General features: G+C 42.2%; 1 protein-coding gene across 1 annotated transcript; it reads right to left on the bottom strand.

Moving 5' to 3' along the window:
* Window positions 1-31,956: 31,956 nt before the first annotated feature.
* slc2a15a (solute carrier family 2 member 15a) lies at window positions 31,957-130,802 on the bottom strand. The gene is made up of 13 exons (XM_042011127.1): window positions 130,616-130,802; window positions 120,652-120,869; window positions 114,572-114,670; window positions 104,522-104,682; window positions 97,897-98,021; window positions 97,271-97,416; window positions 77,490-77,622; window positions 76,907-77,094; window positions 73,765-73,875; window positions 69,149-69,250; window positions 68,828-68,903; window positions 35,774-35,901; window positions 31,957-32,211 (listed from the first exon to the last, which is right to left on the bottom strand). The coding sequence occupies exons 1-13, from the start codon at window positions 130,800-130,802 to the stop codon at window positions 31,957-31,959; spliced, it is 1,929 nt and encodes a 642-aa protein (XP_041867061.1).
* Between the last annotated feature and the right edge of the window lie 3,894 nt (window positions 130,803-134,696).

Genomic DNA, 134,696 nt, shown 5'->3' with positions numbered 1-134,696 from the left:
TACTGATGGTAAAAACCATCTACTCATAAATAGTAAATAAATAATTTACTATTTACTAAGGTATTTTGTGACACTCTAGCACTGCCATTTACAGAGTGAACGAAAGGTCAAAAACATCACATCACAAGGCGAAAAATTTGACAGCGAAAACAATAAATTTAATAACAACTGGACTAATAATGATGCACACAATGACGGAGAGGCTAATCGGGAAATTGGGAGGTTCAGGGGAATTCCTGGTGGGCCACATAACTTTTGGGCCGATGAGCTGGTGATGTGCAGGTCAAAAGTAAACTAGTAGTAATATTTATACCTCAACCTAAGCTTTCAGCATAGGTAGGGACTACTTCTTCTTTCACCTGGCACAGGCATATGCGAAACAAGGCTCAGCTTCCCTGTTCACTCACTGCTCTAAGTAATAAATATGGTTATGAAATAAGTAAAGGTTATAATAAATAGCTACATGCATTAAGCTTGAAGCAATATGTCCATTAGATCACCCCAATTCCACTGGCCTATATTCAGTCAGATAAGATTGCCTACAGAGCAGATCATTACTTTCTGTCCTTACTGTCATTAAACTATTCTTATTTGATTACTTGGAATAAAACAGCCATTGTGAGCCTTAAAACATATCACACACACACACACACACACACACACACACACACACACACACACACACACACACACACACACACACACACACACACACACACACACACACACATATTTAAAAGATTAGATGGAGAATAACATCAATACTGTAAGTCTTATTTGTTCTGACTGTATAATTTGTAAAATAAGGGATAAATAGATGCTGAGGTGTGAATTTGTGCATAATGCTGAGGTCAATCTTGGCATCTGCTCAATGAATAAATCATACGATAATATTGACAACAAATATCTACGAGGCTCAGACACTCGCCAGACAAAACAAAAAAATAAAATAAACTTACTTAAAACTGCTAGCAAAGATCTTTTTGCACTTAAACACAAAAATGGCTTGTATGGGTTTATGATTAGTCTTAGTCCGACAGCTCGACTCCTACAAAGAATGATAGTTATAGAGAGTTTTTAAACCATAAACTGGTCATGTTGACATTTTATTATTTGTACTAAAAGCCAGCAGGTAATGTTACTGTAATTTTGAGTAACTCTGATTTAAATAAACATGTATTGCTGCTTTGTATTAATTGTGCATCTGATATAAATGTAACAGTAGAGGGGAATGTGTGGCCCACTGGCCACAGCCTTCCATCATCTTAGTGTTAACTTCGTTAATGAAAACCGAACAAAAATATTTTCGTCAACGCACATTTCTCATCGGATGAAACTAGACTAGACGAGACTGAAAACCCCATTAAAAAACAATAACTGGGTCTCAATCAGAATGCATGTTTCTGTATAATAAAGACCAGACGAAAATGTAGTTCACTAAACAAAAACTGGGCTAAAATCTATGAACATCATCTTTGTTCACAAACAAAGACGAGACGAAAATTATATAATTATATGATATGATTTAGTAAAATCATGTCTCCTCCTCGGCCTCACACACACACTCACACACCCTTTCAAACCTGTAGCAGGCAGGTGAACAAATGCATGGGACAGGATTCAAGATGAAATGTTGCGGAATAGCCCAGATCTAGAAGAAAAGACATAGTCAAGGAAGCTGTGATCCTTAGTATTTCTGCACCAAGATGTTGCATATCTTCTATCAGTTTGTGGTGGAGAGTTCAATCTGCTTTGCAGCATCTACAGTAGAACCAGAACCAGAGACTTAAAGAGACTGGACAAGCTTATCCTGAAGTTTTGGATCTGATCTAGAGACTGATCTGAAGCTCCTGGATCTGATTGTCCAGAGCAGAATGTTGTACAAGCTGCTGAATGCGATGGACAATTTTTTACATTCTCTAAACAACACAGTGAGGAAACAACAGTGTGTTCAGACAGAGGCTTCTTCAGGTCTGCTGGAACACAGTTAGGTTCAGGAGGTCATTCCTGCAGCAGACATCATTCCTTTGGAACAAGAAAAAGAGCCACTATACCGTCATCATTTCTCTTCAGGGATTGATAAAATGTTTTACATTTAATTTTTAACAACCACAGTAAGCTACTATAAACCAATCCACAAAGTACATTGAATTTTCCCAGATGTCATTCCCATTCCAAAAATCCAGCCTTTTTTTCTCACAGAGATGAAATGAGCAGTGTGTCGCTCATTAGCATCCAGCCTCAGCTGTAGATGGATTACTCTGCTGGTCTCATCTTACAGCTGATTGATCTGTTAACAACTATTTCCCTTACAGACCTTTGATTGAGTGCTGCTTTTCTTTGCCTGAAAAGACCCATGTGTGTGTATGTGTGTGTGTGGCTGGAGGCCAGCCCACAGCAGCCGTGGTTGGGGGTCTTTCAGTTTTCCATTTAGCAGCTCTTCTTTACATATTCATTCTACTACAGTTAAACAAAGATTATGGGACCCCCCCCCCCACTCTCCATACAAACACACACATACTCTCTCTGTCTCTCTCTTTCTGGTTTATGGGCAACAGTTTTGAGCACTGTTTCAATTTGGAGTAAAAAAAATGGCAAATGGAGACAAAAAAATTTGATTTGTAGAACAACTAAGAATAAATTTAATATAGATAATTATTACAAAAGCAAATGAAGTCTCTTTTCCCAGATTTTGAGAGAAAGACTGCAGAAGATTAACATCAACACTCGGAAAAAAATGTTTCTAGACTATGGATGAGACAGAATTAACTTCAAGGAGTAAAAATGAAGACAGTAACTACGTTTACAAGGACAAATTTTTATTCTATCTGACTGAAATCAATCAGACTGGAGATTCCAGCTGACATGTTTACATGGATGATAGATAAAATGCTCAAATCAGTTGTGTGTTTACTTGATGGAAAGATTTAATCCGATCCTAACACTATAGCATGGGCCATATGTGGGTATATACCCACTGGACACCTCAGTGACTGTGTCAGCATGCAGAGCATGAGGAATAAGAAGTGATCAGTGATGAAAAGTGGTGAGTGAGATGCGACCACACCTCTATGGAGGTCAGAGGCAGACCCGGGCAGCCCAGAGACCCGGGTCCTCAGCAGCAGCCCCGGAGCACTAACCCAAGCTACTCCAGCCCCACCCGAAGGGCAGCAGAGGAGAGCCCCAGCAAGAGCCCCCCACGGTCCTGGGGCACAGGTCCCAGTGGGCCAAGATAGGTTAGGAGCCAGCCCCACCAGTGTCTGGCCACCCAGGGCAGCCCGAGCGAAGGGCCCAGGGCCCCAGGAGCCCAGAGGCGGCCCCCCCACCCCCCAAAGGCAGAAGGCCCACATAGGAGAACTAAGCTCTCCGCAGACAACCACCCGGCACAGGCCAGCACACACCCTGATGTTCCAGCTGCACACCCCGGGAACCAGGGTGCCATCGACAGAACAGATTTCTGTTTCAGGTGAATAGCACAAAATTCTGGGCCCCATGTACAAACCATGTTTGTGGGCCAGCTAGCACGTGCCCTTGTATCACATCCTCAGAACTATCATCTGGACCTGCTGATGCTGCTGTGTCTGAAACTGAAGGTCCTGTGTGTATGATGTTAAGCTTCATTAATTCTGAGATATTACAATATTTCAATTGTAATGAAATGTTCAAACTATAATATTGCTATGCAATAATCCATTCCCTAGACTACACCAAAAAACACACATATATATCATTGTGTTTTTGATATATGATTTCCTGTCTGATTGTGAACTTTTTCTAGACTCTTTAAACACACAAAGCTGGCAATAGTCTTGTTTTGGCACTGACCAGAAACTGTTGCACCGCCAACCTGTCCAACACCCCTACTGCATCTCTCAGACCACTTTCTGGTTAAATTCTCTGTGTTCCTTCCTCATGTCACTCAGGCGGCTTCAAAAATGATGTCCTACCGCAGAAACTTGAGACCCCTCAGACCTACACAGCTGCCTGATGAGGTTTACTCTACCCTCCCTTCCCACTCAGACTTCTCCTTACTGTCTGGTTTATATCCTACCTCACAGGAAGATCCTTCAAAGTATCTTGGTGAGGGGGCATGTCCAGATCACATGGGCTGACAACAGGGGTACCCCAGGGCTTGGTGCTTGGCCCTCTTCTCTTTTCACTATACGTCTCCTCACTCGGTGCAGTCATTAACTCTCATGGTTTCTCCTACCTCTGCTATGCAGATGACACTCAGCTTTTCCTTTCTTTCCCACCTGACAACACAACTGTCTCAATGTAATAATCAGCATGTTGCTGATATCTCCGCATGGATGAAGGATAGCCACCTTCAGCTAAATCTGTCCAAGACCGAGCTTATTGTCTTTCCAGACAATCCTTCCTTACCGCCACAGATAAGCCTGCAGCTTGACTCCATCACGCTTGTGTCTACGTCTTCTACCAGGAATCTTGGTGTCATTATAGACAACCAGTTGACCTTTAAGGACCATGTTGCCTCGGTTGCTCGATCTTGCCGATTTGCTCTCTACAACATCAGAAGGATCAGACCCTACCTGACTGAACACACATCTTCTGGTCCAGGCTCTGGTCATTTCACGCATTGACTACTGCAAGTCCTTACTGGCTGGCCTGCCTGCATGCTCATTCAACCTCTTAAACCCTAGGGTTTTTGGAGGTTTACGCGCAAGCATTTATACCTGACAGATAAAGTCTCGTTCAAGTGTAAGATACCATTGGAAAGCTTGTGAGATGTGGAATTTGACCAAACTTTTTTTACACTGCCAAGACCCACAACAAGACAACAAAATGGCTGTGAATGGGAGCATATCACATGTTAGCGCATGACGCAGTTTCACAATTATGGATTACTACGCTGTGAGTTTGGTCGAAGAACAGTGTGGATAGACTGAAATTGACCACAAAAATGTAAGGAAATAAAAAAATATCACTGTTTGTGAGAATAGCTTTGGGATTTGGTGCTGTATTTGGTGATAAACATGCTATCTGATAAGGCTAGCTGTGATATGCGACCGTTAACTTTGTGTTTGTTTTGAGACTGACGTGAGGTGCTTGGCGAATATCTTTTTATGCTTGGTATCATATGAAACTGCAGCTTTTCTAGTTTCTAGTTTCATTTGATACCCAATATGTTGGGGTATAGTGAACGGATCACGCGTTGTGTTGCATTTTGTTTCGGGTGTTACTGGTTATGGTGGCACTGTTGTTTGTGGCATACATATTTTAAAGTTGTTATTAAACAAATACTTTGTTGATTAAATGCACTTGGAGAGTTGATTTAGTAGCATTAGATATTCTTCTTTGAGACACATTATAGATAAAATATCTTTACATCACTAAAGTAACTTTTTTACACACATGAACTTGTGTTTACACCTGTTAAACCCACCAGTGGGTCCATCGGGCTTAAAGGGTTAAACCTCTTCAGATGATCCAGAATGCAGCAGCATGTCTGGTCTTCAACCAGCCCAAAAGAGCTCATGTCACTCCGCTGCTAATCGCTCTCCACTGGCTTCCAGTTGCAGCACATCAAATTCAAAGCTCTGCTTCTGGCTTACAAAACAATAACCCAAATGGCTCAGGTCTACCTCCACTCCTTAATCCAGAGCTATATTCCCTCTCCACAGTTAAAAGACGCCAGTGAAAGACGCCTAGTACTCCCACCACAAGATGGTGCCACATCAGTAGCTAGTGTCTTCTCCTCTGTTGTTCCCCGGAACAATCCGATCCACAGAGTCCTTATCCACTTTTAAAAGCAAGCTACAGACTCCGTTGTTTAAGAAGCATTTCCGCACTTAGCTTAACTCTTCTACTCAGAATGAGTTAGAAAGATTTGTCCAGCTCTTTGGCTCAACCAAGTACTGAATAAGTTGTGTGCACTTATGCCCAAGATGATATTGTTTGATGAAATAGTGATCTTGTATTTGTCACTACATGACAGCACCTGGTCCAACTGGACTCAGAGCAGTCTGACTACAACTTAATGATCACGTCCCATCTTGTTTGAATTTTTGCTTGTACTGTTCTTACTCTGAGATGGAACTCACTTTGGATACAAGCGTCTGCTAAATGTCTGTAGAATAGAATAGAATAGAATAGAATGGAATATTCTGTATGTCAACATGCAGGCTGGATGGCTTTCTGATTTGTGGTGTCATTAGTTTTCTAGTTGTTGTTATTACTGATTCAGTAATAATTATGAAATAGCTCTTCTCCAAGGTCAGATATTTTTTTACAAGGTATTAAATCTGACTCAGATGTACCAACAGTAGAAGTTATCCTTAAAATACTGTTTCATTCATGATTCATTATGGCCCTAAATTGGGAAAATTCTCTTCCTCTGTTTCATTTGATTCATTTAAAAATCATATCAGTTGTTATAAGCTTTACAGTTTTGGAGGTCTGGGAAATTCAGATTTTCAGATAGTGTGACGACAGAATCATCTTCACAGTCATGGCATTACAAGGAATCTATTGATACCAAATATATCATAATTGATTGTTGGGAAAGGATTAAAATATCAATACAAAATTAAACTGGTTTTGTGATTTGTTTTTTTGTACGTGCATAAATCGGTTGAACCAACCATGCATGTATGGATTAAACCATTTTACACATTTCTACAGGGGTGGTAGGGGCCTTAAAGAACATCCATAATTATTGTTAATGCAAAATTCACTCTCTCTGCCCCTTCATTCAACCAGATTGGCTTTCCTTTGCATTAGTTAACTACAAATTTAAAAATTGACTACCAAAAAACTTTTCACTCCAGGATTTTCCACCCTGCAGTGGGCCCTAGATAAACAGCACCATTTACATCCCCAGTCCAACATCACTGCATCCAGATATTCTTCATGCAGAGGTTACAGATGAAAGGGGAAGCACAACCTCACCACCTGTCAGGTCACTTCGACATCCAGTCAACCAAGAAGGACACTATCCTGCCTCTAAGGACAACATCATTCTTCATGTTGGAGAGAGCGAAGTGACAGCAGCAAGTAACAGAACTCTTTTTGCTGTTGTCAGGGCATTTGATTGACAGCAGGGGGAAGGGATGGTTGATAAGGACCCCCACCCCAGGCAGCTCCTGTCAGAGGACCAACTTGTTTCACATCCAGTGTGAAACACTGGTCCAGCCTCCAGATAACCAGTAAATATTTAATTCATCCAGCTAATAGTTTTTAAAGGATCATGTGAATAAAGCAGCCTGGGAATCAGGACTCTAAAAAAAAAAAAAACAGCCAATGTTTCTGGTAGATTCATAAAGTCACCGGCCTATCAGAATTTCCACCAGACAAAAATAATTCAGATTATCAGTTCAACTGAATCTATTTATGTTTCTTTCATTGTTTTTATTGGGTTTTTTTTTATGAAAATGCCAAACAACATTCTCTCAAAAGAAACAAACAATAAAAATAGTAATTTAGTAATCAGTTACTAAGCAGCCCATTTATTTACATCTTTCAACCACCACACCTCTAATTTTCTTCTATACATCATTTCCTATAAATTTCTGTCTTTTTCATCAGCTTGTTGATAAACAAAAGTAAATACAAAGCTGATGGAAAAATTAAATATTATGGAATAGTGCTGATGGGAAATGTGGTGATTTGATCCATTTACAGTGACAGAGGTCCAGCTCTTTTTAAAGTTTCAGCTCCCTTAGAAGAGGAATGGCTCCCATGGTGAAATTCCACACTGGTGAGAAATCACAAGAGTGTCGGAAAGCCGAGTGCAGATGGAGAAAAACAAGCCTATAGGTTCATGATGACATGTATAAATAGAAACTTCACACTGATAATTTTACAACTGAGGAATGCAAGGAAGTCCTATTTCTCTGACATTATTAAATAAACTGTCATAATGCATATTGTCTTGTTGTTTGGACATGCTGACCACACTTTTTTTTTCAAAAGGCCTCAAAGAATCTGGAGCCAGATCTGGTCCAGATTGTGAACTTGTCTTTAACTTCAGGCATCTTCTCAAAGCTTGTAAAAACAGCTGTAATCAAGCCTTTGCTAAAAAGGGACAATCTAGACACAAATGAGCAACTACAGGCCGATCTCAAATCTTCCATATCTAATTAAGATCATTGAAAAAGCTGTTTTTCATCACCTAAAGACTTTTTAACACAAAACTATGCTATGATGTCTTCCAGTCAGGTTCTAGAGCACCGAGATGCTCTGACCAAAGTCCTTAATGACATATGTTTAAATACAGACAATGGAAAAATGCCATCTTGGTCTTACTGAACCTCAGTGCTGCAGTCGACCACAATATATTACTTGAACTGGGTGGGCCTCTCTGGCAGTGCACCACATTGGTTCAAAACGTACTTAGAGAACAGGAAGTACTTGGTGTCAATAGGTAATTTTACATCTGAGCAGACAAGAATTACATGTGGAGTTCCCCAAGGTTCCATCCTGGGGCATCATCTGTTGAACATCTACATGCTCCCACTGGCACAGGTCACAAAGAAAAACAAAATTAGTTACAATAGCTGACACGCAGATATGTATTACACTGTCACCAGGAGACCGAGGCACCATACAGGCTCTTGATAAATGCATTTAGAAGATTAATTACTGAATTTATCTAAACGTTCATCAGTTTAACAAAAACAAAACTGAGGTGAAGGTCTATGGAGCCAAAGAGAAACGATTAAAAGGTAAAGACAGAGCATCAGTCTATGCACATAAAAACCGCCAACCAGGCCAGAAATCTGGGTGTAGTGATGGACTCAAACCTAAGAACAACCAATCAGCCCAGAAATCTGGGTCTAGTGATTGACTCAGACCTAAATACCACAAAGAAGGCCAGAAATCTGTGTGCAATGATGAACTCAGACCAAAAAAAACGACCAACCAGGCCAGAAATCTGGGTTTAGTGATGGACTCATACCTTAAAACCTCCATCCTGTCCAGAAATCTGTGTCTAGTGATGGACTCAGACCTAAGAACAACCAACCAGGCCAAAAATCTGGGTCTAGTGAAGGACTCAGACCTAAAAACCACCAACCAATCAAGAAATCTGTGTCTAGTGATGGACTCAGACCTAACAACAAACAACCAGGCCAGAAATCTGGGTCTAGTGATGGTCTCAGCCCTAAACACCACCAACCAGTCAAGAAATCTGTGTCTAGTGATGGACTCAGACCTAACAACAAACAACCAGGCCAGAAATCTGGGTCTAGTGATGGTCTCAGCCCTAAACACCACCAACCCCGCAAGAAATCTGGGTGTAGTGGTGGACTCAGCCTTAAAAATGACCAACCGTGCCATAAATCTAGATGTTGTGATGGACTCAGATTGAAAAACAACCAACTAGGCCAGAAATCTGGGTCTAATGATGGAAAATACCTTATAATCACCAACCAGGCAAGAATTATTGCTATAGTGAAGAACTCAGACTTAATAACCACCAACAATGCCAAAAATCTGGGTGTAGTGATGGACTCAGACCTAAAAACCACCAACCAGGCATGAAATCTGGGTGTAGTGATGGACTCAGACCTAAAATCCGCCAACCTGGCGAGAAATCGGTGTGTAGTGATGGACTCAGACCAAAAAACCACCAACCAGGCAAGAAATCTGGGTGTAGTGATGGACTCGGACCTAACAACATCCAACTAGAAGAGAAATCTGGGTGTAGTGATGGACTTAGCTCTCAAAATTACCAACCAGGCCAGAAATCTGGGTCTAGTGATTGACACAAACCTAAAAACCACCAACCAGGCCAGGAATCTGGGTGTAGTGATGGACCCAGACCTAAAATCAAGTAACCAGGCCAGAAATCTGGGTGCAGCGATGGAGTCAGACCTAACAACCACCAACGAGGCAAGAAATCTTACTGATATACAATTCTGCTGTCAAATACGTGCTCACTAGGAAATAAACTGGACTATGTCAGACTGGACATCACATCAAAGAAGGAGGTGAGAGACTGTTGCGCTTTAGTTTTCACTGAGACCTGGCTGAACGATACAGTTACGGAGGACGCTACTAGCATAGCGGGGCAAACAACACACCTGGCTGATCGGAGCAGCGCTACATAAATAACAGATGGTGCAAGGACACAAAAAAGACTTTCTCACACTGCTCACCGGACATTGAGGTTTTGGCAATCAGATGTCGCCCCTTCTATCTTCCATGGGAATTCTCCGTCATATTCATCATTGCTGTTTACATTCTCCCTGATGCAGATACAAAAGCAGCCCTGGATACCCTCTATCAATCAATCATCAACAATCTGCAAAGCACCTATTCTGAGGGAGTTTTCATTGTTGCTGGGGACTTTAACCAGGCCAACATGAGGAAGGTTCTCCCTCATTTTACCAACATGTGGACTTTGCAACTAGAGGTGACAACATACTGGATCATGCATACACAAACATCAAAGCAGTATTTAAAGCAGCCCCCCGCCCCACCTAGGCTCATCAGACCACATCTCTGTCATGTTGACACCACCATACAGACCCCTGCTCACCAGAACAAGGCCCTCCTCAAACTGGTGAGTTTATGGTCCGAGGGAGCCATGACAGCACTGCAGGGCTGCTTTGAATGTACTGACTGGTCCATGTTCAGAGAGGCTGCCACCAAAGACCAGGAGGTTGACATTGGTTTTGATTGATTGTTGATTGACTGATTCTAGAATGCGCCGCTAGGTGGCAGCAGCAATTGTAGTAGCTCTGTTTTTAACTTGTGATTTTTTGCAATACAGCCGTCTTTTTTAAGACATCAGCTGTCAATCTGTGTCTGTTCGGGTAGATTTTTTTCGCGCTGGTCAGAGGCTGTGCTATACGGGAGATTTTTCTGAATATTTTTTCTTTTTTGCAAGACTTGTTATTGTGAGTCTCCATGGCAACGAGACTTGTTTACCATCGGGATCAACTGATAAAACGCTCCAAACTCAAGATTATCAGTGAAACAACAATTCAAATCCCAACGGAGTTGAAAAGAAAGAGAAGAGGATGCAGGGCAGGAGCGAGGCAGAGAGAAAAACGGTGGCGATTCAAACCGTTTCTTCCAACGGTTGTTATGGGAAACGTGAGATCGCTAGTTAACAAAATTGATGAACTTCAGGTGCTAACCAGGTCTCTTAAAGAATACAGAGAGTGCAGTATTATGTGCTTCACCGAGACATGGCTGCATGAACACATCCCAGACTGTAATGCGTCTGTACACGGCTTCAGGACGGTCCGTGCAGACTGCAATAAACAACTCAGCGGGAAGCTGAAGGGAGGTGGAATTGCGGTGCTGGTAAACCAGCGCTGGTGTCATCCTGAACATGTCACTGTTAAAGAGAAGATCTGCAAAAGAGACATTGAACTGCTAGCTGTGAGTCTCCACCCGTATTATTTACCCAGAGAGTTCACATGCGTTATTCTGGTAGCGGTATATATATTACCTGGTACCGCTCCAGACGCAGCCTGTGATGTCATTAACTCTGTAGTGGCCAGGCTTCAAACACAACATCCAAACGCATTTGTGGCGATCTCTGGAGATTTTAACAACATCTCCCTCTCTGCAACTCTACCAACTTTCCAACAGTTTGTCAGCTGCTCCACCAGAGAAAACAAAACGTTGGACTTATTTTATGCAAATATTAAAAATGCATACAGCTCCTTTGCCCTGCCACCTTTAGGAAGATCAGACCATAACCTAGTTCTTCTCTCCTCCTCCTACAAGCCCATCGTTCAGCAACAACCAGTCATTAGAAAGGCTATTAGAACCTGGTCTAATGAAGCTGAAGATGCTCTGAGAGGATGCTTCGAGGCTACAGACTGGAACGTCCTATGTGAACCTCATGGAGATGACATCAATGCCTTGACTGAGTGTGTGACAGATTATATTAACTTCTGTGTGGACAGCACCGTTCCAACAAGAACAGTGAGGTGCTTCCCCAATAACAAACCCTGGATCACCAGTGACCTGAAAAAGCTGCTGAACATCAAAAAGAAAGCTTTTAGGGATGGAGACAGGGAGTTATTGAAGTCCACACAAAAACAACTTAAAACACAAATGAAGAAGTGCAAGGAGGACTACAGGAAGAAGTTGGAAAGTAAGCTTCAGAAAAACAATGTGAGGGATGTGTGGTCAGGAATGAAGAAGATCACTGGCTTCGGGATAAAGGAGGATCAGACTGATGGAGGTCTGGACAGAGCGAATGAACTGAACATGTTCTTCAATAGGTTTAGCTCACCTCCTGCTTCAACCCCAACTAGCCACACACCCTCCATGAGCCCACAGCATTCCTGTCACACCTCCACTCTGTCACCCTGCAGCTCAGTCAAGGACCTGGACACAACCTCATCTCCCTCCACATCAGGACTTCCTGAAACCTCCTCTGCCTCCACCTCCACTCTGTCTGTCTCCTGTAACCAAGTCATGCAACAACTGGTGAAACTGAACCAGAACAAGGCTGCAGGTCCAGATGGTGTCAGTCCCAGAGTTCTCAAGACCTGCTCAAAACAGCTATGTCCGATTCTCCAGCACCTGTTCAACACCAGCCTGAGCCAGAGAAGAATCCCGGTGCTGTGGAAAACATCCTGCCTTGTTCCAGTGCCTAAAAAACCACAACCAGCTGAACCAAAAGACTACAGACCAGTCGCCCTGACATCTCACGTCATGAAAGTCCTGGAGAGACTCTTACTGGCTCACCTCAGCAAGCAGGTGAACACCTTTCAGGACCCATTACAGTTTGCATACCGTAATGGGCTTGGGGTTGAAGATGCCATCATATACCTGCTTCAGAGAGCCCACTCTCATCTGGACCAGTCAGGCAGCACTTTGAGGGTCATGTTCTTTGATTTCTCAAGTGCTTTTAATACGATTCAGCCTGCTCTGCTGTGTGAGAAGCTGCAGAAATTCCAGGTGGATCCCTCCACAACCACCTGGATTTACGACTACCTCACAAACAGACCACAGTTTGTGAGACTGAAAGGTTGTGTGTCTGAGATGGTGGTCAGCTGCACTGGAACACCACAAGGGACTGTACTTTCACCATTTCTATTCACGCTGTACACCTCAGACTTCCAGTACAACTCTGAGTTCTGTCATCTGCAGAAATACTCTGATGACTCAGCAGTTGTTGGGTGTATCAGTGATGGACAAGAAGCAGAGTACAGAGAACTGGTCGGTCAGTTTGTGAAATGGTGCGGTGACAATCATCTCATCTTGAATACCAAGAAAACAAAGGAGATGATTGTTGACTTCAGGAGGAACAAGAACACACATAGAAGTGTTTCCATCATGGGAGAGGAGGTGGAGGTGGTGGAGGAATACAAGTACCTTGGAGTTCAGCTGGACAACAGACTTGAGTGGAAAAGCAACACTGAGTACATTTACAAGAAAGGTCAGAGCAGACTCTACTTCTTAAGGAAGCTGAGATCTTTTAACGTCTGCACCAAAATGTTGCAAATGTTCTACAGGTCTGTTGTTGAAAGTGCAATCAGCTTTGCAGCAATCTGCTGGGGCAGCGGCATCAGAACCAGAGACTTGAAAAGAATTAACAAACTGATCAAGAAAGCCGGTTCTGTGCTTGGAGTAACTCTGGAGCCGCTGGAGTTGATCATCAAAAAAAGAATTCTGTACAAGCTGACGAAGATAATGGAAGATCCTTCACACCCTCTACACAACGCCGTGACGAAACAACAGAGTGTGTTCAGTGGGAGGCTTGTTCAAGTCCGATGCAAGACAGAGAGATACAGAAGATCCTTCCTTCCAGCAGCTATCAGGTTGAAGAACAAAGCCCTTAATTAATTAATGTGATTGTTTTACTAAAAAATTACTACTACTACAATATTGAATTTCCCTTTGGGATTAATAAAGTATTTTTCATTTCATTCATTTCATTTCATTTCATTGGGGAGTACGCTGTGACTGTATTGGGCTACATTCAGAAATTTATGGAGGATGTCCGTGAAACAAAATGCATTACAGTAAGGGCAAATGAGAAACAGTGGATGAGGTGCGAGCCCTGCTGAGACAAAGAGACTCCGCTTTTAAATCTGGAGACACAGCTGCTCTCAGAATAGCAAGAGCCAGGCTGAACAAAGCAGTCAGACTTGCTAAAAGGGCCCACAGTCATAAAATCCAAGATCATTTTCAGGACCACAGGGACAGCAGGAGACTGTGGCAGGAAATCAAATCTGTTATGGACTCCCCAACCCTGTGATGAGAACATCGCCTTCCTGAATCAACTTAATAATTATTTTGGACGGTTTGAGGCACTGAATAACACACCTGCAGTGAAGGCCACTCCACATCATGAGGAACAGGTGCTGTGTCTTGATCCAGCTGAGGTCTGCCGGACTCTAAGGAGGATCAATCCAGGAAAATCTGCTGGTCCCGATCAGATGCCAGGCCATGTGCTCAAGGAGTGTGCAGAACAACTGACGGATGTCCTTACAGACATATTCACCATCTCCCTGCATCAAGCTGTTGTGCCTTCCTACTATAAAGCCTCTGCAATCATCCCGGTTCCGACAAAACCCACAGTAACACGTTTGAATGACTATCGCCCAGTAGCACTAACACCCATAATAATGAAGTGCTTCGAAAGGCTGGTCAAAGGTCACATCACCTCCATCTTACCCTCTTCACTCGACCTACTTCAATTTGCATATCGCCCAAACCTTGAAAATAAAAACACACTGGTTCGAATGCTGTTTGTGGATTTTAGCCTTTAATACCATCATCCCACAGCATCTGATCAACAAACTGGGTCCACTTGGACTGAACACTCCCCTGCAAAATTGGATACTGGACTTCTTAACAGACAGGCCTCAATTTGTACGGGGAGGGAATAATAGGTCAGACACCATCACGCTGAGCACAGGCTCTCTGCAGGGGTATGTTTTCAGCCCCTTACTGTTCACCCTGATGACCCACGATTGTTGTGCTAAGTACGACAGTAACCACATCATCAAGTATGCGGATGACACAACAGTGGTGGGTCTCATCCAGAAGAGTGAGGAGAAGCACCACAGAGAGGAGGTGAAACTTTTTGTAGACTGGTGTAGCAGTAACAACCTGCTCCTGAATGTAGAGAAAACCAAAGAACTGGTGATCGACTTCAGGAGGAAACGGCCCGTGCACACGCCTCTCTACATCAAAGACACTGCTGTGGAGATCGTCCCACACACCAAGTTCCTGGGGGTCCACGTAGCTGACAACCTCACCTGGTCGCTGCACATCTCCTCCACTGTAAAAAAGGCTCACCAACGCCAGCACTTCCTGCTGATGCTAAAGATAGCACATCTCAGCCCATCACCACCACCTTCTATAGAGGCACCATTGACAGTGTGCTAACCAGCGGCATCTCTCTGTGGCGTGAGAGCAGCAGTGCCTCAGACAGGAAGGCACTGGGGAGGGTGGTGAGGTCAGCTGAAAAAAATCATTGGGGTCACACTGCCACCCATTGGGGACCTGGCGAGGCAACGCTGCCTATCGAGGGCATTAAGAATCACCAGGGATCCCACTCACCCCTCTCATGGACTGTTCTCTCTCCTACCCTCAGGAAGAAGATACCGCAGCCTGCCATGCAGAACGGTGAGGCTCCGTGGTAGCTTCTACCCCCACTGCCAACAGACTTTTGAACTCTCTGAAAATCTATCTATCTATCTATCTATCTATCTATCTATCTATCTATCTATCTATCTATCTATCTATCTATCTATCTATCTATCTATCTATCTATCTATCTATCTATCTGTACTTTTTAATTCTAATTTGGTTTACACATTGTTTTTCTTATATTTATTTGTTTTGGCACATTTGTTCTTCTTAATTATTCTCTCTTGTTCTGTTGATTTGTATATGTTCTATCTATCTATCTATCTATCTATCTATCTATCTATCTATCTATCTATCTATCTATCTATCTATCTATCTATCTATCTATCTATCTATCTATCTATCTATCTATCTATCTATCTATCTATCTATCTATCTATCTATCTTCTCACATAACAGTGCAACTTAATTGTATTAAAAGAACTTGAGAAATCAAAGAACATTATCCTCAAAGTGCTACCCGACTGGTTCAGATAAGTGTGGGCTATCTGAAGCAGGTAGATGATGGCGTCTTAAACCCCAAGCCCACTATGATAAGCAAACTGTAATGGGTCCTTAAAAGTGCTGACTTGCTTATTGAGGTGAGCCAATAACAGTCTCTGCAGGACTTTCAGGGGAACTGGTCTGTAGTCATTTGGTTTAGATGGAATAACCAGGTATTAGGTACTGAAACAAGGCAGGATGTTTTTCAGTGCACAGGAACCCTTTTCTGTCTCAGGCTGATGTTGAAAAAGTGCTTCAGTATCCAACATAGTTGTTCTGAGGAGGTTTTCAGAGCCCAGGGACTGACACCATCTGGACCTGCAGCCTTGTTCCAGTTCCAGAGGTGTGGCAGGAAAGCTGCGGGCTGGTGGAAGGTGTGTGTCTCCATCCCTGAAGGCTTTTTATTTTTATGTTTAGCAGCTTTTTCAGGTCACTGGTGATCCAAGGCTTGTTATTGGAGAAGCATCTAATTGTTCTTGTTAGGATGATGCTGTCACACATTCAGTCAAGCATTGATGCTGTCTTGAGGGCTGGAAAGAGGATCCATAAGTACCATTACTAGACTAAGACCATAACCATAACTAGACTGAGGATACCTGCTGAGAAAGAAACACATACTAATGACAACAACTATGTCATTAGCAATTTTAATTGTGTAGTTCTTGGTACGTTTTATTTCTGTTGAATAAATTACAGTATTATTTTTCTAAACAAAGCATGACATCTTTTAGTTTCTTTGCAATAATCATATATTCAATAGTAAGAGGAGACATGACAGACCCCTGCTGGATTTTTTAAAACTAGTTTTAAAGAAAACATGAAAAATATAGGCCTTCAAAACAAGAAAAACATATCCTACAGCATATTTTTCATATTTTTCGTCTTTCCTTACATACTGTCTTTTTCTCTCCTAGCCATTCTTCCAGCTCCCAGCAGTTATTATTGTGGCCTGCTAGCCACTCCAGATACTGTCATTATCATAACTGTGGTGGCATGCTCATTATACTAGCACTATGCTGTGATTTGGACAAATTATGATGAGATGTCTTTGCTTTTCTAAGGGAATAACATTGGTTGTGACACATAGAGCTGGATCAGGGAAAAAGAACATTGTCTAGAAATGTAAGAGAAATAATCTCTTTGTCAGAGAAAGATTAAGCATGTCATCCTTTTTAAGCTTAAGTTGTAAAACTTGGACAAAACTTGATATGTTCTGTCACTTAAGTTCAGTTTTATATCAACAGTTCACATCACACATCATGATATGGTTCTTAAATTCAATTCAAACCACACAAGACAAATACATTACCAATATGCTCTTTTAAATGCATTTGTATGTACCCACAGTCTCATCATCCAGTTACTTCAAATCAGGAGCATGTTTTCAGTTATATGACATTTCGTTAAAGAGTTTACTATATACAGTAGAACAAAGGTAGTTTACATTTCTCCATCCAGCATGAGTAAAAGAAGAGCTATACAAAGTCTGCCTTATTGGGGTTGTGTATTCGATCCAATTTTCCCACGTCTGCCTGAGCGCATCCTTCTGAAGTCTCAGAGAGAGAATAATCTTTTCCATTTGATATATTTCCAGTACTGTGTTGTGCCACTCTTCTATTGCCACGCTTCTATTGCACCATGTGCACGACAACTGGTGTAACAACGGGACAATCATAGACCAACACTGTTGTCCGGACATAGAGTACATGTCTGTTAGATGTCGGCCTTTTTTTCTGCTGAGAGAGCTGACTGTTGTTATCGTCACAGCTGCGTATGTCCCACCCGACGCCAGTGTAAACACGGCGCTCTCTCTCCTGCTGAACACCATAAACGAACAACAGCGGGCTTATCCCAACGGTGTTCACATTATTGCGGGGGACTTTAATAAGGCCAACTTAAAGACTGTACTCCCTAAGTTCTACCAGCATGTTAAGTGTGCTACAAGGGGGGAGAACACCCTGGATCGTGTCTACACTAACATCAAGCATGCATAGAGGGCCGTACCCCTCCCCCACCTCGGACAGTCAGACCATCTTTCCCTCCTGCTTCCCCCAGCCTACACCCCCCTCAGATGTAGGAACAGGCCCACCACAAAAACTGTAACAACCTGGCCTGAAGATGCCCTCGCCAAACTCCAAGACTGTTTCCAACAGACAGACTGGGATGTGTTTGAACAACAGGAGCTGGAGACACTTACAGGAACGGTACTGGACTATATTCAGTTCTGCATCGGGAATGTGGCTGTGGACAAAACCATCAGGGCTTTCCCTAACCAGAAACCCTGGATGACCAGCCACTCCTCAGAGCCCGGGACGCTGCCTTCAGGTCAGGGGACAGAGCACTGCATAGTGCTGCTCGAGCTGACCTGAAAAGAGGCATAAAAAGAGCCAAGGCGGACCACAGGATGCGCATAGAGTCCCACCTGTCCAGCAACAACACTCGGGAGGTGTGGCGGGGCATACAGGACATCACCAACTTCAGAGGTTGTGATGTGTCGACAGCAGATCAGAGTGCAACACTGGCAGAGGAGCTAAACTGCTTCTTTGCCCGGTTCGAATCACAGCAGCAACCCCAACCCTAACCCTAACCTGCTCCAGCCATGCCCCAACCCACACCCCCACCCACATCCCCATCTGGCTCCCGCACCACCCCACTCACCATCCAGGAGCACGATGTCAGACGGGTGCTCCTGGCAGTGAACACCAAGAAGGCTACTGGCCCAGACGGAGTACCGGGCAAAGTGCTCAGAGCGTGCGCCCACCAGCTCGCCCCCACCTTTACCAGGATCTTCAACCTCTCCCTGGATCAGGCAGTCATCCCACACTGCCTCAAATCTTCCATAATAGTCCCGGTGCCGAAGAAGTCTCCCACCACCAGCCTGAACGATTACCGACCGGTGGCCCTCACTCCGGTAATCATGAAGTCCTTTGAGAGACTTGTTCTTCAGCACATCAAGGACCATGTCCCCCCAGACTTCGACTCCCACCAGTTTGCATACCGCGCGAACAGATCCACTGAGGACGCCATAGCTGTAGCTCTACACTCTGCGCTGAACCACCTGGAGCAGCAGCAGAGCTACGTCCGCATGCTCTTTGTGGATTACAGTTCTGCGTTCAACACAATAATCCCGGACAGATTATGCACAAAACTGGACACTGTTGGCCTCCCCCCTCTCACATGTGCCTGGATAAAGGACTTTCTAACAGACCGACCCCAGACTGTGAGACTAGGTCCCCACCTCTCCTCCACCCGCATGCTGAGCATCGGCTCCCCACAGGGCTGTGTGCTGAGCCCCCTCCTGTACTGCCTCTACACCCATGACTGCAGGCCGGCCCACAATAACAACCTCATCGTCAAGTTCGCTGACGACACTACAGTGGTCGGACTCATCTCCAGGGGCGATGAGGCTGCCTACAGGGAGGAGATCCTGAAGTTGGCTGCTTGGTGTTCTGAGAACAACCTCGCTCTCAACACCAAGAAAACCAGGGAGATTATCATCGACTTCAGGAGGTTCAGCACAGACCCAGCCCCCTTCTACATAAACGGCGAGTGTGTGGAGAGGGTCCACACCATCAGGTTTCTTGCCGTCATCATCTCGGCCGACATCTCCTGGTCAGAGAATATCACGTCAATCACTAAGAAGGCTCAGCAGCGGCTACACTTCCTGAGAGTCCTCAGGAAGCACAAACTAAACTCCAACCTGCTGCTGACCTTCTACCGCTCATCCATCGAGAGCCTGCTGACATACTGCATCACAGTATGGTACGGCAGCTGCACTGTAGCAGACAGGGAGAGGCTACAGAGAGTTGTAAAGACAGCACAGAAGATCATTGGCTGTCCTCTCCCCTCCCTGATGGACATTTACACCTCCCGCTGCCTCAGCAGAGCCAGAAACATCATAAATGACAGCTCCCACCCTGGCTCTGATCTGTTTGCCCTGCTGCCCTCTGGGAGGCGCTACAGGTGCATCAGGACTAAAACAAACAGACTCAAAAACAGTTTCTTTCCAAAAGCAATAACTGCCCTAAACTCCTGTAGGAATTCAAATCTGAAATACTCTGGACACTAACGACATGTGCAATACATTCTGTCATGTGACATATACAACATATCATGATACGTGTAACAATACTCTGAATGTGCAATATATTTTTTGATTTGAATATGTTTCATTGTAATTTATATATTTCAGCTCGAACACTATACACATGTATAGTATACAGGTATATACAATTCATACTTATTTCTGCAAATAACTCGAGTGTGCACATCTGTTTATTTCTGTAAATATTTTATACCTTAGATCTTTTATTTATTTATTTATCTTCTATACTGCTCTCTTTGCACTGACATTGGGGATGGCTTAATCTCATTGTATATTTGTATAATGACAATAAAAGGCATTCTTCTAAATGTTCTAAATGTGCTGGGCTGATTGGGTAGCGTTCTTACCTTCAGTAACTTCAGATCACTCCTCTGTGTCAAGCCCTGCATATTTCTTAGGTAGATAGAATTAAAAGTCTGGGGTATTTCAGTCTTAAATACCGTGTTTATTGTTTTATGAATATCTGTCCAGTATTGGGTAAAGTTCAGGGTAGTCCCAGAAAATATGGAAGTGGTTCTCCTCATCCATACCCAATTGTCTCCAGCAGTTCTGGGCCAAGCCCTGGCCCCCAGCTTGATGTGGGGTCCTAAAATATCTTATTACATTTTTCCAGCAGTGTTCTCTCCATTTCATGGAATTAATTAAAGACCACTGGAAACAGCAAATCCGCCCCTGCTTCCTCATAAATATCAATTCCTGACTCCCTTTCCCACTTTCTTTTAACGTGTATGGTGTTATCATTCTCGGTGAGTAAACCAACCTCGTATAATCTGATGATAGGTTTTGTGAGCGTTGATTGGTAGGCAGAGATTAGGATGTTATAAAATTCTGTTTCTACTGTTAAGTCTGTAGATCTGCAGTTCTTAATGTAATAGTGCCGTACCTGAAATTATCAATAGAAGTTATTTCTCTCTGGACCATAGTTTGACTACAAGAACTGGAAACTCTGCAATACCCCCTTGTCAGTAAAAGACAGGTAGGTGGTTAAATCCTTTGCTATCCACTTTTTAAAACTATTGTTGCTCCTGTTGGGAATAAACTCTGTCATAAGCACACCACTTGAATAATTTAAGCATCTGATTAGCTCCAGAAATTTTAACTACTTTGTGCCATGACGTGATTATATGACTTATCCAGGGATTCCTCCACTCCCTCCTTTGAGTAACCAGACCCTTATCTGCAATGGCAGTGTGGAGGGAAATGTCTGTGACTAGTCCAAAAACAAGTCCTTCCAGTGGGGCTTCTACTACTGATTGCACCAATATAGTAATTCCGTCCAAATAATTAGTTGAAAAGCCAGTGGATCCATCCCATCCAATTTTAATCTACATTAAATTTCTTGTCCTGAGCATGCACGAGGCAGCAGGCTACACTGGAGAGGACAATTAAAGATTGTGAGAACGACATCTAATGAAAAGTAAAGAGAGCAGATGGATGAGGATTTCTGTATAACTGAAAGGTCACCTGGCCCGGCGTTAAATGTAAACTTTACATAAAAAGGCTAGTTTTAATCTCCTAAAACCAAAGTGGGGAGCTAGTTTCAGAAGAAATAAATCTGAGAGTTGAAGGTTTTGCTTCCCATCCTACTTTTCCTCTAATAACCAATGTGATCTGCCAGGAAAATTGAGTAATGAGAGTACAACCACTCTAGAGGGGTCCGGGTGCATGCTTCACTGGAAGAAAACTTTGGACATTTTATATTTAGAAACATCAATCTGGTGCACTTTGAGAAAAAATAGTCAGAGTTAGAGGCCAGTATGAATGTATAATTAATAGTGCTGGGCACGTTAACGCGTTAATCGTTCGTTAACACAACACTTTATTAACTCTGTTAATTTTTTTAATCGCATGTTAAGTATTTTTTGTTTGTTTTTTTTTGGCTGCTGGCTTTGATGACAGAAACATGGCGTCCATGTCTCCCTTCCCTGCTGCAGCGGTGCATCTGATGTAATCAGGAGAGAGCGGCGTTATTAACATGAAGAGACGTTTTCTGTCTGGAACTTAAGAAAGAAGAAGAAGAACCGACGTTTCTCTTTGTCTAAACTCATGCAGATGGGAGAACATCGTGATTTTTGGATGAGAAACTGCTCCCAAAAGACAACAAGAAACTTTTTATTTATTTATTAATATTTTTAATAAATGCAGTTTTAATTTATGCAAGACAGCAAAGGTAAAACATGTTTTCTGACTTTTAAAAACGTGCAGCATAAATCGGGTCTTCTTCTGCCTCTGGTTCGGTGAATCTTGGTCATATTAAGATGAAACTTCCAGCTGTGGAATCTGTGAGATGTGAGCTTTCAGTAGAGGAGCCGTTTGTTCGTGTTCATGGGGAAACATCATCTGTGTTGATGTATTTTCAGACTTTGTGCAGCTGCTCTTTTAATTATTGTTGTCTTAACTGTGTTTGTTGGTGATAGAAATGGTTTTACTGAGCTGGTAGCTGAGATTCTGGACTTTCTGTGGATACCACACATGTTTATAGTTCCATCTACAGACCTGACGCTACACCCGGAAACCAGATGTTAACCCTTAACTCCCGGTAGTGGAGGCTGCAGGTGCAGAGGTGAAGCTAAACAGTCAAGCTAAGAATGAAAGTTTAGAGAATTTATGCAGAAATGTGGATAATGAAGCAGTGAAGGTGCATGGATGGAAGTTATTGTGCATATTGTGAATATTTCTCTCTCCTCACCATCTAGAAGCTGTGAGATTCTCATCCTGCTTTCTGTCTGTTCACCTGATGCTGATATTCATCACATATTGTTCCTTCTGTGTTTAGAAGGAAGCAGCTTCACAGCTTTAAATTCATCCTGCTGACTTTTTACCTTTTAGTTAGTAAATCCTGAACATTTCATCCTTCTTTCTCATAAATATGTGGTTTTATATATGAAGAAATATTTTAACTGTTGGTGTTTAAAGAGAAAACTGCTGCTAAACCTGTTTATGTGTTTAGTGCAGGGGTCTGCAGCCTTTCCAATCCAAAGAGACATTTTCCCCTCAGCCAGCTAAATAAAACTCCTTTAGAGACGCAGATGTTACCAGACTTTTAAAAAGGAAACTTAATATATATTTTAATGAAGAGCCACCATAGGATGTTTGTTATTTTTAATGAACCACATTTTTATTTATATTTTTAGGTCTTAAAATAAATAAAAACATAAAACCTTTATAAAAAAAGAGGATAAACAGACTTTCTTCTAAGGGATGTAGATATTTGTGGAAAATGATGTAAAAGAAAAAAAAGTCCCTGGTTTCCAACCTAATGACAAGATAGATTTAAAAAATATTTTAGCCACGTATTTAGAGACATTGTGGAAGGTCCAAAGCCGCAGGTTGGAAACCCCTGATGTTAGTAAATTTACTGTGTTTTCTTTATATAGACATAGGCCTTCAGACATTTTGCGTATAACAATGTGATTAGTTGCGATTAAAATTTTTAATCATTGCCCAGCACTAATAATTAAGTGTCTAACACATCTGACAGATGAAATGACAGCTCTTGTCCTTTCACTGTGACTTTACCTTCTAATTTGAGCGAAGACCAGTTCCAGCTACACTTGATACCTGCATCCAGGTGTTTGACCAACACAGCATCTTCTTCACCTAAGACATTCATTCTGGAAATGCAATGCAGTATTAGGGTTAACTTATAGCTTAACTGATAGAACAGTGGTTGTTCATACTTCAGATGTTATACAGATTATCTATTCACTCAAAACACATTTATGCCAGTTGTAGAAAAGGAGTGTTTCACAAGTTCAGAGGAATAAAGCACAGACCTACCCAAACCCACAGAGTAAAATTGTAAATTGTTTTACCCATAACATTAATCCTGCATATATAGTTGGATTTCAGATTGAAAGGAATTTCAATATGTAATGTATTTACAGCAACGTATTTACACTTAGAATATAGCAGGTGAATAAGTAACATAAAGAAAAGTACCATAATAGTATGAATGCCCAGCACTGACACCACTTTCCTACCTTCCACTAACTAACATTACTTATTTGATATAAATAGCATATCCTGTGACGTATGACAAGGATATTATGAAAATTCGCTTACATAACCTAATGTTAATTTGTTGACTTAGATTCTATTACGTAGCTAGCAAATGCAGTCACAAAAAGCTAATGTTAGTTTGCGTTAGTTAATGTTACCTTTAGCCTCTCAAGCCAGATCTCGCAGAGTCCAAACTGTCGTTTGCCCTCGGGTCAGCTCGCGAGCATTCTGGGCAGTAAAAACCAATCAGGTACCAGTATTCTTCCCCACATTTGGTCTAATATTTTAATGCTGTAGCACTAGTAGGGGGATGTCTTAACTGCCTTAACTCTTAACCTAACTGTTAATTTCGCCAAAAGGTGAGGGATTTTAATGTCTGCTTTAAATCCTACTCTGAATTCAACATAGAGCTAATGAGAGGAGGTTAGAAACAGAGAAATATGCTCTAATTCTTGTCAACATTTAGGACTAACTAGAGGTTTTTTTCTGCTTTCAGCTGTTATATAGGAACTGTAGGAGTCCAGAGTTTAGGTTTGTTGCCTTTTTCGGACACAGAATCTTAATTTTGAAAATATTGTGATGGTGATTTATCAGTTTAATTAATTCTGTCTCATTCATAAAATTGAATGAATGAATGAATGTTCATCAAACATGTCATATACTAAAAGGTCTCACATATACCAAACTAGCAGGCTCTTGGACATACACCAGATTAGCTCTTGTGTATTTAGCTTCTCGCTGCATCTACATCAACAGAAAGTTTGATTGCCGCTACTTAAGTCTGTGGTTGTAGCTTATCCATAATTATAGAGTGATCAGTTATTATTTGGAGGTGTTGTTTAAAGGAAAAAAATCCTTGAGGCCTAACATGAATGATTTAGATTAAGCGAATCATCTGTGAAGCAGAAACATTCTAATTTTAATTATGTCCTAGAGATGTGCCTAACATCTGTGGAAATTTCAAGAAGAATTTTGTCTTTTAGATTCTTAGAATTAATTTTTTCTTGACAGTTTTAGATGATTTTCTTGGCAATAGGCAGAAAAATCCCTGTAATTACAATACAAGATTTGCCCAACACCCCCAAAACACCTGTATATAGTCTTTCTTCAAAAGCTTGCACAATTTCTGCAGTTATTCTCGTCTTCATTCTTCTGCTTTTTTCCTCTTCCTGATTCTCTTCTTCTTCTCTAGTATGTTTCTTTCACTGGTTGCATGTCAGCTATTCTGCAATTTCCTGTGGTATTTCTTTGTTTTTTATGTCAAGTGATGGATAAATAAGCTCTGTGAAAATGGACCAAATTACGTGCTTAACCAGTACAGAAGATGGATGAAACTGTTCATTCGTCTGCATAGCCTTCTACTACGTTGAGCATAAATGGGTCTTTACAGGAGACAAGATCCTCATGCATTATCAAGAAACTCAAAAGATGCCCAACGTGTGCAACTTTCATTTCAGATAGAAACTTCAGGTATTTAACTTTGACTTAACAACCTGCCAGCAGTTTCACACTGACCTGATCAATCTAGAAGATGGGCTGACTGAAAATGCTGAAATATTTGATTCATGAATAAAACATTTACTCCCCGTCTTTGTATCTTAGAGAACTCTGCTGTTCTGTTGTCATGAACTAATTAAAGCAATTGTAGTCTAAAGATCTCTGATATAACAGCCTTCACAAACCCAGTTATTAAACTGAAAATAGTAAAACTAAGAGCCACTCAGCCAGTTGTTTGCTGTCCTTTTCTGGTACGACCCAGGAGGTGACGAAACGACAGACTACTGTGCTCAGAGTTGACCTTGGACAACCTCACGGCTTACAGTCTTATCTTCCGGGCCAGGTCCAGATTGTGGCCGCCACTAAAATCACAGGTTACAGATGGTCACTGTGTCCTGACCTCTACGTGGACCAAGCTACACCCAGCACTGTTGGAAACACCTCTGTCCACACATCCACTGACCCAGCTCACTTCTTTCCTCCTGGCTTTACCTCTGAACTGGTTACAGTTATCTAAAATATAAAATACTTCTAGAGGCTTTTGTTTCTCATGAAAACTTCTTCGGAAGCAAATTTTTTTAATGGAACAAATACACACACTATATTTTAATGGGTTTAGTGTCATATGTTGAAGTTGAAAGAAAGTTAATCCCAGAGGGAAATTTCAATGTTGTAGGAGATTTAAAATAAAAATGAAATAAACAAAAATAATAATAATTAACTAGAAGCACTTAGGTCACTGTAATATTTTCTTGCCAATGATTGTGAGAGCATTATTCTTTAGTTAGAAGCTTTAAATGAAAAATGAACCACATCTCCCCATGGGAATGAGCTCTGGTACCTTTCTATCTTACATTAGACTAGACAAAGCTTGGAGTTAATCCAGAGTTATTCCCAGCACAGAACCAGCCTTCTTGATGAGTTTGTTCAGTCTCTGAAAGTCTGTCTCTGATGATGCTGCCCCAACAGCTGCCCCAAAGCTGACTGCACTTTCCACAACAGTGACAAGTATTGTGTGCAAGTTTTTTCCCTTAAAATTGAGCATGGTTTCAGTTTAAAAGTCAGATCAGCATAACTCAGGTCCTCGTTTTAAGTCTTGATGGGGGATCCACCATTACAGGTAGTTGTGAACTGAGATGAGGGCTGACCATACAATGAATTGCTGAAGGGTACAATGACTTCAAATAAGTTTCAAGCTAAACACCCGCTGCACAAAAGAAGTGGCCTGGGCCCTCCAGAAAACACAACATGACTCTGAGGTTATGGATCTCTCCAGTTTATGCATTAGTGAAAAAAATTCTGAATGTTTTTTTCTCTTTTTTATTTCATGTCCAGCTGATGTTTTCTAGCTTTCTTTTATTCCATCTATTTATTCAGCATGGTTCATGACTGTTCATGACTGGAGTAACTGGAATACAGTCTTTGTCAATGCAGATGAAAGAAGCAGTAAATGTTCGATTTATGATTATTTGTGTCATTAAAGGTGCTGATACAGTATTGACTGAAGTTTATTAAATGGGAGAAAAGCCGTCAGATGAACTTGTTCCAGATTAACTTGTTCCAGATGAACTGGTTCAAACTGGTTTACCTCCATTAGAAAACGTAGTGTTAGCCCTAGGATCCGTGTGGAGAGACCATTCCATTTTTAATTATGACAAACACTAAATGAGCATCAAGTATTTTTTATGTGGAACGATTAGTTGTAATGTGTTTTCTTGGTTACCTGAACACCAATAACAGCCATTCAGATTCTTCTTCATCTTGAAAAACCTACAGGGCTGATTGCATCTGAACATCCTGGCCCAAGTCACAACCCAGCCAACCATGGCAGCAACTGGAGAAGCTGCTTTTGTTGTTTTTGTGAATTAGTGACCATAAAGAGTCTTCAGAAGGCCCAACAGACCCACTGTGGGACACCAAGGGCCAAACGCAGGGACCACAACTGGGAAACTGTTGTATTGTTATTCATAGATAGAGACACTCAGGTCCTCCTTTTGAGTCTTGATGGGGGATCCACCATTACAGGTAGTTGTGAACTGAGATGAGGGCTGACCATACAATGAATTGCTGAAGGGTACAATGACTTCAAATAAGTTTCAAGCTAAACACCCGCTGCACAAAAGAAGGGGCCTGGGCCCTCCAGGTCACAGACACTTAGGACCAACTTGCATATTGAACTGCGTATTGGTGATTTGTTGTTTTCTGCTTTCTGAAAGTCGTAAATAGACAGACTAAAAACACGTCTGTGTCATGTTTCCCAGTGAAAAGACAATGATAGCACAAGACAATGTGGCCCTACAGAGCAATAATTTGATCACACACAGAGAAGCAGGAATGTAGCCTGGCCCAGACAGACCCAGACCAGGCGTTTGGATGGGTTCATGATCCTAGTTAATAAATCATCAAAGATTATTGCCTGGCATGTCCTTAATTCCACCTGCTGCTTCTTATTTAGTCTGGAAGACAGCAGCTCCTCCTGGTGGACTACTACTGACCTCTGCTGGTTTTTCATATGCAATATTTTACTTCTACAGACATCTGCAGGGATGCTTTTCATAATCATATTTTATTATTTATTGATTTTACCTATTTTTATCTATTTTATCAAATGATCTATAGAATAACATGTTATCATGTTTCTATAATATAAATATTATATAAAACATAATCAGTATAAATATAGTATCATTCTCTTCCCTTCCCTTTATTACAGATGAAAACTTAATTAAAATATATCAAATTTTATAATATATGTATTTGTTCTTGATTGAGTGACAGTGTACTGGATAATTCACTAATGTCTGATGAAGTGACTAATTAACAAATATCCCATCTTCAGCAATGAGCTTTTGGATATCTGCTGTAATGACCGCAATGCATGAAATGGTTAAAACAATCAAAGTCTGTTAATGCCAGTCTTTAAGGTTTTAATCCTCCGGTTTCCATCCATTAGTGGCTATTAGCTTTAAGCTCATTGCTTCCTGTAGACGATTTCATTGTTTTAGGAACAAAGTCATGGGTAATAGTTTGTTTATTCAACCACATATCAGAGTAAATGATACCCAAACTGTGAAAAGTGGAAATATTGTTTTAGTCAAGGAATATTTTCAGAAGTGAAATAACTCATCTAGTTTGTTTGGGGTGGCAGAATCTCAGAGTTTATTATGGAGAGGGATAATCTCAGCTACTGACTTACAGATATATTACTTTCTAGAAAATGAAAATAATAATAATAATAATAATAATGAATCCAGTGCTATAAACAAACAAAGCAAATATATCAGGCAGGTATAGGCAGACTGGCTGAACAATTCTCTAGAAACAGGCTTTACCTGCTGCTTTTATCCACTTGCCATTTTATTGTACTTTTTAATTCTAATTTGGTTTACACATTGTTTTTCTTATATTTATTTGTTTTTGCACATTCGTTCTTCTTAATTATTCTCTCTTGTTCTGTTGATTTGTATATGTTGTATCTATCTATCTATCTATCTATCTATCTATCTATCTATCTATCTATCTATCTATCTATCTATCTATCTATCTATCTAATGAAAGCTGTTGGGACACGTCGAGGAATGAAAGGTTTCAATCAACGTTGCTCAGCCTTTGATGATGTGGGAGAATAAACATGTGATCAGTGGAGCAGTCAGCAGAAACCAGCTCAGCCCTGATGCTTATTGGGTGGCAGTTTTAGCATACCAGCGTTTGCAGCCATGTCTGTAGCCCAAAGAAAAGCCTCTGGTATTTAACATTTGAAAAAGGCCTGTTCAAAGAAGTCACACAGCTTTTCCCAGCCACACATATCTCCACAACATTGGGAGCACTGGGGAAAAGTCAAGCTCCACTACCTTCATATTCTTGGCTCAGGAAAAGGTGTTTGGCCAATTACAATCAGTCATGTGTTATGTGAGGGAATATGTTTTGGTGGAGCAGAAAACATTGAGGATTAACTGAGCCACTACTGAAAAAGAAAAACCTAGACATTCACTCATGAGCAGCTATAGACCGATATGAAACCTCCCCTTTTTAGTCAGATTCTAGAAAAAAGCTGTCTTCCAGCAGCTACACAACTTCCTGACACTAAATACCTGTTCTGATGTCGACCAGTCAGGTTTTCAGCCTAACCACAGCACTGAGATGCTCTAGTTCAGGTCTTTACTGACATCCGCCTGAGCACAGATAGCAGGAACATTTCAGTCCTGGTACTGCTGGATCAGTGATAACACATTTCACTAGACTGGCTGGAAAACTGGGTCAGACTTTTTGGCACTGCAATTAATTGGCTTGAGTCCTATTTAAAAGACAGGGACTACTTTGTGTCTATAGGTAACTATAAATCTGATTGAGCCAAAATAACCTCTGGAGTTCCCCAAGGCTCCATCCTGGGGCCACTGCTGTTCAACATCTACATGCTGCCACTTGCTCACATTATGGAAACAACTAAACATGTTACCACAGTTATGCTGATGACACACACATCTACATAACCATCTCACCAGGAGACTACAGTCCGATCCAGACTCTGATCACCTGCATGGATCAAATTAAAGATCAGATGGGCCAGAATTTCCTTCAGTTAAATGAAGACTAAACTGAAATAATATTTTTTGGAGCCAAAGAAGAAAGATTAAAAGTCAGTTCTCAGCTTCAAACAGCAAAGTTCAAAACTACCAACCAAGACAGAAACCTGGGAGTAGTCCTGGACTCAGACCTGGGAGTAGTCCTGGACTCAGACCTGGGAAAGTAGATCCTAGAACTCCAGTCCTCACTAAGACTAGAAAAGTAGATCCGATAACTCCAATCCTCACTAAGACCAGGGAAGTAGATCCTAAAACTCCAGTCCTCACTAAGACCAGGAAAGTAGATCCTAAAACTCCAGTCCTCACTAAGACCAAGAAAGTAGATCCTAGAACTCCAGTCCTCACTAAGACCAAGAGAGTAGATCCTAGAACTCCAGTCCTCACTAAGACCAAGAGAGTAGATTCTAGAACTCCAGTCCTCACTAAGATCAGGAAAGTAGATCCTAGAAATCCAGTCCTCAGATCTTTACACTGGCTTCCTGTCTGTCACATTTTTTGTGTCCGTGGTTTACCCTTCCTCTCCATCTCCACAGAAGAATTAGATTGAGTCTGGTGTTGCTGTACTCAGCACCTTTTGAATTTTGTCAATTTCATCTGAGTTGTCTGAGTTTCTGTGGGTCCATCTGTTGTTACATCAAATGAACATGTAGCTCTGTCACTAAGGAACTAAAACAATGATATCATCCCACTTTAATATCCAGATATTTTCTAAAAATGTATAAAGATTTGTGTAGTTCTATGTATTTAAACAAAACATGTTTGACTTTTTGTACAAAAACATTTGAACACAAATTTTCTCTGAAAGCATTTGAACAGAAGAACTTTAATAGATTATTCAAAACTTATCACAAAAGGAAAATATAATTAAAAAAGCATCAGTATTGGCATTTTACACCTTTATATATCGTTTTCTATAGAAAATAGTTAAATAATGCATGTTTAAAAGTTGAGTCCACACTGCACACAGCCAGTTTCCCCACATCTGTAAACTCTTCATTTAGTTCAGGTGATCCTGAATTCTGGACATTTCTGCATTTATTATTTATTTTTATGCTTGTAGCAGGTTGAAGTTGCTTAAAAGTACAGCTGATGTTCAGACAATGTGGATGTCACTCGGCTATGCATAATAATCTAAGAAAAGTCATTTACCATGGTAATTTACAGCATTTTACATTGAAGTGCCATAAAACCATTGACATCCCCCTAAACCAGTTATGATGACTGTGTTAGGAGAGGGAAGAAGCTAAAACTCTGAAACTGAGTCAATAGTAATATGTTGTATAGCTAATAGTTGAAAAGAAATCTAAATAATCAAACAAAACTGTCTGATTCGGCAGCTGTGTTCCTCTCAAGTCAGCTGGTTTTAATGCAGTTAGATTGCTTTGTTAAAATAGTGGTGTCCTGATTCTTCACATTTTTGTTCAGCATTATTTTAATCACATTTAAATTGTATATGGACAGACTTCTGGACTAAAAGCACTGTTAATGCTTAACAGACAAATCAGACAGAGTTTATTAAAGAAGGTTAAAATATAAAAACAGCATCTATACAGCAGTGCTTAAAACCTGAGGATTGTTGAGATGGAGAGTCCAGCTTCACCCAGCTAGAGCTAAATGAGCTTATGTGAAGTGTTCTTTCTTGTTCACGTCCAACTTTTCCACGGTTTTCTGTGTCAGCTTAAAACTGAATCTCCATTAAGGTACCGAAGATGAGCTGTCAAACTCCAGCGAAGCATTCTCCACACCACCGTAGCCATTCATTTTCTTTAGCTTGAGGTGGTCCACATGGATCAGGCCCTGGGTCTCCAGGACGGCCTCCTTCTTAGAGAACATCCGACTTATCTCCATAAAGGTTTTGTTTTTGGTTTCCGGAATCACAATGTAAACATAAACAGCCACAGACACACAAATAGTGGCAAAAACCAAATAGCAGTAGGAGCCAGCAGACATCTGGTGGTTGCAGAGGATGGGTGGAAGGACAGAGAGGACAGAAACATGAGTTTTTAAATCAGGGTTTCATGAACAGCAAATATGTTCAACAGAGTTAAAATCATCTTACATACAGACAGTAATCTCATTACAGCAGCTCTTCGTCTCTGTAAGTCTTTCTACTCTTGACTATAACATGAATGTGAACATACTACACCAGGGGTAACCAAAGTCGGTCCTTAAGGGCCGCTGTCCTGCAGGTTTTCAATGTTTCCTGTTTCAACACACCTGACTCAAATGAAATGGATCCAACAGCCTATTAGGTTTTGCACAATGACTCATTCATTTGAGTCAGGTGGTTTTGGAGCAGGGACACATCGAAAACCTGCAGGATTGTGGCGCTCGAGGAACGGAGCTGGACACCCCTGCATTACACCATCCTTGTTCCCTAAAATTCTGCTGAAGCTCATCTCAAACTGTCTTATTAAATTATTTTGATTATAATCAGATTATATTAAAAACCTTTTTGGGATCAGAAAAACAGAATTATGACACAGTGAAACAAATAGGAAATTAAATTAAATAAAAGATATATATTTTGAATCCTAAAGGAAAATTCCAGTGGTGTAGTTTTTTTTTTTTAACAAAACAACAACAACAACAACAATAATAATAATAATAGTAATAATCCATTCATTTTCTTCCGCTTATCCAGAGTCGGGTTGCGGGGGCAGCTGCCTAAGCAGGGAAACCCAGACTTCCCTCTCCCCGGCCACATTCACCAGCTCATCTGGAGGGATCCCGAAGCGTTCCCAGGCCAGCCGAGAGATGTAGTCTATCCAGCGTGTCCTAGGTCTTCCACGGGACCTCTTTCTGGTGGGACGTGCCCTGAACACCCCACCAGGGAGGCATCCAGGAGGCATCCTAACCAGATGCCCGAGCCACCTCATCTGGCCCCTCTCGATGTGGAGGAGCAGCGGCTCTACTCTGAGCCCCTCCCAGATCACCGAGCTTCTCACCCTTTTTTCTCACCCTATTTTCTGCGGAGAAAACTCATTTTGGCCGCTTGTACTCGCAATCTTGTTCTTTTGGTCACTACCCACAGCTCATGACCATAGGTGAGGGTAGGAACGTAGATCGACCGGTAAACCGAGAGCTTTCCTTTTTGTCTCAGCTCCCTCTTCACCATGACAGACCGATGCAGAGTCCGCATCACTGCAGATGCCGCACCGATCCGCCTGTCGATCTCCCTCCATCCTTCCCTCACTCGTGAACAAGACCCCGAGATACGTAAACTCCTCCACTTGGGGCAGGACCTCATTGCCGACCCAGAGAGTGCACTCCACACTTTTCCAGCTGAGGACCTTGGTCTTGGATTTGGAGGTGCTGATTGTCATCCCAGCCGCTTCACACTAGGCTGCGAATCGCTCCAATGAGAGCTGAAGATCACGGCCCGATGAAGCCAACAGAACCACATCATCTGCAAAGAGCAGAGACCCAAACCTGAGGCCACCGAACTGGATCACCTCAACACCTCGGCTGTGCCTAGAAATTCTGTCCATAAAGGTAATGAACAGAATCGGTGACAAAGGGCAGCCTTGGTGGAGTCCAACCCACACTGGAAACGATTCTAATTTACTGCCAGCAATGCGGACCAAACTCTGACACATGTAGTACAGGGACCGGACAGCTCGTACAAGCGAGTCCGGCACTCCATACTCCCAGAGTACCCCCACAGGAGTCCCCGGGGAACACGGTCGAATGCCTTCTCCAAATCCACAACACACATGTAGATTGGTTGGGCAAACTCCCATGCCCCCTCAAAGACCCCAAAGAGGGTGTAGAGCTGGTCCACTGTTCCATGACCGGGACGAAAACCACACTGCTCCTCCTCAATCCGAGGTTCGACTATCAGATGGACTCTCCTCTCAAGCACCCCTGAATAGACCTTACCGGAGCGGCTGAGGAGTGTGATCCCCCTGTAGTTGGAGCACACCCTTCGGTCCCCCTTTTGGAAGAGGGGGACCCCCACCCCAGTCTGCCAGTCCAGGGGAACTGTCCCCGATGTCCACGCAATGCTGCTGAGGCATGTCAGACAACACAACCCTACAGCATCCAGAGCCTTAAGGAACTCTGGGCGGCCCTCATCCACCCCCCGGGGCCCTGCCACTGAGGAGCTTTTTAACCACCTCAGCGACCTCAGCCCCAGAGATAGGCGAGCCAGCACCAGCTACCCCAGACTCTGCTTCCTCATCAAAAGATGTGTTGGTGGGATTGAGAAGTTCTTCAAAGTATTCCTTCCACTGCCTCACAACGTCCCGAGTTGAGGTCAGCAGCCCACCATCCCCACTGTACACAGTGTTGACGGAGCATGGCTTTCCCCTCCTGAGCCACCGGATGGTGGACCAGAATCTCCTCGAAGCTGTTCAGAAGTCATTCTCCATGACCTCTCCAAACTCCTCTCATGCCCGAGTTTTTGCCTTAGTGACTGCCGAAGCTGCGCTCCGCTTAGCTCGCCGATACCCATCAGCTGCCTCTGGAGTCCCACAGGCCAAAAAGGCCCGATAGGACTCCTTTTTCAGCTTCACGGCATCCCTTACTGCCGGTGTCCACCAACGAGTTCGGGGGTTACCGCCACGACAGGCACCGACGACCTTACGGCCACAGCTGTGGCTGGCCGCCTCGACAATAGAGGCACGGAACACAGCCCATTCGCACTCAATGTCCCCCACCTCACCCGGGACATGGTTGAAGCTCTGCTGGAGATGGGAGTTGAAACTCTTTCTGACAGGGGACTCTGCCAGACGTTCCCAGCAGACCCTCAGAACACGCTTGGGTCTACCAGGCCTCCCCCACCATCTGAGCCAACTCACCACCAGGTGGTGATCAGTTGACAGCTCCGCCTCTCGCTTCACCCGAGTGTCCAGGACATGCGGCCGCAATTCCGACAACATGACTACAAAGTCAATCATCGAACTGCGGCCTAGAGTGTCCTGGTGCCAAGTGCACATGTGGACACTCTTATGTCTGAACAAGGTGTTCATTATGGACAATCCATGACGAGCACAGAAGTCCAACAACACAGCACCACTCGGATTTAGATTGGGCGGGCGTTCCTCCCAATCACGCCCCTCCAGGTCTCGCTGTCATTGCCCACGTGAGCATTGAAGTCCCCCAGCAGAACGAGGGAGTCCCCGGAAGGAGTGCTCTCCAACACCCCCCACCCCAAGGACTCTAACAAGGGTGGGTACTCTGAGCTGCTTGCCCGCGTGAGCATTGAAGTCAGAACGAGGGAGTCCCCGGTTGATGCATAAGCACAAACAACAGTCAGAACCTGTCCCCCCACCTGAAGGCAGAGGGAGGCTACCCTGTCGTCCACCAGGGTAAACCCCAACGTACAGGCGCCAAGTTACCTAAATAATTATTGATTGTTTATATTTATTTAAATTATTCATACGGGTATTAAATGAATAATTTATGAAAATGTATATAAATGATTTATCTGAATTTTAAGGTCATGCTTTGAAATTCCATGACCTACAAACTGCTGTTTGTAGCCTGTGATGAGAGCAGAGTGACTCACTTGTAGGAAGGGGAAAACAAAGCCCACCGTGAAGTTGGACAGCCAGTTCAGAGACCCTCCGATGATATACGCAGCAGGACGATGGGACTGTTTGAACAGCTCTGCTGTAATCAAAAAGGGGACCCCCGCTGAAACAGAAAAAAAATCCCTACAAATAATCACATTTTCTTCTTTTTACAGTTGCAACAAGAAAGCACAAAAGTCATTAAGTGATGCCCTTTAGTTGTAAGTTACCGACAAACCCCAAATCAGGCAAGAAAACAAGAAACCAAGAAAGAACATCAGAAACCAGTAAAGAAGGCCAGCTGTTTGATTAATATTTTTTTCTTTTATTCAACATCAGTTTAATACTTTCATTGTGGTTGTTTTGTCTGTTTATTTTGGTGAGAAAAACCATCAGTCTTGTTAATGTCAGGTATAGAATCAGGGTAGGATGAATGGAGAGGCCCAGATAGCCATGCTAAAAGGAAAGACAGTGGGGGACAGCTAAAAGAACAAACTAAAGTGAATATGGAATGGATTCTAAAAGAAATACAGGACTTCAGACAAGAAAATAATGAGAAATTGAACATCATTAAAAAAGAACTAAACAAAACGAATCAAAGAATTGCAGAAGCGGAAGGACGCATAACTGAAACAGAATCAAAGCTGGATGAGATGAAGCAAATTATTAAAGAAATGCTAAAACTCAAGTGCAACACAAAGAAAAGTTAACTGACCAAGAAGCAAGAACACGACGTAAGAATATGAGGATATATAATGTGCCTGAGGAGGAAGAAGGCAAATTAATGATAATTTTTATGGAAAAGTTCCTGAGGGAAGTACTGGACCTTTCGGAATTCAAAGATCTACAGATCGAAAGGGCCAGATCCCCCAGCCACAGATAAACCGAAATCCATTATAGTTAAATTCATGCTACCTCATACAAAGAAAGTCATCCTGAGAAAAGCCTGGGAAAGGAGAGTGATTTACATCAAAAAACGGAGGATTTATTTTGACCATGACTACCCATCAACCATCTTAAAAAACAGTTAAGAATAAAACGAAGCAAAACGGGTGCTACGCGAAAAGAAAATACTCTTCCAAACCCCATATCCAGCGAGGCTCCGTGTTTTCTGTGAAGAAGAGACAAAGACATATCCATTTGCAAGTGAAGCAACGAGGGATATGAGGGAAAGAGGATTCGCATTGAAAATGGTTCCTCCACCGCAAGAGCTGACAGAATTACACAAGGAAGACTCATGGAATACAGGGCACCGAGTGACAGAAATGAATAAAGACGCATCCAGGCGAGAATCCATCAGATCTAAACTCCAGCCCTTCAAGCGGTAACCCATATGAAAATAATGGAACAGCATGATGAAAAATACTTTCACTTTTTGTGTTCCTCTCCTTATTTCTTCATCTCTCACAATTCACTTTTAAATTTAATGATATGAATTTTTCATTCTCTGTTCTTTCTTATTTTCTCTATTTCTCTAAGGAATTACTTCTTTATATATCTTTGGAGGACAAAGAACTATATGTTTATTGTGTACATATGTATTTTATGAACTGCCATTAAGGGCCCCGTTCTTATGTAAGCCTGAAGAGGCGTCTCCTCTGAACTTTGACCGACACCATTGTCAGTTGAAGGATTTCTTTCACCCTTCGCCTTGGAAATTTTCTCAATTTTTTATTTTATATGAATTACATTGTTACTTTTAAGTTTAAGTTTATATTAAAGAGATGTGTGGCAAAGAACCTAGTTTTACCATTTTAAGTATACCATGTAAGGGCAATTTCTTTCAATGTTAATGTCATCTTAAATCAAATATAAAGGACAAAAATATTAACAAAAAAGAAAAGAGAGAAAACATACATTGTATACTTACAATGGATTACAATGGATTACAGACTGGACTGGTCAGAGACCATCAACGCCATCCACAAGAAAGGACAGAGCCGTCTGTACTTTCTAAGGAGGCTGAGGTCCTTCAACATCTGCAAGAAACTGCTGCTGATGTTCTACCAGACTGTGGTGGCCAGTGTCCTTTTCTATGCTGTGGTGTGTTGGGGAGGCAGCATAAAGAAAAGGGATGCAGCACGGCTGGATAGAGTGATCCGAAGGGCAGGATCTGTGGTGGGCACAGAGCTGGACTCTTTGGTCTCAGTGGCAGAAAAAAGGACCTTGGACAAGATCCTGACCATCCTGGACTCCTCCTCTCACCCTCTGCATAGAACTCTGAGCAGGCAGAGGAGTGTGTTCAGCCCCAGACTACTGTCCCTGACCTGCTCCACCAACAGACTCAAAAACTCTTTCGTACCCTGGGCCATCCGGCTGTACAACATCTCGCTGAGGGTGCAGGGGTCACAACCACAACCATAGTCTGAATAGTTTTTATGGACATGTGCCTTTTTCTCATTTGGAAGCACATTTGCTCTTATCCCATTCTGTTAACACTGTCTCAGCAGTTTTTGCACATCCTGCACTTTTTCACTCATGCACCTTGTTTGGCTACCACCATCAACATATGTACATACTTGATCACCTGTACAGTATATATTTACATAGACCATGATAATGGTCTTCTTTATCTACCGTTGCCTCTATTTAATTTTAAATTAGTCTAGTTATGCTTAAGTACTAACCCCTAATGTCAAGTACTAACCTTTAATGTATGTATATGCTACTGGATGCTTGAATTTCCCTTGGGATCAATAAAGTATCTATCTATCTATCTATCTATCTATCTATCTATCTATCTATCTACAAGAAACACATTTCACCAATTTTGAGTATAAAAAATTTTATAAATTAGGATATACTAAAGTATATTATTCATCATATAAAAGAAATCACAAAAGAGAAGTGGCCATTTTCAAATCCAATAACACAAATTTAGAAGTGATCCATAAATATACTGTTAAAGAAGGAAGACACGTTTAGATACAAATTATTAACCTACTTAACGTATACGCCCCACTGCGTAATGACATATAATTTTACAACACTGTTGTAGACCTGATAGTTAACCACTCAGACAGAGTGGTGGAGACTTTAACATTCATTTGAATCCTTAAATAGATGTTTCCAGTCAATCAAAAAAGAAATTAAGCAAAAGGTACCAAATTTTGCATGCTACAAAAGAAATAGGGGTGATTGATATATGGACGGAAATACAATATGGAGATTGAACTATAGTATGCTTAATGAGCCATTCTCCCAATGACCCAATGACTCAAGCAAGAAAAAATGGAAGAAGAAATCCAAAGATATATAGACGAAAATGATAATGGGGAAGTTTCCCCAACAATCTTAGGGGATGCAGCAAAAAAGGTAATCCGGGGAAAAATCATAGCAATAGGGTCAGTTAAAAAAAGAAAAAAACAGAAACAAAAGAAATTAAAGCTGCAAGCAGCGTTGGAGGCCCTCGCACCTCTGGCGCCGCTTCGGCCTATTGCACCGCCCCTTCACCCCGCAACCTCCCTCCAGCAGCACAGCCGCTATCGCCCACAGCCATATACCCATTCTTCCAGAGTTTATCTCCAATCAAGAGGTGATTTTTCTCATGAGAGGATCAACTTGCAACTCAGCCTTTCCAGTGATGACATCTGAAGCATTCATGACCTTGTTTCTTACAAACTGTGTTGAATTCCCACAAACTGGAGCATGATTTCATCAAGAGGAAAATTCAACGTGGCCACTAGGAGATGCTAAACTTGTTTTAATGTGAGAAGAGGAAAATATTAGCTTAATTGGTCTAGAGCCACTTCCTGTATAATGGTGAATGAGTTAAACCGTCACAGGAAGCCATTTTAATCATGCTGCTGTAAGAAAGCAGTCATATTTTCAACCATGAGTTCATGAAGGATGATATTAATGAGTTAGAAATAGTTTTACAGAGGATAAAGGGTTAAAATGGTGGGACTTCCTTTTCCCAGGGGGTGGGGCTATGGTGTTGAGAACATCAGGACATGAAGAAATTTTTTTGTTTGTCCTGGTATGTTACATAAATATGACACATTTTACCATGTCGTTCAAAGCAGTGGTTGGAGCTGATAGATTAAATATTTACAGGGGGCGCTATAGAGCCATATTACCAGCATATGTGTATTTGAATCAGTTCCAGGCCTGACCACTGTCCTTCCTGCCAAGTTTGGTGGAGATCAGGAGAACATTGGGTCAGTTACAAGTACTTCCTGTTTCATGGCGGTGGACGCCATTTGCCATGTTTTGCTTGAGGAAGGAACTTGAGGTTTTTTTTCTCTAATATCATGAAAGGGTTTGACCTGATCTCAAGCACTTTTGAGTGTGTGAGGTTAATCCCTGATGAGAGGGAACCCGCTGAAGGAAAAAGGCACTTCCTGTTTCAAGTGGGCGGGGCTTAGGCCAAGACCAGAAGTAGTTACATGAATCTGTTAAGGAGCAGACTCTGATTAATCAGTGCAAGTGTGATGCCGATTGGATGAAAATTGAGGGATTTATACTCAATAATGATGTCATGGCGTCTTATCGAACCTTGTCATGGCGCCACGGTCTCGCCATGCAGCGTTGAGCAATGTCCAGATGACAACATCTGGACATGTAGATGTGGTCGGCATGGAACTGAAGTGAAACATTTGTAGTGTGGTACAAAATGAGTGTTGTATTTGAGAAATAATGGATTCCGTGCTTGATGGCGAAACATCAAAACTTGATGAGGCGCCGCCAATGAACGCCATCTCCTATTAGAAAATTTTCAATAACTTTTGACCAATCATGCCTCTGGAGTGTTCAGACTGAGTTTGAGGTAAATACAATAAAATCTGTAGGAGGAGTTCGTTCAAATGCAAGGCAAAGAAACATACAAAAATGACCCTAAAAATGACACTTTTTTCAAAATGGCCGACTTCCTGTTAAAGTTATCATATAGGTCCAAGAGACTTTTTTGTACATCCTTCCAAGTTCTATCAATATACTGGATTTCAGCCATATCGCTCAATGTAGTGGGCAGATATGATCAATTAAATATTTTTAGGGGGCGCTATAGAGCCATATTGCAATTTTTCTAGCATATGTCAATGCGGCTGTGTTCCCGACCTGACTGCGCTCCTTCCTGCCAAGGTTGGTGGAGATCAACCGTACAGTGGGTCAGTTACAAGTACTTCCTGTTTTATGGCGTCGGACCACTATTCGCCATGGTTACGTTTGGCGACGGAACTTGAGATTTTTCTTGTGGTATCATGAAAGGGTTTGACCTGTTGTGAAGCACTTTCAAGTGTGTAAGTTTCATTCCTGAGGAGATGGACCCCGGCGTCTGAAAAAAAGCACTTCCTGTTGAAAGTGGGCGGGGCTTAGGGCTAGTCTGGAATTGGTCATATGGATCTGTTCAGGGCCAGACACTGATTAATCTCAGCAAGTCTGACGGGGATTGGATCAGAATTGTGGGATTTATACTGATTTATAATGTCATGGCGTCTTATCGAAGTTCACCATGGCGCCACAGTTTCGCCCTTCAGCGTAGAGCAACAGTTTTCACTGGATATCATCACCAACTTGTTTTCTGCTGTCTGACCCAGTTTGGACATGGTTGTGTGCAAAACGTGAGATAAGTGGGTCTTCGACTAAAAACCATGACTTCCTGTCAGCAGGGGGCGTGGCCAATTCATAACCTAAAAATTGACATGTAGCTGTGTTCAGGATGGGACTGGCATCATACATGGCCATTTTGGTTCAGATACAATGTTTTATGTGGAAGTTATATCACTTTCGTTCTTCACGGCGAGACATCAAACTTTGAGGCCCCACCCCCTCCATGCCCTTTCTCCTATTAGAAAACTTTCAATAACTTTTAAAGACACATGCCTTCTGGACATCCTGAGCTATTTTGGTAGCGGTACGATGAAATCTCTAGGAGGAGATAGATTTTGAAAATGTCAGTAAAACGCCAAAATGGCGACTTTGACCCAAAATGGCCGACTTCCTGTTGGTTGTAGGCTGTTGCTCCAAGAGGATTTTTTGTTCGCCCGAAGATTTAGAATATATGTAACGATTTTCATGAAGATTGATGACGTGCAGTGGCGGGGCATATTAAATAGGTGGCGCTCTCATTCAATTTTGCCCGAACAGTCCCAAGCACCCCAAAATATCAAATTTTTCGCATTCCTTTGGGGGGGTACACAAAAATAGGCGCGTTTTCGTGCATGTTCAGGTCTCCAAAAATGCCTCCAATGTTTAAGAAGAAGAAGAAGAAGAAGAAGAAGAAGAAGAAGAAGAAGAAGAAGAAGAAGAAGAAGAAGAAGAAGAAGAAGAATAAGGAAGAAACGGAGCAATTACAACAGGCCTTCGCACCGCCTTCGGTGCTCGGGCCTAATTAAAAGACATGCAACAATAGTTGGACACACCTCAACGCATGGCGTGGGCTTTGGAACCACTGTCCTTGAGAGGGGCTGGACCCTCTTCCATTCTGGAGTGGCTCCCGGTGAGAGGCGCCGAGCAGGTGTGGGCATGCTCATTGCCCCCCGACTTGGCACCTGTACGTTGGGGTTTACCCCGGTGAACGAAAGGGTAGCCTCCCTCCACCTTTGGGTGGGGGGATGGGTCCTGACTGTTGTTTGTGCTTATGCATCAACTGGGGACTCCCTCATTCTGACTTCAATGCTCACGTGGGCAATGTCAGCGAGACCTGGAGGGCGTGATTGGGAGGACTTCTGTGCTTGTCATGGATTGTCCATAACTAACACCTTGTTAGGCCACATGTCCTGGACACTCGGGTGAAGTGAGAGGCGGAGCTGTCAACTGATCACCACCTGGTGGTGAGTTGGCTGCGGGTCTGCTGGGAACGTCTGGCAAAGTCCCCTGTCAGAAAGAGTTTCAACTCCCATCTCCAGCAGAGCTTCAACCATGTCCCAGGTGAGGCAGGGGACATTGAGTGCGAATGGGCTGTGTTCCGTGCCTCTATTGTCGAGGCGGCCTGCTGCAGCTGTGGCCATAAGGTCATCGGTGCCTGTTGTGGCGGTAACCCCCGAACTCGTTGGTGGACACCGGCAGTAAGGAATGCCGTCAATCTGAAAAAGGAGTCCTATCGGGCCTTTTTGGCCTGTGGGACTCCAGAGGCAGCTGATGGGTATCGGCTGGCTAAGCGGAGCGCGGCTTCGGCGGTCGCTAAGGCAAAAGCTCGGGCGTAAGAGGAGTTTGGAGAGGCCATGGAGAATGACTTCCGGACGGCTTCGAGGAGATTCTGGTCCACCATCCGGTGGCTCAGGAGGGGAAAGCGGTGCTCCGTCAACACTGTGTACAGTGGGGATGGGGGGCTGCTGACCTCGACTCGAGACGTTGTGAGGCAGTGGAGGGGATACTTTGAAGACCTCCTCAATCCTACCAACACGTCTTCTGATGAGGAAGCAGAGTCTGGGGTAGCTGGTGCTGGCTCGCCTATCTCTGGGGCTGAGGTCACTGAGGTAGTTAAAAAGCTCCTCAGTGACAAGGCCCCAGATGTGGATGAGGGCTCACCCTTAGAGATAGGGTGAGAAGCTCAGCGATCCGGGAGGGGCTCAGAGTAGAGCCACTGCTCCTCCACATTGAGAGGGGCCAGATGAGGTGGCTCGGGCATCTGGTTAGGATGCCTCCTGGACTTCTCCCTGGTGAGGTGTTCCGGGCACGTCCCACCAGAAGGAGGCCCCAGGGAAGACCTAGGACATGCTGGACAGACTACATCTCTCGGCTGGCCTGGGAACGCCTCGGGATCCCTCCGGATGAGCTGGTGAATGTGGCCGGGGAGAGGGGAGTCTGGGTTTCCCTGCTTAGGCAGCTGCCCCTGCGACCCAACTAAGCGGAAGAAAATGGATGGATGGATGTGGAATGGTTACACCTCGGAGTGGTATAAGGCATTTGAAAAAATACAGACACCCCTCAGTTGGAAAAAAGCCATAATAAGTCTAACACCCAAAGAAGGAAAAGATAGAATGAAATGTGGATCATACGGACCAATCCTCCTTCTAAATGTAGACTATTGAATCTACACCTCGAACCGATAGCTCAGCATATAAGTCAGGCAGATGGAATTAGTGGAGTTACAATAAAACAAATAGAATATAAAATAGCAAGTTATGCAGATGATGTACTTCTATATATAACTAAACCAGAGATATCACTAGCAGAAATTTTGACTTTTGCTTAACAATATTGAACCAATATCAGGATATAAATTAAACATAGAAGAGACTGAAATACTGTCTTTTTTTCCAGCCATCTGAAAAACTTAAAAATGCTTTCTCTTTTAAATGGAATACAGAATCAACTAAATATTTATGGGTAACATTAACAAAAGATTTAATTAAACTAATGGAAAAACAACTATATCCCCCTGAATAAAAACATTAAAAAGATCTTGAAAGATGGAACTTAATTCCCTTCCTTATTTTAAGTGCATGAATAGAAACAACTAAAATGAATGTACTACCAAGATTTTTATATTTATTTCAAACACTACCAATAAGAAGCCCAAAACAATATTTTATATAATGGGATGAAACAATATCAAGAGTTACATGGCAAGGATGAAGACCCCGTATCCTCTATAAAACTCTACAATTACAAAAAGAACGAGGAGGATTGGGAGTTTCAAACTTCAGAACCTATTTTATATAATCTCAAATAAAAATATTATTTCATTGGTGCAATCCAGTTTATGAAGCCAGATGGAAAGATACTGCAAGTTTAGAAATTAAAGATAAACATATACAAGCTATTCTGGCCGATAATAAGAGCTTACAAACAATTAATAATACAGAAAATTCATGGATAAAATCTGTACTAACAACTTGGAAGAATTTAATAACAGAACATAAAGTGGAACAAGATATTTAAATCCTAGGGTGGCGTGCACATGATTTAAGTTTTACCCCAAACAAGAAGGACTTAAGATTTAAAATGTGGATTACAAAAGGTATAACAGCTTACTTTCAGACTGTAAAGGATAATCAGATGAAAAGATTTCAAACTTTAAAAGAACATTTTAATCTGGAGAAACAGGACTTTTATAGATACTTACAACTAAGGAGTTACTATAATAGTGAAATTAAACAAACCAATAAAGATGAATAAAACTCATTAATAACATTATTTATAAAGGCATATAAATCATAACTCCCCAGGGGGTTAATATCACAATTATACAAAAGTATTTGTAACCTAAATAAATATTCAACATGTTATATCAAAGAAAAAATGGATAAGGGAAAGAGAAATAGTCATAACAGATGAAGAATGGGCACAGATTTGTATTTCACAATGAAAGAGTACGAAATCCCATATATGGAAGGAATACTGCTGGAAAAATAGAACATGTTACTTCATACCACCAACACAAAGTACACATTATACAGGGAGCACTGCCCACTGCTGGAGAAACTGTGGCTGCCAAAAGGAAGATGAAAAGAAGAAATTAAGAGTTACATGTCTATGGTCAGATTTGAAATGGTATCATTATTTTAATGAAATATATGGAATGTAAAAATGACCTACCACCATTAATAAAAGAAAATGAAAATGAAAGTCAACATCAGTTACCATGGTGATCAACAGGTTCAGAGAGAACTTTTTAACTCCTTAAATTCTGACTTTCAGCTCAATACGCCACTGATTTGGTTGATATTCCTCAGACTTTGTGGGCAAATCAGACTGAATTAATGTGAAATAATCTAAGTTCAACAGTCGAGTCAACTCATGTTAAAGAGCAGTGAGGGGCCATAAATGGAGGAAACTGTTTCTAAAGCACATTTAAAACATAGTAAGAAAATATTGAATTCTGTATGTGATATGAAGTGACCACTGTAATTACACTGTTCGATCACTGGGGGATGACAGGACTTAACCCTAACCCCCCTAGTCATGAGATTCTTCAGCAGAGACACGCAGATCTGTCAGGACAGTGCTCTGTAGTAAAGGCAGTTTCTGAGAAGATGAAGTATTGTATCTCTATCTGATTATTGATATCGCATAAACAGAAGTTGAAGCATGAGTTCATTCTGCTCCTGCTGTGTAGTGTTTAACCTTTACAGCTGTTTATGTTCTGACATAAGCATGGCCCACTGTCAATACAATGACAATACTAAATATGGAGATATTTCTTTTTATTTCAAAAAGTTAAGTTTCTGCTGACATACTTATTATGGGATGGTAAACATTATCTATAGTTACAGTATAAATCAAACTGTTAATTCCAGAGGGATATTGGGTCAAGTGGTTCACAAGCTTGTCTGTTTATTATTATTAATATTATGTCACGTCTCCACTGGTAGGGGTCAGTTTTTCCCAGCCGTTCCCGAACGCATCTCCAGTTTTCAGCATGATTAGGGCTGATGCGCTCCACCTGTCGCAAGCACTACTTATACAGGTCTGTGACATCCCTTCAGGGCCAGATCGTCTCGGTTTCACCCTGCACGTATCCAACCTCTGTTCCCTGTATCTGTATTCTCTTGCACTTCGTTAGTCTGTTAAATAAACCTCCATTACCTATCCCTGGGTTTCTGATAATTTATGAGTCCAATCTCCTGGTACGTGACTGTACGATCTGGCCAAACCATGCTCAGGGATCGGTGCGCCATAACGCCATCCGTTTCTAACTACCGATCCTCACAAGCCTCTTTGTCTAAGTCTGCCCCCAAGAAGGTCCACTCCCCCCATGCTAGTCCGTCTATTAATCCGACTCATGAGTCGGGTGAATTTTCTGCTGACCGATATTCTGGTGACCCTGGACAGTGTTGAGCCTTTTTGGCTCATTGTTTACGGGAGATTGACTGGTGCCCGTCCTTTTTCCCAACCGAAAGGGTCAAGGTGGCCTACGTCTTGTCTCGGCTTTCGGGTCGAGCACAGTCATGGGGATTTGAACTCTGGGAAAGGGGCCTGCCGGTGACCACCACTTTTCAGAGTTTTTTGAAGGAACTATACCGGACTTTTGCACCACCCAGTTTTGAACCAGAGTCTTCAGTTCCACTGCTCCCGTCTCCAGTGTCACCTTCAGCTCCCAGGCTCACATCTCCGGCGTCACCTCCAACTCCAGTGCCTCATCCTCCGGAGAATCGGCCTGCTCAGCCTGCGGAGACCCTGTCTGCTCAGCCTGCGCAGACCCTGTCCGCTCAGCCTGCGGAGATCCTGTCCGCTCAGCCTCCAGAGACCCTGCCTGTTCTGCCTCCGGAGGCCCAGCCTGCAGAGGCCCAGCCTGCAGAGGACCAGCCTCCGACGCCGGCTCTAGGTTCTGCTCCGCAGCGTCCGACGCCTGCACCCCCGTCCTGCTCCTCTCTTCTGGTCCCTGTTCCTGAGGAGGTCCCTGGTCCAGACGCTTCTCTTTCTCTTCTGGTTCCCGTTTTGGAGGAGGTCCCTGGTCAAGTCGCTCCTCTTCCTCTTCTGGTCCCTGTTCCAGAGGAGGTCCCTGGTCCAGACGCTCCTCTTCTGGTCCCCAGTCGTCCGCCAGAATTAATAGATTCTGTTTGTCTTCCAGAGCTCCAGTCTGCACTCTCAGCGCGCAGCCCTGAGCCCCAGCTCCAGTCAGCGCGCAGCCCTGAGCCCCAGCTACAGTCAGCGCGCAGCCCTGAGTCCTTGCTCCAGTCAGCGCGCAGCCCAGAGACCCTGCTCCAGTCAGCACGCCTTCCAGAGGCCCAGCTCGAGTCAGCGCACCTTCCAGAGGCCCAGCTCCTGTCAGCGTGCCTTCCAGAGACCCAGCATCTGTCAGCACGCCTTCCAGAGACCCAGTTCCAGTCAGCGCGCCTTCCAGAGACCCAGTTCTCTTCAGCAAGCCGGCCAGAGATCTTGCTCCTGTCTTCAGCGTGCCAGCCAGAGATCCTGCTCCTGCCGTCAGCGCGCCGGCCAAAGATTCAGCTCCTGCCTTCAGCATGCTGGCCAGAGATTCAGCTCCTGTCGTCAGAGCGCCTGCCAGAAATTCAGCTCCTGTCGTCAGCGCGCCGTCTAGAGATCCCGCTCCAGTCAGAGCAGTCCTCTGGCCGTCCGCCAGAGAACCTGCTCCACTCTGCGCATCCCTCCGGCCGTCCGCCTGAGCCTCAGCTCCACTCTGCGCATCCCTCAGGCCGTCCGCCTGAGCTTCAGCTCCACTCTGCGCATCCCTCAGGCCGTCTGCCTGAGCTCCAGCTCCTGCCTGTGCATCTCTCCGGCTGTCCGCCTGAGCTCCAGCTCCGGCCCGTGCAGCCTGCTCTGCCGCCGGAGACCCTGCCTGCTCAGCCACAGGAGATCCAATCTGCTCGCCTCCCAGCTCAACCTCCAAGGTTCCGCTCCAGGTCTGCCTGTCCTCCGGGTCTTCCTTCCATGACCCGGCCCAAGTCTGCTTGTCCTCCTGGTTACCCTCCAGCGGCCATATCCCGGCCCTGGTCTGCTCGCCTTCCGGGCCGTCCTCCAGAGATCCGGTCCCAGTCAGTCCGGCCTCCCAAGTCCCAGCCCTGGTCTGCTCGCCCTCCGGGTCGTCCGCCTGAAATGCTGTCCCTGACTTCTCTGGTGCGCCTTTCTGGATCCCTGCTCTCGTTTGGGTGACCGGGAGGTCAGACACCAGAGATCCGACTGGCTCGTCGGCCGGATCCCTCCTGTCTGCTGGTGCCTGCCTCCGGACCCCCTCCTCCCGCCCAGTTCGGTGTTGCTGGGGTTGTTTGTTCTGTCTGCTCTCCACTCCCTGGCTGCCTGTGCGGGCGCACCGCGTCCCCTTCTTCTCGGGTCTGCTTTGTCTGTCCTGGCTGCTGGTGCCCTCCTCCGGACCCCCGCCGCCCTCCCGGCTTGTTTTGTGTTGGCGCCTATTCTCGGGTTCAGCTCCGGTCTTCTGTTCGATCTGTTGGGTCGCCGGGAGTCGACCCTTGTGGGGGGGGGGGTTCTGTCACGTCTCCACTGGTGGGGTCAGTTTTTCCCAGCCGTTCCCGAACGCATCTCCAGTTTTCAGCATGATTAGGGCTGATGCGCTCCACCTGTCGCAAGCCCTACTTATACAGGTCTGTGACATCCCTTCAGGGCCAGATCATCTCGGTTTCACCCTGCACGTATCCAGCCTCTGTTCCCTGTCTGTTTCCCAGTATTACCTGTCTGCCTGCCTGCCCGTTGCCAATTCTGTATTCCGTCATCTGGATATTCGCCTCTGCCCGCTCCCTAAAAACTCAGCCTAGTCTGCCCACCTGCCTGTTGCCGACTCTGTATTCCGGTACCTGGACTTTCGCCTCTGCTCGTTCCCGGACTGGTAACTCTGCCTTTGTTAATATTTGGATCCCCTGTATAACTGACCCCTGGATTGCTCTCTGGAATCTGTCTTTAGATCACGGACTTGGCTTTGCTGCTCCGTCGGAAGACACGGACGCACCCGCCGCTGTGTTCCATCACCCGGACTCTCTGATCACCGTCAGTATCTGTATTCTCTTGCACTTCGTTAGTCTGTTAAATAAACCTCCATTACCTATCCCTGGGTTTCTGATAATTTATGAGTCCAATCTCCTGGTACGTGACATATTATTATTATAGACCAGTGTTGTGTTGATTCTGCTGATGTAATTAATTTTGTATCAACTTAATTTTACATATATATTTACATTCATATCTTCATCATCTAACCTTGTCTGCTGTTTAGAGGAACTATTAACCTGTAATAATGAACATCCTACAGACCAACTCTGGATTTCCTGCATTATCAGCTTGAAAATAAAAGGCAATTTGATTTTAAAATTTAATCTTTAACCAACATTACAGTATCTTCTTTACAAACACACAGTGGCTAAAATGACAGAAGTAACAACATTAAACATGATTATTTTTTATAAATAAGATTTGTTTTTTTTTTTTTTACTGGTAATACGTTAACAATAATAGTCTGAATCAATATGCTGGGTTGTTGGACAAAAAGACTCTTAATACTCCTCAGATTTTTGTGTAAAATAATTATGTACCAAAAAATATCAAACAGATAAATAAAAAAATAAATCTGTTTCCATTAGAGATGCTGTATCTGTCTGTAAATCTGTAACATTATATGATGTCAAAATGAACCAGGCCAGTTTAATCCAATAGCTAGTTTGACATTCTAGTTACAGGATTAAGTTGTATATAAGAGGGGGGCTTCACAGTGGTGTGGTGGTTAGCACCGCAGCCTCACAGCTGGGGGGAGGTTTGAATCTTGAGGGTGGTGGCCTTTCTGTGCGGAGTTTGCATGTTCTCCCTGTGTATGCGTGGGTCCTCCCACCAGCCAAATACATGTAATTACTCTAAATTCTCCCTAGGAGTGAGTGCAAGTGTGAATGGTTGTTTGTCCCCTATGTGTTGGCCCTGCGATGGACTGGTGACCTCTCCAGGGTGTACCTGCCTCTCAACCATTAAAATGCTGGGATAGGCTCCCGCTTACCCGCAACCCGTAATGGACCAAGCGGTTTAGAGAATGAATGAATGATGAATATAGAAGAGGACAGAAAGTTAAAAAAAGGGTTAAAAGAGGATTTTGGCTGCGAATGAAGCAGTTCTTGTCGCCGGACCCAATACCAGGTCCAGCAGCACAAGTTCATGTATGTAAAAAGTTACTTTAGAAATAAAATACCCCACACAATAGAAATAAAATACTAATGTGTCTCAAACAACAAACTCTAACACCACTAAGTCAACACTCCAAGTGCATTTTGTCAGCAGAGTATTTGTAATATAACAACAAAATACACATGTAACAAATAATGATGCCATAAACATGAGCAACACTCAAAACAAAAGACAACAGAACACGAGACTCGCCCCACCCGAACAAATTGGGTATCTTATGAAACTAGAATAGCTACACTTTCAGATGATACCAACCATGTTCTGATTTTGGCCGACCACCTAACATCAGTCTCAAAACAAACACAAAACCAACCGTTGCATTTCACAGCTAGTGCATCAGATTGCATATTTTTCAAACTGCAAGTTACCAAACCCCAAAACTATTCTAACCAAAAGCAATATATTTTATTTCCTTGCTGTTTCATGGTCATTATCAGTCTATCCACACTATTCTTTAACCAAAATTAACAGCGTACTTGTCCATTGTAGTGAAACTGTGTCTTTGTGTTTCATTTGGCTGAACAGAAGGCCGAGGATAAGGTTAAAAAATTTGTGTTCTGGGAAAAGACATGGTGGATTAGGATTTCCTCACTTAAGGAGTTATTACTGGGCTGCCCAGTTAAGAACTCTGGTGGCATCGATCAGAGAAGATGGTGAAACAAGTTGGGCTCATATTGGGCAGTGTTCAGTTACTGGGTCATCTCTAATGGTTGTCCCTTTTCAAAACCCAAGAGTGTGTAAAACATTAAGGATCAAAGATGAGTGGATTAATTACACACTGAAGCAGGGATCAGGAAGAAATTAGACATACCAAAAGCAATATCAGGGGAAACAAAAATTGCATCCATTCTGGATTTTTTACCAGTCAGGTTGGATAATTATAAAACCATTATGTGTGTCCAGAAAGGTCTGAATGTCATTGATCAGTTATTTGAAGGCACAGATCTCAAATCCTTCCAACATCTCCAAACTGATTTCAAGATGGGTTCGAGAGATTTATTTAGATTCCTCCAGATAAGACACTATCTGACGTCACATAAGGAGTTGAACAGCATTAAAGCATTGGCAAGTAGCCTAGAACAATTCTGGATTGACAGTTCTATAAAAGATGACTCCCCAGAAAATTGTGTCAAATATTTATAGGAGGATTAATTTCAATATAACTGATAACACACTTGATACTAAGAGTATATGGGAGTTGAAGATAAATACTATCGTGAAGGATGTAGAACGGGAAAAATCGTGGGAGTTGTAGCATAAGTGTTTAAGTAGTTGGAGGAATTAGTAATAGTTATTGGAGGGAATTTGCTTGGAAACTACTGGTGAGATTAAAAAAAAGACTCCTTTAAAAATGTCTAGATATGACCAGAATTGTAGTAAACTGTTTTGGAGGAACTGTAAGCAGATCAGTGATTTTGCACATAATTTTTGGGACTGCCCAAAATTACAATATTGTTCAAAAGTCAGCAGTGCAGCGAGAGGAGCCTGTTGCTACGGTTACTCCACTGGTTTGTTATTGCGACATGCAGTGGATGCTTGGTATTGCTCAGAATGCCCTGCATTAGTGCCATCATCCTCCTCTCCAGCACAGCTCCCACAGAGTCCACTTTCCTTCCCATCACCGAAACACACTTATTAATCAGCTTGTCCAGCCGATTGCCATCCCTTGTGGTCATACTGCTGCCCCAGCATACAATCCCAAAGAAGACAGCACTCACCACCACAGACTGATAAAAAATGTGCAACATTTCACTGCTCACGTCAAAAGCCCTGAGCCTCCTCAGGAAAAACAGTGTGCTCTGTCGGCATGTGCATGTCTCCATAGAGGGTGTGGAGGTGGAGTCGGTCAGTTCATATAAGTACCTGGGACTGCAGCTTGATGACAGACTGGACTGGTCAGAGACCATCAACGCCATCCACAAGAAAGGACAGAGCCGTCTGTACTTTCTAAGGAGGCTGAGGTCCTTCAACATCTGCAAGAAACTGCTGCTGATGTTCTACCAGACTGTGGTGGCCAGTGTCCTTTTCTATGCTGTGGTGTGTTGGGGAGGCAGCATAAAGAAAAGGGACGCAGCACGGCTGGATAGAGTGATCCGAAGGGCAGGATCTGTGGTGGGCACAGAGCTGGACTCTTTGGTCTCAGTGGCAGAAAAAAGGACCTTGGACAAGATCCTGACCATCCTGGACTCCTCCTCTCACCCTCTGCATAGAACTCTGAGCAGGCAGAGGAGTGTGTTCAGCCCCAGACTACTGTCCCTGACCTGCTCCACCAACAGACTCAAAAACTCTTTCGTACCCCGGGCCATCCGGCTGTACAACATCTCGCTGAGGGCGCAGGGGTCACAACCACAACCATAGTCTGAATAGTTTTTATGGACATGTGCCTTTTTCTCATTTGGAAGCACATTTGCTCTTATCCCATTCTGTTAACACTGTCTCAGCAGTTTTTGCACATCCTGCACTTTTTCACTCATGCACCTTGTTTGGCTACCACCGTCAACATATGTACATACTTGATCACCTGTACAGTATATATGTACATAGACCATAATAATGGTCTTCTTTATCTACCGTTGCCTCTATTTAATTTTAAATTAGTCTAGTTATGCTTAAGTACTAACCCCTAATGTCAAGTACTAACCTTTAATGTATGTATATGCTACTGGATGCTTGAATTTCCCTCGGGATCAATAAAGTATCTATCTATCTATCTATCTATCTATGTGCTGACCAGTCCAGTTTGTGATCGAGGTGTATACCCAGATACTTATAGGTGCTGACCACCTCAATGTCCTCCTCGTTAATGGTGACCGGTTGATGAGAGGGCTTCCTGGAGAAATCAATAATCATTTCCTTAGTTTTTGTTACATTAAGAATAAGACCATTGTCCCTGCTCCAGGTGGTAAATTCAGCAATGAGTTTCCTGTACTCGCCCTCGTCCCCATTCTTTACACATGCCACAACAGCGGTGTCATCAGAGTACTTCTGTACGTGGCACGCTGCTGATCTATATGTATAATCAGCAGTGTAGAGTGTGTATAAGAACGGCGAAAGAACAGTCCCCTGTGGTGCCCCGGTATTACTCTGCAAGGTTTGTGAGACAAACTTTCCCAGCCGAACGAACTGTGGCCTCTGAGTGAGATAACTATGTATCCAGGTGATAAAAAGAGGATCCACCCCCAACCTCACAAGCTTTCCCCTGAGTAGCTGGGGCTGGATGGTATCAAAGGCGCTCGTAAAGCCGAAGAACATCAGCTCACATAACCCCCTGCACCGTCCAAGAAGGAAAGAGACCGGTGGAGCATATAGAGGACTGCATCATCCACCCCCACGTTCTCCCTATAGGAAAACTGAAGAGGGTCTATTGCCCCCTCTACTTGGGGTTTAAGCCGTCGGAGTAGTAGTCTCTCCAAAGTCTTCATTATAACAGATGTGAGGGCCACTGGTCTGTAGTCCTTTGGCCCTGCCGGCCTTGCCACCTTAGGCACAGGGACAAGGCACAAGGTTTTCCACCGGGCAGGGACACATCCAGACTGAAGGCTACGGTTAAAGAGGGTCTGTAAAGGCACGGCCAACTCTGATGCACATTCCTTCAACAGCCGTGGTGATATACCATCAGGGCCAGCAGACTTCTGGCCACAAAGCTTTCTCAGTTCCATGTGCACTGGATGACGTCACACGCAGTCGCCGGGTCTGCCCGCGGTAGAATGTAAACAACAATGGCGATGACATATGAGAATTCCCGCGGCAGATGGTAAGGTCTAGGGCCGACCACTAACAGCTCCACATCATGGTGGCAGCTCTTGCTTTTTACTGTGATGTGTCCAGGATGACACCACTTGCTGTTCACCGCTCTGTCCGCCCTTACAAGAGTGTAGCCAGATATGCTAACAACTGAATCGGTGATGCTATCTGTCAACCAAGTCTCTGTTTGGAGGTACAAGCAACACTCCCGATAAGCTCTGTCCCACCTCACCAGAGCCTCCAGTTCTTCACACTTGTTAGCTAGAGAGTTGACGTTCCCCACGATTATAGATGGTACAAAAGGCTTATACCGCCACCTTCTAGACTTTAGTTTAGCTCCAGCCCGGCATCCACGGAAAGGCCTCCTGATCTGTGACGGGATTGGATGTATAATCCTGCGCGATTTGCCTTGTAAGTGAAGCAGCTCTTCCCTTGAGTATTTAAAGACGCACATCTTCAATAAAAAATGAAAAAAATGAAAAATACAAGAAACAAGACCCATACGGAGCCACACAGACTAGCAGCCACAGCAGTCGGCGCTCACTCAGAACCAGCAACCCTGAAGTGGAAAGTAAATTACTGTGAACTGGCTTAAATCAGATTCACTAACGTTGGAGCAATGGATACAAAGACTGAAGGAAATTTATTCTATGTAAAATATCACTGTGAGGTTAAAACTGTGTAATGATTCATCTAGTACATAGATCTATCGATTGATATTCCTTTGATTCTACCACATCAATCTGTGCTAGGCAAGTTGTTAATGAAAACTACATCGATTCTATTGATATTAAGAAATAATACATTGGATTGAAGCATGGTAGATTTTATTTAGATGTGATTTCTTTTAGCACTTTTAAAGATAAAGACATTAAACGTGACTCAATTCAGTCTGCATGTCATTGAAATCATAACCAAGTGCCAGCAGAGAGGACAACAAAAACATGATAGTGGATGACGAAGGAGACGTCACCTATCGAGAAATTATCAAGCCACCATTGTGGTCCAGTGCGTGGAAACATTTTGGCTTTTGCAAAGACAAAGAAGTTTTAAATAAGTTACTCGCTGTTTGCAAAATGTGTAAAGGTCAAGTAAAATCCAACGGCAACACGACTAATCTCCCCAACCACCTTCTAAGACACCATGGGATTTCTCACAATGCTGAACATCCAGGTACCTCCTACAGTAGCAGCAGCGCCATTAGAAGTATAGTTCATTTGGACTGATATGACCAAAGGAAAGGATAATGCAATGAAATAACAGGGAATTGTATGAAAGCAAAAGCTTCATGTCCAAAAGCATTTGCAATTTGATCAATGCAATAAAATATTCTACTCTGATGTACACAGATGACTAATTGTTGTGGACTTTGAACTAATAGTTATGAGAATCTTAATTCTGTTGTGAGAAATACACCAAAGTGACCGAGAGAAACTGTAATAAGAAATTAAAAACATGACTGTATTTTGAAATACATTTCTCATATTGTAGCTCCAAGCGAGTCTCCTTCTTGTAAGAATAAAGCCTTGAGAGCATTGTTTGCTGATTCTTTCACCCAAAGAGAAAGAAAATCCAGAAGCAAGACAGTCAGAACAGAGGTGATAAAGTACAGAGCAAAAGATGTGTTGCCTTTGACTGAAAATTACATGCAGTGGTGGAGATCTCAGGAGACAGAGCTACCTATATTTTCAACCCTTGCTAAAGAGTACCTGTGCATTCCTGGCACCAGGGGCCGGTTGTTCAAACGTAACCTTTTGGATTTTGGTTATTAGATTTCGGTTTATCGGATAGGATCAAATCTTGAAAATGGGTTCTTCAAAACGGAAATCCGGATTCTGAAATTGGCTTGGATCACATAATCCAGTCCTGGTTATCCAGATAAAACCCTCAGTTTGGGTTGTTCAAAACTTTGGAGTAGAATCCTGATAACTTGAATCCAAAAAAATTGGTTTATCCTAATCCCAACAGAGGGTAGGATTACAAGGTGGATTTCACGAAGAAACTGCTTTTAAACGTAACAGCTAATCAAATAATAGAACTTTTTATTCTGTGAATATGCTTATATTTGTATTTTGCACCTGACTTGTTTAACTGTTACAGGGATAAAGTGGTTAACATAGGGACAGGCTCCTATTAAGCCTTTCAGCATAGTAAAATAAAACGATAAAAAAAGCAACATTAAAAACATGACATTATCATGTCCCCACGAAATAAACCTCCAAACAAATACAATAAACACAAATAAAATATTCAATTTTCCTGTTGTTCATCACTGCATAATCAGAAAAGAACCTGTGAAAAAAAAGATCTCTAACGACTGCATGAGCCGCCACCTTATCGTGGTGGAGGAGTTTGTGTGTCCTGACGATCCTAGCAGCTATGTTGTCGGGGGCGTATGCCCCTGGTAGGGTCACCCATGGCAAACAGGTGTCTAGGGGAGGGACCAGACGAAGCGTGGCTCATGATGATGAAAAAACAAGGACCAAGGTTTCCCTTGCCCGGACGTGGGTCACCGGGGCCCCCCTCTGGAGCCAGGCCTGGAGGTGGGGCACGGAGGCAAGCACCTGGTGGCCGGGCCTTTGCCCATGGGGCCCGGTCGGGCTCAGCCCGAAAGGGAGACATGTGCCTCTCCTCCCGTGGGCTCACCACCTACGGGAGGGGCCATAGGGGTCGGGTGCATTGTGAGCTGGGCGGCTGCCAGAGGAGGGGACCCTGGCGGTCTGATCCTCTGCTGCAAAAGCTAGCTCTAGGGATGTGGAATGTCACCTCTCTGGCGGGGAAGGAGCCTGAGCTGGTGCGCGAGGTTGAGCGGTTCCGGCTAGATACAGTTGGACTTACCTCGACGCATAGCTTGGGCTCTGGAACCACTGCCCTCGAGAGGGGCTGGACCCTCTTCCATTCTGGAGTTGCTCCCGGTGAGAGGCGCCGAGCAGGTGTAGGCATGCTCATTGCCCCCCAACGTGGCGCCTGTACTTTGGGGTTTACCCCGGTGGACGAAAGGGTAGCCTCCCTCCGCCTTCGGGTGGGGGGACGGGTCCTGACTGTTGTTTGTGCCTATGCACCAAATAGCAGTTCAGAGTACCCACCCTTTTTGGAGTCCTTGCGGGGGGTGTTGGAGAGCACTCCTTCTGGGGACTCCCTCGTTCTGCTGGGGGACTTCAATGCTCACGTGGGCAATGACAGCGAGACCTGGAGGGGCGTGATTGGGAGGAACGGCCCCCCTGATCTGAATCCGAGTGGTGTTTTGTTGTTGGACTTCTGTGCTCATCATGGATTGTCCATAACGAACACCTTGTTCAGACATGAGAGTGTCCACATGTGCACTTGGCACCAGGACACTCTAGGCCGCAGTTCGACGATCGACTTTGTAGTCGTGTCGTCGGACTTGCGGCCGCATGTCCTGGACACTCGGGTGAAGAGAGGGGCGGAGCTGTCAACTGATCACCACCTGGTGGTGACTTGGCTCAGATGGTGGGGGAGGATGCCGGTCAGGCCTGGCAGGCCCAAGCGTGTTGTGAGGGTCTGCTGGGAACATCTGGCAGAGTCCCCTGTCAGAAAGAGTTTCAACTCCCATCTCCGGCAGAGCTTCAACCATGTCCCGGGTGAGGCGGGGAACATTGAGTCTGAATGGGCTGTGTTCCGTGCCTCTATTGTCAAGGTGGCCAGCCGCAGCTGTGGCCGTACGGTTGTCGGTGCCTGTCGTGGCGGTAACCCCCGAACTCGTTGGTGGACACCGGCAGTAAGGGATGCCGTGAAGCTGAAGAAGGAGTCCTATCGGGCCTTTTTGGCCTGTGGGACTCCAGAGACAGCTGATGGGTATCGGCGGGCTAAGCGGAGCGAGGCTTCGGCGGTCGCTAAGGCAAAAGCTTGGGCGTGGGAGGAGTTTGGAGAGGCCATGGAGAATGACTTCCGGACGGCTTCGAGGAGATTCTGGTCCACCATCCGGCGGCTTAGGAGGGGAAAGCAGTGCTCCGTCAACACTGTGTACAGTGCGGATGGGGGACTGCTGACCTCGACTCGAGACGTTGTGAGGCGGTGGAGGGAATACTTCGAAGACCTCCTCAATCCCACCAACACGTCTTCTGATGAGGAAGCAGAGTCTGGGGTAGCTGGTGCTGGCTCGCCTATCTCTGGGGCTGAGGTGGTTAAAAATCTCTTTGGTGGCAAGGCCCCGGGGGTGGATGAGGTCCCCCCAGAGTTCCTTAAGGCTCTGGATGCTGTAGGGCTGTCTTGGTTGACACGCCTCTGCAGCATCGCGTGGACATTGGGGACAGTCCCCCTGGACTGGCAGAATGGGGTGGTGGTCCCCCTCTTCAAAAAGGGGGACCGAAGGGTGTGCTCCAACTACAGGGGGATCACACTCCTCAGCCTCCCTGGTAAGGTCTATTCAGGGGTGCTGCAGAGGAGGGTCCGTCGGATAGTCGAACCTCGAATTGAGGAGGAACAGTGTGGTTTTCGTCCCGGTCGTGGAACAGTGGACCAGCTCTACACCCTCTTTGGGGTCTTTGAGGGGGCATGGGAGTTTGCCCAACCAATCTACATGTGTTTTGTGGATTTGGAGAAGGCATTTGACCGTGTTCCCCGGGGACTCCTGTGGGGGGTACTCAGGGAGTATGGAGTGCCGGACTCGCTTGTAAGAGCTGTCCAGTCCCTGTACGACCGGTGTCAGAGCTTGGTCCGCATTGCCGGCAGTAAATCAGAATCGTTTCCAGTGCGGGTTGGACTCCGCCAAGGCTGTCCTCTGTCACTGATTCTGTTCATAACTTTTATGGACAGAATTTCTAGGAGCAGCCAAGGTGTGGAGGAGATCCAGTTCGGTGGCCTCAGGATTGGGTCTCTGCTCTTTGCGGATGACGTGTTTCTGTTGGCTTCATCGGGACGTGATCTTCAGCTCTCACTGGAGCGATTCGCAGCCGAGTGTGAAGCGGCTGGGATGAGAATCAGCACCTCCAAATCCGAGACCATGGTCCTCAGCCGGAAAAGGGTGGAGTGCTCTCCCTGGGTCTGCGATGGGGTCCTGCCCCAAGTGGAGGAGTTTACATATCTCGGGGTCTTGTTCACGAGTGAGGGAAGGATGGAGCGGGAGATCGACAGGCGGATCAGTGCGGCGTCCGCAGTGATGCAGGCTCTGCATCGGTCTGTCGTGGTGAAGAGAGAGCTGAGCCAAAAGGCAAAGCTCTCGATTTACCGGTCGATCTACGTTCCTACTCTCACCTATGGTCATGAGCTGTGGGTAATGACCGAAAGAACGAGATCTCGAATACAAGCGGCCGAAATGAGTTTCCTCCGCAGGGTGGCCGGGCTCTCCCTTAGAGATAGGGTGAGAAGCTCGGTGATCCGGGAGGGGCTCAGAGTAGAGCCGCTGCTCCTCCACATCGAGAGGAGCCAGATGAGGTGGCTCGGGCATCTGGTTAGGATGCCTCCTGGACGCCTCCCTGGTGAGGTGTTCCGGGCACGTCCCACCGGAAGGAGGCCCCGGGGCAGACCCAGGACACGCTGGACAGACTACATCTCTCAGCTGGCCTGGGAACGCCTCGGGATCCCTTCGGATGAGCTGGTGAATGTGGCCGGGGAGAGGGAAGTCTGGGTTTCCCTGCTTAGGCAGCTGCCCCCGCGACCCGACTCCGGATAAGCGGAAGAAAATGGATGGATGGATGGACGACTGCATCCCTCATTACACATCCCATCCATTTCTCTTTCTTACAGAAAGCCGGAGGTTGGGCCGGTACCTCCTCACGGGGCTCAGGTGCGTCATTAACATGGTCACAGAGAGGGACAGTCCACCTGGTCGCAATGTTATACAAGACAATACATGCACGTATTATGTTACATGCTCCCTGTGGTTCCACTCACAAGTAGTTAAGGCATGCAAATCATCTCTTCTACCTGTTCTTCAATAGACCCACAGACCTCCAGAAATTTGGTGATCCTGAAAAACGGGATTTTGGATCAGGGTGATCCAATCCTATTTTGCTTTGAACAACTGATGTAAGTGAGCCAGATTACGTGATCTGCCATCCTGATAAATGGGATTCCCAAGTCCGGATAGCTTTTATCTAGATGAAATTTATAGCTGTAGGTGGGCCACATGAGAAAATTCAGACAAGGATCTTAAGGAGGTTGATTATCAAGAGGCATGCCGGAATGAGGGCGAAACGTCCTCATCATCATTCCAGGAGAGTCATGTTAGCTTTTGTACTAATAAACTACTTCTGACCAACAGAGTGCTGCTATTAGTATCTAATGAGCAAATCAGAACACCTTTGGACTTATCATAAATGGAGGAACGAGCCAATCAAACCAGTCTAATAGGATTCCCAGCCACTGTAATAGGTGGAAAATCCCGATCATTCAAAGCCACATGGTATAAGAAGTACAAATGGATTGAATACAGTAAAGAACAAGATGCAGTATTTTGTAAAGCTTGCAGACATTTTCTGGAGATAAACACATAAAATACTTTTATATGAGGTGGCTACAAAAACTGGAAACGTCTTGGAGTTGCCAGTGACAGAGTATTAAACCACATTCCATTGTGCTAACAAAACTGATGTCATTCAAGGGCAGCCGCAGGACAGTGTTGAACCAGCTGCAAGGTGATGCGTCAGAATTTTGTGGAGAGAAACCGGGAGTGTGTTAAGGTTGTCCTGGACATTGCTATGTTTTGAGCCAAGTTTGAAATCCTACTTAAAGGCCACAGAGAAACCGAGGACCTGCTTAACAAGGATTTTATTTAGACTTTTTTATATTTGTGTCAAAATATGCATCAGAAATTGAAAACCGACATTTAAGGTTCTTCTTATATTATTGACAATATGTAGACCAGGAATAAAGCCTGTTTGATCTGGGTGTATAAGTTTTTGTATATATCTTTGTACTCTCTTGGGTAGAATGTTGGTTAACAATTTAAATTACATAATAAACTAATTGGTCTGTATCTGTCACAATATGCTGCATCTTTCCCTTCTTTATGAATGACCGAGATTATGGCCTCAGACCATGAATCAGGCATATCACCATTTTTAAGTGTATAATTAAAAACCCTAGTCAGCAATGGTACTAAAATATCAGTAAAACATTTATAAAATTCACCAGAAAGCCCGTCGGTTCCCGGAGATTTTTAGTTTTTTAATTCCTTCTCTATTTCACTTTCCATTATGCCTGTAACCATGCCTAATGCTTCTTCCCTGGATAGTGTCGGCAGATTTAAACTGGCGTCACTCGTCTCTTTCAATTCATCATTCATTATATTTGGTTCATCATAAAGTTTCTTATAGTAGGATACAAACACATTAGCTATCTCTTTTGGTTTATATACCTTGCTTTTAAGTGTGGGGTCAACTATACTCTAAATTATTCTGTCTGCTTGTGCTAGTCGAATTTCAAAACCTTGGAGTCGACTCACTCTATTTCTCCATCTCATAACATTTTTGTTTGGTAAATCTTAGAGCCCCTTCTGCTTTATATGTAAGTATTTTATCCAGTATTTTATTTAGCCTCTTTTAGTTTTACTAATATATCATTTGCAGTGATTTCCAGTGATTTTATTTCCTTTTCAGTTATGATTTGTTTCTCCAGATTCCGTTTCTTTAATCTAGATGATATTTGAATAATTTTACCTCTCATCACTGCTTTAGCTCTGCTCCAACGAGTAGATGGATTAACCTCTCCATTATCATTTATCTCAAAATATTCCATTAGGGTTTGTTTTAACTCTTGAACTAATATTGGGATGATGAGCATGGAGACATTTAATCTCCAATATTTAAATACATTCTCCTTCCCCATATCAAGTTGCAAAATAACAGGTGCATGATCACTTAGTGTTATAGTTTCTATTCAATTACTTTATACATATATTGTTGGGAAATGCAAAAAAAAATCTATTCTTGAATAACTGTTATGAGTGTTAAAGAAGAAGGTAAAATCTTTCTGAATTGGATTATTGTATCTCCATGGATCGCCTATTCCCAGTTCATTTATGATGTTATAAAGTATTTTTGTCTTCCTATTTTGTGGACCCACATCCACCAGTTTTCTATCTAACTTTCCATCTTGCACGGCATTAAAATCTCCTCCAATTATTGTTATCCCTTTACTATTTTCTGCAATAATATTTGCAATATCTTTAAAGATGTTTTCATCATATTCATTTGGGGCATACAGGTTCATAATAGATATTACCTCCCCCTCTATTTGGCCAATTACCATTATATATCTCCCAGATTTATCTTGGATTACTTTTTCAACTGAAAAAGCCAGTGATTTTCCTATTAAGATAGCTACCCCTCTTTTCCTTCCAAATGAGGCACTATATGTTTGATTAACCTATTCTCTTCTAAGTTTTTTATGTTCTAACTTATTTAAATGAGTTTCTTGTATTAATGCAATTCAGCATTGTAATATCTTCAGGTGATTCAATTTTGGTTTTTCTTTTTATTGGAGGGTTTAAGCCATGGACATTTTATGTGACAACATTCACCTTTCTCATAGGTTTGTAGTATGTTTAAAAAAAGAATACCTCATTACTTTCTCATAAGAATTACATATATAAAATATATTCCTATTAGTAACCTGCACTTTCAGTTGCGCTTTGTTTACAACAAAAACACCAAAAATTGTGAACAACCCTACACACAGATGCCCACATTTTGAAACCACCTCAAAAGTAGTTGCCATGGAGATGGGGGGGACATCCCTCCGTATAGAACACTCCGTGTAAGAGCAACATTTTGGCAGTAAAAAGAAAGACTGCATTCATAACTGCTCTCATAAAACAAGTAATACAAGAAGAAGAAGAATCAAAAAAAGAGTTAAGTGCACTTTTCTCCCCTTTATCAGAGGAGAAACGCCCTTGACATCATGACAGAATAGATCTATGTAATTAACCTAGATATTTGAACAAGTTCTACAGTTTTACGGTCTACATATCTCTACTATTATTGTCGAACATTTATTGTTCGTCATATTGTACAAATGCTCGTAAGTCCACGGCACTCAGTGTTTTGTCTCCAATGGTATCCCTGGAGGCGGTGGCCCATGAGTTGCGCAACAGTTTATTTTGAAGGTCCTCTTGTTCATCCACCTTGATGTGTACTCCCATCTTTTTAAGGGTTGGCACTGCTTCTATCAGTGTGGGAAATATCTTTGCTCCATGGTCTAGGTGGATCTTCAGTTGAGCAGAAAATGGTGACACGGCTTTTATTTTCTTCTCCTTAAGTTGTTTAATAAATTCCCTTACTTCTTTCCGTTTCTTATGTACCTCCGCGGTATGATCCTGGTTGAAAAATATTCTCTGGCCCTTATATATGACTCCAGAGCCTTTCCATGCCATTTGAAGTTTTTTTTTCTTTCATTCTGTAGTCCAGGAATTTGACAATAATTGATCTTGACAGTGCCAGGTTTAGGTTTTGCCGCAAGAGATCGGTGCGCCCTCTGAATGCCTAATTCCATATCTACTGGAAGATTTAATCAAGTGCGAATAACTTTGATTATGAATGGAATTGTATTGTTCTTTTCTTTTATCCCGTATATGCACAGGTTGGTGCATCTTGCTCTTGATTCAAGGTCCTCACATTTAGCAGAGAGTTTAAAATCTCGCTGTAGTAAGTAGCAAATAGCTCTCTCTTGACAATGTAGATGGTCCTCATTATCACTCACTCTTTGCTTTACATTAGTCATTTCCTGCTCAAGCTTATCTGTACGATTACTCACATCTTTTAGTGTTATCTCCACTCTTGCCAGAGCAGCCTTGGTGTCTTTAGAGGCCTCTGCGTGTTCTTTTCTGAAGTTTCTTAACTCCTCAAGCACAGGTGTCATGTTGTCTTCAGGCTCACTATCATCCAAGGTCTCCTCGTCGTCGTGTCTGTTCTCTTTTTTAGCTTTCTTCTGTTTGATTTCTGTTTGTCTTCATGCTGTAGACATCTTTAGTGATGTTTCTCCCCAATTTGCGGTGTAGCGTTTGGCTAATTTTTTGGGCACTTTCTCCGGAGCTGAAGAATCCGGCTGTTCCCTCAATCATGGCCTCACCAGAAGTCTAAATGTCATAACTCAAGCCAAAAACAATAAAATAAATTCAATGTTAATTAGTTTTGATGCCAAAAAAAAGCATTCAATACGGTTAACTGGCAGTTCTTATGTCATACATAATACATATATTAATTATGGGCTTCCACCCACAGTTGTGGAATGGATAAAAATAATACATACAAATCCTAAAGCTCGAGTCAGGGTAAATGAATGTTGCTTTGGTTTCTTCCATCTAAAAAAAAGAGTACGTCAGGGCGACTGCCTTAGTCCCATACTATTTGCAATTAATATAGAGCCACTTGCAGCATCAATCAGGATGAATGAAAATATTAGAGGCATAGTAGATGATAGTATATATATATATATATATATATATATATGTCTGTGTGTGTGTGTGTGTGTGTGTGTATGTGTGCGTGTGAATGTGTATGTATGTATGTGTGTACATGCATATATGCTTATACATTTCTTTTCCTCATGGACATAAATAGTATATTCAATATACAATGTAATCTGTTACACTCGACAATTGTATGATGTCACATGCACTGGATTTTGACAAAAGTAATAAAAGAAAGTTAAAAAAAAAAAGAAATTGAAAACCGACTGAAGGAAATGCCACACTGATGAGCTGCAGCACCAATCCTACTTTGTAAGATAAAGGCTGAATTCCTTGGACAGTGTTTTGTAATACTTGCAGATGAGTATAAAGATCTGGCGAAACGAGAGTTGGTTGCTGTTTGTGTCAGATTCATTAATGGAGGAGTAATCAAAGGGGCAGTGGGCTTTGTCGAGGTTGTGGATTTGCCTGCCAAGGAACTATCACTGAAGATTCTGGAGGTCCTCCATCCACTTAAACTGGATCCTACTTTCTGTGTTGGGCTCTTTTTTGACAGAGCTTTTGGGGCACAGAGGGAGAGTTCAGGTTGTCTTGAGAGAACATTGAGAACATTGAGAATACATTGTAACGCTCATCGGCTTAACTTAGTGTTAATGCAGGGCAGCCAAAGAATCTGGGCATGTCAGCACCTTTCTTTGACGTGAATCAAATACACAGTTTTTTCACGGGGGCTCAGCAGCATGCTCGTTTTATTGAGATTCAAAAGGAAATGCACTCCGGCCGTCAGAGCCTTGAAATGGAGCAGCCTAGTGACACCAGGTGGGGCTCTAAATCTGGGTCAGTGCACAACATACTAAAGTTATTGTATGTGTTACTAGAAGCTCTAGCTGAATGTGCAGAAATGAGGGGACAAACTAAAATAGAAGCAGAACGACTTTTGCAAAAAATGCGAATGAAGTTTGTTTTCATGCTGCTCTTATTTTGGAAACTTTTTGACAACACTGATTTTGCCACAAAGGGCCTGCAGAGCTCAACACTATGTGTAGCAGAATGCATATATCTTATAGAAACACTAATAGCTACATATGCGACTTTCCAGGATGATTCAGATGGCGATTTTAAAAAAGTCCTGAGACTTTTTCCCAATATGTCTGTTGAGGACCATCATAACAATCCCTTTAACTTCCTGCAGTGTTGAGAGACTTTTCGCTGCAATAAACAGGATCCAGACGCGATTGAGATCATCCAGACTCATTTCTGGACTTCAACTTATTTGATTTGTCCAGCATTTAATTTCAATAACTGTGCTATATCAGGTTTATATGCACTTATTGTTCAAGGTGCCAAACGGGAGCAGAGCAGCTCTTTGTCGGTCACTTTACCTGTAAAGAAGTGTTCTATGTTCTATTAGCTTAGTAAACAAAGAAAAACATGCTTCCCATTGAATAGCTGCAAAACAATAAAGCATAATCAAGTAAAAAGGCAGTGCCTCTCGTTCTCTCCCTTTTTTATTCCTTTTTGATCTTAACAGTGAAATTTAACAGAGGGCCAGTTATGAAGTGTAGATCTCTATGGTACGATATCTACAGTTATAGAAATTCTTACATCATAGATTAATTTACAGCGGCCCAACAGATTTTATTATATCATAAAACTTTTACACACACACATACACACATATATATATTATATTAGCTTTAAAAGTAAATCAGGCCCATCCTGATTTTTCCAGGCTCTGCCACTGGCCAGCAGAGCTAGTTTTTAGTACTGCTGGTGGCATAGTGAACTCACAGAGAAGTGTCCTGCGGCCAGATCATGTTGACCAGCTGATAATTTTTTAAACAAAGTATGTAGTCATTGAATGGTATTTGGTTACACTTGACTTTTTCTTAAATATTAGTGCACTGCTGTTAGTTTATTCAAATGACAGTAGTAGCAGGTTCAACCACTGCTCATTCAACCTGAAGCAATGTCAGTTGCACTTTTTTTATATTAATGTTCTATTTGTAACATTATTATGTTGAAAAACAGCAGTGGAAGTTGCAGGTAAACCTACTGTTAAAATATTGTTTGTACTGGAAAAAAAAAAAAAAAAAAAAAAATATTGTTTGTACTGACTGTACTTTTATTTAAAACTGGTTAAATACTGAAAATAATACCAGAAAAGGTTAAGCCTCTATTGATTCAACCTGGAGTGCTTGTTGAACTTAATCAAAAAATGTGAATGCATTTGCCATTAGTTCTTGTTTACTTGTTTGTTTATACCCATATTTTTCTATTCTATTCTATTCTACAGTCATTTAGCAGACACTTTTATCCAAAGTGACTTATGAGAGTAAGAAGAACACAAGAATTCAAACAAGATGGGCCGTCCTAATTAAGTGATAGTCAGACTGCTTTGAGTCCAGTTGGACCAGGTGCTGTCATGTAGTGCTAGAGGCAGTGCAATTTTTTTTTTTTTTTTTTTTTAAAGATTTTTTGTACATCATTTTGTTTAAATACAAGATCACAAATTCATGAAACAATATCAACTTGGGCATAAGTGCACGCAGCTTATTCAGCCAAAGAGCTGGACAAATATTTCTAACTCATTCTGAGCAGAAGAGTTAAGCTAAGTGTGGAAATGCTCCTTAAACAACTGAGTCTTTAGCTTGCTTTTAAAAGTGGATAAGGACTCTGCGGATCGGACGGAGTTTGGTAGATCGTTCCACCACCGGGGCACAACAGAGGAGAAGAGTCTAGCTACTGATGTGGCGCCACCTTGTGGTGGGAGCACTAGGCGTCTTTCACTGGCAGAGTGTAACTGTGGAGAGGGAGTGTAGCTATGGATTAAGGAGTGGAGGTAGACTGGAGCTGTTCGGGTTATTGTTTTGTAAGCCAGAAGCAGAGCTTTGAATCTGATGCACTGCAACTGGAAGCCAGTGGAGAGCGATTAGCAGCAGAGTGACATGAGCTCTTTTGGGCTGGTTGAAGACCAGATGTGCTGCTGCGTTCTGGATCATCTGCAGAGGTTTAACTGAGCATGCAGGCAGGCCAGCCAGTAAGGAGTTGCAGTAGTCAATGCGTGAAATGACCAGAACCTGGACCAGAAGCTGGGCCGTGTGTTTAGTCAGGTAGGGTCTGATCCTTCTGATGTTGTAGAGAGCAAATCGGCAAGATCGAGCGACCGAGGCAACATGGTCCATAAAGGTCAGCTGGTTGTCTACCATGACACCAAGATTCCTGGTAGAAGACGTAGACACAAGCGTGATGGAGTCAAGCTGCACGCTTATCTGTGGTGGTAAGGAAGGATTGGCTGGAAAGACAATAAGCTCGGTCTTGGACAGATTTAGCTGAAGGCGGCGATCCTTCATCCATGCGGAGATATCAGCAACATGCTGATATTTACATTGAGACGGTTGTGTCGTCAGGTGGGAAAGAAAGGAAAAGCTGAGTGTCATCTGCATAGCAGTGGTAGGAGAAACCATGAGAGTTAATGACTGCACCGAGTGAGGAGATGTATAGTGAAAAGAGAAGAGGACCAAGCACCAAGCCCTGAGGTACCCCTGTTGTCAGCCCATGTGATCTGGACACGCCCCCTCGCCAAGATACTTTGAAGGATCTTCCTGTGAGGTAGGACATAAACCACGAGAGGACAGATCCTGAGATGCCAAGCTCTGAGAGTGTGGAGAACAGTATATGATGGTTGACTGTGTCAAAGGCAGCAGACAGGTCCAGCAGTATAAGGACTGAGGATTGACCAGCAGATCTGGCAACCGGTAGGGAATCAGTAACTGACAGGAGAGCAGTTTCAGTAGAGCGGCCTTGCCTATAGCCAGACTGATATGGATCTAACAGGTTGTTGTCTTGGAGGAACTGTGAGACCTGACTGAAGACGGCACGCTCTAGTAGTTTAGACATGAATGGAAGCAGTGAGAAAAAAAAAAAGATATCTACACCATTCACGGCCATCTTGTTGATTTCTTGCGGTTCTTGGTAGTGTAAATAAATTTTGTTGAAATTCTACATCTCGCAAGCTTTCAAACAATATCTTACAGCTGAACAAGACTTCATTCGTCAGGTATATATCTTTGAGCATAAACACGGAGAAAATGGCAGCAATTTCTTTAATTGATTTAGAGATTTAACTCACTTACAACGAAGGCTAAAAGTGATCAGCATGTCCAAGAGACCTAAAAAAAACTAAATACACCCTTTTAGTTTTATCACAACTTGCTCAGGTATATGGACAATCGCAATTTTTCTGACACTGGGATTATATTCTGTGAGGTCTTAGCTATGCATTGAGACCAGGTTTATTCACATTGACCTGTTAATTGTAGAGTTATTATTGATTTAATTTGGGTAGGTCTGTTCAGACAAACCACACGTCCAAAGATGCTAGGGTTTAACAGGGTGCAGTGAAGCCACTTGCCTGGACCGATGCAGAAGCCAGCAATGATCCCGACTACACAGCAGACACTGATGTAACGCATAAATAAAATGTGAGTCTGTGGGAAGAGAAAAAACATTTCAAGTTTAAATTGGATGGAGGGATGCACAGCTTCTCCAGACTACAACACTAAAATCCACATTGCATGAGTGTGGGAATGTGACATGTAGGGTAAAAGTGCTTTGAATGACTAGGAAAGTATTGTTTTGGTAGAGTCTATTTACCATTCTCTCTCTCTCTCTCTCTCTCTCTCTCTCTCTCTCTTTCTTTTTATCAATCTTTATATCTCTAAAACACACATACCTGTAGAATGAGGGATAATGTGATTCCAGTGCTGCATATGCCCATCACTGCAAAACCCCCAATCATGAGAGGTCTTCTTCCCAGCTTCTCTATGGTGAAACACTGCAGGAGTAAGCATAAAAAGACACACCACATGAAGAAACATGGCTCACAGTGAAGTTTAAAGAAGAACTAATCTAAACGGTGAAATATTGTGCTCATGTCTGGCATCCATCATGACGTTTCTAGACCCCCCCCTGCATAGCTGAAGTATAAACCTTTTCTACAGCTGCATCCTTTTGTTAGCTAAAGGTCCTGCCAAAAACAAGGCTTTGGGGTAAAGATGAATGAACTATGAACTGCTAGTTTCCTCCTTTCTCGGCTGAACGGTAAACATAAATTAATTATTGTGTTATTTTTGACAGACCTAATATATTGGATAGTGACCTTGATGCTCACTAGTCCTTGGCCTCCTTCTTTGCACTTAGTGTATAGCCTCTGGACACTGAATTTGTTGTAGTGGTGAACAGCTTCTGTGTTTTAACATCTGTGGTCTGAACTTCCTCCTTTGTTCAGCTTATTATCCCAGATGGGTAACTGATCACTGGCAAAGCATAGCATTCCTGAGTTGGTAGCCATAGCCAGCCTTGTTAATTAATTGGCTGACGGGGTTCAGGGCTATGCCAAACAGTTGGGACAGAGCCTCCTTGGGATATACTATTGATACTATTTTATATAGTATTTCATGGAGACTTGTGCAATTGGCTCAAAGTTGACCTAAAGGGTGATCTGCCACAACCTCAATGAGTTTGCAATGAAGGTTCTTAGAGTGTTGTTGGTCTTGCACATATTGTGCATGGTGTGAATCATGTCTGGGCCATGTGCTGACCAGTTCTTCATTCCTGATATTTTTTTCTGGGTCTCTGCCACTGTGATGGTAATTGGGCCTTGTTCAGGGAGGGTGCTGTGGTCCACTCTTAGTTCTTTTAACCACTGTTATGTCATGACTCCTTCTCCAATATGTATTTCCAGTATTGTTCAGTCTCCAGCCTTGGTGGGTTGACGTCTGATATTATCTTGCCACTGGGCTGGGTTAGCGGAGAGCTGCCGTGTTATTTGTATTGTGTATCTCCACAGTTGCACAGCCAGTGCTTGGAGTCTTTTTTTGGCAGTTTCCAGAGCCTCACCTATGGAGATCTGGCTGTACCCATTTGTGGTTGTACCCTTCTGGAGTCCTGACAGTTGACTAACTTCCCTCCGAGTTGCCTTGATTTTGGCTTCCAGCCTCCTCCTCCATGGTGCCTCCTTCTTGCCCTTCAGTTGATGTTATGTTGGCGAGCATCTCCAGGATCACTGTTTCTGTGCAACAATATATCAATAATATCAACTCTTTTATTTCAATGATGGTCTAAGTAGGGAATGTTGTTGGTGTTGCATTCACATCAGCTAGAAGACTTTCTGGTGGTATTTCACTCATTCTTGCTAGTCGGTGTTGGGGTTGACAGGCTCTCATCTTAGCCGTGATCTTATTTCTCAGGTCAGTTGTTCTCTCATTAATCATCATTGCGGCTTGGTACCCAATCTCTTAAATTGATTACATTCACTTCAAAAACGGAAGAGCTGTCTAAAGACTGTATGGACTTTGTATATAAAAAAGAGATGTATACATATTCTAACTCTGCTCCGGAGAACTCCCTGATTCAGCTCCATGTACACCTCTGTCAAAGAAAGGGAAAATGGAGCCAACACTCTGAACTACAAGATAATATTGTGCGACTGGTAGCGGAAAAAAATAAAAGAAACCTAGCTGAACACTTAGCTGCAATGATTAAAAGAAAAATTGACACAACTGAGAGTCTCAAGGAGTCTTCAGAAATCCTACTCAAGGAAGTCCAAGATATCAAAAAGGAGTTAAAGATTCCAGTGATGATCAACAAAACGTCATAATGACCTTAGAAGACAAGGTGAATGAGATGGAGCATTATAACAGAAGATGGAACCTTTGTCTATACGGCCTGCCTGAACAAGAAGGAGAGGAGGTTATAGAACGAGTGATAGAAATCTTCAAGCGATGTTCCAGATGCTGGACAAAATCCAAGTTTCTGCATTCATGTGGGCTACAGAATTGGGCGCAAAGAAAGCAACAAGAATCGGACAGCGATAAGATTCTTCTCAAGATCAACAAAAGATCAAGTTCGGAAATACGCAAAGAACTCTGAGTTCCTTAAAACAAGAAAGTTCCAAAATGGTAAGAATCTAACCTTTAAAGACAAAAAGCTATGCAACAAAATATGGCCGTATATCGACAAGGTATGAAAAAAGGGAAGAAAGATGTTTTCGTTGGAGCCAGTGCATTCATTGACAGGAAGGAAATCAGAGCAGATTGAAAAACTCCTTGCTCCTTTTGCCATCTAGTTTTAATTTGATTTATGCAAAGTCTTCCGCTGATGACGTCATTTTGCTCTAGCAAACGTGAATGGAGACAGTTCTCGACACATCAGCCATGCAGAACTATCATCTCGTGGGTCTTATAGCCTGGATTGATCTGTCAGCGATTGATCCCCAGAACTGTGTGTTGGGTTATGTTTCCCACCAGGCCTTGTTTTTGGTGCTACTTGGGTTTTCGGTGAGATTTGTGTTCAGCTTGCATTAAATGTGTTGTGTTCTCCAGACCTCCGTCTCCGTGTCTAAATCGTACTGAAGATGAAAAGCGTGCAATTTTAATGAACAGCTGAATGAGGTGGGATTAAAATACATGGACTCCGCCACGTGCAAAGCCCCGCCCCACCACGGATGAAGTTTCTTGTTAAATATTAATTAACCTGGTCAGCTGTTCATTGCACATAAAACACAGACATACCCTCTGCAGCAATCCCCGCCCCATTGCGGATGGGAGCTTCTCGTGGAGTACATAACAAGCTTTATTCTAAACATAAAAATGTGCCATGTTCCTCAGGGTTGTGTCCATAAAGAAATTAAATGTCTCCCTGTCAGAGTTAAGCCAACTTATTTAAATTAAAAATCGATTTGATCTATGGCTCATGAGAGATCTATCACTGGACGGTGAAAAATTAGAATCTGCACTTTATAACTTTGGAAAAATAAAGCTCATTATCTAAATAGATCCTTGCGAAATAACCCTTTTAATAAAGGTTGTTAAATATGTTAGATTTTAATACATCAAATGTGATATTAAAGCTGAAATGGAACAAACATTTTATCAGAGACAAACATAAATTATGGTATTTGATACCAAACCTTGTCTTAATTAGATTGGAGAGAGAGAATTCCTTTTCAAATGGGATTGTGAGGTCAACAAAATTCCTATTCAGTAATCCAATTTTCACAGACAGGCTTCTTTCTACAAACATAATTTACTCACATAAATATTAGATTTGGAATAACAAATAAATGAAATACAAAAATATATCTATATTTTCTATCACATGGGTCCAAACTAAGTTTTTGGGGACTTTTGTTATTCCAGCATCTGTGAGAGACTACAGTCTTTGAGGCAATTCCAATCGGTTCAGTTAGAATGCTACAAGGCAGAAATGGACTGACATTCTCATAAATGCCATTGGATAAAAAAGCTAATAACAAATTTGTTAGGCATATGATTCATTCATTGTCAGTTTTACTTGAACAATATTTTTTAAAAAATGAATTTGTCATTGATATGGAATTAAATGACGATGCCACCCCTGGCATCATTGGTGTACGAATGTATGAATATACATATATATATTTTCCCCTTGCCCTCCGTGGGCAGTCTCTTATCCATCCAAGCTTGGTTCCTCTACCAGAGGTCTGGGAGCTTGAGGGTTCTGTGCAGTATCTTGGCTGTTCCTAGGACTGCACTCTTCTGGACCGATATTTCTGAGGTTTGTCCTGGGATCTGCTGTAGCCACTCTTCCAGTTTGGGGGTTGCTGCCCCCAGTGCTCCGATGACCACGTGCACCACTCCATGAACCCTCCATGCATGGTCAGGAGCTTTCGTGTTTTCACATCTGTGGTCTGAATCTCTTCCTTTGGCCAGCTTATTATTCCCGCAGGGTATCTGATGACCGGCAGGGCATAGCTGTTAATTGCCCGGACCTTGTTTTTGCCATTGAGCTGACTCCTTAGGACTTGCCTTACTCGTTGGAGGTATTTGGCTGTGGCTGCTTTTCTTGTGGCCTGTTCGAGGTCACCATTTGCTTGTGGGATTCCAAGGTACTTGTAAATAGTAAATGGCTCATTTTCATTTATACTGTACATGGAATGATAACCAATCGCTTTACATCATATGTCACATTCACCCATTAACACACGCATTCACGCACTGATGGCAGAAGCTGCCATGCAAGGCGCTAACCATGACCCATCAAGAGTAATTAGGGGTTCGGTGTCTTGCCCAAGGACACCCCGATACTGGCAACAATCGAACTGGCAACCCTCGGGTTACAAGACGACTGCTCTACCTTGCTGATAAAAAAGAGAGAAAGGGCATTTCTTTTATTTTTACGTGTTTAATAACAATGTGTTCAGTGTTGGACCAGGTTTAGCAGCACTTTCTGGCGTAAGTTATCACCATAAATAATCTAGAAACACCCAGTGTAAACAACTTCACTGCTCATCTGTTATTGAATGTTTACCCCAACGAGTCCAGCGATGATCTCGATGATTCCTGTTCCTGCGGTGGTGTACTCGATCTCTATGGCCGGGATACCTGCGTTCTCAAAGATGTCATTTGTATAAAACCAGATCTGCAGCGAAAAGTAAGAACTTAAAGATCAGTAATAAATCTAAAATAATTCACATCAGTTATACTTTTGTTTGACAGTGAAAACTTTGCTATGTCAAGATGTCGTCAAATCCAGAAAATGGTTCTAGTTTATCTACTTTTTTGTACTTTAAAGACGAGATGAAATATTATATAAGAACATCAGCATCAGGTGTGTGTGTGTGTGTGTGTGTGTGTGTGTGTGGAGGGGGGGGGGGGGGGGGGGGGGGGGGGGGGGCAGAGCATCCTTCTTCATAACATTTCAGGAAAACTTGATAACCAGCCATACAAGGCCAGTACAGGGAGCCAGATTAAGATAACAGCATTTTTTGGTTCAGGCTAGAGCCTTGAGTCTCTCAGTGGTTTCATGGCGACTTCTAATCATCCGAATCTGGGTCAGTTTCCACCCAGCCAAGCCGACAACTTTTCCAAGTTGGTGTCCACCCCACGTATGAGCTCCAGAAAACAGAAAACAAGCAGCCAGCTTGCCAGAAAACGTAGGAAGGAGGAAAAAATGAGCCCAAAGTAGAGAAATGTCTGCGTTACTTAACACAAGGGCTGCGTGTGTTAACTTTCATTTTTACATCAACAGTGAGCTAATGCTAGCTAGCATAGATGCTATTTTACCGTAACAACAATATCTGAACAACACAATAATTAAGGTACTGCCAATATTATGCAATAAAAAGCATGCATGTCATAATGTCAAAATGACAAAGTAAAGGTTTAATGTGGTGTAATAATGTTCTAATTGTATTTGCAATGCAGTATTTATACAACTGTTTATTGCAAGGATACAGCTATTTAATCCATCCATTTTCTGCTGCTTATCCAGAGTCGGGTCATGGGGGTAGCTGCCCATGCAGGGAAACCCAGACTTCCCTCTCCCTGGCCACATTCACCAGCTCATCCAGAGGAATTCCGAGGCGTTCCCAGGCCAGCCGAGAGATGTAGTCCGTCCAGCGTGTCTGGGTCTGCCCCGGGGCCTCTTTTCAATGGGATGTACCCGGAACATCTCACCAGGGAGGCGTCCAGGAGGCATCTTAACCAGATGCCCGAGCCAGCTCATCTGGCTCCTCTCGATATGGAGGAGCAGCGGCTCTACTCTGAGCCCCTCCTGGATCACCGAGCTTCTCACCCTATCTCTAAGGGAGAGCCCGGCCACCCTGCGGAGAAAACTTATTTTGGCCGCTTGTGTTCACAATCTTCTTCTTTCGGTCACTACCCACAGCTCATGACCATAGGTGAGGGTGGGTCGACCAGTAATAAATATATATATATATATGTACTGTATATATATATATATATACATATATATATATATATATATGGCTCCAGCTTACCCGCAACCCATAATGGACTAAGAGGTTCAGAGAATGAATGAATATATGTATATATATATATAAACCATATCTTTAACTATAGACATGTTTGGTATCCACAGAAAGTCCAGAATCTCAGCTAACAGCTCAGTAAAAACATTTCTATGACCACCAAACACAATTGAGACAACAAACAAGTAAAAGACCAGGTACACAATATCCTAAAACATATCTTAAAAAATTATGTCTCCCCGTGTCCTGTCATGCTCCGTGGTACAGAGCCCGGTTTTCCCAGCTACCCTGAAGGCATCCTCCCCGCTCTCTGGCTTGATTGCTGATGCGCTCCACCTGCGCTGAGCGCTTTATATACCTGCCAGTTTCATCTCTTAGTCGCCAGATTGTCTTGGTTTTTCCCTGTACGTTTCCAGCCCTGATTTCTCTGCCTGTCTGCCTGTCCGTTGTTGACCCGGTCACCTGGATTTGGATTCTGCCTCTGCCTGCCCCCTGTCTGGTACTCTGCTTGTCTTTGTTTGGATCTCCTGGCTCTCAGACCTCTGGAATTGATTATTGGACTTAGATAACGGATCACGGACTACTTCCCTCACCCCCACAAGGATTCTCTGACCCACGCTGTCATCCTGGTCGGCAGTCCGACCTGTGGGTTATTATCCAGCTTCTAACCTCTCTTCTGCTCAGCAGCTTCTCCCACATCACACAGCAGATTCCCCCCTGGATTCCCTCAGCTCAGATCCTGAGATAATCTTCCCTCGCCCGCTGGATCTCACGCTGCTGGTAGGTCAGCCACACTATTGCGCACTGTCACCTGCCGCTCCCTGCCTTCTAACACCTGTCTCCTATATCCACAGAACCCAGACCTTAGAAGACCAGGATTGCACATTCTATCCATTGTACACCAATAAATGTTTGTAACCCATCCCTGGGATTCTGAGTCTTCTTCTGAGTCCAAACCTGTCAGCCCCATGACAGAGTCCACCCGACAGCATGAACATGGACAAACTCCTCTACTGACAGCTCACATCTCACAGAGGAGGAACTCTAAGTTTAATCCTGCTATGATCAAAATGTACTGAACCAGAGGCAAAAGAAGGCCAAATTTATGCGTCTCGTTTGTAAAACAGTCAAAAAATGTCTCACTTTTGCTGCATTTAGTTGGTTTAAAAAAAAAAAAAAAAAAAAAAAAAAAAAAAAAAAAACTTTACATATCTTTTGGGTGCAGTTTCCCGTCCAAAAATCACAATTTTTTGCTCATTTCTCTGGGTTTTGACAGAAAAAGAAAAATGTTTTTAAGTGTCAGACAGAAATCGTATCATTTTAATAAAGCCGCTCTCTCCTGATTACATTAGATGCACCGCTGCAGCAGGACCAGACATGGATGAAGAGGCCTGGACTGCAGCCTCTGCATGAGGCTTCTCTGCATTCAGAGCCAGTAGCAAGAAGTTTGGAAAAAAGAAAAAAAAAAAATTTAAATGCGCCATAAAAACAACAACAAAAAAAATGAACACCTTTAATTAATTAATGCATTAACGTACTAATAATGCATTAATGTGCCCAGCCCTAATATATATATTTACACCTACAGACATATATGGAAGCTCCTCTGTAATGAAAATGTGAAAACTCCACTGACAGACTATTCTTTTGTATAATCTTAACTCTTTTTACTGTACTTACAGCATCAATACCAGACAGCTGCATGCCAATATTGATGACAACCACACTGAGCACCTGCCAGCGGACTGTGTCATCCAGCAGTAGTTTCCATACTGACAGAGTTTCTACCGATGACAGAGAGCGCTGCTCCTCCTGCATCTCTTCAATCTCAGCCTGGATATTACACTTGGCTCTGTACCATTTCAGAGCTGGAAGAAAAGAGACAGACGTGACATAATAATAAGTTGGCACAGGTTTCTAGAGACTGATCAAATAAAAGTCAGAAAACCGATGACACTGCCCCAGCAGAAAATAAATCTGAGAGTCATGTTTAGTGTGATCAGACTTAGGAGATTTGATTACAACATGCATTACCCTGAAGTTTCAGGTAACTTCTGCTATTCCACAATGATTTGAACTCAGAGTTTAATAAAATCTTCAACAATATCTTTTCAGCTGATGGTCAGGAGAGTCAGGTAAGCAGTTTTCCATAGAACATGCCAAAGATCCACAGTGGGGTTAAAGTCTGGATTCTTTGGTGGACAATCCATGTTTGAATGAAAATGCTCTGTTAAAATTTGTGCTATTTTGTAATTTAACAGACCTGTGATTGTGGCATGGACGTTGTGTTTTTCAATCAGCAGGTATCTAGGGCTCTCTGGAAACCAAGGCAACAACATCAGCTGGATGAACGTAGGTACCACCACCACAGACAGAAAGAGGGGCCAGTGCTCCTCCTGAAACAGTCGCAACATATTCTTTTTACACTTAGAGAATGAACGAGGAGGAGTGGTAATGGTTCCTGCATGAAGGAGCTGGAAGTCAAGAGTTAAGTTGCTGGGAGAAAATCTACATAATGAAGTCATGTTAATTACTGCTCAACATTCATGATTTTTTTATACAAACAAATTTTTTCCCAGCTGAGAGCATGTTACACCAGCATTTTACATAGTAATGTATCCAGCTATACATAATTAGATCATTTCTTTGGAGGGCCAAAGCCATACAGATAAAGAAAAAAAAAACACACACACAAATACTTCTGAATACATTTTCACGTAACTTTGAATGTCAACTAGGGCTTAAGAACAGTTTTAATAAATAGAAGAATTTTTAAGACCATATTTCTAAACAAAACTCATGAAGACTTCAGTATCACAATGTGCTAGCAACAGGTAATATTACAACATACTCAGTAATAAACTAAGACACAAATGAGCTGGAGCTCGAATTAGGACACAAAAAATTTACATTTTAGACATTAACATATGATCCATAAGATGGTTTTTATTTGTTTAAAGACAAAATATACAAAATATACTTCTGGTGCCATGTGAGTGGCAGCCTGTAACAGTAGCTCCTGCTCACCACTAAGCTTTTCATTACTTTTTGCTATTTTTATTCTTCCTACTTTTTGTGTTTTGCGTGTTTTAAATTTTCTCTTCATCATACTAGTGGAGTTTGCACTGGCGGTTCTACTTGTTTTCTCACTTTTTGTTACCGCGTTACCTCACACAGCTCCATTGTTCACAGCTGCTACCTGAGGAGTGACCGGATATTCCCTTCCCGATAGGAGACAGGGATGCTGTACTGGCGTCAAGCGCTGCACCAGGAGGAGAAGTTACTGGCCCATCCTCCCCTCCATCATCATGGGAAATTTAAGTTATCTTCCCAATAAGATGGATGAGTTAGCAGTGCTGATCCAGCATCAGCAGGAGGATGGGGAATGCAGACTCCTGCTGTTCATAGAAACATGGCTAATTGTGCTAACTCCGGACATGGCTGCCAAACTGAATGGTTTCACACTCCTACAGGCGCACAGAAGCAAGAAAAGCAGTGAGAGTAAAGGAGGGCTGGCAGTATTTGTGAATGCACTGCTGCGAGGACATTGAACTGTTGGCCGTCAGTATGAGGCCTTCCTACCTGCCAAGAGAGTTCACTCATGCTGTCGGGCTAGTAGTCAAGGCTCTCCTGAAGAAGAAGAAGAGAGCTTGTCAGTCTGAAAATAAAGAGGAGCTGAAGTCTGTGCAAAGGGAACTAAGGAGGATAATCAAGAAGGGAAGAACAGCTACAGGGGGGACATCTGTGGTGTCTGGAGAGGCCTTCATACCATTTGGGACTTCAAGGAGCCAAAGTCCCAGCCTGTGGGAGACCAGAGGTGGACAAATGACCTGAACTTACTTTTCAACAGATTTGATCAGGCGTCCACCCCTCCCTCAGCCAAGTCTCTGCTGCCACTGCATCACAGTCTGTGCCCCTCCCCCCATCAACATCTCACTACTATGGGTCACAACACACCAGGTGAGAAATGCCAAGAAGAAGAACAGGGCCAGGAAAGCAGGGTCGGCATCAGCTCCAGGCTCCTGAAGTCCTGTGTAGACCAGTTATGTGGGGTTATTGGGTACACATTAAACCTGAGCTTGAAGCTGGGGAGAGTGCCACAACTCTGGCAAACCTCTTGCATCGTCCCAGTGCCAAAGTCACCACACCCCAAGGAGCTCAACAGCCAGTAGCTCTGTTGTCTCATCTGATGAAAATGCAGGAGAGATTGGTCCTCATCCATCTGTGCCTGCTGGTAAGTCCCTTTATGGACCCACTGCAATTCGCCTACCTGCCTGACATTGGGGTGGATGATGCTGTCATCTACCTCATTCACACGTCCCTCAGTCATCTGGAGAAAGCTAGAAGCACTTTGAGGTTCATGTTCTTTGATTTCTCCAATGCATTCAACACCATCCAGCCCAGGATGCTGGGAGACAAGCTGCAGCTAGCTGGGGCGGACCATAACCTCACTACATGAATTTTGGACTACCTCACTAACAGACCACGGGGCTCTGAGTTGGATCAGCTTCTTTGCATGAAATAAACCATCATTTCATCTCCAGAAGTTCTCTGATGACTCTGCTGTTTTTGGTTTTATCACAGATGGGGACAACAGAGAGTACAGAGGACTTATTCAAGACTTTGTAGACTGGTGCCTGCCAAACAATGTCCAGAACAACACAAGTAAGACTAAGGAGCTGGTGGTGGATTTTTGCAGAAGTAGCCACTCTTCATCTGCACTGGTGAGCATCCAGGAAACTGACATTGACACTGTGAGGTCCTACAAGTACCTGGGTGTTCACCTATATAACATTCTGGACTAATCGGACAACAACAAGGCCCTGGTCAAGAAGGGCAACAGCAGACTGTTCCTCTTCAGGAGGCTGAGGTCTTTTGGAGTGCAGGGACCACTCCTCAGGACCTTTTATAACTCTGTGGTGGCATCAGCCATCTTTTATAGAATAGTCTGCTGGGCCAGCAGGATCATGGACAGGAACAGGAGGAGAATGGACAGTCTGGTGAGGAGGGCCAGCTCTGTCCTGGGATGCCCCTTGAACTCAGTGGAGATGGTGGGAAATGAGAGGATGATGGCTAAGCTCTCATCCCTGTTAAACAACATGCCCCACCCTCTACGGGACACTTTGGCAGCACTGGGCAGCTCCTTCAGTTACCAGCTGCTCCATCCACGGTGGGTGAAGGAGAGGTACTGCAGTTTCTTCCTGCCTCCTGCCGTCAGACTCTACAATAAAAGAAAATGTGCGCTTATCTGCAGACAAATAAAAAAATAACTAACAACGGGACTTTTGCACAACACTCCACCTCACCTCACGATTCACTTCATTGTTTTGCTGCTTTCACTTTTTTTCTACCTGGGATATTATATATTCTTATATGAATTCTCAGGGCCATCCTCTCTCTGTAGTGTGTACAGGTATAATCATAATTAAAGTCATAATTATTTTATCTTATTAGATTTTTATGCTAAATATCCTACTTTCTTTTTTTAAAAAATCTTATTCTATGTCTTGCTACTTTCCTACTATTTATTTTCCATTGTGTGTCTTGCTGCTGTTATACTATATACTACGGGACTAATGAAGGAATCTGAATCTAAATCTGAATAAGAAAAAATCTTCCATTACCACTATTGCTGTGGATTTCTGCTTTATATGCAAAGCACCCACTTCAATTCAATAACTAGAAGGTTGGTGGTTCGAAGGAGATGTGGAGAGGAAAACCTCACTTTAAACAGGAAGGAAAAATTCCATCAGAACCAGGAAGGATGGCCATCTGCATAAAGATCTTAGTGTTCCAGATTTTACCAACAGGACACTTTACTCTAAGACTGCAGGTTTACTGGTGGTTCTTAGAGGTTCTAAAAGTAAAAATTGGAAGGCAGAACCTTCAGTTATCAGACCCCTGTCAGTGGAACCAGCTTCCAGTTTGGCTTCAGGAAGCAGACTCCCTCTCTACCTTCCGAAATAATAAATCTTTTAGTAGGTCTGGCTTGATGACCCTTATCCATACCTTCAGGCCTGCTACTACAGGTTGAAGCTGCTGGAGGACATCCCATGATGCACTGGGCTCGTCTCTCTTTACATGTAAAATATCTGACATTGTTGTCATTCATTTATGTTATGTGTTCTGCTGCTTGTTATCTCCTCTTTCCTGTTATCTCCACCCCAACCAGTCCAGGAAGATGGCCGTCTTTCCTGGTTTTGATGAAGGTTTATCTTGATGGAGGTTTCTTCCCATTTTCTTTTCCACTATGGTCCACTGTCTCATGCATGACCATTACAAGGGAATTGTATTAGTGATAAAGTGATAAAGTGATGATGCAACATTTTGTTTTAAACAGTGAAAGTCCACAGATAGTTTCCCTCATTGTTCAATAAACCTGCAGGCTGCTTTCACTGCGATGTCCCGTCAGAGAAGTGATCTGTCGTGTCTCCAACGGCAACTCTTAATCGGCTCTAAAACAGAACCTGCAGCTCGGTCGGTCAGCTGTTGTATTAGATAGTGGAGAGAAGGGGGATGATTGCTTAACATTATGTTACGTGACACAAAAGAATCATTTCAGAGCTCTTACAGCTTGTGTGTATCCAGAGGATGATGCCACATTTTTTTTTCAAAGTCCACAGATAGTTTCCTAAATCATTTTTATTGCAAGAAATATTATCCACAATTCACTCTGATCATTAAATGTGTATCATGCAAGTAAGTCTATCCTAAATAGTTTTTGCAATGTCATTCACCATTCACTCTGTATCAGGTATGTAAGTAAGTAAGGTAATCAAGACAGAAAGACAGGTGACAACCTACTTAATATTAAATGCAACAGTATTTGCGGGACGACAAAATGTTCTTCTCTCGTGGACTGACGGAGCCCAATAAGCCTGCACCTGCTTTCACAGCAATGCACTGTCACAGGCATGATCTGGCATGTCTGCAACCTGGCATCTGAGTTTCTGTTGTCACGGTTACCAACTATCGTTTAGTCAGCGCCATAATTTACAACAATAAGCCTATTTGACCGGAACTTCTTTCATAGGTGTCCATTATCACTTTTTAACGGACACCCTCCAGCCAATCAGAATTGAGTATTCACCCAGACCATGGTGTAACAGTAGTTAGTAGTTACTAATTGGGATAATATGAATACACTTATAAAGATTCAGACTAATGTGAATCATGATTACTTTGATTAATTGGATCATTACTGGATTACGGTGAGTTGTACTGAAATAGATTCCATCTTTAAAAGTACTTTGAGGTTATCAAAGTACTCTCAAAGTACTTTTGTCGTGATTTGGTTTTGTATAAATAAAGCTGAACTGAATTTAGTTGAATTAATCTTAATGCAGGCTGTAGGGTGTTGGGGGGTTAGCACTGTTGCCTCACAAGAAAGTTTCAGACTTTTTATGGATATGTTCTCAACGTGAATGAGTTCTTTATGGGTACTCCAGTTTCCTCCCACAGTCCAAAAACAGGTATGTTAGGTTGACTGTTGATTGTACATTGACCCCATTATGTTTGAGTGTAAGCTCAAGTTTATTTATAAAGCAAATTTAAAAAACAACTGCTTGCCAAAGTGCTGTACAACAATAGTAGTCACGTGAAAAGAATTAAACTAATTTTAACCAATAATCTAAAACCAATAAAAACAGACATTTTTAAAAAGCAAAAGAACTGAAAGCCAATAAATAAAAATGTGTTTTAAGTAGGGCTGTCAAGCGATTCAATTTTTTTAATCAAATTAATCAAAGCTTACAAATTAATTATGATTAATCACCATTCATGGCTATGTATGAAATATGCCCGTTTTTACTGTACTGTATCAACAGAAAGATCAAACCAATGCTTAGGTTTTTGTCCACTTTTTTAATTTACATTAGATGATCACTTTAGTTGTAAAAATCAGTTCAATATTACTTAAAATCAAGACCTTAAAAAGTTTATCTCATTTGTGCCAACCTTTTCCTGGTCAGTGCTCCTGCCTGGCCTCCACCTAAACTTTCTTAGACCCGCTCCTGCATATCTAAAGTATAAATCCTGTCTACCACCTGTCGGCTACTTTATTAGAGAGCTTCCCTGATTTGTATCTCAAATCAAAATCAAACCAAATTTATAGACGCTTTTCATGCACAAAGCAACACAAAGTGCTTTATATGGGGGTATAAATCAAAAAAGTTTGCTATGAGAGCAAGAGTTTTGGTTTTCACACTCAAATATCATGCTCTCTCTCTCAAAACTCTGATCTCACACTCAGAAAGTCCCCACATGCTTTCAAATATATTGTTCTTCCTTTCAAAACTGGTCTCTTTCCCTCACACTCAGACACTTTCTCTGCTCTCAAAACTTCAGCTCCTGGATATTTTTTCCTGTCTCTTGGGTTGCTGAAAGAGCTGTCTAACATCCTCCAGCCAATAGAAAACAAGATAAATGATGCCCGAGCAAATCGTCAAAGCCTTCTTCAGTGTGCACTTGTTTTACTTCACACAATACTTCACACAGTGGCTTGTTAAGATCATTTTATGCTTTCCCATTTTACTTTTAAAGTAGATACTTATTTGTCAATAATATTATAACTCACTGGGCCTCTGGTAGATCTAAGATGACTTCATGAAAGCACATAAAACAGTGGTTGGCAACTGGCGGTCTGCAGGCTGCCAATAATATCTGGCCCACCAGATTACATTGATAAAAAAAAGAAAAAAACAAGTTAACTTACCTGCACTCTAATCCCGGATTAGATTTACACGATAGACCGATACAGAGTCTGCATTACTGCAGACACCACATCGATCTGCCTGTTGATATCCCGCTCCATCCTTCCCTCACTCGTGAACACAACCCCGAGATAAGTGAACTCCTCCACTTGGGACAGGACCTTATTACTGACCCGGAGAAGGCACTCCACTCTTTTCTGGGCGACGACCATGGTCTCGGATTTGGAGGTGCTGATTCTCATCCCAGCCACTTCACACTCGGCTGCGAATCACTCCAGTGAGAGCTGAAGATCACAGCCCAATGAAGTCAACAGAACCACATCATCCGTAAAGAGCAGAGACCCAGTCCTGAGGCCACCAAACCAGATCCCCTCAACACCTCAGCTGTGCCTACAAATTCTGTCCATAAAAGTTATGAACAGAATCTGTGACAAAGGGCAGCCTTGGCAGAGTCCAACCCGCACTGGAAATTAATCTGATTTACTGCCGGCAATGCAGACCAAGGTCTGACACCGGTCGTACAAGAACCGGAGAACTCATACAAAGGGGTCGGGCACTCCATACTCCCTGAGTATCCCCCACAGTAGTCCCTGGAGGACACGGTTGAATACCTTCTCCAATTCTACAAAGCACATGTACACTGGTTCAGCAAACTCCCATGCCCCCCCCCCCCCAAGACCTTGAAGAGAACACCCAACCCATCCAACACCCCCTCCAAGCACTCCAAAAAAGGTGGGTACTTTGAACTGCTGTTTGGGGCATAAGCACAAACAACAGTCAGTGGAGGGAGGCTACCCCTTCGTCCACTGCAGTAAACCCCAATGCACAGGCGCCAAGTTAGGGGGCAATGAGCATGCCCACACTTGCTTGGGAGCAACTCCAGAATGAAAGAGGGTCCAGCCCTTCTCAAGGACAGTGGTTCCAGAGCGTTGAGGTGAGTCCAACTATATTTAGCCAGAATGGCTCAACCTCATGCACTAGCTCAGGCTCCATACCCGCCAGAGAGGTGACATTTCACATCCCTAGAGCTAGCTTCTGCAGCCGAGGATCAGGCCACCAGGGTCCCTGCCTCTGACAGCCACCCAGCTCACACTGCACCCAACCACTATGGCCCCTTCTGCAGGTGGTGAGCCCACGGGAGGGAGGGCCCATGTCACCCTTTTGGGCTGAGCCCAACCGAGCCCCATGGGCAAAGGCCCAGCCACTAAGTGCTCGCCTCCCTGCCCCACCTCCAGTTCTGGCTCCAGAGGGGGGCCCAGGTGACCCACGTCTGGGCAAGGGAAACCTGGGTCCATGATTTGTTGTCATCATGGGGTTCTTTTGAGCCGCGCTTCGTCTGGTCCCTCCCCTAGACACCTGTTTGCCATGGGTGACCCTACCAGGGGCATAAAGCCCCCGACAACATAGGCATTGGCGATAATTTGTAGATTCATACTCACATCAATCCATAACCGCACTCAGCAGTACTGAGAAGCTATCAATGGGTTGTGTTAGTAACTATCACTTTTTACATATACAAATACAGTCGCTAATGGTGACTTTCTTTTCCTGTACTGTCCTTTTCATTCATGGTGCCAATATTAAAATTCAAAGCGGTTAAATCCATCTGAAGATGCTTCTAGTAACCCCACAAGTAACAGTGTAAGGTTTTACTCCCTCAAAGTTGCAGAATGCCGACATCCACCGAGGTATAGCATAAGAAAAAGGGGAAAAAAACACATCCAACTCCAATCTTGACTGAGCTCAGGTTTTTTACTCACATCACATACATCCAGCATCCCCTTCTCTCTTTTCTTTTTAAGTCTATAAAGGCTAAGGCCTAAACCATTCAGTTACAAACAGGAGTGTATTCACAATTGTGACCCATAAAAACATCAACTACAAACTAACTTACACCACCTCCCCACAAAATACACAATTACAGCCCTCTTAAACCATTTACTTAAATCTTCTCCAATATCCCCCCTCTTCTCCAGCCACTTGGTTGCCATACAAGCTAATTAAGCACACCAGGTCCTGGTTAACAACACTCATGGGTGCGCCTTCATGATAGTGCTGATCTTCAAAATCACCTCAGAGAGAGAGAATAGAGACAAACCAACACATATACTGAAAATAAACCAAGTTAATGTATTAACCAACCAAATAGGATCCATCTTTAGTGGATCAATACATGAACAAAAACAAAAAAAAAAACACAAATAAATGGCATCAAGGTGCATGTAGTGTATGTGTGTGTGTAACCACATACTGAGCATCTGTTTAGTAAAGGGGTGTCTGCAGCTCCCCCGCAAATAGTAATATAAGTAAGAAGATTAAAGAAATGCTGTGGGAGATGGGGATAAGTGATCTATAGTGAGAGTTAAACCCCCACCAAAGGAACTATCCATTTTACTCAGCAGCCCATCGTTCTTATTAAAGAATTGACTACTTCTTTATGTACAATAAAGACATAGGACAAGTTAAAAAAAATCTCATATTGGAGTGTTGGATCTCTCAGACCACTGTCCACACTACATAGAGATAGATGCCAACTAAATGAAAACACCACTCCTCTGTAGTCTCAACTCAAGTTTACTAAAGAGGAAAATCAAAGAAGAGTTAAAACAGGATATTCAAACATATATGTAGGATAATTACAATGATGAAGTCTCTCCTGTAATATTATGGGATGCCTGTAAGGCGGTACTAAGGGGCAAAATAACTGCAAAATCATCCCTTCTAAAAAAGAATCCAGACAAAGAAAAATTCTCCTGCTGAGCTGAGAGCTTATTCTGAATCCAACCAAAATCTCTGGAATCCTGTTTTAATTCCTTCATTCGTGTGGCTGATGTGGTTTTGGATAATATACGGATCTATTTAGTAGCCTTCTGGCAATATATTTTATGTGGGACTTTGTTTTTCTGTGTCCAACTGAGATTTGGGCCCTGTAGGCCTGTAGGCCTTGAAGACCACAGTCATGCCACCTAAAGCTTCAAACTACACCACTGAGGATTATGTCACCATGGCTCAGGTGCGTGAAATGCTGGACCAACAACAAGACTTTTATAAAACTTTACTTGAACAACAAGAAAGAAGCTTTAAAATGTGTGTCCAGGTGATTGTGGACTCTTCAAATAAAAGAATTGATGATCTGACAAAGCAGATTCATGACTTTAAAGTGAGTCTGGAATTGACCCAGAAAGAAGTTGATGACAACAAAGCATCAACTTCAACTCAGACTAAAAATTGCAATGAAATTCGATCAGATCTGGACACAAAATGCAAAAGTCTTCTTGCATACTCTGACAAAACAGAATATCTGGATGGCCAATCAAAACGCAACAACATTATTATTGATGGCATCAAGGAGTCTGGAAATGAAAATATGATGGAAAGTGAAGGAAAAGTAAGACAGCTATTAAGTGAGAAACTTCAACTGGATCACCTAAAAATTGAGTTGGACATGGTACATAGAGCGGGGAAGTCAGTGCCTGGAAAACCAGAGAAACCTCGTCCCATACTGGTGAGATTCCTGCGCTTTAAGGATAAGCTTGCTGTCCTGGATAGAGCCAAGAAGCTGAAAGGATCAGGAATCTACAGTAATGAAGATTTTCCTGAAGCGGTCCGACAGAAAAGGAGAGAGCTCCTTCCAGCCCTGAAAGCTGCTCGTCAGAGAGGTGATACAGCAAACTTAAAGTATGACAAACTCACCGTTCATCCACCTCGAATCTCACCTCAACTGGAAACATCAGATCCCTAATGTCAATGTTGGATAATTAGACTGTGAGTAAGACCGTTGAGGTTTCATTACACAACTAATATTACAGATTCAACAATGTCGACCAGTAGCTCTCTTTTTGAGAATGAGACCTACAGGCCTTTTGATTCTCATACAGACTCTTATAGTATAGACATTGACCCAGATGTTCACTTTTATTCTGTATTTAATGATTTTAACTTTTGTGAATATTATAGTGTAGAAAGGTTTAATGATTTATCAGGGACTATACCTTCCAATGCATTTTCGAGTTTTCATCTCAACATTATTAGCTTATGGAAGAATTATGATGAATTTGTACATTTATTATATTCACTCAAACATGATTTTACTGTAGTAGCCTTGTCAGAAATGTGGCTCTCAGAAGATACTAAAGATATTTTTAAATTGTCAAATTACCAGTCCTGCCATTGTGTAAGAGAGGCTAGACCAGGAGGTGGCGTGTCTCTTTTCATTCATAATGATTTTGAATTTCAGCTAAGAAATGATTTAATCCTAAATTCTGACAATAGGGATATAGAATCATTATTTGTTGAGCTTGCTGGGGCCTCTGGTGGCAAAAATGTGATTATTGGTGTCATTTATCGTCCACCTGTTTCATGTATCAGACATTTTATTGAAAGTTTATCTGCAACCCTTGACTTAATAAATTCTGAAAATAAATTATGTTATCTTTTAGGTGATTTTAATATAAATATACTAAAAAGCAAAAGTAATGTACAGACTAATGAATTCACTAATATTTTGTTTTCCAATTACTTTTTCATTAATTGATAATATTTTTACAAACAATCTTAATAGTGAAACTAAATCAGGGGTTATATATTCAGATTTGTCTGATCACTATCCTATTTTCCAGCATTGCTCACTTAAAGTAAAGAATCTGGAACCCAACAAGAAGATAATGATAAAGAGGAACATGAGTAAACAAAATATGGAAAGATTTAGGCTTAAAATTAGTCATACTGCTTGGGATGAGTTATATTCAATAACCAATGCTAATGATGCATATAAATGTTTCATGCAGCAAATTGAAATGCATTTTAATAAATGTTTTCCAGTTTGTAAAACTATTAAAAAAACAAGTCAAAGATCTAAAAAGTTTACATCTGATTTGTTAAAAATAAAAAGATAAAAAGAATAAATTGTATAAGAAATATATACTGAATCCTACACCTCTTACCCACAGCAGTTACAAAGAACACAGAAATAACTATATTCATTCTCTTAGATCAGCAAAAAGAAAGTATTTCTTTGACAAATTTAAAAAGTGTTCCAGTGATATAAAAACTACATGGACAGTAATCAACGAGTTGCTGCAAAGAAATACTTTACCTACAGAACTACCTCAGGGATTTGTTGATGGTCAAACAATGTTAGAAAATCCATTTGATATAGCTCAGAAATTTAATCAATATTTAGTAAATTCTAGTTTAGAACTGGTAAAAAATATGTCAGCTTCTACTGAAGATCCATTACAATACATCAAATCATGTTGTCCTCCAATTTTATTCTTTCAGTCACCAAGTACAAATGAAATAAGTGAAATAATTGATGAATTAAAGCCATCTTCAGCTGGGCACGATAACATTTCTGTAATTCTAATGAAAATAATTAAACAGTCTATACTGAAACCATTAGCTTACATTTATTCCTTATCTTTAAACACAGGTGTAGTACCAGACGACCTAAAGATAGCCAAGGTCATTCCTTTGTTTAAAGCAGATGACCGACAGTATTTTAATAACTATAGACCCATATCAATCCTGCCATGCTTTTCAAAAGTATTAGAAAAAATTGTCTATAAAAGAATTTTTTGTCATTTAAACACACATTCCCTTTTTTATAGACATCAATATGGCTTCCGAAAAATCATAGCACCTATATGGCTTTAATTCATTTATTAGATAATATTACCTCTGCATTAGACAATAATAAATTCATTTGTAGTATCTTTCTTGATTTATCAAAGGCATTTGATTCTGTTTCACATGACATTTTACTTGCAAAATTACATAAATATGGTTTTCATAAAACTGCATTTAAATGGTTACAAAGTTATATTTGCAGCAGATCTCAGTTTGTTTGTTTCAATGGTTGCAATTCTGACAGGGCAGATATTCAATGTGGAGTTCCACAGGGATCCACATTAGGTCCGTTATTATTTTTAATTTATATAAACGATTTATCTAATGTTTCTAATGAACTTACTCCAATAATGTTTGCTGACGATACAACCTTACTTATATCTAATTCAAATTGTAATTTACTTATGAACCAAGCAAATGCCGGATTGTCTGCTTATGACAAATGGTTTAAACTGAACAAATTATGTCTGAATTTAAAAAAATCTAATTATATTATTTTTAGTGGTAAAAAAAAATATATTTTAACAAATAAACTTAAAATTGCTTCTGCTGAGCTAACTCAGGTCTCTGCCACAAGATTCTTAGGCATAACTGTTGATGAGAACCTGAGTTGGAGGGAACATATTGATTGGGTTACTAGTAAACTCAATAAATCATTAGGAATCATAAGGAAAATTGTTGTTTGGTTGATACAAAATGCTTACTAACTCTATATTACAGTTTGATTTATCCTTATTTATCATATTGCAGTATTGTTTGGGCGAGCACCGATCCATCTGCTTTGAATAAAATCTTGATCCTTCAAAAGCGTTTTGTCAGAATTGCAACTCATTCTAAGGTTTTGACTCCGTCCCATGGTTTATTTTACAAACTTAATATTGTTAATATTTATGATCTCAATATTATGCAAATTTGTATCTTCATGTATAAATTGCAATTCCATCCAAGTACTATCTCCGAACATTTTATATTTTATTTCAAAACTAATGCAGAGGTTCACAGGTACAACACTCGTCAATCACAACAGTTTCATGTACCTAAATATGTCACATCCAGAGCTCAGTTTTCTTTAAGCTACAGAGGCTGCATATTATGGAAACAATTTTCACATCTGGCGGAAAGTAATAGATTATTAAAATCTTATAAGAAATGTTTGAAAAAGGTTCTAATTAAATCTCATTGAATTGTGGAAATGTAATTTATATTGTATAAATTGTAAATTAACAAAAATGTAATTCTTCTGTAAAGTAACTTTGAGGTGGAGGCTTCAATATAAGCCCGTATGGGTTTTCTGCCTCTCCCTGCACTTGTACTGCTTTTATATAAATACTTTTTGTATTATGTCTTTTAACATGTGCCAAATAAATAAATAAATAAAAAAAATAAATAATAATAATTTAGAACAAAGAAAAACAAACAAAAAAATAAATAAAGCAGACCCAGAAACACAAGAGAAAATAAAACAAACTAGAAATGAAATAGATCAAGAATTACAAATTCTATAGAGAAAAATTATTCTTATTATTCTTGACGCAGAGCTATTATGAAACAGGACCAAAGTCAACAAAACTTTTTTGAAAAACTACAGGTGGAAAGCAATATATATACAAAATTAGAGACCCAACAAATAAAAAAGTAACTTATAAAACTAAAGAAATGCAAGAATGTTTCAATAACTACTACCAAAAGTTATATGCTTCGAAAGAACAAGAACAAGCCAATGCATTATTAAACAAATTATTGTTACCAATGATATCGAATGAGAAAAATGAAACATTAACTAGAAACGCATCTGCCCAGGAACTGGAAAAAAACAGTAAAAAGACTAAAATTCAACAAATCGCCAGGAGAGGATGGATTTAGTGCTGAATGGTATAAAACTTACTTAGAAGAACTTTCACCTATACTTTTAGGAACATTCAACAGGGTACTGAAAAGGGGACAGATCCCACACTCCTGGAGAGAAACAATAAATACAGAAATCCCAAAACAGGGAAAAGACAGACTTGATTGTTCCAACTATTGTCCAATTAGTCCACAAAATTTCCCTGAGGATTCTCCAATGGGATTAATAAAGTATTTTCTAAATCAAGACTATAAGATTTTTACCTCTATATTAGCCAGAAGATTAGAACATATTCTCCCAGACAATAAATTTAGACCAAATGGGATTCATAAAAGAAAGATGGACCAGAGACAATAATAGACAGACTTTAAACCTGATAGATCACATTACAAGGAATGACAGAGAAGCAATTATTTTAGGTTTAAATGTGCAAAAAAGCTTTGATACTGTGGACAGATCCTTTTTATACAAAGTCCTATCTCGATTTAATTTTTTAGATACATTTTTGAAGATAATCCAAGGACTATACAGTAAACCCACTGGTACAATTAGGATTAATGGGGGACTGTCAGGAGTTATAAAAATTGAACAAGCATGTAAGCAGGGATGCTCTATGTCACCAGTACTAGTCGCCATATTAATTAAATTTGATTGTATACTTGGGAATGAATATACCAGAAGACATAAAGAATATTGTGACTGTTAATTATGATCCTTTACTGGCCAAAATAAAAACAGATATAGCCAGATGGAACCTGGTAACCTAATTGGGACTTATGCAAAGAGTTGAAGTTATAAAAATTATGCTGCTGCCAAAATCCCTATATTTATTTCAAACAATACCTGCAGAACCCACTAATAGTATGTTTGAAGACATTGATAAATTAATATCTAGATTCATTTGGCAAGGCAAGCGGCCTAGGATTTAAAACTTTACAATTGGCTAAAAATAAAGGAGGCCTCTTGCTCCCTAACTTGAGAAACTACTAATGAGTAGCACAAATAAACCCACTGGTGGAATTATGCAATCCATCTTACACAGCAAAATCGAAAAAGAAGGAGAAGGATGGGATGGGAGAAGGATGGCAACTTTATTACCGACATTGATGGCAGGCCTAAAATTCAAATCAACTATTGGAAACGCACATTTTCATTGACATGGAGGGAATTTGCATGGAAGACAGTAACACGCTTTTTTCAAAACACCCCCAGGGGGGCTCAAATGTAGATAAATCATGCTGGAGGTCAAGTGGGGAGAACATCCAGACTGTGTAAAAAGATATTGTAAAATATACATGTTTAATATTCTGTCCAATGCCAGTAAAAACAATAACTTGGAAATGGAAGACTGATAAAGTACCTACAATAGAAGATTGGATAAATGTGATTCAAGAAAATTTTCAGACGGAGAAACTTACATTTTCATTGAGATGGGAACAGGACAGATTTGAAGAATGTTGGAAACCATGGTTGAAGTTTATGGACTTGAGATCAAAATACTCATAGATATAAATGAAGTGACACCCACTGTTACTTGGCTACTCTGTATTGTCGAAACATTTTGTATTTTATTTTTATTCTTATGTGTATGTATGTATATGTATGTATGTATGCATGTGTATGCATATATATATATATATATATATATATATTCTTTTCTCTTTCTTTTCTTCTATTTAAAAGGGGGTGAAAAGAAAAACAAAAGAGAATACAAGGTATGAGATGTTGGTTGGGAAGATGAAGATGCATTAATTTTGATTATTTTTGCCAAAATGAAGGAATAAGTGGAATTGTCTTATACATTGTGACTGAAATTTATGTTTTCTTCATGTTGTTTCCAACTGGGAAAAACTGAAAAAAAAAAATCAAAGCAGGCAGAACTTTATAACATTGTCTAATTGTTAACATAACACATGAATTAAAGCACATAACTCAAATTTATAGCACAGCATTCAACAAAAGGTTCAATTTCAGCTGAATCTGCATCTCACATGAGCCTTTGCAATCCAGAGTTTTGAAAATGGCCCCGCCCCCTCTGACAGAGACAAAACATGTTGAGTTTTCTTGGCTAATCATTATTATTACACTGCATAATGTAGAAAACTATTAGAAACAACTTATTTGTTTTATTAATAAGACACTGTTTATACAAAACATTAAATGATAATTAGTCACTATTAAAAATTTTATGTTCAAACAAAATCTGGGCTAAGAGGGTGGAGTCACTGTGTCAAGTAAAACAAGCACACCCTGTAGAAGGTGAGGACTGTTTGCTAGAATTATCTCGTATTTTATTGGCTGGAGGAGGTTTGACAGACAGCTCTTTCAGCAACCCAAGAGAGAGCTTTATGAGTGTGAGATCAGTTTTGAGAGAGCAAAATGATATTTGAGCATGAAAACCAGAAACCTTGCTCTTAAAGCAAACAATTACGCTCTTGATTAAAGATAGGAAAATAACCCATAGTTTACATATTAAAAACAACATTTAAAAGCTTATACACACCAAAGTATATGACAAAAAATCACACTCCCCCCACCAGCCCATACCCCATTTCTGCACAAACATGAACTCCATCTCTATTTACTGTCTCTGAACTGAATGTAAGTATAAAAATAAAAATAAAATGTAAACATCTGGCTTGACGATTCTATGAGGAAATGAAATATTGGGGATCCAGTCACACCCAAAACCAGCCCAGATATGAGCATAGAGCACGCCACCACAGGAACCACCTAGATCAGGGTCAGAGGTTCCACACCACAGCCACAGGGCTGCAGTGCAGGGCCCCCAGCCACCTAGACAAGGGCAGTCACCATGGCAACAACCAGAGCAGATAGAGCAGATAGAGCAGGCAGAGCTACCGGTGTGGAGGATCCCCAGGAGGAAAACACTGGAGTAAAAAAGTAAAAACAATAATAAATAAACTATAGGAACTGATAAGAGCGACAAGAACAAAAATACAGATAAAGTATTTCAGAAAAAATATATATAAAATAAAATAAAATAAAATTTGTGTACTTGAGTAAAACAAAACAATAAAATGGAGAGCCACATAAATAGGTGGTATTTAAAATAATAGAAAATTATGATTAAATAAGTGAAAATCTAAACAAAATCAAATAAAATTCAGCTATAAGCGAAGCTTAAAAAGAAAGGTCTTGAGCCTGTTTTTAAAAACACAAACAGTCTCTGGCAGGCTGGTCCACAGTCCAGGCCCATAGTGGTGGAATGAGGCCTCACCAGAACTCTTGGTTCTGACTTTGGGAACAACTAAGAGGCCAGTACCAGAGGACCTTAGGACCTGCGAGGATTCATAATCTAAAAGTGTGTCTGATAAACAAGAAGGCCCAAGTAAAAGAACCTTTAAATCAATCCTGAAACACACAGGGAGCCAATGCAGCCATTTTTAAACTTGTGTGATGTGTTCTCATCCTCTGGTCCTCATCAGATCTCTGCTGCTGAGTTCTTGAGTAATTGTAGGTTAGAAATAGACATTTTGGGAAGACCAGAGAGCAGGGCATTACAATAGTCTATTCTAGTAGAAATAAAAGCATCAGCACCTCAGTGCTGGCAAGAGAGAAAAAAGGGCAGACTCTGGCAATGTGTTTAAAATGGTAAAATCTCAGAACCTGTTTATAATTTCACTCACTACATTGACAACCCCTAAATAATCACACCAACACCTGCACAGCACCAGTGATTCAGAAAAGACATCTGCTTGTTTCTGTGACAGTGACATGAATCTGATTGTCATGAAACTGATAAATGTACTTTAACTAGTGCGTCCCAGTACAATACTTTGGGTAAATATATGTCAGTGTTAACTATGAACTGCTAGTTTCCTCTTGCATATTTTGAGCTGTAAACGATACAGTATTACTTAGTTGTGATGAAAACCACCTGTAATATTAGTAAAATTAGTAAATAAGTGGATAAGGATGGAAATGAGATAAAATTTGTCATTTTTTTCATTTCATTTCATTAGAATTTTGTGGGTAAAAATTTACTCATAACATCCCCTACAGGGTAAAACAAGGTTTTGTTTTCGTGATGTAGACATAGACTGTATATAAACAATGGACGAAGCCTCTGTGACATCAACCATAGGTTTCTGAAGAGCAACAATAAAGCTCGTTGGGTGTTCCAACCATTGCCATCTTGGCAGCGTCACACTAGTTAGTTTCGGAAAGTCCAAAAATGGGCAAAGAGGTGGCGCTGAGAGGGGAACTGTAAAAGTGGGGGTAGATGATTGACACCCATCAAACTCCGAGCTGCCTATAGGTAAGAGCTAATCAAGCTAACCCCGAGCAATGGTAGCTACCCAGCTAACAGAGGTAGGCAGGCTAAAGCTAAGGCGTGCTGTTAGCTGGCTAAAAAACATGGTTGTGCGGCACTCTCCCTTTTTTATTGGATACCTGTCAATCAAAGGGACATGCCCCTAATTATGCTGAATTTCAACATTAATTTAAGCTGCAAGCAGCGATGAAGGCCCTCGCACCTGTGGCGCCTCTCCAGCCTATTGCACTGCCCCATCAGCTGGCAACCTCCCTCTCCCAGCATGCTCGCGCTCGCTCGCAGCCTTATGCTCACTCATCCTCAGGTTTTCTGCCTTGGGTGGTCATTGTCTCCCTCTGAGGATCCCCTGGTACATCAATGGGCCCAATAATGACATCAGAAGTGTTCATAACCATGTTCTGACCAATTGTGTGAAATAAATCCAAACAAAAGCATGGTTTTAAGATCTGCAGATATCAACATGGCCAGTAGGTGGCGCTATAGTGTTTTTTCATGTAACATGTTCAGGTTGGGACTTTAATGACAACTGCCAAATATCACATCGTTTGGTCAACCAAGTCCAGAGTTATAACATTAATATATACTTCCCAAGCTCTTGTTTGTTGTTACATGTATATTGTGTTTTTAAGTAGGAGTGTGTTTTAGTTTAGATATAATTCATTCAGTGCCCTCAGTGGATCAACAAACAACTGATCTGAAAGTTAAAACCTTTCAAACTTGGGGTGGGGAGGTTCTTCTGGATGGCTCACCAAGCCGAATGCAAAGTGTGTAAATTCTTCATGTCAGTAACTTTACATAAGAACAGGCAGACGATGAGGTGTTAATAGCCCCCTGAGACAACACCCCTACGAAACTTTTTGTAGCCTGGAAGTTCTAGTGTTGAGTTCCCACATTATTTTTCCTTAACTGAGATAAAATTCTAAGTTTCTATTTGCTTTTAACTTACTTTTTAAATTACTGTAAATCTGCTACTATCTCGGTTATTTTTTGTAGAAGGAACTAGTAACTATAACTCATTACTGGGGGCTGCATCGTTCAGTGGGTAGAGTGATCGCTCTGTAGCCCAAGGGTTGCTGGTTCGATCCCAGTACATGTACAAGCCATTTACTTTTTGAAAGTAGCATGCCCAACACTGAAAATAAGCTGCACAGAAAGCACCTGAAAAGGTTTAGAATTAATGAAAATTTTTTAAAACTAAATTTTTTCTAAATAAAAAAAATATTAATATTAAAAACAGCAACATTTATAGACTGAATAACGAAAAATAAAAAATCTGTTGAATTGGTTAAGCATAAAAATAGTTTAGATTCCACTAGAGAGGTGATGCAGTTCCCTTAGTACCCCTACCTACAGCAATTCCAGATAAAAAATATTGATGTTGAGAATGTTTAAGAATCACACTTATAGCCCCTCAAAATGACTCTTCATTCACACTGTGGCTAAATAATTTTGCTTTTATCAATACCAGAATATTGCTGCAAAGATGATATTTTAAGGCTTGTGTGTATTCGCTGCAGTCAGGGTACACATACAGCTGTTGTCAGAAAGCAGTGTCTTAATACCTTTCCTAGAAGTTCATGGAGGCCAAGAACTTGAGCAGCAAAGACTCCAGTGCCAATGAAGATGCTTGGAACAAGACCCAAGAACCCTCTCAAGTTTTTTGGTGCTATCTCACCCAGGTACATTGGTACAACACTTAAAGATATACCTGCAGGAACAAAAAACAGAGAAGAAAAGTTTTCTGAAACCCCTCCCTAATTTACCCCAATTGCACCATAGAAACATTGTAATTTATCAATAAAATAGTTTACATTTCAGGTAAACAGAACTAGTATGTAGAGTGGCAAGTAGCCCTGCAAAGTGACATTGGATAAGAAAAGGGTAACATGTCTAAAATTCAGCCAACAAAATGGGACCTGGGGAAATAACATTTATTACTTTTAAACATACATGAATATGAAATAAGAATATAATATTTAATTCTGAAGTTTTACTTCTCAGGATATAGTACAGAAACATCTGGTCTAAGTGTAACCCAGTTTTCATATTAACAACATATCAACAAAATCATAACAACTTACTATAAAATCAGAAAGAAATCTTTCCTTAACTGGACCAGGGGTAGTGTGTACTTGCATTTGGATAAGCAGTGTAAATACTGCATTTAAGCAAAATTGGATGTGCATACCTGAGTGAATTCCAGTGATGAAGCGCCCAAGGATGACCATCTCAGGGGAGCCACAAATTCTACTGAAGCCCATTAGTGAGCCAGCAATAAAGACTAGCACCGTTGTGTTTATGACTGTGCCTTTCCTGAAAATGCAGACATTAACACAAATAGTATGAAGTCTCTCTGATGTGCAAAAATAAAAAACAAAAACAAAACAAAACAAACAAACAAAAAAAAACCTGACATCAAATCAAATTTTATTTATAAAGCTCTATTCATGCCAAAAAGCAAGACAGTGCTTTACATAAAATATGCATAAAAAAACTTTACAAGTTACAAGTCAAAATGTTAAACAAAAACAAAAATCAAATAGGTCTAAAAAATATAAATAAATAATTCACAGACAAAAACAGAAGTTTAAAAACTACATAAAAATTAATAAACTACAACATGAGAAAATAAAAAGAGACTGAAACACAAATAAATTGATAAAAAAATACTTAAATGAAAAATAAAAGATTAAAGCACAAATAAATAACCACAAAAAAGATTAACTTAAAAGCTAAGCTAAAAAGGTATGTCTTTAGTCTCTTTTTAAAAACGTCAGTCTCTTCAGAGCTGAGGTTCTCTTGCAGGGCATTCCACAGACAAGGGCTGTGGTGGCGGAATGAGGCCTCACTGTAAGTTTTCATCCTGACTTTAGGAACAATAAAAGACCGGTAACAGAGGATCTCAGGGTTCGTGGGGACTCATAATTTGAAAAAAGATCAGAAAAAAAGAAGACCCAATACTATATTTATAATCTACTAAAAGGACCCTAAAATCAGTCCTGAAACCCACAGGGAACCAATGCAGCGATTTCAAAACTGGTATAACATGTTCCCGCCCTCTGGTCTTCATCAGAGCTTGTGCCGCTGAGTTCTAATGCAATTATAGGTTATAAATGCTCATTTTAGGAAGACCAGAGAGCCGAGCATTACAGTAATCTAATCTACTAGAAATGCAGGCATTAGTGCCTCAGTGCTGGCAAGAGAGAGAAATGTGCAAATTCTGGCAATGTTTTTAAGATGATAAAATCTTGTTTCTGTTACATTTCTGATGTGTGGAATAAAATCCAGCTCAAAGTAAAAAAGAACACCCAGGTTTCTCACATACTGAGAAGGTTTAAATTTAAATAATTTAGGTAAAATAATCTCTCTCTTGTCAGGGCAGATGATTAAAACTTCAGTTTTGTCCTGGTTAAGCTGTAGGAAATTCTTTGCCATCCATGTCTTAATATCTAAAACACAGTTTTAAAGCACATCAACTGGATCCAGGTCATCAGGAGACATGACAATGTAAAGCTGTGTATCATCAGCATAGCTGTGAAATTAAATGCTGTGTCTACTGATTACACCCCTCAGAGTCATCATGTACAGATTAAAAAGATTTGGGCCTAAACTGATCCTTGGGGAACCCCACATTGGGTTTTATGGGTCCTTGAAAAGCAAGTATCCATACTTATGAAAAATAGTCAATCCACAAGATATGAATAAAACCAGTTAAAAACAGTACCTGAGAGGTCCGCCAGACATCTCTTTCTGTCTAATAAAATCTGGTGATCTACTGTATTAAAGCCGGAACTAATGTCTAGTAGAACCAGGACTGAAAGTTTCTGTGAATCGAAGTTAAATCTATGGTCATTAACAACCTTTAAAAGGGCCATCTCTTTATTGTGGTCTGTCCTAAAACCAGATTCATATTTTTCTAAAATATTGTGTTTATTCAAAAACTTGTGTAATTGAATAAAAACAACTTTTTCTATTATTTTACTTAAAAACAATAAGTTGGATACAGATCTAAATTATACCTCTTCAAAAGGGGCCTCACCACTGCTGTTTTAAAGGCAGATGGAAAGACACCCGTCTGAAGGGAGAAATTTACCATGTCTAAAATCTCTCACTCAAAGAAATCATAATATGTTTTCAAAATTGATGTGGGAGTGGGATCTTAAGGGCAGGTTGTTGGGTTTACTTGGGAGAAAACGTGACCAAGCATCTTTGCATCAAGTAGGACAAAACTCTCCAGTGTTTCCTCGGGTAAAAACTTCAGATTTTGTAAAACTAACATTCCATTAAGATAAAAGATTCGACATAATGGCATTGTTTTTACCTCTGAAGTGGTCTGCAAAGTCCTCACATGCATCTTTTGATGGTAGCATGGAGGACTTGTTAAAATCCATGTTTATTAAAAGATCTATTGTTTAAAAAAAGAATGTGGGTTGTTTTTATTGTCTGTAAAAAGATTAGAAAAGTGGAGGGCTCTGGTCCGTTTAACTTTTTTACTGTAGAGTTTTTCTCTGAGCAGGAGTTTGACTTAAAATGTCAATAAAATTTTCAGCCACTTCAGAAGTTATATATTCCTTCCTCACATTTCTCACCGAGGCCTCCTGTTGGATAAAACTGGTGGTGTATAAAAACACACAGTAGTGGTCTGACACAGCCAGGTCAACAACAGGGTTCATAAGGTTAATGATGAGCTATGACATGACTGCATCATTCGCCACTGGTATTATAGATCAGCACAGCAGACATGGAACACTATATCTTCCACCATGCTACTACGTTCTGTCTCAGAAGCCTCTTTGCAAAGCCTGCACCTGGGGTCTTTTCTGATGTTGAACGTTCTGTGGTCAGTTCCTGTTCCTGTGCAGCCATGATCAGTGCCTACATAAATATTGGATATGCTATCTAGGGGGACATTTAGCTTCTATTATGTTTGTTATGACCAAACCTTGAGCTGTACTTCTCCAGAACTTTATCCAGGACCAGATCAGACTACTCAGTGCTCTACACTGTGTAGTGTTGCATATTCTTGGGTCTTCTGAAACAGGTGTACTATACTTATATCATGGAACACTAAGACTGCATATAGGCGGACTCATTGCCATCATCAGATTTTAGTTACTGGCTTTAAATCAAAAGGATTCTATATACATATTATCATATTCAGGGTCAGAGTGGGGCTGGAGTCTGTCCCAACCATCACCAGGCAAGACATGAGGTACAACACAGGTTTCCAGTCCATCAGAGAGAGAATGAAACACACTACAGTTAATAAGGATTCAGCAACTAACCTAACATGGATGTTTGTAGACTGTGACAGAAAGCCAGAGATTCATATAAACCCACCAGGGAGCACACATAAACACAAAGAGACCATGGGTGATATTTTAGCTGTGAACCATCCATCCATTATCTGCTGCTAACCTGGAGTTGGGTAGTGGGGGCAGCTGCCTAAGCAGGTAAACCCAGACTTCCCTCTTCCTGGCCACAAGTAGGCATCCAGGAGGCATCCTGACCAGATGCCCGAGCCACCTCATCTGGCTCTTATCGATGCGGAGAAGCAGCATCTCTACTCTGAGCCCCTCATGGTTCCCCAAGCTTCTCACCCTATCTCTAAGGCTTGTATTTGCGATCTTATTCTTTCAGTCACTACCCACAGCTCGTGACAAGGGGTTAGGGTAGAAATGTAGATTGACCGGTAAATCGAGAGCTTTGCCTTTTGGATCAGTGCCCTCTTCACCATGACAGACCAATTCAAGTCCGCATCACTGCAGACGCCGCACCGATCTGCCTGTCGATCTGCCTGCTCCATTCTTCCCTCACTCGTGAACAAGACCCCGAGATACCTCATTGCCGACCTGGAGAAAGCACTCCACCCTTTTCTGGCTGAGGACCATGGTCTCGAATTTGGAGGTGCTGATTGTCACCCCAGTCGCTTCACACTCGGCTGTAAATCACGGCCCAATGAAGCCAACAGAACCACGTCATCCACAAAGAGCAGCGACCCAATCCTGAGGCCACCAAACTGGATCCCCTCAACACCTCGGCTGCACCTAGAAATTCTGTCCATAAAAGTTATGAGCAGAATCTGTGACAAAGGGCAGCCTTGGCTCACTGGAAATTAATCTGATTTACTGCTGGCAATGCGGACGAAGCTCTGACACTGGTTGTACAGAGACTGGACAGCTTGTACAAGTAGGTCCGGCACTCCATGCTCCTGGAGTACCCCCCCACAGGAGTCCCCGTGGGACACGGTCGAATGCCTTCTCCAATTCCACAAAGCACATGTAGACTGGTTCAGCAAACTTCCATGCCCCCTCCAAAATCCTGAAGAGAGTGTAGAGCTGGTCCACTGTTCCATGACTGGGACAAAAACCACACTGCTCCTCCTCAATCTGAGGTTTGACTATCCAATGGACCCTCCTCTTCAGCACCCCTGAATAGACCTTTCCAGGGAGGCTGAGGAGTGAATAGAAATATAATAGAATAGAAATACTTTATTAATCCCTTTGGGGAGTCCTCAGGGAAATTTGGGTACCAGCAGCAATACAACACCAACAGTAAAGCAGGACAAGCAATAGACACAATACATACAGGTACAAAGCAAAACAGAGGCAACAAGGTGCAAGTGTGATCCCCCTGTAGTTGGAGCACATCCTCCAGTCCCCCTTTTTGAAGAGGGGGACCACCGCCCAGCCTGCCAGTCCAGGGGAACTGTTCCCAATGTCCACGTGATGCTGCAGAGGCATGTCAGACAAGACAGCCCTACAGCATCCAGAGCCTTAAGGAACTCTGGGCGGCCCTCATCCACCCCCCAGGGTCCTGCCACTGAGAAGCTTCTTAACCACCTCAGCGACCTCAACCCTAGAAATGGGAGAGCCAACACCAGGGTCCCCAGACACTGCTTCCTCATTGGAAGACATATTGGTGGGATTGAGAAGGTCTTTGAAGTATTCCCTCCACCCCTCACAACGTCCCTACTTCAGGTCAGCAGCCCCCCATCCCCACTGTACACACTGGTGATGGAGCACTGCTTTCCCCTCCTGAGCCGCTGGATGGTGGACCAGAATCTTGTCGAAGCCGTTCGGTCATTCTCCATGGCCTCCCCAAACTCCTCCCATGCCCAAGTTGTTGCCTTAGCAACCACTGAAGCTGTGTTCTGCTTAGCCTGCCGATACCCATCAGCTGCTTCTGGAGTCCCACATACCAAAAAGGCCTGATAAGACTCCTTCTTCAGCTTGATGTCATCCCTTACTGCCGGTGTCCACCAACGAGTTCAGGGGATACCGCCACAACAGGCACCAACGACCTTGTGGCCAAAGCTGCGGCTGGTTGCCTCAACAATAGAGGGACAGAACACAGCCCACTTGGACTCAATGTCCCATGCCTTACCCAGGACATAGTTGAAGCTCTGCCGGAGATGGGAGTTGAAAAACTTTCTGACAGGGAACTCCGCCAGATGTTCCCAGCAGACCCTCACAACACACTTGGGTCTGCCAGGCCTGACCGGCATCCTCCACCACCATCTGAGCCAACTCACCACCAGGTGGTGATCAGTTGACAGCTCCGCCCCTCTCTTCACCCGATCAACGAACTGCGGCCTAGAGTTTCCTGGTGCCAAGTGCACATGTGCACACTCTTATGCCTGAACACAGTGTTAGTTATGGGCAATCCCTGATGAGCACAGAACAGGTCGGGGGGGGGGGGCGTTCCTACCAGTCACGCCCCTCCAGGTCTCGCTGTCATTGCCCATGTGGGCATTGAAGTACCCCAGCGGAACAAGGGGGTCCTCGGAATGAGTGCTCTTCAACACCCCCTCCAAGGACTCCAAAAATGGTGGGTACTCTGAACTACTGTTTGGTGCACAAGCACAAACAACAGTTAGGACCCATCCCCCCACCTGAGGGCGGAGGGAGGCTACACTTTCGTCCACTGGGGTAAACCCCAATGTACAGGCACCAAGTCAGGGGCCAATGAGAGTGCCCACACCTGCTCAGCTCCTCTCACTGGGAGCAACTCCAGAATTGAAGAGGGTCCAGCCCCTCTCAAGAAGAGTGGTTCCAGAGCCCAGGCCATGTGTTTAGGTGAGTCTAACTATATCTAGCTGGAACCACTCACCCTCTGGCACCAGCTCAAGCTCCATCCCCACCAGAGAGGTCACATTCCATGTGACATTCTGAATATCTTTCCTAGAAGTTCATGGAGGCCAAGAACTTGAGCATCGAAGACTCCAGTGCCAATGAAGATGCTTGGAACAAGACCTAAGAACACTCTCAGGTTCTTTGGTTAATTTTTTTAACTTATTTTTTTAAAGAAATATTCATTTTTGTTTTTCATTTTCTTTATTTACTTTCACTGTATCAATTTTGACATTTCCAAACATTTCCATTGAAATTACAAGCTGTGACGCATAGGAAAATAATACAAAAATGTGCATATTTTACAAGTTACCAAACACAGTGGGAGCATCCTTTGGTAAAACAGAACCAATTCTTGGTCTTCCTCACAGGTAAGTTATTTTGACTATCTTGGAAACACTTCTGTGATTTAGATAATTTCAATGTCCCATTTCTTCTCATATTCAAAACAAAATATAAAAGCTAAGAAATGGTTATGTGACTGTCTTTGTGCATGTTATGTACATCTGTCAACAGGTTTACACATGACTTTAAACCATGATTATAACTTACAGATTTGAATACACTAAATATTCTGATTTTCAGTAACAAAAACATATTACTGGACACACTGTACATACTTAACCTGATCACTTGAAAAAAAAATTTACAAGTACAGCCTTTAAAAAATACATTCCTTACCTGCCAAAGCGAGAGACCAGAATCCCCACTATGAGTGAACCCAGCAGACCTCCAATAGCAAAGACAGACACCGTCAGAGAGTACATAAGAGTCAAGGTCTCCCCACTGAGTCCTGTTCCATTGCGACTCAACACAGTCTTGTTGTAGAAGTCCTTTATGTACTGATTGAAAAACAGATATCAGAAATAAGAGTTTCAATTAATTTTTCTTGATTAGGGATACTTTGAGATTTTGTAGATTTATTTTAAATGGCTAAAACCTTTTTTCCATTAAAACTGATGGGTGATCTCAAGAAATTTTAACTACTCTTGTCTTTTTAAACCTATTTCTAAATGTCTAAGAGTCTGTGAACTTCTCCATCATAAAAAAAAATATGTTAGATATGGTAAGCTTATATAGCGATATGTTCAACTCAACTGCAAGGTCTAACACTTGGACAAGCAATTGTAATCAGTTGTTTCTCACACACCAGGGCTGGACTGGGACGCATAGTCAGGCCGAGAGTCATTCACTCACTCAGGCCAACCAAACTCATATGCATATGCTCACACGTGTGGTCCACACTCATGGACTAACTAATTACCTAAGCACATTATTCCAGACCAACATTCACACAAAACTACAAACCCCTAGTCCAGTGTTTTTTCTCTTCTTTACCTTCATCACAAGTTTCAATACAAGACTGCCATATTAAAGAGAAGGGATGCATCTAAAAGTTGCAGGATAGTAAATCTCAAGGACCAGACTGAATATAATACACCAATACCAATATTTACTACAAAAGTAAAAAGAAGAAGTTGTCAACAGTACTTCAACCAATGTGATTTATGTAACATTAGAAAACGATGAAAACATCCAATTTTAGGAGGGGTTCCCAAACCTTTCCATTCAGCAACCCACATGTAGAGGTATGTTTGGTACAGCAGGCCTCACCAAAAATTTCATGCAGTAAAATAAGCCACTTTGTTACCATGGAAACAGAAAAACAAACACACACTCCACGTGAAGTTGTTAACTTAAACCTCAGGCATCAACATTTAATCAAAAAGCATAAAAAAGCTGCGATCGCATCATTTACAACCAGATAAACACACTGACACACTAATTAAGTTAAAAGTTCCCTGGGTCAATAAAATGTTTCTCACTGGCACATTTTTGCAGCTGTTTCTATGTTGGACATGTGATCAAATACAAATCTGCAGCTCGTCACCAGCTGTCTCACCTGCATTAAGCATTTATTAACCAGTCTGTTGCTGCTACCAGTGGGGACTGGAAAATATCAGAATATTCCCTGATCCTAAAGTGTTATTTTATTTTTTTTTTTTTAATAAGGCCCCTGTCAGCTCCCCCTTTGCTCTTTTATCCAGCCCATTTGCACCACCATGTTTCTGCTATGACACACCTGATTCAAATCCATGGCTCATTAGCAGACTTATACAGTGTCAGAGATCCATTTAATGTGAATCAGGTGTGTTGCAGCAGGGTGACATCTAAGACCTGCAGGATATTTTGCCTTGAGGACCAGGGTTGTGAATCACTGCCCTAGAGGTCTTATTTACCACCGTAGCCCAGCACAAAACGGGCCTGAAGATGGTGAACGCCACTCCCCATAATAGTTGTGATCTTTAAAAACCAACGTGACAGGAAAATGTGCGCACCTGTAGGTAAACTCTGACCCGTGCGTTCGGACTTTCTGGAGACGATGCAGGCGGTGAACCCCAGCCAGACTGCATCCTGCTCCTCACTTCACACCAAACATCAGTCACTGATCCACGTCATCATTTCCAACCAGCCATGTTATCTGTACTGCAGCTTGTAGGGAGCCACAACCGTTCCAGAAACATCTTTCAATATGAAAATATACAAACAAGTCAGGTCCCTGGCCTCCCCCCGCCCAGCATGAGGACCATGCCCCACTGCACCCTCCCCGACAGGAAGGCTTTACCCGGGAGGAGGATCTGTGAAGATGCAGCGTTTGAGATGAGAGCAATGCAAAGGTTCATTTTTAAAGATCTTTTAATGTATGAGACACAGTATCACAGCTCTGATTTCTTTCAGCTGTGACATTAATGGCACTGATGACGTCTCTTTGTGTTTGGAGTAAAGCTTCGATCAGAACCCAGATACTAGTGGATCTGTAGTCTCTGCCAGGTCAGGGTCTCCCTCCCTCATGTTCTGGTCCAGTGTGTGAGCTCGGGTTGGATCTTCCTCCTCTGGTTGCAGACACACTCAGACGGTGGGAGGATGCTCTTTTTTTCCCTCCACCTTGAGGTCTGACCACGTCTTTTTTATTAGCTCTGCCCACGCAGAGGTCATGTAGGTGTTCAGTCTGTCCGTCTCTCAGCAACATAACTCAGAAAGCTTTGGACGGATTTTACTTTAATTTTCAGAAACTGTCCGAAATGGAAAACGGGACAAGTGATTATATTTTGGGTGTGATTCGGATCACCGTCTGGATCCAGGAATGTTTTAAAGGATTCTTTACTACGGGGAGACAGGGATCCTTTTGCCTTTACAGCTTCTAACTGAAAAACCATTAATCAAAGGAAGGAAAGACAATGTCTCAGAGGTGTGTGCTCTCTGAGTTTATTTCTGTCTGCACCACATCAATACGGGTCTCTGCTGCTGTGGCCACCTAAACTAAATTTCTTTACTCATCTCCACTGACAAGAACTTCAGTTTCTGTGTTGGAAAAGTTTCTTTTCTTCTCTTTGTTGCCTTGGTTTCCTCTTTGATCAGCAGCTTCTTCATATGCAACACTATTCATGTCCTGGTTCATGTCCCATTGACCATATTTAGCTGGATTTGGGTGTGTTCAGGGTGGGATATAAGGCCGGTTTTGGTGCACACATTTCCAAGTAGTCTGTGTTTTATAAAGTGGAAATTGCTTGGAGGTGTGCGTACACATGATTTTATAATTCTGGATTTTTTTCTTCTTCTTCTTTTTGGTGTACATCACTTTTGGCTGTTGGACATACATACAGTTTTAGTATAGATCCCACTTAATGTTTTTTTTTTTTTTTTTTTTTTTTCAACTTGTCCTGTCCAGCATCACAGCAAGCAAAATGATAATCTGGTTGCTGTATCGTGCTGAACAAATGGCGGGCCTAAGTGGCCCCGCCCGCCATGGCCCCCAGGTGTTGTTTGTGTGTTGTGTTTCTTGTGTTTTGGTGTCTCGGTGCAATTAAAACTGAGAGGCGAGCAGCCACGGGGTGCATCCAAGGAGACCACTGAATGGTCTCCTCCGTTCCACCCCGCATGGGTCCATGCCTCCCAACTCCCTACGTGTGTGTGTGTGAGACAGAGAGAGCGGGAAGTAAGAGGGGTCCGGGGATGTACGTCCAGAGGGAAGCAAACTTCCCTCTGGATGATGAGCCTTTAGTGGCATTAGGCACCCCTGCTCCCCAGGAGGCCCCCCAGGACAAGACAGGCCAGGAAAGGCCGCCCCCCACGACCGGGCCATTCAGGGACTGCAGCCAGTGAGCCGCCACCCACCCCAGAAAGTTCCCACCCTCCCACACCCCTAACGGGGAATGAGAGGATGGGGACAGCGGCAGACCCACACCCCCCCCCCCCCCCCCCCCCACCCCCCCCACAGAAACACATGCACACACCTATTTCCGTGCACACTCCCACTCATCCTAACTCACATATGCCCTCTCAGCCCCACCCAAAACATATAAACACTCGCACAGCATCCGACCCTCCCACTCTCACTCCCCAGACACACCCCCACTCATCCTAACACATGCATACGCACACACACAAACATACCCCCCCATTCACACAAACATCCAAAGTATAGACACACACACACAACATACAAGCATCCCTGTCTCACACCCCAGCACCTCCCCCTATAATCCCCCGAATCCCACTCAACCCTCCTTCAAACCCCTACACCCCCCCTGCCCCCGGGCCATACCCTGGGTCCCAGGGTGTCAACCAGACACCAGGGCATGCACCAACCCACACCACGGCAGCACATTCGGGCAGGCCCAGACCCCAGGCACATACTGAGCCCACCACCCCGGAGGGAGGAGGACCACCCCCGGGCACCAGAGCCCAGAACCCCCGCCCAGCCCGCCCCGGAAAAGAACCCGCAACCACCAGTCACTCCGGGCCATTTCTCAAACCCCCATAGCAACGAGGTCACAGTCCTCCACCTACACTAAGTGATGGACCTAAGCACAGGGGACCAGAAGGAATGAGATTCAGCCGAATAGTTCTTTGAGGAGGCAGACATTGTCTCACTACTGATGTGGTCAACTAAGAGATTCCTAAACTGCTGAATACACAGATTATTTTTGTTTTTCCAGTTCACAAGGATAGTTTTCTTTGCGATGCATAATGCTGTGCGTATCATGTGTGCAGAGTTAATTGCCATATTAATGTCACCCAAGTCACCTAGTAGACATAGTGCAGGGATTGTAGGAATATTACATTTAAACCATGTTGACATGTCCACACATACCTGAAGCCAGAACCTGCGGACAGGTGTGCAGGACCACAAGGCATGGAGGTAGTTGTCTGGTGTGTTTTCATTGCAGTGTGTGCAGATGTTTGATTGTGACAGACCCATCCTGAACATCCTTTGTCCTGTATAATGAGTTCTATGCAGAATTTTGAACTGTATTAGTTGCATATTTGAATTTTTAGTCATTTTAAAGGTGTTTAAACATATTTGTGACCATTTATCTTTATTAAAGTTACTGGATAAGTCACCCTCCCATTTCGAAGTTGGAAGACAGATTGAGTCTTCTAGTTTAGATAATAGTCTATATGTTTTTGATAATAGCTTTGGGGCATCCCACTTAATGTTTTATAAATAAGACCCCTGGATTGAGAAACACTGTTTTAGATAATATTCGGTTTTCTCTGAAGAGAACCATCCCCACTTTCCCTGTAATTAGCCCTCTAATAAGTCCTGGATAACCAGTATCTTGAAGGGGCTGTTTCGGGTAGCAGAAAGTCCTTCACGTGTTTGCAGAGAAGGTTTAAAAGTAAGAGAGAAGATGGAGAATGAAACTATGTTTAAATTCCATCCTTATGTCCATCCATTTGCTCTTTTCTATTAACATGTATATAACACGTGACTTTAAAAATGGGATTATGTTAGCAGAAGTTTCCTTCACTAATAAATGTTAACGTGACCTCAGTCTGAACCAGCAGCGAGCCAATCACAGAGCATTCCTCTCTTATTAGAAAGGAAACGTTGTCTGTGCATCATGTGGTTGAAATAGTGTCGTTTCGTGAGACCAACAAAGTTTTTTTTTTTTTTTTTCACTGTAACTTTTTCAGCTCTCTATTTAATCAAATCTGTTGGTCTTTTTTATTTTACCTCAAAGACTTCATTATTGAACCATGAGATGCTGGATTAGTTCTACTACTGTACGAGGAAATCAAATCTAGCTAATAAAACAACAAATAATATTCTGATTAAAAGTGTAGCACTATAAAAAGCATTTCTCAAATGTTCTAATACAGTAAGTTTAAAAATTGGGAAGAACAAAAAAAATCCATTCAGCTGCACCACTGAAGCAGGGGTCATTCACAGAAAATAAAATCATTGTCCTGTTGCTGACATATATATGTATGTATGTAGTATATATTCATATTTTTATCATCCATTTAGCATGTAGCATAACCTTTAATTATAACTTTCACTGAGTGGTTTAGGGACAAGTCAGAGAAAATATATTTAACTGTATTTAAAGGCAGGTGAGGTTTTTGCAACCTGAATCAGTTGTTCCTTAAATCCACAAGAACAAAACAATCTAACTGATCATGGATTGATGGTGGATGGTTGTTTTTGGCAGGGCTGGACTGAAAGCCATTTTCAGCCCAGGAGTTTTATATTTAAACCAGCCCACCTCTTTCTGATGTGAAGTAAACTGGATAATTGAAACATCTGTTCACTACATACAGTCCTAAAGATTTTATTGTGAAAATAAAGACTTTAAAAGCCTAATTTCCTGTATTAGTGCACCAGATTACAAAACCATTGACTAAAGAAATGAGTTTCCATGCTTTCATACCTCCCTTTATGAAAGGACCGTGTCCTGCAGCAGGTTCAGAAGCTAAACACGCAGAGCAACAGCGAGGCTGTCATCACCCACACACCAAAAATTAATCTTACCATAAAAGCAACTTATGTTTCACACAAACCCCTCCCTCTCTCTCGTGTCCTCTTGTCCTTTATCTACTCCTCTTCTCTTTGTTCTCTTTTTCTTCCTGCCTCCTCACCTGTCTCTCCATCCACCGGGCATCAGAGATATTTATAGTTAAGTTTTCTACGCCTTCTTTAGTCTCTTTTTGTGTCCAAGTTCACTTTAGATTTGACCCACTGAATTTTTTTTCATCAAGTTCACAAATAAAAGAAAATGTGATTTATTCAGTAATACACACATCTACTGTAGTGAGACTGTAATTCTGCTGTTTTCTGTGATGTTAAATGGGCCTCTAGAATAACTAAACATCTCTCTGTGGTCAGTAGCTACACTGGGAGAACTGGGACCAGTCAGTTTAGGTTGTTTTAAGCAACATCTCAGCATCTATTTATCCCAACATTTACAATTCTTCAGTTTAACCATCAGTCTAATAAATTTGACTGAATGATGTTATTCTCCATCATATCTATTAAATATTTTTCAGTGATTTTTGTTTTATTTAAAGGCTTACAGTTTTATTAATAGTACTAAGTAGTTCAATGACACCTGGTCTATGATCTACTCTGCAGGTAATCTGTTGGACTGATTTGATCTCAGGGACATATTACCCCAAGTTGAAAGCATGCAGTTAGTCATTGTAGTGTTTACTGCTTATTTAATTACTTATTTCATAACCATATTTATTATTGTACAAAAACATAACAGGGAGCCTTAGTTTTAAGATTGCAGGTAACTTATGTTGTTTACACATCAGCACAAAACCTTAAACCAGCAGTAGACAGAGTAAATCACTTCCCTAGAAACCAGTGACTGTGCTCCACATTTTCTCCAGTACTTGATGGTACCCGTTTGTCTCCTCCTAGCAGCTCCTCCTCCTCTCCTCTTGAGTTCACTTCATCACAATCTCATCACTTCTGATTCTGCTTTAAGACTGATCCTCAGACGTTTAAGGATGTTTGCGGTCTTCACACACATCAACCTGTGCATCATTGCTGTTTGTATGGGGAGCCATTTAGATATAACATATAACATTTAGATTTAGATTTAAACATTTAGATTTAGATTTAACATTTAGATATAACATATAACATTTAGATTTAGATTTAAACATTTAGATTTAGATTTAACATTTAGATATAACATATAACATTTAGATTTAGATTTAAACATTTAGATTTAACATATAGCATTTAGATTTAGATTTAAAATTTAGATTTAGATGTTCTATTTGACCATTATACATGTGGTTAAAAGTTATGTTAAATGTAGGAAAATGTAGGAAAAATGTGCTAAATGTGAGAAAAGTGAGATAAATAATGAAAATGTGTCAGCTACAACTTTTATACTGAATTTTTACAGATGCATATATTTATTTTTAACTTTCTAAACAACATTTTGCGGACTTTTACTGTTAGCTAGCTACTTAGCTGTAGCTAACGTCCAGGGCAACTTTATCGCTATCACTGCCGTCACTCACAAAGAAAAGTGAAGTGAACCAAGAATGCATTTCCTAATCCTTAACTGAGTAAATGTTGTAATGTCCAAAGTTTGTGTGTGTATTATTTAAAAGCCACTACCTGTACTCAGTCCATTAAGAGAAATCTTTGTTTTCTCTTTTTCAATAGGCTCCTCTTTCATCTATCCCTTGATGAAATGGGGCTTCATCAGGCTACTTGAGCCAAAGTCAAAACACATAAAAACAAGATGCTTGCCTTTTTCTCCAGAAGCATCAGTCTTTGTCATACCCAGACCAGATTAGCTCAGGCTGGTCTCGTTGGAAATTTTTCCTTTTCCACATCATGGTCTAAAGATCAACTAAAGAGCTGAAAAGTCCGCAAAATGTTGTTTAGAAAGTTAAAAATAAATATATGCATCTTCGATTTAATGGTGTGAGTGGTTGGTTGGAAGTGTACTTTGAAGTGCAGCTCGTAAATGCAGAAAGACTTTCACAGTAAAGACCTGTGTTTGTGTGTGTGTGCGTGCGAGCGAGTGTTTCCCTACTAGCGTATTGGTTGAGGTTAAAAGGGGCGGGGTTAATTAGCATATATTCGAAACATTTAGGTTAAACATTTAGATTTAGATTTAACATTTAACATTTAGATATAAGATTTAACATTTAGATATAACATATAACATTTAGATTTAGATTTAAACATTTAGATTTAGATTTAACATTTAGATATAACATATAACATTTAGATTTAGATTTAAACATTTAGATTTAGATTTAACATTTAGATATAACATATAACATTTAGATTTAACATATAGCATTTAGATTTAGATTTAAATTTTAGATTTAGATGTTCTATTTGACCATTATACATGTGGTTAAAAGTTATGTTAAATGTAGGAAAATGGAAAAATGTGGGAAAAATGTGCTAAATGTGAGAAAAGTGAGATAAATAATGAAAATGTGTCAGCTACAACTTTTATACTGAATTTTTACACTTGGCGCCCCATATGTTTGTGGAGCTGAAATATCTCCACTCACCACTGCGTGTTGCAGTGAAAAAACTGCGCGCTGCTGCGATGCGACACTGCGCCTTGTTTCACATATGGTAGACGGAAGAAGTAGCTCCTACCTGTCCTGAAAGTTTAGTTAAATGTTGGTAAAGGAGAACTAAATATTTTAGTATCCGCACATAACAACTGATTATTCTTCTAAGATAATTAGCTGGATCAAAGCGTAGACCCGTTCTTACTTACTCACTTATTCACTCATTCGTTTATTTCCTTGTACCGGTGTCATGACATAAAGTGATCATCTGCCAGAAACTAACTGGAAGGCCGTGTCTCTCTACGTCTCTGGTCTGTAGGTTTTCCTCTCGGTATAAAACCGACATAGCACGCAAATGCAAGTGACAGTATGTCCATATTAACAAAGAAAGTCTGCTTTTACGAGTGCTTTAACGGATTAATTCCAGCCGCAGAAGAAGAGGCGCTGTAATCAGAAACGACATTCAGGCACATTGTTGCTTCACTGTTTAGGCTTCATGTGTTTGCCTTGTGCTTGTTTAGTTTTAGAATTTAATGTCCAATTAGTTATGTGTTATTTATATTATTTATATTATTATATTTATGTGTTAATTACAAAGTTTAATTTCCACTGATGTTTATGACTATGAGTATTTTTTAATTGATGAAAGTACATTTCTTGTCAATAAATGCAGAATCTAATTGCAAGTGGTCTGATTTCATATAAGAACTACATAGATTACTGGCTAACTTGTAAATATTACACATACTCCCTCACTCTTTTAAAGTTGAACTGGGCCTCATCACCAGGATGGTCCTGCCATCTTTGGAGGACCTCTACACCCAGCGGTGTAGGAGGAAGGCCACCAAATCATTAAGGACCCCAGCCACCCCAGTCACAAACTGTTTTGTCTGCTACCGTCTTGTTTGGTGAGCCTAGGATTATTGATGTATTTGTTGTGAAATGACAATGAATTAATTAATTCATTCATTCATTCATTCATTCATTCATTCATTCATTCATTCATTCATTCAGAATAATTGTAACTTTCCAAAAGCTGATTCAGGCCCCTATAATTGCCAATAAAACAAAACAAAAAAATGTACATTTAAATGGCTACAGTTTATTCAAGTAAGACATATTTTGCAAATTACTGGCTGACTAACTCCTTGCATCCACCACAAAACCCTTTAAGGTTGAATTAAGCCGCAGAATAGTGGTTGTTGCCTGCCAAAAAGTGATTAAAGTGTACTTGGGCCTCTTTGTAAAAGTTTTACACTAGGTCCAAATGAAGAGGGTCATCATTAGTCAACATAACAAGGCTGCCAAATGTGGTTAACTGAAAATATGCTGGTTTTAATGATGTCTGTATGTGTGAGTGTCTCAGTGTGAGTGTCTCACTATAGCTGGGGAGTTGACGACAGCCAGATTGTAGCCGTACAGCATAGAGCTTCCAAAGGAGGTCAGGAACGCCACAGCTAACAGAGAGCTGGTCAGGTGCTGCAGGAAGAGGAGGAAACATGTCAGATACAATAGTTTTAAGGTAGCAGCATGAACATCCCATCATATTCTCTATTTGAAGCCCAGCCAATGTTCAAACATCAGCTACTGGTTCTGCAGACAGGCTAGATTTTTATTCCAATAAAGTAAGGTTACCATCATTCTGATCCCCTCTCCATGTGCATTATTATTTATGTGTTATTCAGTATATATTTAACATCATCTGCGTTACTCTTGTATGTGTTGTTGCCAGGGGACGAGGTGCTATAGGCCGGAGCAGTGCCTGTGTTGTACTAGTTTCTTTTTACTTGACAAAGGCATCTAAATTTGTTTTAAAAAAAAATCATAAAAACAATTTAAAAGTGTATAACATCATAAACTTAAAGTTTATGAACATTTAGTAAATGTAATGTATAGTGTTGCAGCTTCATATAACATTATTCATGTCTTATTGTGACATTCTTATCAGTTGCACTACCTGAATTTTGCAACTAATTATAGGTGCCAATGCAACGCATTGCACACATATTACTATTGCTTTTTCAATTTCCGCTCATCTCTCCTACAACTTTCACTGTACCCCCACAAAAGTTATATCAAACGTGCATCTTGATCTCGAATGGTGTGCTGTGACTCTTCTCATACAAAAGTCTTAGGGTGTTCACATAAATCACAAAAAACCTAAGAATAAATTGGATTTGTGTCAGACCAGCCCAAAACTCAGCTATGCTTACACCTAGAAACAACATTCAAAGTTTAAATGGGTCACGACGGAAAAATCTATAACTGGTTTGAAGGACATTTTCATATCTTTTATGATTTGGACGCTATTGCAGTTTAAGTTTTAGGAAAAATCACCAAATCCCCAAACTCTGCCCACATTGTAACACCAATTCAAACTCAGAAATTTCACCCTTCATGACTTAAGTATTGAAATAATGATTGACTTCTTGAACCTATCATGTCAAATGACTTCCTGTGAGGTTTCAGTCCTTCTCCAAATAAAACAGTGAGTTGCTCTAACACTGACATCAGTTGCCCAAACAAGATTTGTCAGTTTTAATCTGAGTCTCAACCTCTATATATTTGTACATGAAAAATGACTATAGCACCACATAGTGGCCATGTGGTATTTTCATGTTATTAAATTCACTGCCACATTTGTATCAATTTCACGTAATCTCCCTCCTTCGTTGTTCCCTTTTGCCACCACCGCAGCAATGGCTAAACAGCTGGCGCGCCAGGGGCGGTGATAGCCAGATGCATTAGCAGTCATCAAAGTTTTTTGAAATTTTCTAGTTTTAAATTAATCAGGCTTCTACTTGGACTCATACATTAGCTTAATAATTTGCTATGATATGATAAAATAACATGTTCCTAGTTTTATATTGGTTGTACCACCTGACACTGAAAGTGTAAAAGTATGAACTACCTATGAGTTGGAATAAAGCTATTTTATCAGTATTGGATATAGATTTACAAACCTCTTCATTCAACCATAAAAGTTGCTTGGGGTCCTCTGGCTGAGACAACATCATGTTTGCTGTTACCACCTCTTTATCTCATAATAAAATTCCTGTTTTTACAGTTGTGCCACCCTGACATTTTAGGACATATAAATTGTTGGACAAAAGTTTGTAAGTCATCTCAAATTCTTTAGAACTATTAGTGTTCATAAATAATGGCTTATTTGGAAGATTGTGAACATAAATTCATGCCATGATGTTTTATTTTGAATTTATAATCATAAATTTACAAATTTTAAATGTTTCCTTAGGTTGTTTATTAGCTCGGTTGCACCACCTGACATTTTGAGAGTTTAAGATCCATCCATCCATTTTCTTCCGCTTATCCGAAGTCGGGTCGCGGGGGCAGCTGCCTAAGCAGGGAAACCCAGACTTCTCTTTCCCCGGCCACATTCACCAGCTCATCCGAAGGGATCCCGAGGCGTTCCCAGGCCAGCCGAGAGATGTAGTCTGTCCAGCGTGTCCTGGGTCTGCCCCGGGGCCTCCTTCCGGTGGGACGTGCCCGGAACATCTCACCAGGGAGGTGTCCAGGAGATATCCTAACCAGATGCCCGAGCCACCTCATCTGGCTCCTCTCGATGCTGAGGAGACGCGGCTCCACTCTGAGCCCCTTCCGGACCACCGAGCTTCTCACCCTATCTCTAAGGGAGAGCCCGGCCACCCTGCGGAGGAAACTCATTTCGGCCGCTTGTATTCGAGATCTCGTTCTTTCGGTCATTACCCACAGCTCATCACCATAGGTGAGGGTAGGAACGTAGATCGACCGGTAAATCGAGAGCTTTGCCTTTTGGCTCAGCTCTCTCTTCACCACGACAGACCGATGCAGATCCTGCATCACTGCGGAAGCCGCACCGATCCGCCTGTCGATCTCCCGCTCCATCCTTCCCTCACTCGTGAACAAGACCCCGAGATATGTAAACTCCTCCACTTGGGGCAGGACCCCATCGCAGACCCAGAGAGAGCACTCCACCCTTTTCCGGCTGAGGACCATGGTCTCGGATTTGGAAGTGCTAATTCTCATCCCAGCCGCTTCACACTTGGCTGCAAATCGCTCCAGTGAGTGTCCCCCGCCTCACCCGGGACATGGTTGAAGCTCTGCCGGAGATGGGAGTTGAAACTCTTTCTGACAGGGGACTCTGCCAGACGTTCCCAGCAGACCCTCACAACACTCTTGGGCCTGCCAGGCCTGACCGGCATCCTCCCCCACCATCTGAGCCACCACACCACCAGGTGGTGATCAGTTGACAGCTCCGCCCCTCTCTTCACCCGAGTGTCCAGGACATGCGGCCGCAAGTCCGACGACACGACTACAAAGTTGATCATCGAACTGCGGACTAGAGTGTCCTGGTGCCAAGTGCACATGTGGACACTCTTATGTCTGAACAAGGTGTTCGTTATGGACAATCCATGACGAGCACTAAGTCCAACAACAAAACACCACTCGGATTCAGATCAGGGGGGCCGTTCCTCCCAATCACGCCCCTCCAGGTCTCGCTGTCATTGCCCACGTGAGCATTGAAGTCCCCCAGCAGAACGAGGGAGTCCCCAGAAGGAGTGCTCTCCAACACTCCCTCCAAGGACTCCAAAACGGGTGGGTACTCTGAACTGCTATTTGGTGCATAGGCACAAACAACAGTCAGGACCCGTCCCCCCACCCGAAGGCGGAGGGAGGCTACCCTTTCGTCCACCGGGGTAAACCCCAACGTACAGGCGCCAAGTTGGGGGGCAATGAGCATGCCTACACCTGCTCGGCACCTCACACCGGGAGCAACTCCAGAATGGAAGAGGGTCCAGCCCCTCTCAAGGGCAGTTGTTCCAGAGCCCAAGCCATGCGTCAAGGTGAGTCCAACTATATCTAGCCGGAACCGCTCAACCTCGCGCACCAGCTCAGGCTCCTCCCCCGCCAGAGAGGTGACATTCCACGTCCCTAGAGCTAGCTTTTGCAGCCGAGGATCAGACCGCCAGGGTCCCCACCTCTGGCAGCCGCCCAGCTCACAATGCACCAGAGTTTTAGAAGTTAAAACATTAAAAAAAACTATATTATTGCAATGTGCTGAAAGGGTATTAAAACTCAATTGTTTTCATAGAATAAAGTGATGCATCAAATGCATTGAAAAAAATATTTTATAAAAGGAAATATACTCTGACATAAAAATATTCACATGTCATTAACCTGTATGTTAGAATGTAATATGTAAAAGCTTTCACTTTTTTTTCAAGAGTAGTGCAAGGAAGCATGCTGCAGTGAATGCTTAGCAAAGTTTTGTTGTTTTGTTTTTTTTTTTTTGTTTGTTTTTGTTTTGTTTTACAAGGAATAAAACATTCTGACTCAGAAATCCAGTGTGTCAGAATATGTATCATCAACACAGATTAAGTAAAAGAAAAAAAAGAAAAAAAAACTCCTTCATATTTACTGCAGTAGTTAGAATATAATATAAGGTCTCTATAAAATAAAAATACCTGATGGTAGCATATCTCTCAAATATTTTTATTGTGAAGCACAAATAGAGTTACATGTTGTCTCATGTGCTGCCATTGCTTCAATTTTATACAAGCACAAAAAAACAACAACAAAAAAACAACAATACATAAAACAAAACAGAACACAAAGATAAAAGGCAAAGAAGCCAAAAAAAAAAGGGGGGGGGGGGGGGACAAAATACCTTCTCATCCCATTTCCTCCCCTCATCCCCAAGGGTGCTAACTCATAGTGCAGCTTAAAGGGTCGTAACTACATAGTGCTATTCATCAGTCCACAGTTTCCAGATATGACATCATCGGTTTCCATATTCTTTCAAAGTCCTCCAGTTTGTCATTTAGAATGTAGCGGATCCTTTCAAGGTGAAGAGTATCTGTCAGTACTGATATCCATGCTTTTAAAGAGGGCACGTCCTTCCCCTTCCATAGAAGTAGAATCAGTCTTTTTGCACACATTAGACCATAGGACAGGAGACAGGCCTGCGTGTTATTAAGTTTTTGAGACTGTTCGGACAAACCAATAACAATCAAAACCGGGTCAGGGTCCAGCTGTACATTGAAAAGTTTTGAAAAAAAGAAAAACACTGATGACCAAAACTCTTGCAACTTAATACACATTACAAAACTATGGAGCAAATCTGCTTCGGCACATTCACATTTATCACAGGTTGGTGAAACTTCAGGAAATATTCTATGCAACTTTGCCTTTGAATAATGTAACCTGTGCAGTATTTTAAATTGAATTAAACAATGTTGAGCATTAATTGGACACAGGTTGACATGATGGTAGCATATCAAATAAGTTAGAAAGACAGGGGCATACAGATTCTGGCAGACAAACCATCTGATAACCTTCTCCAACCTCGATAAAGACAGATGAAACACATATTTCCTAGAGGAGTGAAAGATCATCTGACAGATGTGTAAAATAAATCACTTGCTCCTTTAACACATTGTGAAACATTCACCACAGTGTCTTGTACATACAACAGTAATCAAAGAGGATGTGAAATAAAAAGATATCTCCCAGAGCAGTTATCTAGCCTGTCTGCTAAACAAAACACCTTGTTTAGCAGACAATATGGGGATCTTTCAGTATCAGGACTGTCCATCTCTTGGTCAGCCATTCAGGGTGGGTCCCATCCTTCAGCAGTTGGTTCATTTGTGCTGCTTTGCGCTTATGGAGTGAAGTTTAACTAGTAGATGTGGATCATGTCTGGGCCAGGGGCTGTCCCAGTCTTCATACCTTCATACCATGTTAATCCACTCTTAGTTCTTTTAACCACTATGCTTCACTTTTATATGTTGCCTCCTTCTCCCATATGTTTTTTCCAATATTGTTCAGTCTCCAACCTTGGTGGGTTGGCGTGTGGTATTATCCTGCGACTGGGAGTACACTTTAGTTGGATTAGTGGAGAGCAGCTGGTTTATTTTCCTGGCTTTTGTTACTCTTGTGTATCTCCTCAGTCGTGCAGCCAGTGCTTAGAGTCTTTGTTTGGCAGTTTCCACAGCCTCAGCTATGGACATCTGGCTGTACCTCTTGGGTACCCATTTTGTGGTTGTACCCTTTTGGAGTTCTGACAGTTGACTAACTTCCCTCCGAGTTAGTGTCGGGGTTGACAGGCTCTCATCTTAACCATGATCTTTTTCCTCAGGTCAGTTGCTTTCTTATTCATCACCAGCTTGGTACCAGTCTCTTGGAGGGAGTTGATGTTAACTCCCCCTTCTGACCTATCACCCTGGCTCCCCCTTGCCATAGCATTAGCATGTTGTATATCTTCCACCTCTAACTGTGATAGCAGTTGCCATTTGTGGATGATGGAATACTGACCTACGAGTTGATTCGATGTCAGTGTAGAATGTAGGTATCAAAGTATCCATATATACCACATTCTCGCAGCCCTGCTCACTAGGGTAACTAGGGTCTTCTTATGATCCAGTTGCCCATTTCTCACAATAGTACTGGCTCCTCTGTACCTGATGCAGACCTTCGGGCCCTCTGCCTTTGGGGGGTGGTGGGGGGCCGCCTCTAAGCTCCTGGGGGCCTGGACCCTTCACTCGGGCCGCACTGGATGGCCTCTCCCTGGCGAGGCCGGCGGCTGCCAATCTGCGCCCACTGGGGACTGTGCCCCAAGACTGCAGGCGGCTCTGGCTGGGGCTCTCCTTTGCCACCCTCAGGGTGGGGCTGGAGTTGTCTTCAGGATGGGGTAGCTTGGGTTAGTGCTTGGGGCTGCTGCTGAGGGCCCAAGTCTCTGGGCTGCCCTGGTCTGCCTCCGGCCTCCGTAGAGGCGAGGTCACATTTGCATGATCTCACTCACCACTCTTCATCACTGATCACTCCTTATTTCTCATGCTCTGCATGCTGACACAGTCACTGAGTTGTCCAGTGGGTTTATACACACATACATACATACATTTCTCTTTTATTTCCCTGTGAGTTAGTATCTGGTTGTTGTTGTGCTACTTTTGTGATATGTCTTTTTGTTTGTGTTATTATTTTGGAACTCTTAATGACTAGCAGCTCTATTTTTCAGTAAAAGCCGTAGGACATTTTTGGGTGTGTTTATGTACAGGTGTTTGTTGTCTGGTGATAATGTGGATTGAAGGGTCGTTGCTTTCTGTCTGTGGTGTTTTTTGTCTCCTCTTTCTTCTTTCTCTTTTGCTTCTTTATGCTGTCTTCCTTCTTTTTCTGTCCCCTCCGGTCAGGTCCAGCAAGATTACATAGATTATCTGATTCAAAGTATATAAATGAATAAATGAATCAGATTATCAAGGGGAAACTTATACCCATAAGCCTCCTCTTGGCAGAGCAAATTTGTTCAGCACAATACAGCAACCAAATTATCATTTTGCTTACTATGATGCTGGACAGGACAGGTTAAAAAAAAAAAAAAAAAAAAAAAAAAGAAGAGAGAGAGAGATCCTGGGTGTCATGAGGCTGAAATTAAAGCTGCATCCAGTTACACTAAACAGTCAAACTAAGAATACAGAGTTACAGAATTGGTAGGCAAGAAACATGGAAAATGCACCACTAAAGATATATGAATGGAAGTTATTCTGCATTTTGTAAGGATTTATATCTCATGTTCCAATTTAGAAATTGACATGAATGCATGTAAATTATGTAATATTTACAAAAATATGCACCCCGAAGCATCAGTGGGGGATGGGGGGAGCCCGAGGCCCCAAAGGCCCAGCAGGTCCACAGAGCACCAAGCCCAGGACGGCCAAAGCAGACAGAGCAGCGGCCCACTCAGACCAGAGCAGAGGGGCACTGGGCAGCACAGGGTGACGGTGAGCAGATCCAGCAGGTCCAGCCAAACAGAGGGCAGGCACCCCACAGGCCCAAGGGCCACCCATTCCCCCCAAGCTGAGCTCCACCCAGGAACCTGACGGAGCCTGACCGCCCCAGGCAAAGCCCACACTACCACCACCCCACTCCCCCTCCAACCAGGGGCAGCCCAGAGAGGCCAGGGGAAGGTGGGCCACGGACCAGACCCTCTCCACATACACATACTCACACAACTTCATACATTCTCCCTGAGGTCTCTCCAGCCCCCTGATGCGGCACCAAGGGCAGCCCCCAGGGCAAACGGCGCCCAGCAGCACACCGCACAGGACACCAGGCCGACACCGAACCTCCACCCCCCACAGCCCCGAACGCATCCCAGGACACAAGGGCCTAGGAAGACCCCCACCCCCCTGCCCCCCCACCTGAGTTGTGTGTGCAATAGTGTGGGCTATTTATAGTGCATTTTAAAACTGAAAGGAGCCATGAGATGGTGGTGGGTCCTACTGCTGTCATGCAGCAGGACCCCCTCAGGGCTCCCTCAGTGTGTGTGAGTGTGTGTGTTATGTGTGTAGTGCAAATCTGTTCAATGTGGTAGTATCTAACATGTAAATAAAATTGGGGGAAGCCACAAAGGGAGAGGATGGAGGAAGGGCCACCCCGGTGGCTCCTGGCCGCCCACCCACAGCCCATGTGACTGTCCCCATGAGGCCCTAAATGTATATTGGTGTTTAAGTTGTGATTAAAATCTAGTGGGGCAGGCAGTTGCAGGGGTCTACCGGGGGATCCCGCAATGGGGAACCCCCAGCCAAACCCACCGACTCTACCCGCCCCACAGAGCTCTATGTGTGGTGTGTATGATGTGGGGTGGCGGGGAAGGAGAGGGGCTCGGGGAGGGGCACAACCGGGAGAGAGATCTCTCTCCAGGATGCCAACTCCTCAGCTGGCCGCTGTAGGCGCCCCCGCCTCCCCAGGACCACCCAAAGGCAGAAGGGCAAAGGCCCAGACCGGCCAAGAGCCCAACGCACCAGTGCCCCAGATGCCCACCCACCCCCGGCAGCCCACACTACCACACCAAAGGACCAGAGAGCCCCAGGTTGCACACACATATCCTGGTCAGGCCCAAGGCACAGAGCCCCCACCCACCCCGAAGGGGCCCCCGACGAGAGGGGAGAGAGCGAGGAGGAAAACAGACTCCATCCCCCATGAACATTCTTTGCGATACATAAGGCCGTGAGGACCATACGTGCTTTGTTAGTGTCTATATTGGTGTCACTTAGGCCACCCAGTAAACAAAGTTTAGGACATGCAGAAATCTTACATCTAACCCATGTTGATGAATCCTCACAAACCTTGTTCCAGAACTTTTGGACTGGTGAACAGAGCCATAAAGCGTGTAGGTAAGTATCTGCTGTGTAACCTGTGCACTGTGTGCAGATATCTGAGTGATTAAGACCCATCTTGAACATCCTTTGTCCTGTATAATGTGTTCTATGAAGGACTTTGTATTGTATGAGTTGTAAATTTGGGCTGTCTGTCATATTAAAGGCATTAAGACATATTTGTAGCCAAAATGGTTGACTAGGATTGATGGAGAAATCTATCTCCCATTTTGAAATAGGGAGGGAATTTGAATGATCTACTTTTAGCATTCATCTGTATATTTTTTAAAGTAATTTTGGGGTACAATGGTCCATAAAATCTGCTACCATTGGAGGAAGTTCTAGGTAGTTCGGTGAAGGGGGAATTTTGTGTATATTATGGTTTTGAGTTGTTGATATTCTAAGAATCTGTTGCTGTTAATCCTATATTGTGATGAGAGTGTATTAAAAGATAAAATATTTCTGTTATGGATAATACGTTGAAAGGATTTATTTCTTTGTTAATCTATTGGTTAAAATTTTGCATATTTTTGTTTAGTAGAATATCAGGATTGTTCCAGATGGGTGTGAGTTTACATGGTACTATTGAGGAGTTGTTTTTTTTTTAAGAAATTCCCACCAGGCTGTCAGAGAAGTGCTGATGTTGACACTTGAAGCACTTTACCTTTTTTATACTTTAGCTGAAAAAAAGTTTAGAAATTTCCAAATTGTCACAAAATGTTTGTTCTATGTCTATCCACAGGCCATCTAGTGGACTAGGTTTGAGCCATTTTAGGACATATTGCAACCTATTAGCTAAGAACTAATGTTGAAAGTTACTCTTAGACTAGTTAATGGAGTAATCTGAGAGTGATGAGAATTTATTAATTAGTTAGACTGCTTTAGGTAGAGAGGCTTGTGAATTCTAGAGGAATAGTAAAACGTCATCAGCATAAAGGCTTATTTTATGAATATATTTTTGGACTGAATGCCTTTAATAGCTTGATTTCGTCTAATTGAGTGGCTAGAGGGTCAATAAATATAGCAAAAAGTGAGGGGGATAGTGGACAAACTTGTCTGGTGCCCCTTTGTAGATTAAAACTTGGAGAGGTTTGATCATTTGTTCTGACACTCGCATTAGGAGAACTGTATAAGATTTTGATCTAGTTAATGAAAGATGGTCCAAAGCCAAATCTGTTTAAAGTAGCTAGTAAATATTTCCAGTTAACTCGATCAGGAGAACTGTATAAGACTTTTATCTAGTTAATGAAAGATGGTCCAAAGCCAAATCTGTTTAAAGTAGCTAGTAAATATTTCCAGTTAACTCGATCAAAAACTTTCTCTCCAGCTAAAGAAACTATTATTGTTTCCAGATTATTGATGGTAGAATAATCTATTATATTAATTCGTCTCCGCATGTTAACAGAGGAATATCTGCCCTTTATAAAGCCTGTTTGATCAGGGTGTATAATGAGAGGAGTTACTTCTCTAACCTTCCAGCTAATGCTTTGCTGATTATTTTAAGGTCAGCATTTATCAGGGATATAGGTTTGTAGCTAGATGGTATTGTGGGGTCTTTACCTGGTTTTAATAGTACAGTAATGGTGGCAGAGTTCATGTTTGGGGGTAAGTAACCATTTTCCTTTATTTGTGTCACCATTTTGAAAAATGAAGGGGCCAGTGTTGACAAGAATTCTTTATACAACTCTGCTGGGAAGCCATCCGGACCTGGGGCTGTTTTATACAGGGCATATGTTTAGGGCTTCATGTAGCTCCTCCACTGTGAGGGGGGAGTCTAAGGCCATGACTTGTTCCTGCTGTAAACCTGGAAGATCTATATTGTTAAGAAAATTATGGATATCGTTGTCTGATGGATCTAAGTGTGATGTATACAGAGTTTTATAGAAATCTATAAAGATGTTGTTTATTGCATCTGGCTCATGCGTAATATTACCTACTGAATCTTTAACAGCTGATATGGTAGATTTTTCTTTATTTATTTTCAACTGATTAGCTAAGAATCTTCCAGATTTATTACTATGTTCAAATGTCTCCAAGCGTAATCTTTGCACCAGAAATTCTGTTCTCTTGTTAATTATTTAATTTAATTCCAGTCTAGCCTTCCTTATTTGGGTCATCGTTGGTTCATCTTCTAATGATTTAATTCTGAGTTCTAATTCTAATATTTTTTAGATTTCTTTCCTTTTTTTATGTGATGTAAAAGAGATTATTTTGCCACGCATTACGGCCTTCCCACAGAACACATGCTGAGACTCCTGGTTTGTCGTTGTTTTCTAAGCTTATAGCCCATTCTTTTGTGAAGTAGCTGATAAAGACGGGATCTTTAAGCAATGCTGTATTAAATCTCCAGCTTTTAGCTGATGGTGTGATTCTTGTGTTCCTCAAAGTGAAGGAAACTGGTGCATGGTGACTGATAGTGATGGGGTGAATCTGGGTCTCTGAAATCTCACTCACCAAAGAGCTGCTAACCAGAAAATAATCTGGCCTAGAGTATGAATGGTGAACTGAGGAAAATAAGGTGTACTCTCTGATAAGACCACCATATTTTGCAAAGTCCAAAATCTTCCATATATTGTTTAACATGGTTTGTGGATTGCCAGTTTCGATTGTTTACAGTGTTATTAAATATATCAACTGAGTCCAGAACCATGTTAAAATCCCCTCCTGCGATTACTGTGCTATCTGTGTGCTCAGAAAGTGAAGTGAAGAAAGAGTGAAAGAAGGAGGGATCATCAACATTTGGGCCATATAAGTTAGCTAAGCATAACGTCATATTTTGAATAGATAATTTTACTAAGATGAATCTCCCTTTTGGATTTGTGATTATGTTGATTTCTGTGAATGTTACTTTTCTATTTATCAGAATGGCTACCCCTCTCTGTCTGGAGTTATAACAGGCTGAGTAAACATGAGGAAACTGTGTTGTAGAGAGGGGCATTCACTGATGTTTCTGTCATATGAATCTCCTGTAAGAACACAATGTCTGCCTGCAGATCCTTTAATCTATTAAAGATTTTTAGTCTCTTCTCTCTGGTTCCTGCTCCGTGCACATTCCACATGATAAATCCAAGTATGGTCATGCTTGTGGTGAAAAGGTGACTGTTGGATGCCTCTTGTTGATATAAATGTGTATGTATGTGTGTGGGTGCGTGTGTGTGTAATTGTATGAATATGTATGCATAATGTTGTGTACCTGTATTGAATGTTATTAAATGTATTTGAATTAATTCTACAGTCATTTTATTCTACAGTCATTTAGCAGACGCTTTTATCCAAAGCGACTTACATTTGAGAGTAAGAACAACACAAGCATGAATTCAAACAAGATAGGACGTCATAATTAAGTGATAGTCAGACTGCTTTGAGTCCAGTTGGACCAGGTGCTGCCATGTAGTGCTAGAGGCAGTGAATATTTTTTTTTTTTAAGTCATTTTGTTTAAATACAAGATCACGATTTCATCACACAATATTAACTTGGGCATAAGTGTATGATTTCATCACACAATATCAACTTGGGCATAAGTGCATGATTTCATCACACAATATCATCTTGGGCATAAGTGCACACAACTTATTCAGTACTTGGTTGAGCCAAAGAGCTGGACAAATGTTTCTAACGCATTCTGTTGCGTAAAATAGTTTAGCTAAGTGTGGAAATGCTCCTTAAACAACTGAGTCTTTAGCTTGCTTTTAAAAGGGGATAAGGACTCTGCGGATCGGATGGAGTTTGGTAGATCGTTCCACCACCGGGGAACAACAGAGGAGAAGAGTCTAGCTACTGATGTGGCGCCACCTTGTGGTGGGAGCACTAGGCATCTTTCGCTGGCAGCGTAACTGTGGAGAGGGAGTGTAGCTCTGGATTAAGGAGTGGAGGTAGACCGGAGCAGTTTGGATTATTGTTTTGTAAGCCAGAAGCAGAGCTTTGAATTTGATGGTGCTGCAACTGGAAGCTAGTGAAGAGCAATTAGCAGCGGAGTGACATGAGCTCTTTTGGGCTGGTTGAAGACCAGATGTGCTGCTGCGTTCTGGATCATCTGCAGAGGTTTAACTGAGCATGCAGGCAGGCCAGCCAGTAAGGAGTTGCAGTAGTCAGTGCGTGAAATGACCAGAGCCTGGACCAGGAGCTGGGTCGTGTGTTCAGTCAGGTAGCGTCTGATCCTCCTGATGTTGTTGATGTTGTAATCGGCAAGACTGGGACACCGAGGCAACATGGTCCTTAAAGGTCAGCTGGTTGTCTACCATGACACCAAGATTCCTGGTAGAAGACGTAGACACAAGCTTGATGGAGTCAAGCTGCACGCTTATCTGTGGCGGTAAAGAAGGATTGGCTGGAAAGACAATAAGCTCGGTCTTGGACAGATTTAGCTGAAGGTGGCGATCCTCGATCCATGCGGAGATATCAGCAACATGCTGATATTCGCATTGAGACGGTTGTGCCGTCAAGTGGGAAAGAAAGGAAAAGCTGAGTGTCATCTGCATAGCAGTGGTAGGAGAAACCATGAGAGCTAATGACTGCACCGAGTGAGGAGGTGTATAGTGAAATGAGAAGAGGGCCAAGCACCGAGCCCTGAGGCACCCCTGTTGTCAGCCCATGTGATCTGGACACGCCCCCCGGCGCCAAGATACTTTGAAGGATCTTTGTGTGAGGTAGGACGTAAACCACAAGAGGACAGATCCTGAGATGCCAAGCTCTGAGAGTGTGGAGAACAGTATATGATGGTTGACTGTGTCAAAGGCAGCAGACAGGTCCAGCAGTATAAGGACTGAGGATTGACCAGCAGATCTGGCAACCCGTAGGGAATCAGTAACTGACAGGAGAGCAGTTTCAGTAGAGCGGCCTTGCCTATAGCCAGACTGATATGGATCTAACAGGTTGTTGTCTTGGAGGAACTGTGAGACCTGACTGAAGACGGCACGCTCTAGTAGTTTAGACATGAATGGAAGCAGTGAGACCGGCCGGTAGTTTGCAACCTGGGCTGGGTTGAGTGTGGGTTTCTTCAGCAGCGGGGGAACCCTAGCTTGCTTGAAGGCAGAGGGAAAGACATCGGATTCCGGATTTAAGAGAGGAGGTGATAATATGGGTTACTGCAGGTTTGATTGTAGGTAAAATGCTCTGCAGGATGTCAGAGGGAACAGGATCAAGAGGACAGGTTGTGGGTTTTGAGTTGACTAGAAGTTTAGAGACTTGGTCCTCATTTAGAGAGCGGGAGGAGCAGAGTGAGGCACCAGCAGCTGGTTTGGTAAGGCTGAGTTGGTCAGGCTCAGTGAATTGGTTACTGATGGTAGCGACCTTTTCAGTGAAGTAGGAAGCAAACATTTCTGCAGTCAGCAGAGTGGGAGGCTGAGGTGGTGGAGATAGAAGAGAGTTAAACACCATGAACAGTTGTCGTGTGTTGAAAGAAAATGAACCCATAAAAAATAAGTCCATTTTTGTGAACATTAGAGACTGGCAGTATTATTGTCTAATGTGAACAAATATTAAAATCTGTGACTTAAGCCCAGTGAGTCTGATTAGCATTTATATCACCTGTAAAAGTGTACAGAGTGTGGATACATATCTGAGGTCAGTAGAGCAGGGAGTGGTGTTATGGGGTGTGTCCCATTCTATACTTCGAACACTATATTTAAGTGCTTAGTGCGCTGACACAGAAATTTCAGTAAAAACTCAGTGCACTGAAAGTATCCGGATGCTGCCCTAAACTCGGCCAAAAATCTATTGCGACACGATGGACACTACATGCACTAAACGGACGTCATCTTGCTGACGTAGCGGAAGGGGAGGGACTTTCAACCAGTTTTTCAAAGCTGACAGCCACCTATTCAGCGGTACTGATGCAGGCTGAGGGTATTTTCTACTGTTGTAAGTATGAAGATATTTGATCAAAATTCTAATATAAACTGCAGCATGCTTCTTATCTCTTCTATCCCTGATGACAGTTATGGATCTGATCATTTGTTCGAGGCTGCAGTAGAGTTAGCAACGTAAATGTTAGCAGTTTTATAGCCGTCACTGTGGCATCAAACTACCGAGCCAGCAGTGGCACTGAGGCATTTACCACCTGCGGGCTAGGACGCTGCTGTGGAGACGAGGAGGCGGCAAGAGAGAAATGATTTAATAAAAATTTTAAATAAAATGTTTTCTGCATCCCTGTTTTAGCGTCTTCATTACTGCATTTCATATTTTAAATGATGGTTTCTAGTATAATCGGTTTCCTGTTGCAGGACGTGAAGGTATTGGTGTAAACACCAATGAAAACAGACGTATAATGTAAAATACTTTAATTCAGTTAAGATATCTTTGCTTATTTAAAAGCTGTTTTTTAGTGTTTTAAATTGCACTTTATACTAACAAGTATGGGGGAGACACGCAAAGACACATGAACGTGTGCTGATGGTTTCTATTGTTATCAACTGAGATAGATTAATACAATGGAGGCCATGGCTCTTTGTTTCACTAATGAGGCCTTTTAAAAGGCATTTAATAGCATAAAAGTATGATGACATGCAAACACGTATGTTAATGTGATTTTGGATTTTGGAAGAAAAAAAGTATACTAATGGAGCGGCGCTGCTAAGCTGGTACATCACTACCGCTAAGTGCAAAACGTTAGTGCTCAATTTGGATCAGCACTTACCCACGATAGTGTGCACTACAGAAGGTAGTGCTTAGTGCACACTACACACTACCTTCTAGTGCACTCATGTAAGTGCGCGGTTTGAGACACACTGATGGTCACGATGTAGCTGTCCATTGACGTAAAGTTTGTCCATTGAGATGACAGCGCAGGCTCCTCCATCCAGGAATTTTCTCCTGATGGGGAACAAGATCATGCGAAGCTCCAGGATTTCTCTGGGAAACTGATCGCTCATGCTAACGTCAGTCCCACGAAGCTGTCTGCCGCAACGCTTCACCTCTTCTTTTTCTTTGTGGAGAATGAATTTAGCTACTATTGGCCTGGGTCTACCAGAACTCAATGAAAGGAGATGACTTTAACTTTACCTTTTTCTTTGGAAGTTTCAAGTTGGTTCTGATAAATTTTCTAACAGCTGCCACCTGCTCAGGGATCCCTGAAATAACAAAGTTATCTCTCATGCTATGAGCCTGTAGATCTTGGACTAATTCTTTCATTTTTTTTATTTTCCTCTGATAGACGGCTTACTCCTTCGGTCAGGCTTTCCACCGAATCTCTGAGGGCCTTGTTCTCCGTAGCAAGAGCTTCCACCTGCTTTTGGCTATATTCCAAACTTTCTTTTAAAGATTGAAACCCACTGTGAAGAATTTCCAGCTGGAAGAGCCGGGCATCGATACTGGGTAGCATCCCGTCGATGGAGATTAAGATATCCATTGTATCACTGCCGGTTGGAGAAACTGGGCTGGTCGCTTCAGGGTAATCCGCCGGGCAAACCCTTTTGGAGCTGGTTTTGGAGCTCGTCGTCGCAGCGTTGGACTTCCCCATCACGATCCGCTGGAAGCTTTCTCTGATGAAATCCGTCGGGCTGGTGAGATCTTCTTCGCTGTGATCCAGAGTGACTGGATTGGTGTGGTTTGGAATATCAACCCCCTTTTATATATATATTGCACTTTCAACAACAGACCTGTAGAACATTTGCAACATTTTGGTGCAGACGTTAAAAGATCTCAGCTTCCTTAAGAAGTAGAGTCTGCTCTGACCTTTCTTGTAAATGTACTCAGTGTTGCTTTTCCACTCAAGTCGTTGTCCAGCTGAACTCCAAGGTACTTGTATTCCTCCACCACCTCCACCTCCTCTCCCATGATGGAAACACTTCTATGTGTGTTCTTGTTCCTCCTGAAGTCAACAATCATCTCCTTTGTTTTCTTGGTATTCAAGATGAGATGATTGTCACCGCACCATTTCACAAACTGACCGACCAGTTCTCTGTACTCTGCTTCTTGTCCATCACTGATACACCCAACAACTGCTGAGTCATCAGAGTATTTCTGCAGATGACAGAACTCAGAGTTGTACTGGAAGTCTGAGGTGTACAGCGTGAATAGAAATGGTGAAAGTACAGTCCCTTGTGGTGTTCCAGTGCAGCTGACCACCATCTCAGACACACAACCCTTTCAGTCTCACAAACTGTGGTCTGTTTGTGAGGTAGTCGTAAATCCAGGTGTGTGTGGAGGGATCCACTGGAATTTCTGCAGCTTCTCACACCGCAGAGCAGGCTGAATCGTATAAAAGCACTTGAGAAATCAAAGAACATGACCCTCAAAGTGCTGCCTGACTGGTCCTAATGAGAGCTGGGCTCTCTGAATGCAGGTATATGATTGCTATCTTCAACCCCAAGCCCATTACGGTATGCAAACTGTAATGGGTCCTGAAAGGTGTTCACCTGCTTGCTGAGGTGAGCCAGTAAGAGTCTCTCCAGGACTTTCATGACGTGAGATGCAGGGCGAATGGTCTGTAGTCTTTTGTTCAGGCTGGTTGTGGTTTTTAGGCACTGGAACAAGGCAGGATGTTTTCCACAGCACCCGGGATTCTTTTCTGGCTCAGGCTGGTGTTGAACAGGTGCTGGAGAATCGGACATAGCTGTTTTGAGCAGGTCTTGAGAACTCTGGGACTGACACCATCTGGACCTGCAGCCTTGTTCTGGTTCAGTTTCACCAGTTGTGCATGACTTGGTTACAGGAGACAGACAGAGTGGAGGTGGAGGCAGAGGAGGTTTCAGGAAGTCCTGATGTGGAGGGAGATGAGGTTGTGTCCAGGTCCTTGACTGAGCTGCAGGGTGACAGAGTGGAGGTGCTGACAGGAAAGCTGTGGGCTCATGGAGGGTGTGTGGCTAGTTGGGGTTGAAGCAGGAGGTGAGCTAAACCTATTGAAGAACATGTTCAGTTCATTCGCTCTGTCCAGACCTCCATCAGTCTGATCCTCCTTTATCCCGAAGCCAGTGATCTTCTTCATTCCTGACCACACATCCCTCACATTGTTTTTCTGAAGCTTACTTTCCAACTTCTTCCTGTAGTCCTCCTTGCACTTTCTTCATTTGTGTTTTAAGTTGTTTTTGTGTGGACTTCAATAACTCCCTGTCTCCATCCCTAAAGCTTTCTTTTTGATGTTCAGCAGCTTTTTCAGGTCACTGGTGATCCAGGGTTTGTTATTGGGGAAGCACCTCACTGTCTTGTTGGAATGGTGCTGTCCACACAGAAGTTAATATAATCTGTCACACACTCAGTCAAGGCATTGATGTCATCTCCATGAGGTTCACATAGGACGTTCCAGTCTGTAGCCTCGAAGCATCCTCTCAGAGCATCTTCAGCTTCATTAGACCAGGTTCTAATAGCCTTTCTAATGACTGGTTTGTTGCTGAACGATGGGCTTGTAGGAGGAGGAGAGAAGAACTAGGTTATGGTCTGATCTTCCTAAAGGTGGCAGGGCAAAGGAGCTGTATGCATTTTTAATATTTGCATAAAATAAGTCCAACGTTTTGTTTTCTCTGGTGGAGCAGCTGACAAACTGTTGGAAAGTTGGTAGAGTTGCAGAGAGGGAGATGTTGTTAAAATCTCCAGAGATCGCCACAAATGCGTTTGGATGTTGTGTTTGAAGCCTGGCCACTACAGAGTTAATGACATCACAGGCTGCGTCTGGAGCGGTACCAGGTAATATATATACCGCTACCAGAATAACGCATGTGAACTCTCTGGGGTAAATAATACGGGCGGAGACTCACAGCTAGCAGTTTCAATGTCTCTATTGCAGATCTTCTCTTTAACAGTGACATGTTCAGGATGACACCAGCGCTGGTTTACCAGCACCGCAATTCCACCTCCCTTCCGCTTCCCGCTGAGTTGTTTATTGCTGTCTGCACGGACTGTCCTGAAGCCGTGTACAGGACGCATTACAGTCTGGGATGTGTTCATGCAGCCATGTCTCGGTGAAGCACATAATACTGCACTCTCTGTATTCTTTAAGAGACCTGGTTAGCACCTGAAGTTCATCAATTTTGTTAACTAGCGATCTCACGTTTCCCATAACAACCGGTGGAAGAAACGGTTTGAATCGCCACCGTTTTTTCTCTCTGCCTCGCTCCTGCCCTGCATCCTCTTCTCTTTCTTTTATATATAAATATATATTTTTATTATTATTTTAACTTTTTTTGTTAGTTTGGGACGTTTGTTTGTTTTCAGTAGCCATGTTAATCCTGCCAAGTCTCGCGTTACAGCATGCTGTGAGTGGAGCCTGCCCTGCCAGACTCAGTTTTTAATCTGATGTCAGGATAAACATGTGTCTTAGCTCTGTTAGTGTAGATCATTTATCATTTAATGTTAGTAGGAAATACCATGAGGCTAGCCAGACAAAAAGGTTTTCAGACCTCCTTCCTCAGTGGATTTACCTTTAACTATGTCCAGCCTAATAGTTTCACATTTACAGCTTTAAGAATCGTTAACTGAGATAATTACATCAAACCCATTATTCATTCATCATATGAAGCACAGAACACATTACTATAAAATATTAAGAAAATATTGGAAAATAAGTAAATATAAAGTAGCAGAGATCTTCAATAAACCTATATTAGAACATTTTATCTCTGTAAAAGATTATGAAAAGATCCAGCAGAGATGGGGACTTGAGTCTGATACTCAGACTTATGAGTCACTCTTACGTCCAGTTACATGAGACTCAACTTGGACTCACACTTAAGATATGAGACACGACTCAAATTTGCTATTTGAAACTTGGGAACAATCTTATTTATTTATTTTTATTTTTCATGATTTTCTCTTTGTCTGATCTCCTATCAGATGTCTGTGTTGCATGCTGTCATTTTGACAAACACAACACTGACATAACGGCAGAACAACACAGAATCATCCACATCCGCAATCAATCAAAAAAAAAAAAATTTTTTTTGCAGAGATTCCATGTAAACATATAATTTGAATAAGATGTAAATACCGCAAAACCATTATATTGTGGTTGTCTTCCAAAAACATAATTGTTCTATGTTTAAAGGGGTAGTACCCCCTAAAATGTGTTTTTTTGAGCTGTAAACAACACTGTCTTTAAAAACATGGATTTTGTGGGTCAAAAAATGGCTCACACCGCCCCCTACAAGGTAAAATCCAATTTTGTTTTTTATGATGTAGAGCTGTAGTCAGTGCTTCTCTAAGTCACAAGAAAATTTAAAAAAACCCCACAGTCAGGGTTCTGAGCTCTGGTGCCTGGGGGTGGTCCTCCTCCCTCCGGGGTGGTGGGGTCCATCTGTGCCGGGGGTCTGGGCCTGCCCGGATGTGCTGCTGTGGTGTGGGTTGGTGCATGCCCTGGGACCCAGGGTAAGGCCCGGGGGCAGGAGGGGTGTAGGGGTTTGAAGAAGGGCTGAGTGGGATT

Source organism: Melanotaenia boesemani, chromosome 16 (assembly GCF_017639745.1).
Source record: "Melanotaenia boesemani isolate fMelBoe1 chromosome 16, fMelBoe1.pri, whole genome shotgun sequence".
Lineage (NCBI taxonomy): Eukaryota > Metazoa > Chordata > Actinopteri > Atheriniformes > Melanotaeniidae > Melanotaenia > Melanotaenia boesemani.
This window is presented reverse-complemented; position numbering and strand designations above follow the sequence as displayed.

Coding starts and splice junctions, on each gene's coding strand:
- slc2a15a (XM_042011127.1), bottom strand. CDS start 130,802: ATGGGGAAGTCCAACGCTGCGACGACGAGCTCCAAAACCAGCTCCAAA. Junction 104,683..114,571: donor TCGTCAACTCCCCAGCTATA/GTGAGACACTCA, acceptor TTTTTCAATCAG/TACATAAAGGACTTCTACAA. Junction 97,417..97,896: donor CATCACTGGAATTCACTCAG/GTATGCACATCC, acceptor TTGTTCCTGCAG/GTATATCTTTAAGTGTTGTA.